The sequence below is a fragment of the Oncorhynchus mykiss genome, chromosome 4 (assembly GCF_013265735.2).
Source record: "Oncorhynchus mykiss isolate Arlee chromosome 4, USDA_OmykA_1.1, whole genome shotgun sequence".
NCBI classification, from domain to species: Eukaryota; Metazoa; Chordata; class Actinopteri; order Salmoniformes; family Salmonidae; genus Oncorhynchus; species Oncorhynchus mykiss.
The window spans coordinates 34,560,688-34,690,000 of record NC_048568.1 but is presented as its reverse complement, the minus strand read 5'-3'; the positions used below and the strand labels follow the sequence as shown (position 1 = coordinate 34,690,000).

Sequence of the window (129,313 nt, the reverse complement as noted above, 5' to 3'; positions counted from 1 at the left end):
TATTTGTTTGTTTGACTGCGCAGCAAAATAAATATTTTTTTACAGTACCAGTCAAAGTTGGGACACAACTACTTATTCCAGGGTTTTTCTTTATTTTAACAATTTTTCTACATTTTAGAATAATAGTAAAGAAATAAAAACTATGAAATAACACATACGGAATCATGAAGTAACCAAATCCAAATCTATTTTATATTTGAGATTCTTCAAAGTAGCCACCCCCGCCATGATGACAGCTTTTCACACTCTTGGCATTTTCTCAACCAGCTTCATGAGGTCACCTGGAATGCATTTAAATTAATTTCAAGTTACTTTGTGGAATTTCTTTCCTTCTTAATGTGTTTGAGCCAATCAGTTGTGTTGTGACAAGGTAGGTGTGGTATACAGAAGATAGACCTATTTGGTAAAAGACCAAGTCCATATTATGGCAAGAACAGCTCAAATAAGCAAAGTGAAACAACAGTCCATCATTACTTTAAGACATGAAGGTCAGTCAATGTGGAGAATTTAAAAAACTTTCTTCAAGTGCAATCGCAAGAATCATCAAACGCTATGAGGAAACTTGCTCTCATGAGGACCGCCACAGGAAAGGAAGACCCAGAGTTACCTCTGCTGCAGAGGATACGTTCATTAGAGTTATCTTTAGCTCAGATTGCAGCCCAAATAAATGCTTCACTGAGTTCACCTCAACATCAACTGTTCAGAGGAGAATGCATGAATCAGGCCTTCATGGTCAAATTGCTGCAAAGAAACCACTACTAAAGGAAACCAATAAAAAGAAGAGACTTGCTTGGGCCAAGAAACACAAGAAATAGACATTAGACAGGTGGAAATCTGTCATTTGGTCTGATGAGTCCAAATGCTGTATTTTTGGTTTTCACCATGTCTAGATGAACGGAGACTAGGTGAACGGATGATATCCGCATGTGTGATTCCCACCATGAAGCATGGAGGAGGAGGTGTGATGGTGTGGGGGTGCTTTGCTGATGACACTGTCTTTGTTTTATTTAGAATTCAAGGCACACTTAACCAGCATGGCTACCACAGCATTCTGCAGCGATACGCCATCCCATTTGGTTTGCGCTTAGTGGGAATATCAACAGGACAATGACCCAACATACCTCCAGGCTGTATAAAGGCTATTTGAAAAAGGAGAGTGATGGAATGCTGCATCAGAAGACCTGGCCTCCTCAATCACCCATCCTCAACCCAATTGAGATGGCTTGGGATGAATTGGACCGCAAAGTGAAGGAAAAGCAGCCAAAAAGTGATCAGCATATGTGGGAACTCCTTCAAGACTGTTGGAAAAGCCTTCTACATGAAGCTTGTTGAGAGAATGCTAAAAGTGTGCAAAGCTGTCATCAAGACAAAGGGTTGCTAATTTGAAGAATATACAATATATTTTGAATTGTTTAACACTTTTTTGGTTACTACATGATTTCAAATGTGTTATTTCATAGTTTTGATGTCTTCACTATTATTCTACAATAGAAAAGAGTACAAATAAAGAAAATCTCACCTACTTGAATGAGTAGGTGTGTCCAAACTTTTGAATGGTACTGTATATTAAAACAATTATTTAATTACAGATGTGCACACACACATACACACACACACGCACGCAAGCACGCACGCACGCACGCACGCACGCACGCACACACACACACACACACACACACACACACACACACAAACGATACAATATCTTTCAATGAATGCATCATGGTTTATATTACATGGTATATTAAACAGTGTTTTCCCTCATTGAAAACAATAGACAATGAGGTTGTACTAATATTCATGAGATAACTCAAACCTAAAGTGTTACTGCCACTTGGTTAGCACAGCACTCTAAATCTGAATGGAGATGGGAATTCCATTGATTCCTAGGCCTAATCTGACCTGATACATCAAGTATGAGGGAGAGAGCGAGAAAGAGAGTGAGAGATGGGAGAGAGAGAGAGTCCAAATTCAAGTCTCCAATTTAAAGCACTTCAAATCTAACAATTGAGCCCAGAAACAAGCCCTCTCAGTCAGCTGGTGTTGGACCTATCCAACCAAGCTGACACCAGCACTGCTTTAAAATAACTACTCAAAATAAACAAAACGTAAACATGTTTACTATACTGGAAAAGCAAAACAGAATCTCAAAGCCGACTAAATTGCTATCTGACCCTAAACAGAGAATATGAACTGGCCAATTATCTCTACTCTGTTAGAGATACGAAGCAGAGACAGATCCTTACCAAGTTCAGGATGAGTGACCACCGATTGGCAATAGAAACCGGCAGACATAAAAAGACATGGCTACCCAAAGAGGAGCGTGTATGTGGTCACTGCATGACAGGAGAGGTAGAGACAGAGATGCACTTTCTCCTCTACTGTGAGAAATATACCTCATCAAGAGATTCTTTATTAGCAGAAATGACCTAATGTATTCAAAATGTTGTCTTATTAAACCCAGTGGAAAAAACAAAACATTCTCATGGGCGAAGGAGCAATGGCTCCTCTTGCAGCCAAATATGGACAGTTTATTCGGAAATTATTCAGACCCCTTGACTTTTTCCACATTTTGTAATTCTAAAATGGATAAAGAAAAAAATCCTTGTCAACCTACACACATTACCCCATAACAACAATGCGAAACAGGTTTTTAGAAATGTTTGCTCATTTATTTTAAAATATGTCGAGGCACACATCTGGGGAAGGGTACCAAAATGTTACTGCAGAATTGAAGGTACCCAAGAACACAGTGGCCTTCATCATTAAATGGAAGAAGTATGGAACCACCAAGAGGTCAAACCAAGTCCCTTCTCCCCACCAGGCCAAACTGAGCAATCAGGAAGGGACTTGGTCAGGAAGGTGACCAAGAACACAATGGTTACTCAGAAAGATCTCCCGAGTTCCTCAGTGGAGTGGGAGAACCTCCAGAAGGACAACCATCTCTTCAGCACTCCTCCAATCAGGCCTTTATGGTAGAGTGGCCAGACAGAAGCCACTCCTCAGTAAAAGGCACATGACAGCCCACTTGGAGTTTGCCAGAAGGCACCTAAAGTCTCTCAGACCATGAGAAACAAGATTCTCTGGTCTGATGAAACCAAGATTGAACTCTTTGGCCTGAATGCCAAGCATCACGTCTGGAGGAAACCTTATACCATCCCTACGGTGAAGCATGGTGGTGGCAGCATCATGTTGTGTGGATGTTTTTCAGCAGCAGGAACTGGGAGACTAGTCAGGATCGAGGGAAAGATGAATGGAGCAAAGTACAGAGAGATCCTTGATGAAAACCTGCTCCAGAGTGCTCAGGACCTCAGACTGGAGCGAAGGTTCACCTTCCAACAGTACAACTATGGTGGTGGTGGTAGTATTAGCAGTAGTAATGAGGATGGTAGATGTAGTACTGATATAATGGTGATGATGACACTTAGTGATAAGTTAGCTATAGTTTTAATAAGCGGTAGGTAGCGATATTAGAGGTAGAAATTCTGCTTGTGTTAATGATAGTAGTAGGGATGGTTGTAGTATTAGTGTTAATAATAGTAGCATGTTCATTTTCCATGTTTATCCTTTTATTGTCCCTATTATTTATAATATTTACTATTCACTTTTACCATTATCTTATTGTTATTTCTATTATTTATCTATTTTTTGAAATGCTATATTATTATTATTCATTATATTTATTAAACCACCTGGTGAGACTGTCATTCCTCCCCACATCCTGGTGAGACTGTCATTCCTCCCCACCGCCTGGTGAGAGTCTCATTTCTCCCCACCGCCTGGTGAGAGTCTCATTCCTCCCCACCGCCTGGTGAGAGTCTCATTCCTCCCCACCACCTGGTGAGAGTCTCATTCCTCCCCATCGCCTGGTGAGAGTGTCATTCCTCCCCACCTCCTGGTGAGAGTGTCATTCTTCCCCACCGCCTGGTGAGAGTCTCATTCCTCCCCACCGCCTGGTGAGAGTCTCATTCCTCCCCACCGCCTGGTGAGAGTCTCAGTCCTCCCCACCGCCTGGTGAGAGTCTCATCCCTCCCCACCGCCTGGTGAGAGTCTCATTCCTCCCCACCGCCTGGTGAGAGTCTCATTCTTCCCCACCGCCTGGTGAGAGTGTCATTCCTCCCCACCGCCTGGTGAGAGTCTCATCCCTCCCCACCGCCTGGTGAGAGTGTCATTCCTCCCTACCGCCTGGTGAGAGTCTCATTCCTCCCCACCGCCTGGTGAGAGTCTCATTCCTCCCCACCGCCTGGTGAGAGTCTCATCCCTCCCCACCGCCTGGTGAGAGTCTCATTCCTCCCTACCCCTGGTGAGAGTCTCATTCCTCCCCACCGCCTGGTGAGAGTCTCATCCCTCCCCACCGCCTGGTGAGAGTCTCATTCTTCCCCACCACCTGGTGAGAGTCTAATTCCTCCCCACCGCCTGGTGAGAGTCTCATTCTTCCCCACCGCCTGGTGAGAGTGTCATTCCTCCCCATCGCCTGGTGAGAGTCTCATCCCTCCCCACCGCCTGGTGAGAGTCTCATTCCTCCCTACCGCCTGGTGAGAGTCTCATTCCTCCCCACTGCCTGGTGAGAGTCTCATTCCTCTCCACCGCCTGGTGAGAGTCTCATCCCTCCCCACCGCCTGGTGAGAGTCTCATTCCTCCCCACCGCCTGGTGAGAGTGTCATTCCTCCCTACCCCTGGTGAGAGTCTCATTCCTCCCCACCGCCTGGTGAGAGTCTCATTCCTCCCCACCGCCTGGTGAGAGTGTCATTCCTCCCCACCCCCTAGTGAGAGTCTCATTCCTCCCCACCGCCTGGTGAGAGTCTCATCCCTCCCCATCGCCTGGTGAGAGTCTAATTCCCTCCCCACCGCCTGGTGAGAGTCTCATTCTTCCCCACTGCCTGGTGAGAGTGTCATTCCTCCCCACCGCCTGGTGAGAGTCTCATCCCTCCCCACCGCCTGGTGAGAGTGTCATTCCTCCCTACCGCCTGGTGAGAGTCTCATTCCTCCCCACCGCCTGGTGAGAGTCTCATTCCTCCCCACCGCCTGGTGAGAGTCTCATCCCTCCCCACCGCCTGGTGAGAGTCTCATTCCTCCCTACCCCTGGTGAGAGTCTCATTCCTCCCCACCGCCTGGTGAGAGTCTCATCCCTCCCCACCGCCTGGTGAGAGTCTCATTCTTCCCCACCGCCTGGTGAGAGTCTAATTCCTCCCCACCGCCTGGTGAGAGTCTCATTCTTCCCCACCGCCTGGTGAGAGTGTCATTCCTCCCCATCGCCTGGTGAGAGTCTCATCCCTCCCCACCGCCTGGTGAGAGTCTCATCCCTCCCCATCGCCTGGTGAGAGTCTAATTCCTCCCCACCGCCTGGTGAGAGTCTCATTCTTCCCCACTGCCTGGTGAGAGTGTCATTCCTCCCCACCGCCTGGTGAGAGTCTCATCCCTCCCCACCGCCTGGTGAGAGTGTCATTCCTCCCTACCGCCTGGTGAGAGTCTCATTCCTCCCCACCGCCTGGTGAGAGTCTCATTCCTCCCCACCGCCTGGTGAGAGTCTCATCCCTCCCCACCGCCTGGTGAGAGTCTCATTCCTCCCTACCCCTGGTGAGAGTCTCATTCCTCCCCACCGCCTGGTGAGAGTCTCATCCCTCCCCACCGCCTGGTGAGAGTCTCATTCTTCCCCACCGCCTGGTGAGAGTCTAATTCCTCCCCACCGCCTGGTGAGAGTGTCATTCCTCCCCATCGCCTGGTGAGAGTGTCATTCCTCCCCATCGCCTGGTGAGAGTCTCATCCCTCCCCACCGCCTGGTGAGAGTCTCATTCCTCCCTACCGCCTGGTGAGAGTCTCATTCCTCCCCACTGCCTGGTGAGAGTCTCATTCCTCTCCACCGCCTGGTGAGAGTCTCATCCCTCCCCACCGCCTGGTGAGAGTCTCATTCCTCCCCACCGCCTGGTGAGAGTGTCATTCCTCCCTACCCCTGGTGAGAGTCTCATTCCTCCCCACCGCCTGGTGAGAGTCTCATTCCTCCCCACCGCCTGGTGAGAGTGTCATTCCTCCCCACCCCCTAGTGAGAGTCTCATTCCTCCCCACCGCCTGGTGAGAGTCTCATCCCTCCCCATCGCCTGGTGAGAGTCTAATTCCTCCCCACCGCCTGGTGAGAGTCTCATTCTTCCCCACTGCCTGGTGAGAGTGTCATTCCTCCCCACCGCCTGGTGAGAGTCTCATCCCTCCCCACCGCCTGGTGAGAGTCTCATTCCTCCCTATTGCCTGGTGAGAGTCTCATTCCTCCCCACCGCCTGGTGAGAGTCTCATTCCTCCCCACCGCCTGGTGAGAGTCTCATTCCTCCCCACCGCCTGGTGAGAGTCTCATCCCTCCCCACCGCCTGGTGAGAGTCTCATCCCTCCCCACCGCCTGGTGAGAGTCTCATTCCTCCCTATCGCCTGGTGAGAGTCTCATTCCTCCCCACCACCTGGTGAGAGTCTCATTCCTCCCCACCGCCTGGTGAGTCTCATTCCTCCCCACCGCCTGGTGAGAGTCTCATTCCTCCCCACCGCCTGGTGAGAGTCTCATTCTTCCCCACCGCCTGGTGAGAGTCTCATTCCTCCCCACCGCCTGGTGAGAGTCTCAGTCCTCCCCACCGCCTGGTGAGAGTCTCATTCCTCCCCACCACCTAGTGACATAATATGAAATTCAACAGATGGTGCCACCTGTTCCCCTCTCCCCCCTCTCTCTTTGTTCTCGCTCTTTTTTCTCTTCAGCTCAATACATATACAGAGTCACTGCCAGCAACTCTCATGGGGGGGGGGGGGGGGGGGGGGTGCAGTTGCCATGTATCTGCAGTCTGGCTGATATTGAGGTTTCTGCTCTCCCACTCTCTCTTTTTCTCTCTCCCTCTCTTAATATGACAGGATTGTTCTCTTTACAGATGTACACAGACTCTGTAGCCTGACAGGCTCTCTGCATGAGAGAGAGCAAGAAGGAGAGAGAGACAAATGGAGGGAAAGAGACGGAGAGGGAGATAGAAGAGAGAGTGAGAGAGAGAGCAGAGATGGAAACAGAGAGTGCAAGTGTTAAGTGAAATGTGTGAGTGAGTGTTTGTGTCTCCTCTGTTCCTCTAATCTCCTGTGATTTTCTTTTAGGTTCCTGATGAGGAGATGAATACCATAAGGTAAGATGACGTTCTCTCTCCATTATTCCCTACCTGCCTCCTCAGCCAGGTCACCCATGATACAAGTCATTATTACACGTCCATCCATGTCTGAGGACGTCGGGAGATGACGTGGAAACCGGCCACTAGGGGGCAACAGTGAGCGCTGTTACCTTCAAGTAGGTTTCGGTTTTGCTAGGGTGTTGTGGACGGGGATGGTGGATGAGTGTAAGGATCTGACGCATGTTTGAATCTAGCGATTGAAAGTTGTTTTTGATCGTTTTTAAATGAAGGTTATCCTAAACCTTAACCCTTACCTTAAACATTCGGAGTTAATGCCTAAACTTAACCCTAACCTTAAAAATTCTCAGTTAATGTCTAAATGTAACCTTAAAAATGTCCAAATTTGACGTTTGAGAAACATAGATTCTGAAGTGAGACTGTGAGAGCTTGTTGTGCCTCTATCCCTGCCTGCCCAGTCCTCCATCTCTCTCTCTCTCTCTCTCTCTCTCTCTCTCTCTCTCGCTCTGTCTTTGTCTAGCTCTCCCGCTCTTTCTCTCTCTCTCTCTCTCTCTCTCTCTTCTCCTTCTCTCCACCTCTCCTCTGCTACTGAGGGTTTCTCCAAGCTTATCAAACCTGGGTAAGCCAGCCCTCGATCACACGGAAGGGCTTTCACCAGCAGCCCCAGCACACACACACACATACACATACAGACTCAGCACCACTCCCCTCACACATACAGCAAAGAGTGGAGGCAGCAGGCAGGATTTCTGTGTCATCATCACCAGCACCAGCGATTCACAATGAGACTCTGTGTGAGCACCAAGGGAAGGTACTGCTCCTTCAACAGAGGGAACGTCTTTCATTGGGATCTGGGGTTGGGATTGTGTGTGTGTGTCACTGTGTGTGAGATTTATCGCTACTGTATGTTTGCGCAGTTTTCGTTTGCTTGACATCGGTGTAGCCTAGAGCTTGAATGGTATTTGGAATGATCATACATGTCATTCTTTGCAAAGGATAGTAGTAAAATTCCTGAATAGAACATGTAGTTCCACTGCACTGGTACAGTAGTTATACCACTGTATTGTTTTCAGGCTTATTGTTCAATACAGGGAACATGTCAAATAAGAACTATATTGTATTTAAACATTTCCTCTTTTGAAAGCGAGAGAGAAGGCTTGGCTAAAAGGTGTTTAAAGGTTTGTTGAGTGAACTAGGATGTTCCTGTAGTGTTTTATCACTCTGATATGTCTGATATAATTCTGGGAAGTCACCTGTAGTTTCAGGGAAGCCACAAATTCCTTTTCAGTGTACGGTCATTTAGAGGGAGAAAAATAGCTATTTACCCTTCTTCCTAGGCTCCTGCCTTCTAGTGAGTTGTTCTATCCCCTGTGTTTCTGCCTCTGCATTGGGTATCTGTAAAGGATTTGTGACAGCTGATGTTATATAATACATTTGATTGATTGATTGATTGATTGATTGATTGGCATGGATATTTAGCTATCCAACGCTTTTTATCCTATGAACATTTCTTATAAACCTCCCATACCCCTCTGATGTTATTAAATTAGTACCATGTTTAATGCTATTACGATTGTATTTTCTGGGAGAAATAAAACCACCCTCTTATACCTCTTTAAAATGGTATTGCTCTTCCCTCCATCATTTTGCTATTAACTTTCCATCAGATCAGCTACAATCTTACTGTCAGAATAGTTTTTGTTCAACCGGTCCTTAATTTAAAAAATAGCCTGGAAATAGCCTATAGATAGCCTGGAAATAGCCTGGATATAACCTGGAACACATAGTACTATATACCTTGGCTATATGGTGTAATGATTTTCAGATGAGTGAGGCTAAATGTCTTTTTTAAATGCCAGGGAGGGTCAATTAATTTGATGGGCTGGTTTTACCAACACCCTGTATTGATTATCATCACCTCTGTGACCGACGTTAGCCGCTAACCGTTTGGCTCTTTAATTATACAGTACAACGACACAAGTGCCAAATCTACATTACGATGGACTAGAAAATTATACTCCATTCTAGATTTTTTTAAATATGGTCCATAAAGTTTGGAAATTCTTCTTTGTCTTCACAATACATGATTGACTTAAAGACACATTTAATCATCAGGAGCAGGAACTGTGGTTCAATCCCTTCTTATTTACAGTCACCTGTGGCTGTCCAACCCCAGAGAGATAGAGTAGTAGGGTAAAGGGAAAAAGAGACATGGACCTACAGATTTGACACCAACCCCCAGAGTGAATCACTCAGCGCTCCTGTCCCAGTGACCTCAGTCCTCCCAAGTATACCAGACAAAGAAAATGATGAAATGTGTTGAAATCTCTTCAATGTGTGTCCTCATTTGTATTTGTATTTATTATGGATCCCCATTAGCTGCTGCCAAAGCAAGGCACTCTTCCTTGGGTCCTGCAAAATCAAGGCAGTTGTACAATTTTTGAAACACTACAATACATTCATAAGCCCCTTATTCTGGCTCAAATTTCCTGTATGTATTTTGACCTCCGTCTTATGTAGTAAATGTATATTTTATTGTGAGACAAATTTGAGGGATAGGTAGAGGGAGAGAGAGAGAACTCCGTATGGCCCCATGGCCCTGTCATGGTGTGTAGGAGTGAGGAGTCATGCAGTGTTAAATGCAAAAGAAGTGAGTTGGGTTAGAGACTGTCTCCCAGGCTCGAATGGACTGGGCTGGATGGCTATTCGCTAATGATCTACTCAAACACGGTGAATGGCTCATTGCAGAAGAAGACAGACCTGCCAGGGGTTGATCTTTTCTCTTTCTTTCTTTCTTTCTTTCTTTCTTTCTTTCTTTCTTTCTTTCTTTCTTTCTTTCTTTCTTTCTTTCTTTCTTTCTTTCTTTCTTTCTTTCGCTCTCTCTCTCTCTCTTTCTTTCTCTCTCTCTCTCTCTCTCTCTCTCTCTCTCTCTCTCTCTCTCTCTCTCTCTGTCTGTCTCTACAACTCTCTCTCTCTACAACTCTCTCTCCATCTTCCTCTCTCACACGCAGGCCTCCTAGCAAATCTTTTGTATTGTTGTTGTCCATTTGAGTTAGTCACTAACAGTGTGTTGTGAAGGCCTGGTAGCTCATTGTGAGTGTGTTCTATTTTTAATGACTTGAACCAGTTATTTAGTGTATTTTTGTATCTCACTGGGTCCAAGGATCTTATATTTTCCAACATATCCTGCCATTTGGATTAACAAACCACTGTTTTCATAATGTGTGAAAAGCAAAACGTATCATGTCCTCCTTTTGATAAAATGACTTGTTTTCACAATCTGTGACTCCGTCATCCTCTGCCAGAATAAGTTCTGCATCTCAACACAAGTGTAACTTTGGGAAAACAAACCACATTCCGGTAAAGAATGGAGAATTCCCTGTGGGGTTTACTCGGCACCATGACAGGTTTTATATGCCTGCGAGTGGAGGCTGTGTTAATTTCAGAACAGCATGTGTATGTGTGTATGTGTGTGTATGTGTGTGTGTTGTTTTCTGTCGGTTGTGTATGTGTGTGTGTGTTGTTTTAAGTTGTGTGTGTGTACTCGCTCATGTCGTTTTTTTGCTCATGTTGTTTTTCGACATTGGCGCCATCAGGTTTCCCACTTTCCGTTGATCCCAAATCCCTTCCAGGGTACCTTCAACAGTGTAGGAAATCCCTTCCAGGGTACCTTCAACAGTGTAGGAAATCCCTTCTTTCAGCTAAGTACCTTCAACAGTGTAGGAAATCCCTTCCAGGGTACCTTCAACAGTGTAGGAAATCCCTTCCAGGGTACCTTCAACAGTGTAGGAAATCCCTTCCAGGGTTCCTTCAACAGTGTAGGAAATCCCTTCCAGGGTACCTTCAACAGTGTAGGAAATCCCTTCCAGGGTACCTTCAACAGTGTAGGAAATCCCTTCTTTCAGCTAAGTACCATCAACAGTGTAAGAAATCCCTTCTTTCAGCTAAGTACCATCAACAGTGTAGGAAATCACTTCTCCCGGTAGCTAGCCCAGTGCTGTTGGTAATGAAGAAGTTGGGGGTGGTGGCTGGGAAAGGGAAACTTGTAGGTTTGTTCTGAGTGGACCAATGCTCTCAGGTGTGGGTCCACTGTGGGGACTGTACCACCCGTAGGAATAGAGCTAATTGGACATTCTAATTCCACGCTACCACTGGTCTTACAGACAGGGCCTACTGGGAAGTGGGGACAGGAGTTTTTCCTGCTTAGGTCAAAATAATAATAAGAAGAAGAATTGTAAAAATTATACATAGTGCTTTTCATACGGAATCGTAAAATCTCTTTTAAAAAATCACATTCAGGGAGTTGATCTTCCACAGCCAGACGATGATGCATTTCAGTAAAGGAGTAGCTTGAGTGGAGGAGGCGTTGATGGTAAAGCCAGGGTGTGAGAAACATCAGTCAGACAGGCCCCTCTGTCAGTCACAGCTCCTCTGTAGGTAGGCTGGAACATCCACCATTGAACGTGTAGCACCTGCCTAGGTGGTAATTTGGTAGCTATAAACGCCCAAGAGACCATCACATCTCAGCAGTAATCAGCAACAGTGTCCTGTGAGGTGAGCCTCTGTCATCCCCTCACACCGCAGTCCACATCTTTCCAGAAACCAAGCTGGAATAAAAATATGATTAGATTAGCTAGCTAGCTATATCATCAGTCCTGCAACTCCATGGATCATCACTCAACAGGTTATCAACACCCCCCAAAATACACAAAATAACAAAAATATGATTAGATTAGCTAGCTAGCTATATCATCAGTCCTGCAACTCCATGGATCATCACTCAACAGGTTATCAACACCCCCCAAAATACACAAAATAACAAAAATATGATTAGATTAGCTAGCTAGCTATATCATCAGTCCTGCAACTCCATGGATCATCACTCAACAGGTTATCAACACCCCCCAAAATACACAAAATAACAAAAATATGATTAGATTAGCTAGCTAGCTATATCATCAGTCCTGCAACTCCATGGATCATCACTCAACAGGTTATCAACACCCCCCAAAATACACAAAATAACAAAAATATGATTAGATTAGCTAGCTAGCTATATCATCAGTCCTGCAACTCCATGGATCATCACTCAACAGGTTATCAACACCCCCCAAAATACACAAAATAACAAAAATATGATTAGATTAGCTAGCTAGCTATATCATCAGTCCTGCAACTCCATGGATCATCACTCAACAGGTTATCAACACCCCCCAAAATACACAAAATAACAAAAATATGTACAATACTTGCAGAGTTCTCAGCCAAGGTCTCCTCACAGCACCATGGCAACCATAGGTGACACAGGCCCTCTGATCAGAGCCTGACTCAGATCTGGTCCATCAGTTAATAAGTGTAGTTACTTTTAGTAAGCCAGGTAGGAAGGACAAGCAACAGTACTACTGACAGTTTAATAGCCCTGCTATAACTGGTCAAGTTATGTGGTAAGGAAACCACTCCTGGCGATCGTCTATGGTTGTGGCTCTGTGGCTCTGTCTGTCAGAAGGCAAGGCACACACAGGCAGCCAGCTCCTGCTGCTACTGCTCTTCCTGCTGCTCATCATCCTCCTCCTGCTCCTCCTACTGCTGCTCCTCCTGCTGCTACTGCTCTTCCTGCTGCTCATCATCCTACTCCTGCTCCTCCTGCTGCTGCTCCTCATGCTGCTACTGCTCTTCCTGCTGCTCATCATCCTACTCCTGCTCCTCCTGCTGCTGCTCCTCCTGCTGCTACTGCTCCTCCTGCTGCTACTGCTCTTCCTGCTGCTCATCATCCTACTCCTGCTCCTCCTGCTGCTCCTCCTCCTGCTGCTACTGCTCCTCCTGCTACTGCTACTGCTCGTACTCCTCCTGCTTCTCCTGCTTCTACTCATCCTCCTGCTCTGCTACTTCTCCTTCTGCTCTTACTCCTCCTGCTCATACCCCCTCTGCTACTGTTCCTGCTCCTCCTGCTCCTATTCCTCCTGCCCCTGCTCATACTCCTCCTGTTACTGCTACTTCTCCTCCTGCTACTGCTCCTCCTGCTACTTTTCCTCCTGCTACTGCTCCTCCTGCTACTGCTCCTCCTGCTGCTACCCCTCCTCCTCCTGCTACTGCTCCTCCTCCTGCTACTGCTCCTCCTGCTGCTACCCCTCCTCCCGCTACTGCTCCTCCTGCTAGTGCTCCTCCTGCTACTGCTACTCCTGCTCCTGCTCATACTCCTCCTGTTACTGCTACTTCTCCTCCTGCTACTGCTCCTCCAGCTACCTCTCCTCCTGCTACTGCTCCTCCTGCTGCTACCCCTCCTCCCCCTGCTACTTCTTCTCCTCCTGCTCATACTTCTCCTGTTACTGCTCATCCTGCTCCTGCTACTGCTCCTCCTGCTACTGCTCCTCCTCCTGCTACTGCTCCTGCTTCTACTTATCCTCCTGGTGCTACTGCTCCTCCTCCTGCTCCTTATCCTCCTCCTGCTACTGATCCTACTCCTGCTACTGCTCCTCCTCCTGCTACTGCTCCTCCTCCTGCTACTGCTCCTCCTCCTGCTACTGCTCCTGGTTCAACTTATCCTCCTCCTGATACTGCTCCTCCTCCTGCTACTGCTCCTCCTGCTGCTTCTGCTTCTCCTCCTGCTACGGCTCCTGCTACTGCTACTTCTCCTCCTGCTACTGCTACTGTTACTGATCCTCCTGCTGCTACTGCTACTTCTCCTCCTGCTACTTCTACTTCTCCTCCTGCTACTGCTACTTCTCCTCCTGCTACTGATCCTCCTCCTGCTATTGCTTCTCCTGCTGCTACTGCTACTTCTCCTGCTCCTCCTCCTCCTCCTACTACTGCTCCTCCTCCTACTGCTACTTCTCCTGCTCCTCCTCCTCCTCCTCCTACTACTACTGCTCCTCCTCCTACTACTACTGCTCCTCCTCCTCCTCATCCTCCGGCTCCTCCTCCTCCTGCTACTCCTCCTTCTCCTCCTCCTCCTCCTACTCCTGCTCCTCCTCCTCCTCCTCCTCCTCCTACTGCTCCTCCTCCTCCTACTACTACTGCTCCTCCTCCTCCTCCTCATCCTCCTGCACCTCCTCCTCCTACTGCTGCTCCTCCTCCTCCTCCTCCTCCTACTACTACTACTACTACTACTGCTCCTCCTCCTCCTACTACTGCTCCTCCTCCTCCTCCTCCTCCTCCTGCTACTGCTCCTCCTCCTCCTTCTACTGCTCCTCCTCCTCCTACTACTGCTCCTCCTCCTCCTACTACTGCTCCTCCACCTCCTACTACTGCTGCTCCTCCTCCTCCTCCTGCTACTGCTCCTCCTCCTCCTGCTCCTACTACTACTGCTCCTCCTCCTCCTCCTACTACTACTGCCCCTCCTCCTCTTCCTCCTCCTCCTTCTACTGCTCCTCCTCCTCCTACTACTGCTCCTCCTCCTCCTACTACTGCGCCTCCTCCTACTACTACTGCTCCTCCTCCTCCTCCTCCTCCTCCTCCTCCTCCTCCTCCCCCTACTACTACTACTACTACTGCTCCTCTTCCTCCTCCTCCTGCTACTGCTCCTCCTCCTCCTACTACTGCTCCTCCTCCTCCTACTACTACTGCTCCTCCTCCTCTTCCTCCTCCTCCTGCTACTGCTCCTCCTCCTCCTACTGCTCCTCCTCCTACTACTACTACTGCTCCTCCTCCTCTTCCTCCTCCTCCTCCTCCAGAATCACTGTTACAATCATTGGCCAGTAGGAGAATGAAGAAAATACACAGGTTGAAATCCCTATCTCCCTCCAAGGCTAATTTAGGAAAGGGGTGGTTTTAGCTAGCTAGTTGGCCAATGAAGGTCAATGAAACAACGAGATCATGCAACAATTCAAGTTTTTTTCTGTCAATGATGTTTGGCTTCTGATGTGTTGTGATTGGTGTGAAGCCAAATTCAAACCGGCGCTGGGACCATTCACAGCTGAGCTCACTCAGTTTAGCTCAACACTGATTGGCTATTATTTTATTTTAAAAATGATCAAGGGAGGCCATTGCATTCAATGCTACGGGCAGCAACAATGTCACACTCTTTTTGACCAGACAGCATCAGATAGATGGGCTACACATACAGAGGCAGAGAGGTGCTGTTTCGCTCAGATGCTTTACCGGTGAGATACATTCAGCCTCTTGCAAATTTGGGGGGAAGCCTGGCTTCCCTTGGAATCCATTATATGCCACTGTGCATGAGTCAGCCAGGCAGCCACTCAGGGCTCACCCCCTTTAATGCTGAGTCTGAGCCTGCCATTAGGGCTTTCTCCTTTAATGCTGAGTCTGGGCATGGGCTTTCCTGACAGCTAATCCGTCTACTGAGGTAGACGAGTACATGGAGGGGTGGAGAGATGGAGTGATGGACAGATGGAGGGTTTGAGAGGAGGGGAGAAGGAGGGGTGGAGTGGTGGAGAGATGGAGGGGTGGAGTGAGGGAGAGATGCAAGGGTGGAGAGGTGGAGTGATGGAGAGGTGGAGGGGTGGAGGGGTGGAGTGGTGGAGAGGTGGAGGTGTGGAGAGTTGGAGAGATGGAGGGGTGGAGAGGTGGAGAAATGGAGGGGTGGAGAGGTGGAGAGGTGGAAGGGTGGAGAAATGGAGGGGTGGGGGGGTGGAGAGGTGGAGAGGTGGAGGGGTGTAAGGGTGGAGAGGTGGAGGGGTGGAAGGGTGGAGGGGTGGAGGGGTGGAGAGGTGGAGGGTGGAGCGGTGGAGAGATGGAGGGGTGGAGAGGTGGATGGGTGGAGAGGTGGAGGGGTGGAAGGGTGGAGAGATGGAGGGGTGGCAAGGTGGAGGGGTGGAGAGGTGTAGAGGTGGAGGGGTGGAGAGGTGTAGAGGTGGAGGGGTGGAGAGGTGGAGGGGTGGAGAGGTGGAGGGGTGGAGAGGTGGAGTGATGGAGAGATGGAGTGATGGAGAGGTGGAGAGGTGGAGAGGTGGAGTGATGGAGAGGTGGAGGGGTGGAGAGATGGAGTGATGGACAGATGGAGGGTTTGAGAGGAGGGGAGAAGGAGGGGTGGAGTGGTGGAGAGATGGAGGGGTGGAGTGAGGGAGAGATGCAAGGGTGGAGAGGTGGAGTGATGGAGAGGTGGAGGGGTGGAGGGGTGGAGTGGTGGAGAGGTGGAGGTGTGGAGAGTTGGAGAGATGGAGGGGTGGAGAGGTGGAGAAATGGAGGGGTGGAGAGGTGGAGAGGTGGAAGGGTGGAGAAATGGAGGGGTGGGGGGGTGGAGAGGTGGAGAGGTGGAGGGGTGTAAGGGTGGAGAGGTGGAGGGGTGGAAGGGTGGAGGGGTGGAGGGGTGGAGAGGTGGAGGGTGGAGCGGTGGAGAGATGGAGGGGTGGAGAGGTGGATGGGTGGAGAGGTGGAGGGGTGGAAGGGTGGAGAGATGGAGGGGTGGAGAGGTGTAGAGGTGGAGGGGTGGAGAGGTGTAGAGGTGGAGGGGTGGAGAGGTGGAGGGGTGGAGAGGTGGAGGGGTGGAGAGGTGGAGGGGTGGAGAGGTGGAGTGATGGAGAGATGGAGTGATGGAGAGGTGGAGAGGTGGAGAGGTGGAGTGATGGAGAGGTGGAGGGGTGGAGAGCTGGAGGGGTGGAGGGGTGGAGAGGTGGAGGGGTGGAGAGGTGGAGTGATGGAGAGGTGGAGGGGTGGAGTGATGAAGAGATGGAGTGATGGAGAGATGGAGAGGTGGAGGGGTGGAGAGGTGGAGGGGTGGAGATGTGGAGTGATGGAGAGATGGAGTGATGGAGAGATGGAGTGATGGAGAGGTGGAGAGGTGGAGAGGTGGAGTGATGGAGAGGTGGAGGGGTGGAGAGCTGGAGGGGTGGAGGGGTGGAGAGGTGGAGGGGTGGAGAGGTGGAGTGATGGAGAGGTGGAGGGGTGGAGTGATGAAGAGATGGAGTGATGGAGTGATGGAGAGGTGGAGTGATGGAGAGGTGGAGGGGTGGAGTGATGAAGAGATGGAGTGATGGAGTGATGGAGAGGTGGAGTGATGGGAAAGCAATTATTTGTTCTTTTTTCAACGCTCCCTTTCTTTCTGTCTTTCTTGTTCATTCGTTCTTTTATCGCCTCTCTCTCTCTCTCCCTGTCTCTCTCTCCCTGTCTCTCTCTCTCCCTGTCTCTCTCTCTCCGTCTCTCACCCTGTCTCTCTCTCCCTGTCTCTCTCTGTCGCTCTCTTTCTTTCTCTCTCTCTCTGTGTCTCTCTCTCTCTCTCCCTGGCTCTCTCTCCCTGTCTCTCTCTCTGTCTCCCTGTCTCTCTCTCCCTGTCTCTCTCACTCTCCCTGTCTCTCTCTTTCCGTCTCTCTCTCCCTGTCTCTCTCTCCCTGTCTCTCTCTGTCGCTCTCTTTCACTCTCTCTCTCTGTGTCTCTCTCTCCCTGTCTCTCTCTCTCCGTCTCTCTCTCCCTGTCTCTCTCTCCCTGTCTCTCTCTGTCGCTCTCTTTCTTTCTCTCTCTCTCTGTGTGTCTCTCTCTCTCTCCCTCCCTCTTTACTGCAGGGGGGCAGATCTGAGAAGCAGGCCCTTTCCTCTCTTTCCCTGCAGCCCCTGCTGTCTCTCTCTCTCTCTTCCCTCCTACCTCATTCCCTCATCACCCCTCCTCCTCTCGCTGCTCTCAATATCTTCATTTTCAGCCCCCCTCTCAAATGTCAGGGTGGCACATGAGTGGGAGGCAGCAGCAGTTCCATCTGAATCGAGAACAGTCTATGTTTTCTCCGATATGAGAGGATTGGGTCAGGGAGGGGATTTAGAGGAGAGAGGGAAGATCTCAATTGCATACTCCTCGCGTCCTCTGTCCTCGTCTCCTTTTCAAAACCCATTGGATGAGAAAGCCAGATGTCCCTCCCCTCTGACCTTCTCCTCCAATGAGTTTTGAGGAGGATAGGAGAGAGGAGAGGGAACGTGTATGCAATTGAGATTCTCCCAGGGTGAGGGTGTTTGACACCAGGAGAAATGTGTGTGTGTTTGTTTGTTGGGGAAGGCTGTCCGTTATGTCGCAGCTAGAAGACATTGTTAATTTATCTCCCAGGGAGGATTAGATTGAGTGGGTAGAGTCTTACTGAGATACACACACTGAGAAAGACGCACACACACAAACGCATGTGCACACACAAGCAAACAAGGAAAAGCACACACACACGGACACATACACATACACACACGCACACACACACACACAGACACACTGTGTGTGATGACTCAGAGGGGTGCAGCTGGAGTTGATAAGGTCCCAGTCGTGAGGATGAGCTGTCAGCACAAATGATCTCTCTATGACAGTGTGTGTGTATGTATCTGTGTGCGTGCGTTCGTTTGTGTGTGTCTGTTTGCATCTGGGTGCGTTCTTTTGTGTATGTGTTTGTGTGCATGTGTGTGTTTGCATCTGGGTGTGTTCGTGCGTGTGTGTGTGTGTGTGTGTTTGTGTCAGCCATAACATTTCATTTGTAAGGCACAGTCTTGCCCACCACCGCTGTGGCTCTGAGTCTCACTGTGTTCACTGCTTGACAGTCCATCTTATTCTAAGCCCGGAGGTGCTTTGATCAAGTCGCAGTCTGTCTCCTCTCATTACCTACAGTTTTTTGCCTGATGACAGCTGCACCTGTGCTGTGGACCCAATCGAGACAGGAGCTGAAATATTTACAGAAGTGGCCTCTGTCATAGTGATTTAATGCTAGAGAGTGAAGATGTGAAAATGTTTCCTCCTGTGTGTGCACTGCACGTCCACTTGAGAAATTCATTTGGTTTGATGATTCGGAAGTCAAATATCTGATCACTTTGGTTGGGTTTGAATCAGTAACGTAGGCAGAAATCCATTGATGGCAGGTCCAGCAAAAAATTAGGTGGGCCAAAATTTGGGCTCTCAAATCATCATTAGATGAAGATAAAAGCATAGCCTACACTATATCTTACTGTAATCTAATGTGATTTTGCATTACAGACCAAATAGTCTTGTAGGCCTAAGAAACATTTAACATGAGACTCACATAGACCTACACATATTAAACCAGAGGCCTATAATGAATGGACTACAAGACTAGAACATAGTTCCCTGACAGAGCAGTAATAATCCAGGTCTGGTGCCCTGACAGAGCAGTAATAATCCAGGTCTGGTGCCCTGACAGAGCAGTAATAATCCAGGGCTGGTGCCCTGACAGAGCAGTAATAATCCAGGGCTGGTGCCCTGACAGAGCAGTAATAATCCAGGTCTGGTGCCCTGACAGAGCAGTAATAATCCAGGGCTGGTGCCCTGACAGAGCAGTAATAATCCAGGGCTGGTGCCCTGACAGAGCAGTAATAATCCAGGGCCGGTGCCCTGACAGAGAAGTAATAATACAGGGCTGGTGCCCTGACAGAGCAGTAATAATCCAGGGCCGGTGCCCTGACAGAGCAGTAATAATCCAGGGCTGGTGCCCTGACAGAGCCGTAATAATCCAGGGCCGGTGCCCTGACAGAGCAGTAATAATCCAGGGCTGGTGCCCTGACAGAGCCGTAATAATCCAGGGCCGGTGCCCTGACAGAGCAGTAATAATCCAGGGCTGGTGCCCTGACAGAGCCGTAATAATCCAGGGCTGGTGCCCTGACAGAGCAGTAATAATTCAGGTCTGGTGCCCTGACAGAGCCGTAATAATCCAGGGCTGGTGCCCTGACAGAGCAGTAATAATGCAGGGCTGGTGCCCTGACAGAGCCGTAATAATCCAGGGCTGGTGCCCTGACAGAGCAGTAATAATTCAGGTCTGGTGCCCTGACAGAGCCGTAATAATCCAGGGCTGGTGCCCTGACAGAGCAGTAATAATGCAGGGCTGGTGCCCTGACAGAGCATTAATAATCCAGGGCCGGTGCCTTGACAGAGCAGTAATAATCCAGGGTCGGTGCCCTGACAGAGCAGTAATAATCCAGGGCCGGTGCCCTGACAGAGCAGTAATAATCCAGGGCCGGTACCCTGACAGAGCAGAAATAATCCAGGGCTGGTGCCCTGACAGAGCAGTAATAATCCAGGGCTGGTGCCCTGACAGAGCCATAATAATCCAGGGCTGGTGCCCTGACAGAGCAGTAATAATCCAGGTCTGGTGCCCTGACAGAGCCGTAATAATCCAGGGCTTGTGCCCTGACAGAGCAGTAATAATGCAGGGCTGGTGCCCTGACAGAGCAGTAATAATCCAGGTCTGGTGCCCTGACAGAGCCGTAATAATCCAGGGCTAGTGCCCTGACAGAGCAGTAATAATGCAGGGCTGGTGCCCTGACAAAGCAGTAATAATCCAGGTCTGGTGCCCTGACAGAGCAGTAATAATCCAGGGCCGGTGCCCTGACAGAGCAGTAATAATCCAGGGCCGGTGCCCTGACAGAGCAGTAATAATCCAGGGCTGGTGCCCTGACAGAGCAGTAATAATCCAGGGCTGGTGCCCTGACAGAGCCGTAATAATCCAGGGCTGGTGCCCTGACAGAGCAGTAATAATCCAGGGCCGGTGCCCTGACAGAGCAGTAATAATCCAGGTCTGGTGCCCTGACAGAGCCGTAATAATCCAGGGCTGGTGCCCTGACAGAGCAGTAATAATGCAGGGCTGGTGCCCTGACAGAGCAGTAATAATCCAGGTCTGGTGCCCTGACAGAGCAGTAATAATCCAGGGCCGGTGCCCTGACAGAGCAGTAATAATCCAGGGCTGGTGCCCTGATAGAGCAGTAATGATCCAGGGCTGGTGCCCTGACAGAGCAGTAATAATCCAGGGCTGGTGCCCTGACAGAGCAGTAATAATCCAGGGCTAGTGCCCTGACAGAGCAGTAATAATCCAGGGCTGGTGCCCTGACAGAGCAGTAATAATCCAGGACTGGTGCCCTGACAGAGCCGTAATAATCCAGGGCTGGTGCCCTGACAGAACAGTAATAATGCATGGCTGGTGCCCTGACAGAGCAGTAATAATCCAGGTCTGGTGCCCTGACAGAGCCGTAATAATCCAGGGCTGGTGCCCTGACAGAGCAGTAATAATCCAGGGCTGGTGCCCTGACAGAGCAGTAATAATCCAGGGCTGGTGCCCTGACAGAGCAGTAATAATCCAGGGCTGGTGCCCTGACAGAGCAGTAATAATCCAGGGCCGGCGCCCTGACAGAGCAGTAATAATCCAGGGCTGGTGCCCTGACAGAGCAGTAATAATTCAGGTCTGGTGCCCTGACAGAGCCGTAATAATCCAGGGCTGGTGCCCTGACAGAGCAGTAATAATACAGAGCTGGTGCCCTGACTGAGCAGTAATAATCCAGGTCTGGTGCCCTGACAGAGCAGTAATAATCCAGGGCTTGTGCCCTGACAGAGCAGAAATAATCCAGGGCTGGTGCCCTGACAGAGCAGTAATAATCCAGGGCTGGTGCCCTGACAGAGCAGTAATAATCCAGGGCTGGTGCCCTGACAGAGCCGTAATAATCCAGGGCTGGTGCCCTGACAGAGCAGTAATAATCCAGGTCTGGTGCCCTGACAGAGCCGTAATAATCCAGGGCTTGTGCCCTGACAGAGCAGTAATAATCCAGGGCTTGTGCCCTGACAGAGCAGAAATAATCCAGGGCTGGTGCCCTGACAGAGCAGTAATAATCCAGGGCTGGTGCCCTGACAGAGCAGTAATAATCCAGGGCTGGTGCCCTGACAGAGCCGTAATAATCCAGGGCTGGTGCCCTGACAGAGCAGTAATAATCCAGGTCTGGTGCCCTGACAGAGCCGTAATAATCCAGGGCTTGTGCCCTGACAGAGCAGTAATAATGCAGGGCTAGTGCCCTGACAGAGCAGTAATAATCCAGGTCTGGTGCCCTGACAGAGCCGTAATAATCCAGGGCTAGTGCCCTGACAGAGCAGTAATAATGCAGGGCTGGTACCCTGACAGAGCAGTAATAATCCAGGTCTGGTGCCCTGACAGAGCAGTAATAATCCAGGGCCGGTGCCCTGACAGAGCAGTAATAATCCAGGGCCGGTGCCCTGACAGAGCAGTAATAATCCAGGGCTGGTGCCCTGACAGAGCAGTAATAATCCAGGGCTTGTGCCCTGACAGAGCCGTAATAATCCAGGGCTGGTGCCCTGACAGAACAGTAATAATCCAGGTCTGGTGCCCTGACAGAGCAGTAATAATCCAGGGCTGGTGCCCTGACAGAGCCGTAATAATCCAGGGCTGGTGCCCTGACAGAGCAGTAATAATGCAGGGCTGGTGCCCTGACAGAGCAGTAATAATCCAGGGCCGGTGCCCTGACAGAGCAGTAATAATCCAGGGCCGGTGCCCTGACAGAGCAGTAATAATCCAGGGCTGGTGCCCTGACAGAGCAGTAATGATCCAGGGCTGGTGCCCTGACAGAGCAGTAATAATCCAGGGCTGGTGCCCTGACAGAGCAGTAATAATCCAGGGCTAGTGCCCTGACAGAGCAGTAATAATCCAGGGCTGGTGCCCTGACAGAGCAGTAATAATCCAGGACTGGTGCCCTGACAGAGCCGTAATAATCCAGGGCTGGTGCCCTGACAGAACAGTAATAATGCATGGCTGGTGCCCTGACAGAGCAGTAATAATCCAGGTCTGGTGCCCTGACAGAGCCGTAATAATCCAGGGCTGGTGCCCTGACAGAGCAGTAATAATCCAGGGCTTGTGCCCTGACAGAGCAGTAATAATCCAGGGCTGGTGCCCTGACAGAGCAGTAATAATCCAGGGCTGGTGCCCTGACAGAGCAGTAATAATCCAGGGCCGGCGCCCTGACAGAGCAGTAATAATCCAGGTCTGGTGCCCTGACAGAGCAGTAATAATTCAGGTCTGGTGCCCTGACAGAGCCGTAATAATCCAGGGCTGGTGCCCTGACAGAGCAGTAATAATACAGAGCTGGTGCCCTGACTGAGCAGTAATAATCCAGGTCTGGTGCCCTGACAGAGCAGTAATAATCCAGGGCCGGTGCCCTGACAGAGCAGTAATAATCCAGGGCTAGTGCCCTGACAGAGCAGTAATAATACAGGGCTGGTGCCCTGACAGAGCAGTAATAATCCAGGTCTGGTGCCCTGACAGAGCAGTAATAATCCAGGGCTGGTGCCCTGACAGAGCAGTAATAATCCAGGGCCGGTGCCCTGACAGAGCAGTAATAATCCAGGGTCGGTGCCCTGACAGAGCAGTAATAATCCAGGGCCGGTGCCCTGACAGAGCAGTAATAATCCAGGTCTGGTGCCCTGACAGAGCCGTAATAATCCAGGGCTGGTGCCCTGACAGAGCAGTAATAATGCAGGGCTAGTGCCCTGACAGAGCAGTAATAATCCAGGTCTGGTGCCCTGACAGAGCAGTAATAATCCAGGGCTGGTGCCCTGACAGAGCAGTAATAATCCAGGGCTGGTGCCCTGACAGAGCAGTAATAATCCAGGACTGGTGCCCTGACAGAGCCATAATAATCCAGGGCTGGTGCCCTGACAGAACAGTAATAATGCAGGGCTGGTGCCCTGACAGAGCAGTAATATTCCAGGGCTGGTGCCCTGACAGAGCAGTAATAATCCAGGGCTGGTGCCCTGACAGAGCAGTAATGATCCAGGGCCGGCGCCCTGACAGAGCAGTAATAATCCAGGGCCGGTGCCCTGACAGAGCAGTAATAATCCAGGGCTGGTGCCCTGACAGAGCCGTAATAATCCAGTGCTGGTGCCCTGACAGAGCAGTAATAATCCAGGTGTGGTGCCCTGACAGAGCAGTAATAATCCAGGTCCGGTGCCCTGACAGAGCAGTAATAATCCAGGGCTGGTGCCCTGACAGAGCAGTAATAATCCAGGGCCGGTGCCCTGACAGAGCAGTAATAATCCAGGGCTGGTGCCCTGACAGAGCAGTAATAATCCAGGGCCGGTGCCCTGACAGAGCAGTAATAATACAGGGCTGGTGCCCTGACAGAGCAGTAATAATCCAGGGCTGGTGCCCTGACAGAGCAGTAATAATTCAGGTCTGGTGCCCTGACAGAGCCGTAATAATCCAGGGCTCGTGCCCTGACAGAGCAGTAATAATGCTGGGCTGGTGCCCTGATAGAGCAGTAATAATCCAGGTCTGGTGCCCTGACAGAGCAGTAATAATCCAGGGCTAGTGCCCTGACAGAGCAGTAATAATCCAGGGCCGGTGCCCTGACAGAGCAGTAATAATCCAGGGCTGGTGCCCTGACAGAGCAGTAATAATCCAGGGCCGGTGCCGTGACAGAGCAGTAATAATCCAGGGCTGGTGCCCTGACAGAGCAGTAATAATCCAGGGCTAGTGCCCTGACAGAGCAGTAATAATCCAGGGCTTGTGCCCTGACAGAGCAGTAATAATCCAGGGCTAGTGCCCTGACAGAGCAGTAATAATCCAGGGTCGGTGCCCTGACAGAGCAGTAATAATCCAGGGCCGGTGCCCTGACAGAGCAGTAATAATCCAGGTCTGGTGCCCTGACAGAGCCGTAATAATCCAGGTCTGGTGCCCTGACAGAGCAGTAATAATGCAGGGCTAGTGCCCTGACAGAGCAGTAATAATCCAGGTCTGGTGCCCTGACAGAGCAGTAATAATCCAGGGCTGGTGCCCTGACAGAGCAGTAATAATCCAGGGCTGGTGCCCTGACAGAGCAGTAATAATCCAGGACTGGTGCCCTGACAGAGCCATAATAATCCAGGGCTGGTGCCCTGACAGAACAGTAATAATGCAGGGCTGGTGCCCTGACAGAGCAGTAATATTCCAGGGCTGGTGCCCTGACAGAGCAGTAATAATCCAGGGCTGGTGCCCTGACAGAGCAGTAATGATCCTGTGCCGGCGCCCTGACAGAGCAGTAATAATCCAGGGCCGGTGCCCTGACAGAGCAGTAATAATCCAGGGCTGGTGCCCTGACAGAGCCGTAATAATCCAGGGCTGGTGCCCTGACAGAGCAGTAATAATCCAGGTGTGGTGCCCTGACAGAGCAGTAATAATCCAGGTCCGGTGCCCTGACAGAGCAGTAATAATCCAGGGCTGGTGCCCTGACAGAGCAGTAATAATCCAGGGCCGGTGCCCTGACAGAGCAGTAATAATCCAGGGCTGGTGCCCTGACAGAGCAGTAATAATCCAGGGCCGGTGCCCTGACAGAGCAGTAATAATACAGGGCTGGTGCCCTGACAGAGCAGTAATAATCCAGGGCTGGTGCCCTGACAGAGCAGTAATAATCCAGGTCTGGTGCCCTGACAGAGCAGTAATAATTCAGGTCTGGTGCCCTGACAGAGCCGTAATAATCCAGGGCTCGTGCCCTGACAGAGCAGTAATAATGCTGGGCTGGTGCCCTGATAGAGCAGTAATAATCCAGGTCTGGTGCCCTGACAGAGCAGTAATAATCCAGGGCTAGTGCCCTGACAGAGCAGTAATAATCCAGGGCCGGTGCCCTGACAGAGCAGTAATAATCCAGGTCTGGTGCCCTGACAGAGCAGTAATAATCCAGGGCCGGTGCCCTGACAGAGCAGTAATAATCCAGGGCTGGTGCCCTGACAGAGCAGCAATAATCCAGGGCTGGTGCCCTGACAGAGCAGTAATAATACAGGGCTGGTGCCCTGACAGAGCAGTAATAATCCAGGGCTGGTGCCCTGACAGAGCAGTAATAATCCAGGTCTGGTGCCCTGACAGAGCAGTAATAATTCAGGTCTGGTGCCCTGACAGAGCCGTAATAATCCAGGGCTCGTGCCCTGACAGAGCAGTAATAATGCTGGGCTGGTGCCCTGATAGAGCAGTAATAATCCAGGTCTGGTGCCCTGACAGAGCAGTAATAATCCAGGGCTAGTGCCCTGACAGAGCAGTAATAATCCAGGGCCGGTGCCCTGACAGAGCAGTAATAATCCAGGGCTGGTGCCCTGACAGAGCAGTAATAATCCAGGGCCGGTGCCGTGACAGAGCAGTAATAATCCAGGGCTGGTGCCCTGACAGAGCAGTAATAATCCAGGGCTAGTGCCCTGACAGAGCAGTAATAATCCAGGGCTTGTGCCCTGACAGAGCAGTAATAATCCAGGGCTAGTGCCCTGACAGAGCAGTAATAATCCAGGGTCGGTGCCCTGACAGAGCAGTAATAATCCAGGGCCGGTGCCCTGACAGAGCAGTAATAATCCAGGTCTGGTGCCCTGACAGAGCCGTAATAATCCAGGGCTGGTGCCCTGACAGAGCAGTAATAATGCAGGGCTAGTGCCCTGACAGAGCAGTAATAATCCAGGTCTGGTGCCCTGACAGAGCAGTAATAATCCAGGGCTGGTGCCCTGACAGAGCAGTAATAATCCAGGGCTGGTGCCCTGACAGAGCAGTAATAATCCAGGACTGGTGCCCTGACAGAGCCATAATAATCCAGGGCTGGTGCCCTGACAGAACAGTAATAATGCAGGGCTGGTGCCCTGACAGAGCAGTAATATTCCAGGGCTGGTGCCCTGACAGAGCAGTAATAATCCAGGGCTGGTGCCCTGACAGAGCAGTAATGATCCTGTGCCGGCGCCCTGACAGAGCAGTAATAATCCAGGGCCGGTGCCCTGACAGAGCAGTAATAATCCAGGGCTGGTGCCCTGACAGAGCCGTAATAATCCAGGGCTGGTGCCCTGACAGAGCAGTAATAATCCAGGTGTGGTGCCCTGACAGAGCAGTAATAATCCAGGTCCGGTGCCCTGACAGAGCAGTAATAATCCAGGGCTGGTGCCCTGACAGAGCAGTAATAATCCAGGGCCGGTGCCCTGACAGAGCAGTAATAATCCAGGGCTGGTGCCCTGACAGAGCAGTAATAATCCAGGGCCGGTGCCCTGACAGAGCAGTAATAATACAGGGCTGGTGCCCTGACAGAGCAGTAATAATCCAGGGCTGGTGCCCTGACAGAGCAGTAATAATCCAGGTCTGGTGCCCTGACAGAGCAGTAATAATTCAGGTCTGGTGCCCTGACAGAGCCGTAATAATCCAGGGCTCGTGCCCTGACAGAGCAGTAATAATGCTGGGCTGGTGCCCTGATAGAGCAGTAATAATCCAGGTCTGGTGCCCTGACAGAGCAGTAATAATCCAGGGCTGGTGCCCTGACAGAGCAGTAATAATCCAGGGCCGGTGCCCTGACAGAGCAGTAATAATCCAGGTCTGGTGCCCTGACAGAGCAGTAATAATCCAGGGCCGGTGCCCTGACAGAGCAGTAATAATCCAGGGCTGGTGCCCTGACAGAGCAGCAATAATCCAGGGCTGGTGCCCTGACAGAGCAGTAATAATCCAGGTCTGGTGCCCTGACAGAGCAGTAATAATCCAGGGCTGGTGCCCTGACAGAGCAGTAATAATCCAGGGCTGGTGCCCTGACAGAGCAGTAATAATTCAGGACTGGTGCCCTGACAGAGCCGTAATAATCCATGGCTGGTGCCCTGACAGAACAGTAATAATGCAGGGCTTGTGCCCTGACAGAGCAGTAATATTCCAGGGCTTGTGCCCTGACAGAGCAGTAATAATCCAGGGCTCGTGCCCTGACAGAGCAGTAATAATCCAGGGCTGGTGCCCTGACAGAGCAGTAATAATCCAGGGCCGGCGCCCTGACAGAGCAGTAATAATCCAGGGTCGGTGCCCTGACAGAGCAGTAATAATCCAGGGCTGGTGCCCTGACAGAGCCGTAATAATCCAGGGCTGGTGCCCTGACAGAGCAGTAATAATCCAGGTATGGTGCCCTGACAGAGCAGTAATAATCCAGGTCTGGTGCCCTGACAGAGCAGTAATAATCCAGGGCTAGTGCCCTGACAGAGCAGTAATAATCCAGGGCCGGTGCCCTGACAGAGCAGTAATAATACAGGGCTGGTGCCCTGACAGAGCAGTAATAATCCAGGGCTGGTGCCCTGACAGAGCAGTAATAATCCAGGTCTGGTGCACTGACAGAGCAGTAATAATTCATGTCTGGTGCCCTGACAGAGCCGTAATAATCCAGGGCTGGTGCCCTGACAGAGCAGTAATAATACAGAGCTGGTGCCCTGACAGAGCAGTAATAATCCAGGTCTAGTGCCCTGACAGAGCAGTAATAATCCAGGGCTGGTGCCCTGACAGAGCAGTAATAATTCAGGTCTGGTGCCCTGACAGAGCCGTAATAATCCAGGGCTGGTGCCCTGACAGAGCAGTAATAATACAGAGCTGGTGCCCTGACAGAGCAGTAATAATCCAGGTCTGGTGCCCTGACAGAGCAGTAATAATCCAGGGCCGGTGCCCTGACAGAGCAATAATAATCCAGGGCTGGTGCCCTGACAGAGCAGTAATAATCCAGGGCTGGTGCCCTGACAGAGCAGTAATATTCCAGGTCTGGTGCCCTGACAGAGCAGTAATAATCCAGGGCTGGTGCCCTGACAGAGCAGTAATAATCCAGGGCCGGTGCCCTGACAGAGCATTAATAATCCAGGGTCGGTGCCCTGACAGAGCAGTAATAATCCAGGTCTGGTGCCCTGACAGAGCAGTAATAATCCAGGGCCGGTGCCCTGACAGAGCAGTAATAATGCAGGTCTGGTGCCCTGACAGAGCAGTAATAATGCTGGGCTGGTGCCCTGACAGAGCAGTAATAATCCAGGTCTGGTGCCCTGACAGAGCAGTAATAATCCAGGGCTGGTGCCCTGACAGAGCAGTAATAATGCAGGGCTAGTGCCCTGACAGAGCAGTAATAATCCAGGGCTGGTGCCCTGACAGAGCAGTAATAATTCAGGTCTGGTGCCCTGACAGAGCCGTAATAATCCAGGGCTGGTGCCCTGACAGAGCAGTAATAATACAGAGCCGGTGCCCTGACAGAGCAGTAATAATCCAGGTCTGGTGCCCTGACAGAGCAGTAATAATCCAGGGCCGGTGCCCTGACAGAGCAGTAATAATCCAGGGCTGGTGCCCTGACAGAGCAGTAATAATCCAGGGCTGGTGCCCTGACAGAGCAGTAATATTCCAGGTCTGGTGCCCTGACAGAGCAGTAATAATCCAGGGCTGGTGCCCTGACAGAGCAGTAATAATCCAGGGCCGGTGCCCTGACAGAGCATTAATAATCCAGGGTCGGTGCCCTGACAGAGCAGTAATAATCCAGGTCTGGTGCCCTGACAGAGCAGTAATAATCCAGGGCCGGTGCCCTGACAGAGCAGTAATAATGCAGGTCTGGTGCCCTGACAGAGCAGTAATAATCCAGGGCCGGTGCCCTGACAGAGCAGTAATAATCCAGGGCTGGTGCCCTGACAGAGCAGTAATAATCCAGGGCCGGTGCCCTGACAGAGCAGTAATAATCCAGGGTCGGTGCCCTGACAGAGCAGTAATAATCCAGGTCTGGTGCCCTGACAGAGCAGTAATAATCCAGGGCCGGTGCCCTGACAGAGCAGTAATAATCCAGGGCTGGTGCCCTGACAGAGCAGTAATAATCCAGGGTCGGTGCCCTGACAGAGCAGTAATAATCCAGGGCCGGTGCCCTGACAGAGCAGTAATAATCTAGGTCTGGTGCCCTTACAGAGCAGTAATAATCCAGGGCTGGTGCCCTGACAGAGCCGTAATAATCCAGGGCTGGTGCCCTGACAGAGCAGTAATAATCCAGGGCTGGTGCCCTGACAGAGCAGTAATAATCCAGGGCCGGTGCCAGAATGAATCAGTTGAACGGACATTTCTATACCTCGGCTCCGTTTTTCCCCCTGTGTGCCTGAACAAGAGTTTTATAATGGGTGTCAAAATAAAGACAATTCCTACCTATCTGCACGCCAGTATTTTTATATGCGCATTTCCTTGGAACAATCTAATTTCAATAATAACGGTTAATCGTTAAAAAAAATGAATTTAAATAGTAAAAATCTAAATGTTAAAATTCAACTAATGCAATAGCACCAGCCTTTGCTAAATGGACACATAGACAGCCTACACCGTGATTCATTGGCAGCTGTCAGTTTCTCCCTAGGAGAGGTGGGTGTGGAGTCAGGCGCAGGAGAGAGCGAATTGCAAGAAAGGGCGTTTTATTTAAGTCCAAAGAACAGGAACAGGACCACAACAGTAGCCACAAAACAACAGGAACATAGTCCCGAAAGGAAAACACCTGTTCAACAGAACAAACCAAAACGCAACCCAAACAAATGATAGCTAAACGAACAATCTCTCACAAAACCAAGAGGGTAGGGTGAGAATAAATACTCCACTAATAACCTAAACTATACACAGGTGAACAACAAGACAGACAAAACCAAATGAAAAAGAAAAGGGATCGGTGGCAGCTAGTAGACAGACGACAACGACCACCGAGCGCTGCCCGAACAGGGAGAGGAGCTACCTTCGGTGGAAGTCGTGACAGCGGCTAAATAAATTAGGCATTGCACTCAGAGATAGCCTACAGGCTAATGCAGCAGTAGGCCTATAACTTCCATCTTCAACTAAGTGAAATACATAAAGGCCTAAAGCAGACAAATTAAATCAGTTGAAAATATCCTGATGAAAATCCAGGTTCTTTCTATCGGATGAATCTCTTTACTCCACCTGTTTGTCTCCATTATATGTCTTGAATTGAGCTATTGCTAGTGATGTGCAACATTGTATAAACTCAGCTGGTTGCCATGCTCCCTCAACGTTATCAGGACAGAGAAAGCACCGGTGGCAATTTTAGCATGTAAATCTTGGTGGGGCAAAAAAAAAAAGTGGGCTGTATGCCAGCAAAGCCACTACACAACATTATGCTAAACAATACATGAATTGGACTATAATGGTGACAAACGGTGCCCACAAACGGTTAGGGCCTACATACAGCTGTCCCAACAGCAGAGTCCACAAAGCAGTTCCAACACCTTACCACCACTACTACGACGGACGTAGTCAATATAACTATTTGTTCAGCACTTTTGAAATTCAGAACATGGGCCGTTCTTACAGTGTTCTCCCTGTACACCAAGTCAGAACCGTAGGATAGATAAAGGGGACATATAAGCAGACAATGAAAGCTCTTAAAATATTCATTGATTACATTTCTCTTAAACAGGTTATAGGCTACATGCACACCACCAAGTCAGAACAGTAGGTGAAATTAAGAGGTGAAAATAGACCAAATAATTAGGGTGAGGCACATGGGCTACTAACAGCTTACTACACAACATACACTTACTATTACTTTTACTTAGCTACAGTATACATATCTCCCTGGAATATTACATAATTTATACAGCAGCATACAAGACATTTTTGGACTCACCTTGTTGTGTTGTGCTCACTTGAACAGGAAGGTGGCACGGCAGTCCATCGTGGGCAAATTCTGTCGTTAAACTTTGTCATCAAAGTTTGCCATTCTCTAGATTTATGGTGCTTTCAAGACAACTGGGAACTCGGGAAAAAAATTAGAATCATTATGAAGTCAGTGATCTTCAGGTCATAGCTCTAGAAAGAGGTCATAGCTCAAGTTCCATATTTACAATTCCAAGTTGGATGAAAGTATTTTGCAGTCGTAGCAAATTTTTCCCAAGTTCCCAGTTGTCTTGAACTCCCCAAAGTCAGTGGTTTTTAGCACGGCACTAGTACCGCACAGCCACTCCACTGAATAGTAGGCTAATGATTACAATGCTTACAATAAGCCACTAATTCCTTCCAAACCACTCATTGTTGAATTTGTGATTTTCAACTTGTGTAATGTTTATGTCCAATGGCCGATGAGCACTGATACATTTTATCTATAATTTCTCTTAATTATTTCTCTTCATATGACAAGGATGAATAAGGATTTGCCAGTAGATTGTCGACTTGATTCATGATGAAGCCTGCTAGCTTAGATATTGAAAGTATGATGTTGACATGATCAGTCCAATCAAAGCTACTGTATGAATGACAGAACACTGAGACAATCACGGCGCAACGCTTCCTATTTTCTGCTGGCTTGCCCCACCACCACAGAAAGCCCTGAGCTTGGATGAAACACCTGCATTTTAGATCTGCCTTACTCAAGAAAGCAAAAAGAGACCATGTTTGTATGCGGCTTTATTAACTCATTGATATATATATTTTTTTACATTGTTTGCAAACTGATATGTGACACATATTAATGACAAAATAACATGAAAAATAGGCAAGCCCCTTTTTAATTTAAAATTGTATTCATCTTTTCTAAAAATGTTGCCACTGTATACCACACATGCTCATTGCTCACATGAAGCACACCAAACAAAAGACAATGAAACAATTTGCTAAACTCCTAAATTATGGTTATGAAATAAACCATAACATGTTTCTCAGAAGTGTAGCAGGTTGTGAACTCTGCAAACAATGTTTCCAGAAAGATAAAGGGAAATTACTGTAATACATGCGTTAACAGAAATGAATCTAACCAAATTACCGGGATTAGTGGTACATTTACTAGGCCTACTGGTTACATACGGTATGTCATGGGGAATTGATAAAAAAACAAAAACAAAGGACAAACAATTCACATAATGAAACACGAATGTGCAAAAATTGGTGGGAGACAGTGGAGCACATTCTGGAGAGCTGAATGCATGTATTTTGGAGAGAGATGCCCATATCGTCCCCACACATCCCTCCCCTTCTTATTGTCTCAACATTTTGAATTATACTCAGGACACATTATCTTCACATATTTTAGATGCTTTTCACTGACCCGTCCAACTCAATAATCAGCTAGGCCTATTGCCACACGTGCTGCCCAAATTGCTGGCTTCCCAAATACTAGGTATAGGCCTACATGTATGCACTTGTGATTTGAAACAATCCACAGCTATTTATTTTAAGAAGCTAATGATCCTCTATGGCTAAGTCAAGCTCTCTTGTAATATATTTTGAATTATTTTATTTAGACAGGAGTAATTATATAATTTTGGCAAAATATCAATTGACTTTAGGGGAAGCCAACATCCGCGCCAACTTTCCTTACCAATTCGCAAGTGACTGAAACGAGAGATCTGTCTATAATAACGAGATGCTCATGTCTCCGCTCAAACAATGCAAGTTGTTGTCCCAAAGGCGGGAATGCAGTCGACAAGCCTAGGTCTGCATATTATGCCCATACAAACACATTGGGCTTATTCAGGACAGGTTTAGGCGAGAGTGAACCCTCTCGCTTCGCCTCTTCCTCTTTGCCGAAACTAGCGAGCCGCTCTCTCTTACTGTAGCCCATGAATCTGATGCTGTCTGTCCAGAAAAAGTATGACATGCCATACACCTTTTGTCCAGACAGCATCAGATACATGGTCAACACATACGGAGACAGAGAGGCGCTGTTTATCTCACTTGGATTCTTTATCTGAGATTTATGCGTCTTTCAGTCAGTGCGTGTCTCGGTCAAATAAATTGTCATTATTTCAATATTTTATTTGGACGGGCAAGGAGGTACGGTAGGGCAGCCCATAACACCTGCCCGGTAATAATCTCAATAGGCAGACATAGCCTATATAGACTAGAACAGCCTTTTCTTTGTAATGGAAATGAATTCTATCATAGTCCATGTGGGTTTTAATGACATTATTAAGGGCAGTTCTGAAAAGTTGAAACTGGATTTTAAAGAGTTGATTGACTCTCTCCTAAACACTAACAAAAGACACATCTTATCTGGCCTTCTGCCATCTCTGAATCGTGGCATTGAACTCTTTAGCAGGATTCTCTCTTCACAACTGGCCACGTGATTATTGCAGTTCATTGGGTGTAACTTTAGTTGACAATGTCTATACCTTTTGGAAACAGAACATGTTTTATAAGGAGGATGGGATCCACCCAAATCATTTGGGTTCCTGGATCCTTTCACAGCATTATAAGGTTGTGTTGCGACAATGACTTATCAATGACCCAAGTTCAGCTCAATTAATCCCTACCATTGTGCCGCTGAGTCATCATTATGCTTTACCAATTGTACATTACACCAGGGGCATCAGTACACAATGTAAGTAACCTAATGTATGTCCCTTTAACTGGCCTGAATGCCTCTGCTGATCCTACAGCTATTGTATGCAGTAATCATGTGTCTATGAACCAGAGTTATACTGTTAGCACTAAACCGGTGTTCCCTAGGAGGAAGTCCACTGTTGGCAGCTCACCCTGCACTAACATAAAGAACATGAGCACATCTACTGCTGCTAAGCTTCCCAGTAAAGCAATGAAAGCAAGTAAGCATTCCAGAAGAAAAGTGCTCAAAATAGCCCACGTTAATATATGTAGCTTAAGAAACAAGGTTCATGAAATCAATAATTTGCTAGCAACAGATGACATTCTGACTATCTCTGAAACTCACTTAGAAACTACCTTTGATGATACAGCGGTAGCAATACAAGGTTACAACATTTATAGAATATATTCAGAACCACATTCCTGTAAAGATTAGAGAGGATCACATGTCAAATACTGTTGAAGTAATATGGCTACAGGTTCATCTGCCTCACCTAAAGCCCATTCTGGTAGGAAGCTGCTATAGACCACCAAGTCAGTATCTGGATAACATGTGTGAAATGCTTGATAATGTATGCGATACCAACAGAGGTATATTTTCTGAGTGATTTAAATATTGACTGCCTTTCATCAAGCTGCCCACTCAAGAAATATATTCAAACTGTAACCAGTGCCTGCAACCTGCTTCTGGTTATCAGTGAACCTACCAGGGTATTTACAAACAGCAAAGGAATGAAATCATCAACATGTATCAATCACATCTTTACTAATGCTGCAGAAATGTGCTTGAAAGCAGTATCAAAATCCATTGGATGTAGTGATCACAATATAGTAGCCATATATAGGAAAACCAAAGTTCCAACGGCTGGGCCTAATATAGTGTATAAAAGGTCATACAAGAAGTTTTGTAGTGATTCCTACTGTATGTTGTTGATGTAAATAATATGTGTTGGTCCGTGGTGTGTAATGAGGAGCAAACAGACACTGTACTTGACACATGAAATTCCTTATTCCAGTTACTAATAAGCATGCACCCATTAAGAAAATGACTGTAAAAACTGTCAAATCCCTGTTGATTGATGAGGAATTGAAAAATTGTATGGTTGAGAGGGATGAGGCAAAAGGAATGGCAAATAAGTCTGGCTGCACAACCGATTGGAAAACCTATTGCAAATTGAGAGATGATGTGACTAAACTGAACAAAAAGAAGAAGAACTACACTATGAAATCAAGATAAATTAAATAAAGAATGGTAGTAAAAAGCTTTGGAGCACCTTAAATTAAATTCTGTGAAAAAAGGCAAACTCAGCTCCATCATTCATTGAAACAGATGGCTCATTCATCATAAAACCAACTGATATTGCCAACTACTTTAATGATTTTTTCATTGGCAAGATTAGCAAACTTAGGCATGACATGCCAGCAACAAATGCTGACACTACACATCCAAGTATAACTGATCAAGCATTGCAATTTTAAATTCCGTAAAGTTAGCGTGGAAGAGGTGAAAAAATAATGGTTGTCCATCAACAATGACAAGCCACCGGGTCTGACAACTTGAAAATTACTGAGGATAATAGCGGACGATATTGCCACTCTTACTTGCCACATCTTCTATGTAAACCTACTAGAAAGTGTGTGCCCTCAGGCTTAAAATTCATTCCGCTACCTAAGAATATTAAAGCCCCCTTTACTGGCTCAAATAGCCGACCAATCAGCCTGTTACCAACCCTTAGTAAACTTTTGGAAAAATGGTGTTTGACCAGATACAATGCTATTTTACAGTAAACAAAATGACAACAAGCTTTCACCATGCTTATAGGGAAGGAGAGTCAACAAGCACAGCACTTACACAAATGGCTGATGATTAGCTGAGAGAAATTGATGATACAAATATTGTGGGGGCTGTTTTGTTAGACTTCAGTGCGGCCTTTGACATTATTGATCATAGTCTGCTGCTGGAAAAACGTATGTGTTATGGCTTTACACCCCCTGCTATATTGTGGACCTGTCTAACAGAACACAGAGGGTGTTCTTTAATGGAAGACTCTCCAACATAATCCAGGTAGAATTAGGAATTACCCAAGGCAGCTGTCCAGGCCCACTTTATTTCTATCTCTACTAATGAATTGCCACTGGCTTCGAGGAAAGCCAGAGTGTCTATGTATATGGTTGACTCAACACTATACATTTCAGCTACTACAGTACAGCGACTGAAATGACTGCAACGCTTAACAAAGAGTTGCAGTTAGTTTCAGAGTGGGTGGTATGGAATAAGTTAGTCCTAAATATTTCTAAAACTAAAAGCATTGTATTTGGGACAAATCATTCACTAAAGCCTAAACCTCAACTAAAACTTGTAAATAATAATGTGGAAATTGAGCAAGTTGAGGTGACTAAACTGCTTGGAGTAACCCTGGATTGTAAACTGTCATGGTCAAAAATATTGATACAACAGTAGCTAAGATGGAGAGCAGTATGTCCATGATAAGGCACTGCTTCTTAACAACACTATCAACAAGGCAGGTCCTACAGGCCCTAATTTTGTTGCACCTGGACTACTATTCAGTCATGTGGTCAGGTGCCACAAAAAAAGGATGTGCCACAAAAAATAAAATTGCAGTTAATTCAGAACAGGGCAGCCTGGCTGCATGGCTGGCCCTTGGTTGGACACAGCGAGCTAATATTAATAATATGCATGTCAATCTCTCCTGGCTCAAAGTGGAGGAGAGATTGACTTCCTCACCACTTGTATTTATGAGAGGTATTAACATGTTGAAGCTGTCTGTTTGAACTACTGGCGCACAGCTCGGACATCCATGCATACCCCACAAGACATGCCCCAAGAAGTCTCTTCACAGTCCCCAAGTCCAGAACAGACTATGGAAGGCTCACAGTACAAAATAGAGCCATGAGTCCATGCAACTCTATTCCACTTCAAGTAACTGATGCAAGCAGTAAAATTATATTTAAAAACAGATAAAAAAAAAACAAATTATAGAACAGATGGGGACTGTGAAGCAACACAAACATAGGCACAGACACATGCATACACACAAACACGATAGCATATGCACTATACACACATGTACACATAGATTTTGTACACTATATATTGTATGTGGTAGTGGTGGAGTAGGGGCCTGAGTGTGAATGTATTGTAATGTTTTTAAAATTGTATAAACTGCCTTAATTTTTCTGGACCCCAGGAAGGGGCAGCAGCTAATCGGGATACATAATAAATACAAATCCAAATGAATGAGTCACAATGCAGGAGATCAAGTGCACCTACAATGTATTCTGTGATATCAATTCATTGAGTAACTTATAGGGACAGTGCATGGGCTATTTACATTGACTGGAAATAAATATTTTTTCATGCATTTGCCTATTTTCATATATAATAAGAGAGGCGTGAATTTCTCCATGTAGGCCTACCCTTTGTTATAAATAACATAGAGTTCCCTTATATTTCAAAACTCGAGTCTCAAGCTAGGCTGTAATGATGAAGCTGGTAATATGTCAGTTGTTATAGTCTATTACTTGCAAGGCACATTGGAGCATAAATTGAAAAATAAATATATCTATATTTTTTTCACTGGACTGATGTTCATGTCTCAGCTGAAGGATGGAGGCGAAGTGGAGGAGGGAGGGTTCGAAGTGGAGGGGGTCGAAGTGGAGGGGGTCGAAGTGGAGGAGGGAGGGGGTCGAAGTGGAGGGGGTCGAAGTTGAGGGGGTCAAAGTGGAGGGGGTCGAAGTGGAGGAGGGAGGGGGTCGAAGTGGAGGGGGTCGAAGTGGAGGAGGGAGGGGGTCGAAGTGGAGGGGATCGAAGTGGAGAGGGTCGAAGTGGAGGAGGGAGGGGGTCGAAGTGGAGGGGGTCGAAATGGAGAAGCATGTTTCATGATTTGTAAAAGTGTTGAATAAAAACAGTGTTGTAGTCTCTGAATGTCCTGAAACAGTTTTTAAGGCCCTCCATTAGAATAATGCAATCAGTGATTGATATAAAGGGTCACTGGAGGCCCTTCAAGGCGAAATCACTGATATCAAATAACTTGGCAAATGCTCCAACATCCTCTTCAATACACAGTCTCTTTGTTCAGACATTTTACTTGTTTTTTCTAACCCAGTTGGCTAGTGACTCTTAGCTAGCTAGCTAACTGTGAATAGCCTACACGGTGTAGCCTAGTCTACACAGCAATAGCTACTGTTTACTGCACATGGTATAAGTGCAAAGTGACTTGCATTAACCCGCCCATTACTTTAAAATTGAGAAGCCAGCATAGGTCAAATTCATTACATCGGCCTAAATGAAATATATTTTATGTACAGCACTAGATTTGATGTAAGATGTCCTTGAGTGTCTTCAAAGGCATCTGCCAAATAAAATGTATAATTATTATTGTCAAAATACACTCAGTGGTCAGTTTATTAGGTACACCACATCGTTTACGAAAGTGGTTTGCTCCGAAAGACAGTAAGTCACATCACGTGGCCATGGCTTGCTATATAAAGCCAACAGACAGGCATGGAGGCATTCAGCTACTGTTTGATTGAACGTTATAATTGGAAAAAACGATTGACTTAAGCAACTTTGAGCGTGGTATGATCATCAGCGCCAGTCACGCCAGTTCCAGTATTTCGGAAATGGCCGGCTTCCTGGGCTTTTCACGTACGACAGTGTCTAGTGTTTACCGAGAATGGTGCGATGAACAAAAAACATCCAGTCAGCGGTAGTCCTGTGGGAGAAAACAGCTCATTGATAAGAGGTCTAAGGAGAATGGCAAGAATTGAGCAAGCTAACAGGCAGGCCACAAACAGGCAAATAACGCTGCAGTACAACAGTACAACATTGGTTCTTGTCACGGATGGGCTATTGCAGCAGACAACCACACCAGGTTCCACTCCTGTCAGCTAAAAACAAGAAGAAGCAGCTCCAGTGGGCATGAGATCACCAACACTGGACAATTGAGGAGTTGGACAAATCCCGGTTCCTGCTGCGTAAGGATTTGGCATAAGCAGCATGGCCCCATCATGCCTGCTGTCAATGGTACAGGTTGGTGGTGTAATGGTGTGGGGAATGTTTTCCTGTCACATGTTAGGTCCCTTGATACTCATTGAGAAACGTTTCCATGCCCTGAAAAATTCAGTCTGTTCTGGGGGCAAAGGGAGGTCCGACCTGGTACTAGATAGGTGGACCTAAGAAACTGGCCACTGAGTGTATATCCTTTTTGTTTACCCACCCCTCCCTACTGGTTGCTTTGAATTGTGACAGTGTATGCATGTTTAGGCCAGTGCTTGACTTGACTTGGATTGAACTACAGTTGAAGTCGGATGTTTACATACACTTAGGCTGGAATCATTAAAACTCCTTTTTCAACCACTCCACAAATTTCTTTTTAACAAACTATAGTTTTTGCAAGTCGGTTAGGACATCTACTTTGTACATGACACAAGTCATTTTCCAAACAATTGTTTACGGACAGATTATTTCACTTATAATTCAATGTATCACAATTCCACTGGGTCAGAAGTTACATACACTAAGTTGACTGTGCCTTTAAACAGCTTGGAAAATTCCAGAAAATGATGTCATGGCTTTAGAAGCTTCTGATAGGCTAATTGACATCAGTTGAGTGAATTGGAGGTGTACTTGTGGATGTATTTCAAGGCCTACCTTCACACCTCTTTGCTTGACATCATGGAAAAATCTAAAGAAATCAGCCAAGACCATAGAGAAAAGTCTGGTTCATCATTGGGAGCAATTTCCAAACCCCTGAAGGTACCACATTCATCAATACAAACAATAGTATGCAGTATAAACACCATGGGACTGCAGCCGTCATACCGCTCAAGAAGGAGACGCATTCTGTCTCCTAGAGATGAACATACTTTGGTGGAAAAAGTACAGAACAACAGCAAATGACCTTGTGAAGATGCTGGAGGAAACAGGTACAAAAGTATCTTTATCCACAGTAAAACAAGTCCTATATTGACATAACCTGAAAGGCCGCTCAGCAAAGAAGAAGCAACTGCTCCAAAACCGCCATAAAATAACTAGACTACGGTTTGCAACTGCACATGGGGATAAAGATCGTACTTTTTGGAGAAATGTCCTCTGGTCCGATGAAACAAAAATAGAACTGTTTGGCCATTATGATCATTGTTATGTGTCGAGGAAAAAGTGGGAGGCTTGCAAGCCGAAGAACACCATCCCAACCGTGAAGCACGGGGGTGGCAGCATCATGTTGTGGGGGTGCTTTGCTGCAGGAGGGACTGGTGCACAAAATTGATGGCATCATGAGGGAGGAAAATTATGTGGATATATTGAAGCAACATCTCAAGACATAAGTTAAAGATTGGTCGCAAATGGGTCTTCCAAATGGACAATGACCCCAAGCATACTTCCAAAGATGTGGCAAAATGGCTTAAGGACAACAAAGTCAAGGTATTGGAGTGGCCATCACAAAGCCCTGACCTCAATCCTATAGAAAATGTGTGTGCGGAACTGAAAAAGCGTGTGCTAGCAAGTAGGCCTACAAACCTGACTCAGTTACACCAGCTCTGTCAAAAGGAATGGGCCAAAATTCACCTAACTTATTGTGGGAAGCTTGTGGAAGCTCACCCGAAATGTTTTACCCAAGTTAAACAATTTAAAGGAAATGCTACCAAATACTAATTGAGTGTATGTAAACTTCTGATGTGATGAATGTGATGAAAGAAATAAAAGCTGAAATAAATAATTATCTTTTCTATTATTCTGACATTTCACATTCTTAAAATAAAGGGGTGATCCTAACTGACCTAAGACAGGGAATTTTTACTCTGATTAAATGTCAGGAATTGTGAAAAACTGAGTTTAAATGTATTTGGCTAAGGTGTATGTAAACATCCGACTTCAACTGTAGGTGCCGATACTCATTTCGGTGCCGAGACTGTTTAATTTTAGGTGCAGGAATTCCACAATACTTTTGAGCTAATATTCTATAGGAGGTTCAGGAACTCAAGCAGAAGAAAATTGTAGGTGCCATTACTCAGTTCCGGTGAGCTCCTGGCCAAGTCAAGTACTGTAGTGTGTTAAGGTAAAAATACAAATAATCTCCTGTTTGAAACACTGACAAGGAGAGAATAAAAAAAATATATATATCCTGTATATCCTATATATATATATATTAGTGTATTCTTTTGTTGCTCAATCTGATTACCTGGGCCTGGCTCCCCAGTGGGTGGGCCTGAGCCCACCCAAACTCACACGTGCCTATGCCCCTGGTTTGAATGTTTTTTAATGGCTGCCGAACTGTCTCTTTGCTCTGTTGACAGGACCAACACAGGTAGACAACTCCCTCAGACAACTCACTCAACAGGTCAAACTTAACCAACCTGACCTATGACCTCTGCCCAGAAAAATAGATGCACTCCCACTAACCATTTGTAACACAAAAACACATGAGAGGGAGCGAACACAGCAGACATGAAAAAGATATATATCGGCAAAACGGCCCTAAAAGTCTCCCGAAATGGCAGTAAACATCAGAAAAAGAGGTAAGAGAGAACAATTCAGAAGCTATTCATCCCTCCATCTCTCCATCTGCCCACTGAGTTCATTTCATCCTCCCCATCTTTGTCAAGTGGTCGTGAACAACTCGAACGTCCGTCCTCCTAACAGAATCATTATCCTGCCTCATTGTTTTCTCACCGCCGACCGCCATCTAAATGAAAATACTCATTACCGTGTGACTCAGCTGCCGTTTCCAAAGGTCACTAATGTGTGATTCCCATTGGGAGATTGACTTCATAAACTCATTCTATTGTCATGTAACAAACACCTGTGGTGAGCCATGCATCGTGTTGTTAGTACCTGGCAAGGGGGTTGTTATACAGTAGCATGAAAAGCATTCAAACAGTGCCCCCCCAAAAACATTTTACTAACCATTGGTTACAGAATGGGATGATATTCAAATATTAGGATATTGTTATTCCATTTAGTCATAAACGTGTTAGCTGTGAAACTTAGAGCAAGTAGGAAGGTAAACTGGAGATGAGTAATACTAAACCCAGGAGGGAATAACAGTATTATCACTCCACTTACTGTACCTTCTTTCATTTATTTTTTTTATCTCAGAAGCAATAGCTTAGTTTTCAGTCATATCTTAAGAGCACGTTCTGCTTGCCTTAATGGGAATCTGAAACCTTGTTGCATGTGTATCATGGGCTGTGGTGGTTGTGTTTTGTCTGTGTTCTGTAGGAGTGTGTGTGTTTGGAATATGGATTGGAGCGTTTGTGTATATGTGTTTGCGTCGTTCAGGTGAATTCATGTAATTTGCACAGTCACTGTATTCAGTTTAATTCAAGATATTATCTCCATGATTAAAACCCCCCAAAAAGTTGAAATGATAATTGGATTGCCCTTTTAATTAAGGGACGTCACCTTTAAAAGGAAACATCTTCATTTTCATCAGCTAAATATGTGTATGTGACAATACATTTGATTAGATTTGGCCTCTACTCGCAACCTCTTCCTCCTTCTATGATCTTGTTAAGGAGATAGAGGGATGAGAGCACAGTGGCCACATCTCTCACCTCTATCTCCTTCTCTTCCATTTCTCTCTCTCTCGCTCTCTCCCTCGCTCTCTCCCTCGCTCTCTGTTATTGGTGATCTCCCAGCAGATAGAGTCATTACCATACTTCCTACATCTGTCCATCAATACAGGCCCATTAGCCTGCCATGGAAACTCAGACCCATCAAAGGGGAGAGGGATACATGTATTTTACTTCTCACACCTACTTGTTATTAGATTGGGTCTCAGGTTGTGCCGGGGCTTTATAAATAGTCCACATTGTGCTGTCTCGTTGAATTACACATGGGAGATCACTACTCAGTGAATTGCACATGGGATATTATTATTCAGTGAATTACACACATAAATCACTATTCAGTGAATTACACACATGGGAGATCATTATTCAGTGAATTACACATGGGGGATCACTATTCAGTGAAATACACATGGGAGATCACTATTCAGTGAATTACACATGGGGGATCACTATTCAGTGAATCCAAGCCGTCTAAATCTTTTCCTGTGATTGATTACAGATCATAGAGCCATATTTCATAGTAGGTTACTTCCCAAAAGGCACCCTATTCTCTATAGGGCACTGCTTTTGACCGGAGACTTCTGGCTAAAAGTAGTGCACTATATAGGGAATAGGGTGCCATTTGTGACAAAGTCTTAGTTTAAAGTGATCCTGTAAGTCACTGTAACCACTCTGGCTGATTATGGTGGTGGTGTTCTGTGCTATGCGTCAAGGTTGTAAAGTATTAGGTACTAGAGCTGAATGTTACTGGAAGCTAAAGGCAGCCTGAACTTTATATTATTTAAGTGCATATAGAATATATGATTTTGGAATTCAAAACGTTTTCATCACCACTGTATGATGTATATTGTTCATGAGTCATCACACAAGACTCCCATTCCATCTTATTTATACTCAATGTAACATATAAAATATATGCATATAATATAACATGAAGTTACCCCAGTAATATGTCTTTCACTATGTCTGATGCCTGGTGTGTGTGTTTGTGTCCCTCACAGCTCTTTGCAGGAACAGAAAGAGGACCTCCGGAAGCGTCTGTCCTACACCACCCACAAGCTGGAGCTGCTAGAGAGCGAGTTTGACTCCACCCGACAGTACCTGGAGACAGAGCTACGCCGTGCTCAGGAGGAACTCGACAAGTTCACCGACAAACTACGCAGGTATTCCTAACCACATAACCACACCTTTTTTAATCACATTCTATTGATTTTGTGCTTTTCTGTCTGGAAATATATCAGACTGGATTAATATACTAGACCAGATACCTATCAAGGTAAAGCCCTAAAACTAACACAGGATACCTATCAAGGTAAAGCCCTAAAACGAACACAGGATACCTATCAAGGTAAAGCCCTAAAACTAACACAGGACACCTATCAAGGTAAAGCCCTAAAACTAACACAGGATACCTATCAAGGTAAAGCCCTAAAACTAACACAGGATACCTATCAAGGTAAAGCCCTAAAACTAACACAGGATACCTATCAAGGTAAAGCCCTAAAACTAACACAGGATACCTATCAAGGTAAAGCCCTAAAACTAACACAGGATACCTATCAAGGTAAAACCCTAAAACTAACACAGGATACCTATCAAGGTAAAGCCCTAAAACTAACACAGGATACCTATCAAGGTAAAACCCTAAATCTGACACAGGATACCTATCAAGGTAAAGCCCTAAAACTAACACAGGATACCTATCAAGGTAAAACCCTAAAACTAACACAGGATACCTATCAAGGTAAAGCCCTAAAACTAACACAGGATACCTATCAAGGTAAAACCCTAAATCTGACACAGGATACCTATCAAGGTAAAGCCCTAAAACTAACACAGGATACCTATCAAGGTAAAGCCCTAAAACTAACACAGGATACCTATCAAGGTAAAGCCCTAAAACTAACACAGGATACCTATCAAGGTAAAGCCCTAAATCTGACACAGGATACCTGTCAAGGTAAAGCCCTAAAACAAACACAGGATACCTATCAAGGTAAAGCCCTAAAACTAACACAGGATACTTATCAAGGTAAAGCCCTACAACTAACACAGGACACCTATCAAGGTAAAGCCCTAAAACTAACACAGGATACTTATCAAGGTGAAGCCCTACAACTAACACAGGATACCTATCAAGGTAAAGCCCCAAAACGAACACAGGATACCTATCAAGGTAAAACCCTAAATCTGACACAGGATACCTATCAAGGTAAAGCCCTAAAACGAACACAGGAATGCATTATCATGATGGACACATAGCATAGACATCATTAATCCAAAGGGTGCAGAATGTGTTCAATTATTAATAGTGTGAGTTGGTAAGCCTGTGTCATTGTGTGTCTCCTGGTAGAATACAAAGCAGCTACTCAGCACTGCAGAGGATCAACCAGGACCTGGAGGATAAGATCCAAAGAAATGTAAGTGAAGTGTGTGTGTGTGTGTGTGTGTGCGCACATGCGCATGTATGTGCTTGTGTTTGAGTGTGCGAAAACGTTCATGCATGTTTGTGTACACCTGTAGGTGTGTGTCCAGGCATAAATGTGTGCATATTTGTGTGTGCGTGTTGTGTGTGTGCGTGCACGCGCATGTGTACCCATACGTGCATGCATGTTTGTGTACACCTGTAGTTGTGTGTGCATGCACACGCCTCTAAGCAAGCAGTGGTCTTTAATCTTTAGAAAAGGCAATGAAAAGCACTGAGCAATGGATTTGAATATGAATACACTAGCTGTTGGTACCACTGACGTTAATTGCAGCCTATTTCAATAGCCTGTCCTCCTTCCTATGGCAGTTGGATAGCAACCCCATTGTTCTGAGCTAGCCTTGCGACTTACATCTTTTGTCAGATGGCAAAAGGAGGGATACAATTAACCATCCAGCCATTCCAGCATTGTACGATCATCATGTGTCTTCTTCCTCGCTATGAATAGACAGCTGAATATCTCCCTCTCTGAATCTGTTAAGGAAAAGATAATCATGATCACAAAGAGCTGGAACTTTAAGATGTTGCAGGCTGATAGCGAGGAGGAGTGGAGAGGGTCTTTGTTTCATGGAACGTAGAGGGACTGAATAATTTGTCAAAATGCATATGTCTTTTTTTATTGGATGTTAAGCTGTGAATCCTTATCAGTTGTATGTCTATTCAGCTCAGATGCTCCCTCTTTAGGGGTTACCAAAGTGATGATGTAGTTATCCTGTGCTCAGTAGATAATTGACTAACTTTTTTTACACTTCACAAACCCCTGATCTTTATTGCAGTTCGATAGGGAAAAAAAACTTCACCAGTCTTTCTCTTTTTCTTTTTTAAAAAGCTTTAATAAAAATGTCAAACAAAATATAACCTACAATAAAGAGACGCACACAAATTCCAACAAACGTCAATGACATCACAGCTGCTCAAAACCACACGTTTCTACAGCATCCATACCCATCCCATCTGTCTCCAACTTTTACTCTCATTCTTCATACCTTGGGCATTTCCAGTGTATGTAACACTCTATGCCATTATGCCCTCAAAGTGCACTATTCTATCTCTCTCTGTAACCAACACTTTTTCAATATTTAAATAATAATGCATTTGATTTATCTACTGTCTTAACGATGGAGTATAGTCCTACCCATCGGGTATCTCACTGCCCCTTATAAGCCATGTTTTGAAATATGCAGATAGACTGATTAAAAGTCATCTTAAATTGTAACATTTTGGACAGCCAACTTTCTAACTCTGCCCATAACTGTTGGACTTCATAGCACTCCCAGAAGGAATGAATTATTCAGTCATTGTTCATTTTACACTTAAGACATGACTGCCATTCTGCTGTAGGATTTGTGAATTTTGTCTCTTTGACAATACATGACTATATAATCTCCCTCCATCTTGTGCCAATGTCAGTTTTTTCTGCTATTTAAGTATTGGTTCCAATAGTTTATATTTTCTGTTGGATAGGCTCTCTGCGAGGATTTGTACATCTTTCCTATCATATTAGTATCCTTTTCCAACTCAAATAGGATTTCCTCATCATTGCTCTGATGTCCAAAATAAAATAACAAAGCAATGTTTTCCAATCTCGAGGTGAACATTTTTTTTTTTACTATTGTAAGTGCCAAATAAAGTAACAGGGTTGACCGTAACAGGGTTGACTGTAACAGGGTTGACCGTAACAGGATTAACCGTAACAGGGTTGACCGTAACAGGATTAACCGTAACAGGGTTGACCGTAACAGGGTTGACCGTAACAGGGTTGATCGTAACAAGGTTGACCGTAACAGGGTTGACAATTTCATCCTAAATCAGCCATAAATCCCCTTGTGACAGGGGGAATGGAAGTGTGTTGTGTGCAACAGGGAGGGACAATTGAATGCAAGCTTCACATTTTTATTTTTTATTGCTACAACATTTTGAGCCTGTCTATCTCTGGGTAACAGAGTTGACGTGTTATGCTCGACCCGCTCAGTTTTCCACCACAAAACACCAGAAAGTGGCCAAAAAGAGTCAAACCTGCTCACCTCCCTTTACACTATGACTTGACTACTAGATGTTCAATGTTTCTTTTGAAAAACATATTTAAAAATTATTATTTCACCATAGTAGAGTTTGGGTTTGCATAACAGCGTAAAATCCTATATTTGTGGACAATTCCTACTTAATATATCAAAGGGAAGCAAAGGTACTCATTTTGCGGAATGACCCAACAAAGGTACTCATTTTGCGGAATGACCCAACAAAGGTACTCATTTTGCGGAATGACCCAACAAAGGTACTCATTTTGCGGAATGACCCAACAAAGGTACTCATTTTGCGGAATGACCCAACAAAGGTACTCACTTTGTGGAATGACCCAACAAAGCATTTACATACCTTTTATGCTCTTACTTCAAAAAACACTTTGCGGCCTCCGGTAAAAAAATAGGTCAACTATGTTTCTGGGATAAGTATAAAACATTATTTTATTTGGGGCAAAAGTAAAGTATGCTTGAAGTTATTGCACTCTTAATCCTCCTGTTGTGTTCGTTTCATGTTGATTAATTATGTGTACCTGGTCCAAAATGACAGCCCCATTATAGCTGATTATAAATCCATAATAATGCATATATTATCACCTAATGTTGTGTTAGATCTTTTTATCAACTTAAGTTCTTGTGAACATTACAAGTTTTGAACTTCTATTTGCTATTTATGGCCTCTATGGCCTTTAGTTAAAAAAAAGCATAATGAATGGATTATTTTGACTATAACAAATACTCAGATGAAATATATTGTGCTATTTATCACAGGCTACTTTGTGTCAAAGTTTAACAAGGACTCTCTCCTCCTCACCAGTGTCATGATCAAATATATGAACAAGAGTCTCACATACAGTTTATCGTTTGGTCATTGTGCTGCCACAGAATGAATTGTGAACAAGGCCTCAAAATAGCATTATATACCGGAGCTGCGAGAGAAGTTCAATATATTTTATTGAAAAGATGTTGCGATTGTTTGTGAGAATGCCAACAGGTGTGGTTCCCGTGGGGGAAAGATTCTATTGGGGAAAGGTTCCCGTTGGGGTTGCCATGGAAGCCAAGAAGGGGAGTGAAGTGTGTGTGTGTGTGTGTGTGTGTGTGTGTGCTCAAACACGCATGCATGTGGGGGTCTGGGAGAGGAAGTGTATCCCATCTGATGAATGGGTGTGTGCCTGAACTCAGTTTTCACCCATTCATTTCTACTGACCCGTCATTTTTGACAGGGAACACCACAGGTGTACAAATGTTAAATAAAACACCCTAAACGTAATGAAAATCATCAGCATGTATTTTGTGTGTTCAGATGCCCTGTGTGGACAAAGTCATGGAACCTTATATGACAATCAGATTAAATGAACCACATTTTTCAGAGAGAAAACTTCTAAAAAGGTTCAATTCGACCGGGAACACAGCAGGAGGGTTAAAAAAAAATGGTTCCGAAAACTTTCTTTGGCTGTACCCATACCATCCTTTTGGTTACAGGTTACCCTCTGTGGAATGGTTCTACATTAAACCCAAAGGGGTTCTACCTGGATCCAAAATGGTTCTTCCTGGAACCTTTTAGGTATATAGCTCAACAGAACAATATTTAGTTTACAATGTGAGACGGTTCCACTAAAAAAAGTTATTGTTTGTTAGACTGGAATGTTCCAGGGAAAAACCTGAAAAAAACAAAAAACAATCTACAGTACAGTTTGGTTAATCTTCCACCATTACTATGATCCACTTTCATATTCAGATTCCTGCCTTCATGATGTTCACATTCCTTTTCCCTTCGGCCTCATCAGTAGTCGGGTGGTTCAGTTCTCAGGTCTCAGGAAGCAGGAAGAACAGAGCCCCATCAGTCAATGACAGGCTGCTGAACACTGCTGTAGGAATGCACCAGTGGTACATGGCCAATAGATAGAGCACTGAACATCAGCTGCACCAGAAAGATGTCCAAGCCAAATTTACCAACATTTACAGAGAGGCAGAAGTAGCCAAAGATTAAAGCAAACCATGCAAATGATAAAATAAGGAAATATTTTCTTAGCACAGGTGAAGCAAATAGAACCTTTATGCCTCATTTATGTATTTTCCTCACCTCAGTCACCTCCTGTAGAGTATCTGTATTTTCCTCACCTCTGTCACCTCCTGTAGAGTATCTGTATTTTCCTCACCTCAGTCACCTCCTGTAGAGTATCTGTATCTTCCTTACCTCAGTCACCTCCTGTAGAGTATCTGTATTTTCCTTACCTCAGTCACCTCCTGTAGAGTATCTGTATTTTCCTAACCTCAGTCACCTCCAGTAGAGTATCTGGAACTCTGTGTTTGTTGTTTGCTACAACTCTAAGAATCAACTCATTAGCTTCTTTGGTTTTCTCCCGACCAAGTTACCAACTTGCTGACTCCAGAATAAACCATATGTAAATGAGAAACAGTGCCTGTGGTGCCACCATCACATATTTAGTAATTCTTCAGTCCCACCAAACCAGCCAGGACACATTGTCCAACACCAGCAAACATCTAGTTTAGACAGGAGGCAAAGGATTGCCTGGTCATTCCAACCCATTTAGTGGCTAATACAGTGCTGTTGATTCAATATCCTCTTAGGGCAGCCACTAGTATAAACTGGGATACCAGGTATACGTACAGGTTTGCAGACAGGCCTGTCATCACAGTAAGACAGGCCTGCACCACAGGTAGCTGAGTTACTTGTCTATGACCGTACGATTCAGCAGTGGGTCCAAAAAAGAGGGAACCAAAAACAATACCAGCCATGAACATAGTTTGTGTAACTCCAACTAAATGATCTTTCTCACACACCAAAACTAGTGACTATGGTGGTTTCATAGTGTCTTGTCGTAGAACCATCCCTTCTGGCACTCAAGGGTCTGAATCCATTCTCCCTGATGGTGTTAATGTCCCAGTCCACTGGGTTAAATATCAGACACCTACTGAAGGCTCCATGCTGCTCCCGGGGCATGGTCAGATTCAGCTGTTCCTCACTGCTCAGATTAGCACCAGCTCTGAGGATTCAGTCAGTGTTACAGTGGCGGCCAGAGTCTGTCTGGACAAAAAGAAAACTAGTGAATAGGACTGGGAATATGAGGTTTTGCAGTCCAAGCAGTATAAGCTTCTGGAACAATCCAACGTCTCCAACGTTAATCAGGATCTCGCCAAATGCAACCATCTTGATACCAGGCAGTGCCAGAGATTCCTAGCAAGTGGCAAGAAAATTCTGCTTCAGTCAGAAGCCCCAGACAGTTCATTTGGCTCAAAATAGAAGCAACTTCTGTAGATGATGCAATTTAATGTCTAACTACTGGACAATCTTCAACTGGTATGTGGATCATTCATTTTTGGGGGAACAGCTGCACACAATGCCAAGTTAAGCCAAGGGCTGTCTTGGTGGACTTAGTAGTCTTGTTTTCTAAAACATTTTATGAGGTACAATCCGTCTTGGTGAAGCCTGTAGCTGTAATTTCTGATAAGTTAACTTGGTGAAACTTGTTGCTGTAATTTCTGATACCTTGACTTGGTGAAGCCTGTAGCTGTAATTTCTGATATGTTGACTTGGCTGGAGAGAAAGGAGACTCAAAGCCACAGAGCTTTGTGGTACAGGTAGTCATATGAGGTAGTCATGTGAGAATACAATTGCTAATAGCACCAGAGACTAATAGCACCAGAGGCTAATATTACCTGAGACTAAGCAGGATGGTATAATAGCCCTGGTGGCAAACATCGGCTAAACGCATGATGGCTAGAAAGGCCTGGAGGCTAAAGGCATGATGGCTAGAAAGGCCTGGAGGCTAAAGGCATGATAGCTAGAAAGGCCTGGAGGCTAAAGGAATGATGGCTAGAAAAGCCTGGAGGCTAAAGGCATGATAGCTAGAAAGGCCTGGAGGCATGATGGCTAGAAAGGCCTGGAGGCTAAAGGCATGATGGCTAGAAAGGCCTGGAGGCTAAAGGCATGATAGCTAGAAAGGCCTGGAGGCTAAAGGAATGATGGCTAGAAAGGCCTGGAGGCTAAAGGCATGATAGCTAGAAAGGCCTGGAGGCATGATGGCTAGAAAGGCCTGGAGGCTAAAGGCATGATGGCTAGAAAGGCCTGGAGGCATGATGGCTAGAAAGGCCTGAAGGCATGATGGCTAGAAAGGCCTGGAGGCTAAAGGCATGATGGCTAGAAAGGCCTGAAGGCATGATGGCTAGAAAGGCCTGAAGGCATGATGGCTAGAAAGGCCTGAAGGCATGATGGCTAAAAAGGCCTGGATGCTAAAGGCATGATGGCTTGAAAGGCCTGAAAGCATGATGGCTAGAAAGGCCTGGAGGCTAAAGGCATGATGGCTAGAAATGCCTGGAGGCATGATGGCTAGAAAGGCCTGAAGGCATGATGGCTAGAAAGGCTTGAAGGCTGAAGGCATGATGGCTAGAAAGGCCTGGAGGCAAATTTTTTCTCAATATTATATAGTCATTCTGAGTTGTGTATACATGCATCATTACAGATGTTGGTAGATATGAAACTGATGCAATTTTCAATTAAATAATGAGAACACCTACTATGCTGTGATGTTGTCCGGAACAGAGAGGGGAATTTAGCTGTTTTAGCCAGTTAAAGGTTGGATTGTCACGAGGAGTTGAGGCCTCTGCGATTTCTGTGTCCTGTGTGATCTGTGGCACAGAGAATTACACTTGAATACTTTAGGAACATTTTAAGTTATGTGTAAGCAATTAAGCAGTTTACTCATGATATGGTATCTGGCTTGGGTTCTCCCCCGTCCTCAATCTAATTTACTCTATGAGGCACAGCAAATCTCATCTGACCCCACAGCCCTCCAAACCAAGTGGGAATTAGCTACATTACATGAAATCAAAGAAAAAACAATAATGTATTTGCAACGGGATTCTGATTTGAATCTGACATGAGTCTTTGTTTTCCTCAGTCTCAGCACCATGACAACGAGAAGAGAGCCCTGAGCAGAGAGATCATCGTGCTCAACAACCACCTGATGGAGGCCAAGCTGACCATTGAAAAACTACAAGAGGACAATGTAAGGGCCTGGCTAGTATGGACTCTCTCTATCAACACTCTATGAGGTCAGATGTAGAGGTCATCAAAAGTGTAGTCCCAACCCTCAAAGTGTATTGTAATGACCTTAGTATACATCACCTATAGCGTCTTTGCCAAGAGGTTATGACTACTTTGTGAAATAGCGAAGGTGGTGCACTGAGACAGACCTGAGTTCAAGTCCCGGTTCTGGCTCCTCTCCTAAGTCAGTGCTGTGTGTTCTTTAGATGAACTCTTTAAAGCATGTTGTTTTCTTCTAACACAGTGTAACACATTCTGTCCTATAGGACCTGTACAGGAAGGACTGTAACCTGGCCGCCCAGCTGCTCCAGTGCAACAAGTCCCATTATAGGACCCAGCTTTCTGAGGTGAGTCCTCCACCAACAGCACTACCAATCAGACCAACTAGGTTAAAATTTTGAATTAGCTTTGTATCAAATACCTTGAGCATTTCAGGTATGTGCACGATGTGCAGGGTTGCAAATATATGCATGAGTCTTGATCCGTTCACATCGATCAATGCATGAGCAAGGGTTAAGGGCTAAAACCGGGGCTCTTGACACAAGCTCATGCAGTTCTAAACTTCCAATACATCAACAGTCTGAATCATGATTACTCCACTGATGGATTGCTAATGAAGCAAATGTTTGACAGGGATTAACAATGGAAAGCTGTAGCTGCACTATGTGACAGGTGGGTGAGTAATTGATGTAAGATAGATATACATACATACAGGCCCGGCTCTATTTGAGTGTGCCCAACAGTGCCCATGCTACTTTTGTTGCCCAGCAGCAAAGGAACAAGTGAGAATTAATCAGTGCGTTAGTGCCAGGGCGGATTGGCAAGGCTTTCCACTGTATTAGCCCTGGGCCTCGTGCCCGGCCAGCATGGCAAGAGCAGATTCCAAAGCTGGCACGTTGCCTATACCATTAAAAAATGCCTTATCACATTTGGCACAATGAGGACGGAATGGAAATATCAATGCAACCACGATTTATCAGTTACATAATAAACTAGTGATGGGTCCCCTGCGGGGTGTGTGTGTTCATATGTGTGTGTGTGTGTGTGTGTACTCTATCACAGGAGGTTGGTGGTACATTAATTGGGAAGGACGGGCTCATGGTAATGGCTGGAGCGGAATAAGTACAATGGGATCCAAGACATCAAACATGTGGTTTCAATGGTTTCCATGTTTGATGCCATTCCATTTGCTCCATTCCAGCCATTATTATGAGTCGTCCTCCCCTCAGCAGCCTCCACTGGCCTATATGAGTGTGTGTGTTGTTCCTATGTGGAGTGAAAACAATAAACAGATGACACCTCGGATATATACAAAGGTTATTGTCCTACTTATGTCTTTTATCCTGTTTATTTGTGGGCTGGAAAGTAATCAAACAATCACTGATGGCGTGTGGTGCAACACGGTGTTGCCGTATTGAAAACAGAGGATCCAATAACTCTGACTCCTATCTTTTTGATATTTTTTTTAATACTTATTTTTCTCTGATGTTGGTATAAAATAATTAACATTAAAAAAAAATGTGCATAAAATATAACTCAGTATTTGTATTATGTATTTTATACATTTTTTTTTGCCATCTTTATCAGGGATCCAATAATTACAGACCTCACGGTACGTGTTGACAACGAAATGTCTCATGGTAATTGGGTATTTACATAAAAAGTGAAAGTGTGATGCAACTTCCTATTAGCCAATGCAGCTATAATTTACTACCTTCTTACTAGCGATAGTTGACTAGATTCATGTTGATAACGTTCTGCAATTGGCTTAATTCTTGTTGCAATGGAGAGGTGGCAGCAACAGGTTTCTAGTGCATTTCAGTTTGCATCGAGAGCTGCCCAGAAGAATAGAACCTCGGTAAAAATATCAAACTAAATCTCATGATGTACAGTGACTTCGGAAAGTATTCAGACCCCTTGACTTCTTCCATATTTCCTTACGTTACAGCCTTATTCTAAAATCGATTAAATATATATTTTTCTCAGCAATCTACACTCAATACACCATAATGACAATGCGAAAACAGGTTTTTAGGATTTTTGGGGGAATTTATAAAAAATTATAAATAGAGGCCTCCCCAGTGGCGCAGCGGTCTAAGGCACTGCAGTGCTTGAGGCTTCACTACAGATCCTGGTTTGATCCCAGGCTGTGTTGCAGTCGGCAGCGACCGGAAGACCCATGAGGTGGGGTACAATTTTCCCAGCGTCGTCCGAGTTCGGGGAGGGTTTGGCCGGCCGGGTTGTCCTTATCTCATTGCACTCTAGCGACTCCTGTGGCGGGCCGCATGTAATGCACGCTGACACGGTCGCCAGGTGTACAGCGTTTTCTACAACACATTGGTGCGGCTGGGTTCTGGGTTAAGCGAGCATTGTCTCAAGAAGCAGTGCGGCTTGGTGGGGTCGTGTTTTGGAGGACTCACGGCTCTCGACATTCACCTCTCCCGAGTGCGTACCGGAGTTGCAGCGATGGGACAAGACTGTAACTACCAATTGGACATCACGAAATTGAGGAGAAAAAGGTGTAAAAAAATATGAATAAAGACCCGATGGTCACTCTGACAGAGCTCCAGAGTTCCTCTGTGGAAATGGGAGAACCTTTCAGAAGGACAATCACCTCTGCAGCACTCCACCAATCAGACCTTTATGGTAGAGTGGCCAGACAGAAGCCACACCTCAGTAAAAGGCACATGACAGCCCGCTTGGAGTTTGCCAAAGGGCACCTAAAGACTCTCAGACCATGAGAAACAAGATTCTCTGGTCGGATGAAACCAAGATTGAACTATTTGGCCTGAATGCCAAGCGTCATGTCTGGAAGGTCCCTGGAAGCATCCCATCCCAGTGAAGCATTGTGGTGGCAGCATCATGCTGTATGGAGGCTTTTCAGCGGAAGGGACTGATTGAGGATTGAGGCAAGGATTGAGGCAAGGATGAATAGAGCCTTGATGTAAACCTGCTCCAGAGCGCTCAGGACCTCAGACTGGGGTGAAGGGTCACCTTCCAACAGGACAACAACCCTAAGCACACAACCAAGACAACGTAGGAGTGGCTTTGGGACAAGTCTCTGAATGACCTTGAGTGGCCCAGCCAAAGCCCGGACTTGAACCTGATCGAACATCTCTGGAGAGATCTGAAAATAGCTGTGCAGCGACGCTCCCATCCAACCTGATAGAGTTTGAGAGAATCTGCAGAGAGGAATGGGAGAAACTCCCCAAACACAGGTGTGCCAAGCTTGTAGCGTCATACCCAAGAAGACTCGAGGCTGTAATAACTGCCAAAGGTGCTTCAACAAAGTACTGAGTAAAGGGTCTAAATACTTATGTAAATGTGATTTCTGGTGGGGTTTTTTTATACATTTGCAAAAATTTATAAAAACCATTTTTTTCTTTTTCATTTTGGGGCATTGTGTGTAGTTCAATTTGGAATAATGCTGTAATGTAACAAAAAAAAAATTTAAGTCAAGGGATATGAATACTTTCTGAATTCACTGTGTTTGTTCGACAACAGTTCCACCTTTTAACTTCAGGTTATGGTTTAAAGTTGAATTCCTGTCTGTTCGCCATATGGTGCCATTATGTGTTAACATTTTTGTAGTTTCTATGTCTTTTTTACATCTTTCATGAACTTTGCACTCTCTCACCACTGGTCGCTTTATCACAATTTTCTATATCTCTCTATCTCTCTCTCTCTCTTTCTCAGTTACCTGCTGAATTCCAGGAACGAGTGACCATGCACATGGATGGCTCACCTCTTTGCCACACCGTCTACACTGACTCCGTCCCCGCCTCCGTCATCGCCAAGGTATTGGAGAAGCCCGACGAGGCCTGCAGCGGCAGCCAAGCTTCCAGTTCGCCTAGCCCCCAGCACCAGGACCAAGGCTTCCTCCTGGACACCCTGGACAGAGACGAGCGCCTGGGCCTCCGGGCAGCATACAAGTCAGACCTGTACAGCAGTGACACAGCCCTCTATTGCCCGGTCGATCAGAACCGCGAACGCAGGCCAAGCATGGACGTCCACAGCCAGAGGAAGCTGCTCTACGGCCCCAAGATCTCCACGGACAGTAACCCAGAGGAGGGTACCTTGTTGGGGCTGAGGTCTGGCTTCTCCCAGGAGTGCTTCGCCAAGTTCCCCACCTCTCTGGGCCCCGCCTCAGGCAGCTCCTACTCCAGCTTCAGCGGAGGGGGCTCAGATGACAACAAAGGCAATGGCCCTCCCAGCAGCACAGCCTCCTCTCCCCACCACCACTCCCTCTACATGGACTGGAGGGATGGGGGAGACTATGAGAGGAAGAGCGACTCCTCCTGGGAGAAGGACAGTCCTAGCGGTGGAGGCTTCGCCAAGGTCCACGCTGTCTTCCAGCAGGCCGGCGATCATGGTGGAGCACACCACCAGAACGGCAGCTCACCCGTCTACAGCCGCACCATGTCCTCGTGCTTCAGCGAGCCCTACGAACCCCTCCCTCCCTCCTCCTCACCAAGCGTTGCCTACGGAGACAGCCGCCGCAGCAGCACACTGGCACCAGAGGAGGAGGAGCCGATTGGCCGCTGGAGACAGCTGAGCGCGGAGGATCTAAACTCCCACTCGTACTGCTCGCCCGGTCGGGCCTCGCCCTACAGCTTCTCTGAGCAGCACTTCTCAGTTCGGCCTGCCAAGATCCGCCTTGGACCCCTCTACAGCAGCTTCCAGGAGGGGCCCGACTACTACCAGGGAGGGGTAGGACCCATCATGGACCCCCCGGTGTGCTTCTCCACGCCCAGCCCCGAGTGCAGCCCTGTGGGGGGCCTCCGTCAGTCCCATCAGTCCCACAACCAGCAGGCCCACCAGACCCATCTCTACCGGGCCAAGGAGGACAACCAGGAGTCGGAGCACATCCTTTACCACTCAGGGAGCCCCGAAAACAGGGAGGGCAGCTTTGATGTGGCGGGGGCTGGGGGAGGATGTGGAGGAGCGGGACAGACCAACGAGTACGTGGACATCAGCCCCAACAGCTCCAATGAGTCCCTAAACCAGAGGTCCCTGGAGATGGCTGCCGAACTGCAGCAGCACTACCAGTCCGAGATGCAGCCCCCTTCGCCCCCCCAGGGCAGTCCACCACCGCCCCCGCCACCACCTTGTCCCCCTCCACCGCAGTATCACAATTTTGGCACATTGGGACTTTCGAGAAAGGACAGTCTCACCAAAGCCCAGCTGTATGGAACACTTCTGAACTGAGAGAAGAAGGTATTCTGACTTACTGGTCTCTCTCTTTTTATCCATCTCTTTCCCTGGTGGGATGTGAGGTAAGAAGTCTTGGTGAATCTAGCAAAACATATTGATTAGTGTGAGGCTAGCCAGTTGTTCAGTTTAAGGACATCCATTTTGAAAGGACAGTTGGAAGATACAGTAATTAAGCATGAATTTATCAGATTGTTGCCACAGCTGTGAAAAACTGACAAACTAGTGGTTCGCATCACTACAACGAATGTGTAAGTTTGTCTGGGTCAGGTGAATTGACAATTCATTACTGTCCCAAATGAGTGGGGACTATAGGAAAATACTTTGCTACCTTTGGTACATTTGGTACATAAAATTGTCTTTGGAGGTACCAGAGACCAATTGTTCCATGTGCTGTACACAAAGCACAGTGAGCTTGTAGACAAAGGAAACATTTAAAGTAACTGTTGAAATATATTAATATTTTAATTACAACATCAAAAATGTAATAGAAATGACTACAATTCAATCAGGTGTGGGCAGCAACACATTGTAAATATGTCTGGTTAAGAGCATCTGCCAATCAAAGAGAGATACTTGGGGCTCTATTCAATCTTTAAAGATTCCGCCATAGAAATGTAAAAGTGAATTCCGATTGACCCGACATATGCAGCGTTTAGCGTCAATGCAGCCTCCCTTAAAGAGAGAACATTGCCTTTAAATTTCAATCACGCTTTAAAGCTGAACTTCCGCAATGTGAATTGAATAGAGTCCTTAGAATGTTGAAGATTCAGAGGACTGTCTAAACTACAATTATAGATTTGTTTATTGTCAATCACAGGCTGAAAACTGTGCTGCATTTATGCAGAGTAAAATATGTATGACCAATGGGGTATCCTGGTAAACGTTGCAGTACTATACAGTAAAGGTCCTGGAGAATGGGTTAAAGTTGTAGAACTATACTATCCTGGAGAATGGGTTAAAGTTGCAGCACTATACAGTAAAGGTCCTGGGGAATGGGTTAAAGTTGCAGTACTATACTGTAAAGGGCCTGGGGAATGGGTTAAAGTTGCAGTACTATACTGTAAAGGTCCTGGGGAATGGGTTAAAGTTGCAGCACTATACTGTAAAGGGCCTGGGGAATGGGTTAAAGTTGCAGCACTATACAGTAAAGGGCCTGGGGAATGGGTTAAAGTTGCAGCACTATACTGTAAAGGGCCTGAGGAATGGGTTAAAGTTGCAGTACTATACTGTAAAGGTCCTGGGGAATGGGTTAAAGTTGCAGCACTATACTGTAAAGGGCATGGGGAATGGGTTAAAGTTGCAGCACTATACAGTAAAGGGCCTGGGGAATGGGTTAAAGTTGCAGTACTATACTGTAAAGGTCCTGGGGAATGGGTTAAAGTTGCAGCACTATACAGTAAAGGTCCTAGGGAATGGGTTAAGTTGCAGCACTATACAGTAAAGGGCCTGGGGAATGGGTTAAAGTTGCAGCACTATACAGTAAAGGGCCTGGAGAATGGGTTCAAGTTGCAGCACTATACAGTAAAGGTCCTAGGGAATGGGTTAAGTTGCAGAACTATACAGTAAAGGGCCTGGGGAATGGGTTAAAGTTGCAGTACTATACTGTAAAGGGCCTGGAGAATGGGTTCAAGTTGCAGCACTATACAGTAAAGGTCCTGGGGAATGGGTTAAAGTTGCAGCACTATACTGTAAAGGACCTGGGGAATGGGTTAAAGTTGCAGCACTATACAGTAAAGGTCCTGGGGAATGGGTTAAAGTTGCAGCACTATACAGTAAAGGGCCTGGGGAATGGGTTAAAGTTGCAGCACTATACTGTAAAGGGCCTGGGGAATGGGTTAAAGTTGCAGCACTATACTGTAAAGGGCCTGGGGAATGGGTTAAAGTTGCAGCACTATACTGTAAAGGGCCTGGGGAATGGGTTAAAGTTGCAGTACTATACTGTAAAGGGCCTGGGGAATGGGTTAAAGTTGCAGCACTATACTGTAAAGGGCCTGGGGAATGGGTTAAAGTTGCAGTACTAGGTGTTTTTACAAAAATATATAGATGCCCCTAGGCTGAATCCATTTCAGTGCAGCTCTGTCCACTCATTCAGTTTTTGCTTTGACATGATTTTAAAATACCCAGAGCACTTAAAGAGACCGTTTAATGTAAGTATTATTTTGTAAACAATGGACTTCTTTTGAGATGTAAACATTTGTCCTACCCGTTGATACTATTTTTTTCTCTATAACCTTTGGATAAGTTTTCCTGTCCCACTCTACCTCAGATTCTCATTCTCACACCCCCCCATAAAGCAACTGCATGCTTGTTACTATCACATCATTATGCATGTTTCTATATTTCTGTTGTGTTTCCTTTAACCTAATAAAGCACAAACTACGCATTTTGATGCGCCAAGGCTGCCTCAACTGTTTTAGTGTGTGTGGGAAATAAATATAATGTCATTTAGTGTAAAAGATCACAGATACAATGTCACTGTAATGGTTTTAAAAGCTTTCAAATCAAACTGTGTGTGTGCGCACATACACGTGTAGAGAAATTATCTTTGGATTGTCGACTATTTTGTTCGACTACATAATTAGCCATACCTCCGCATTGACATTCAAAACACATTCCCCCCTCTCACTCAACTATGGAGCGAAAAGGGAATTACTTGAGAGATAACATCTAACCAGAGGAAGGAGTCACCACAGCATCAACATCATCTGACTGAATCTGAATCTCATTGTCAACTTTATTGTTCCCGTCCATCCTGTCACAGCAGAAGGTGACGAATTCACACGTCAAACACATCATGAGAGGAAAACTGGATTAGGTAACGCAACACAACCAGTCTCCTATTCCTTTTTCTACTGCCAAGTGCATGCTGCAGGATGCATGAGCTTAGCCGCCTTCGCATTTACTTACAGCTGCTGAACTACATACCTGTTGGCTTTTCAAACCACCCCGGAGATATTTCTATAGCACTATAACCAATCATGTTCGCACTCGGAAAAAGCAAATATGACAGTTCAGCTCCCCTTTGATAATCGCTACTGGGAATTAGCTCCCCTCCACTTTGACTGTGTGAACTTCTGATTCAGTGAACACTGGTGAAGACAGTACAGGAGATAGAATAGCTGGTTCCTATGGGAACGGATATACTTAGTTACACATTCATGGAAGACTGCAGTTCTCAGTTTCACAGGCACATTGCACACCTCCAATCACACTCACACTCCATCCACACCTCATTTGCACATCACACAATTATAGGTGCACACACGGACCCACGCATGCACGCGCCCACACACACACACGCACCCACATACCGAGGTTAATTAAAAACAGTGGAAACTTTACCCACTGACCCCAGTTCCAATGAAACCCCAAGAAGTCTCAATCAATCATCTCCCAATTCACTTGATTCCCAGGGCAAGTCTCTCATATGGTCTCTATAAGAGAGTCTGGAACCCAGGTCTCTTATTGAGTTTTTATCCCCACCATGGTCTCACTCAGGTCCCACAGTCTCTTGGCCGCCTGATCGTCCGTCGCCTTGGGCATCAGCTCCTCCTCCTCGCAGTTAGCGAAGCACTTCCCCGCCACGCCCTCCACGTCGGGTGAACACGCCAGGTAGAGTGGCGTCTGAGCTCCCTCCAGTGGGCTCTTGAAGAAGAACAACGAGGCCAGGTAAAAGAGAGGTTTGGCCAGGAAGGGGATGTGGATGTGCCTGCCCAGCCTGGTCCTCACGATGCCTGGGGTGAGGGCATTGACCGTTACCCCCGTGACGCCCTCCTCCTCCAGGCGCCGGGCCAGTTGGTGGGTGAAGAGCAGATTAGCCAGCTTGCTCTGGCTGTAGCAGAAGGCTTTGTTGTAGCTTCTCTCACTGTAGTGGTGATAGAAGTAGAAAACATTATCCCTCAAGGGGAGAATCATCCATAGAAACACAACAGACATTACACAAGGGTTGTGTTCATTAGGCACCAAAATAAAAAAAACTGACCGAAACAGGGAAAGACTAACTTGAACTATTGTCCAATAATAAACAATAGTGTTTTTTGTGCAAACCGTTTTGCTACAGTCTGCACTAATGAATGGAATCCAGGTAAAAACACAATACACAAAACATAACATGAACCAACCGCACCTGTTGAGGTCGTCGAAGTTGATGCTGCCATACTTGTAGAGCTTGGAGGAGACCACCACCACGCGGCTGGGGGAGGAGCGCTTGAGGAGGTCCAGGAGGAGGTGGGTGAGGAGGAAGTGACCCAGGTGGTTGACCCCCAGCTGCATCTCAAACCCCTCCTCTGTCTTCGTGTAGGGACACTGGTAAATGCCTGCGTTGTTGATGAGCACGTCGACTTGTTGTTCTTCCTAACAGGGGCAGTCAGAAGAAGACAGGCATGTATGAGGCAGACATACTGTACCATTAGTAGAGAGGTTTTGCTTAGTGGTGGCTGGATAACTGTGTCATGTGGGTCTCTTTATCTCAATCATTCATGAGTAAGAAACTACAATCAATGCAAGTGATTTCAAGTGAAGGAATTGTAATAAGGAAGACCTTATCTCTAAATGTAATCCCTTTACAATTGAATTGATGTTGATAGCTTTTGTAAAAAAAAACGTAAAATGAATGTGTACATGTGATTGTTTCAGAACGTTGGACAGCTCACTATGGCGCTTTGAAAGGTAACCTTCGTTTAAAAAAACAACAGCCCCAGTATGATGGTATGGAATGAACGAGACGAGACCCTCCAACAGCTCAAACAACAGAATATTCCACTGCATCAGTCTTTTATCTTCGCGGACCAGAATAACATTTTGACATTTTTGCCTTATGTACAATAGTTATTTAGCCTAGACTGACCTCAATAAAGTTCAGCAAAATGCACATTTACCTTCAGGATCTCCTCGCAAAAGCTCCGCACAGACTGAAGCGAGGCGAGGTCCAGGTGTTTGATCACCACCTCTCCGTGCTCTGGCCCCGCTTGCTTCTTGATGTCCTGCGCAGCTTCCTCAGCCATCTGCTGATCCCGACAGGCCATGATCACCCGGGCCTGGAGTTTGAGCAGCTCCCCGGCCGCGGCCTTCCCTATGCCGCTGTTCGCCCCGGTCACAATGACAGTCTTTCCCCGCATCATATCGGCCGGGTACCGGAGCAACTCGACCGCTTTCTTCCGGGGGAACATTCTGCGAACAATTAGCAGTATTCCACCGCCGACGACAGCGGCCACAATAATCGCAGCTGACATTAAAGCGAATACTTTTATGTTTCACTTACAATATTTATGTAACACAGTGAGAAAGGAATGAACAACAACATCCACAAGGCTTTGCAAAACCTTCACATGCTCATGTGCTCGTGACACCTCGCTACATAACGAGTAGTCGCACCCTGCTGGTAGACACTGGTGATGTCACGTATGTGATGTACACTGTAATTAGACTGTAGCTACCAATATGTCATACATTTACATTTACAGCTTCCTGTAAAGTAACACCCTTACATATTTCCCCAAATAAGACACAAAACAACCTTTCCTGTTCTCACAATTTTATTGTAGAAAACCTCTGATGACCACTGTTCTTCTCAGTAACACACATTTGGTGCTCAAAGACACAAAGTACAAAACATATTCAATCACCAACAACAATAGGCTAATACTAATGCACATTCCTAGTAGCCGTATGTTCTATCTATCTACTCTGTCTCTATACTGCAGGGTGAAAATAGGCCCATAGCGGATAGCTTGGACATCACGCAGTTGTGTCAGCCATGTCATTACTGGTGCACAACAAAGGACATAGTTTTCAGGGAATGACAAACAGTAGGCCTACCACACCCAAGTCTTCCCCTATAGGTGTGGGCTGTATTGTGTAGAGTCAAACCATATGGCGACTTATCATTTAATAAACAATGTACTGTACATCTTACACACAACTGTTCATTTGACACGAACAACGAGGTAGAGGACACCCATGAACCTACTGTGTATTTCACAGGGAGAAGCTAGCTAGATGGGAGAAGCTATAAAGATGACATTTCGTACACAAAATTTATGTAGAAATACAACAGAACATTCTAAATAGGCCTACACTATGTATGATTTAACATGTGTTTTTTTTTCTGTAGATGCTGAATAGCCAAAAGGAGACAATACTATTTAATCAGGGCAGGTGTGAACATAGTCAAAGGTGTAGGCAGAGGTTGGAAATACAGATAGGGTGAGTCTATCTACGACTGGGGTTAGTAACAAGGCCTGGGTAAGGGAGGCAATGTTGAAGAGGTCTGGGTGGGTATGGGTAAACTCAAGGCTGGGCCTCAGTCTCTGCCTCGGTGCTGGGTTCATGGTAGATGTAGCTTCCTACACCTCCAGTGTTCACCCCTGGAATGGGCCAATAGAAAGACGTCAGAATACGGTGATATACAGTGTATGAAATATCATAATACTTGTAAACCATAGCAATAAGGCATTTGATCTTTTATGTGGTTAAGAGGAAGAAAGTTTTGCGTGAGTGAGCCTACCTTTGGGCCCAAACAGGGTGGCGTAGCACGGTTTGTGGCAGTAGGCCTGCCCATCATGCTGTAACAGAATGGAATGAATATAATGTACTCTACTGAGACAGTTCCAGACACAGCTTTAAAGGCATCTGTATCTATCTATGGCCACATAAATACTATATAAAAACTCAGCAAAAAAAAGAATATATATTCTATATATATATATATATATATATATATATATATATATATATATATATATATATATATGGCCATATAAATACTATATATATATATATGTCTATGGCTATAGAAATACCATTATCTATCTATGGCCATAGAAATAGAACTACCGCACTACACTGCATTTGCACTGCAATATATACACATAGGGTATATGCACTATAGTATATTCCATTGTAAATGGTACAGTCTCAGTGTAAATGGTATTGTCTCGGTATATTCTAATGTACATCTTATAGTCTCAGCATATTCTACTGTAAATGGTATAGTCTCAGTATATTCCAGCGTAAATGGTACAGTCTCAGTATATTCTAATGTAAATGGTATAGTCTCAGTATATTCCATGGTAAATGTTACAGTCTCAGTATATTCCACTGTAAATGTTACAGTCTCAGTATATTCCACTGTAAATGTTACAGTCTCAGTATATTCCACTGTAAATGTTACAGTCTCAGTATATTCCACTGTAAATGTTACAGTCTCAGTATATTCCACTGTAAATGTTACAGTCTCAGTATATTCCACTGTAAATGTTACAGTCTCAGTATATTCCACTGTAAATGTTACAGTCTCTGTATATTCCACTGTAAATGTTACAGTCTCTGTATATTCTACTGTAAATGGCAGTCTCTGTATATTCTCAGTATATTCTCAGCACATTTTCAACTATCATTTAGAATCTACTCTTCTATCATGTGTAATTGTTCTATGTTTATTGTTTTTATATTATATATACTGTATGTAGATTATGTGTAGATTATGTGTAGATCCCATTTTTTAAATTATCTTTGTATATTTTGTATATTGCTAACAGCACCATGTCAAATTCTATGTATGTGAAAATGTACTTGGTGAAAAAAAGGTGAATCTGACTCTGATTCCCATTCAAGTCAATGTTACTATATGTGAAGGGTGGACCAGCAGCCATTGTCTAACTGTATTTCTATAGTTCTGCATTCCTGGAATCTTTCTGATAACTCCCCTCCCAACATCCCCCTCTCCCTCCCCCACACCCCCTCTCCCTCCCCCACATCCCCCTCTCCCTCCCCCACACCCCCCTCTCCCTCCCCCACACCCCCCTCCTCCCAGTCTTCTGTCTGTCACCTCTGCGTGACTGCCTGGGGCCAGGGTCTTGCTGCACCTCTCACAGCGCAGACAGGGTCGATGCCAGTCCTTCCCTAGGGACGTCACCTTCTCAGCTGCACACACACACACAGACACACACACACACACACACACACACACACACACACACCGTCAGACATATCACCATGGAAACAACATTCCTCCACCTCACTATATTCCCCTGGACACCCACTCACAGAGGATGTGAGTGGGAGGATGTGAGTGGGAGGATGTGAGTTTGTGTCCACACACACATTAGCATATACAGTAAGAGCTCCAATATGGCATGGGCAGTAACATAACACACGTACCGAAATACACTGTCTTGCTGCACCTTGGGCATTTACTGGGTTCTCCGGAGAAAGTTGAGAAGCTTGCGGCTGTATCAAAAAGAGATTGAGAAGATGAGGCTTGTTACAGCCAGTGGTTATCTTCATATGGGATATAATAACACGACAGCAGATCTGTTACTCTTTTCTTTCATGTTGCTTACCCTTCACTGGGCCTCTGGCATGAGCTTTCTTCTCCTCAGGTTTGGCCTCTGTTTCCGTGGAAACGCTGGCAGGGGTATCATTGACAGGCGCCTCGTAGACATAAGAGCCAGCACCTCCAATATTCACACCTACAGAGAGAAATGCTTAATTCAGTCAACATACAAACACAGTGATCATAGTTTCCTTTTATAAGTCTCTCTGCAAACGCATACATTAGGCCTATCTTATAGGCTTGCTGTGAATAATGAAAATGTTTTTATAACCACATGAAGAACACATAACTAAATAATGGATGGCTATAAAGTTAATGTATTGCACCTTTTGGTCCAAAGAGGGCAGCATAGCATGGCTTGTGGCAATACGGAGTTCCATCATGCTGTGAACAGAGGGAAAGACAATGAGCAGAATAAGTATCTGGGAACAAACACATTGGACTTTGTTGGGGTGGATCTTGGTATAACTTGAAGTAAAAATGCCACTACAACATATTGACGTCCACTCTAGCATTGAATGCTACATGACTGACTTGAGTTTAAAACAGCCTGTGTAGCTTTAGAGGGATCTTTGGATCTGTGAAACATGCAACAGAAATGAGAGGAAACCAATGGATTTTAGATGCACTGCACATTACACATGATAGCACCCCACACTTTAGTAGCCTACTGTACCCTAAATGAACTATAGAAGCCAATCCTCTCTGTTCGTAACTGGCCTAGGTCCCTGTATAGTACTGTACAGTACCTATATTGATGAACAGGCTACGTCAGAATACTCTCTCAGAATGCCGATACGCTCCCCGTGAGACCTTAACCCTCCATAACCTTCCCAGAGATCTATCGGAACAGAGCCAAAATGTCCTCTTAGTTACTCATCTTTATTGTACACAACACTTCCTGCAGTTTCTGACTGTTTCTGTGTGAAAAAATGTACAAACCTTCTTGGAACCAAAAAGGGTTATTCAAAGGGTTCTCCGTTGGGGTCAGCCAAAGAACCCTTTTTAATTCTATTTTATTTTGTATTTTTTTATTTAACCTTTATTTAGCTAAGGAAGTCAGTTAAGAACAAATTCTTATTTACAATGACGGCCTACTCCGGCCAAACCCTAATCCGGACGACGCTGGGCCAATTGTAAGCCGCCCTATGGGACTCCTAATTACGGCCGGTTGTGATACAGCCTGGAATCGAACCAGGGTCTGTAGTAACGCCTCTAGCACTGAGATGTAGTGTGCCACTCGGGAGCCCACTCTAGATAGCACCTATTTTTCTATGGTTGTAAGGTACTGAATCCTCTTACCTCAGCATGGCCCCCTGGGTTCAGGGTCTTGTTACAACGCTCACATTTCAGACAGAACTTATGCCAGTCTTTCCCCAGAGATGTCACCTTCTCCGCTGTGTGGGGGATGGAGGGGGACACTGGTTACATTACTGTACAGGAAACTGACATTTGTAGTTGAATTTACCCATTTAGAGGGACATGTCAATTCAGTATAAGATGCTACAGAGTGAGCTGCTTCAGTCGGAAGGGTTCTTCATGGAACCTAAAAGGGTTCAAAAGGTTCTCCTATGGGGACAGCCGGAGAATCCTATAAGGTTCTAGATAACACCTTTCATTCTAAGAGTGTTGGTCAATACAGTATATAGAAATGTAGTGAAGATAAGGCTGTTATCTCTAACCTCAGATATCCCATCCTCTTTAGATTGGCGACCTGTCACTAATGCAAGACACAGTTAAGTGGGAGGCTGTGAACACTTTGTGCTGTCCCTGCAGGGTTTTTTCTCTCACTCCCTCTCTCTCACTCTCTCTGTCCGTCTGTCTGTCTTTCTCTCACTCTCTCTGTCCGTCTGTCTGTCTTTCTCTCACTCTCTCGTCTGTGTCTCTTCCTGCCCTTCCAGTCTCTCTCTTGTTCTCTCCCTCTACTTTGTCTAGCTGCACAAGCATAGCACACACGCACACACACACACGCTCGCACGAACACACACACACACACACACACACACACAGGGAGAGGAAGTGAGAAAGGAGGCTGTGGGGGTTTGTTCATTCTAAATAATCAATGTTGATTAAGGGGTATTTTGTTTGCCCTTTGGTACAATATGTGATTATGTCTCTTCCTGTATCTGTTGATGAGATCCATCCAGTGGCAGTGTAGGAGCAGGACTCTATGGTTGAATCACAAATGGCACACTATTCCCTATGTAGTGCACTACTTTTGACCATGGCAAAAGTTGTGCACTACATTGGGAATAGGGTGTTAATTGGGACAGTCGAGAACTCTGACAGTCAGAGAGGAGTGAGGATTATTATTATCAGTAGCATTCAAGGACAGCAACGGGCAACACTAAATTACCCACAAAGTCAGTACACTTTCAGAGATATGGGTGATGACTATTATGTAATGACCCAGATTACAATGTTAAAATGAGGAGAAGTCATGGGGCATGAATCAAAGACTGGGAATTACATAACATACATCATCTAAACTCCTGAGGCAGAGGGACACGGACAGAATATGAGGTATTTCGTAATGAGAGTGGGAGTAGACTGAGAGAAGTAAACACTGTAGATATAGCAGCACTCAAGGATACCATTAAGCAGACAGGGACTAAAAGAACTAGGAACCTAAGGGGGGGGCAGTGTGTAAATAATGGGAACAAACAAAAAGAGACTGACAAGCTACAAAAGTATGGCTCAGAGGGGCCTTTCCATAAGTGAAAGTACTAAGATGCTTAGTTTTCAATGTCTCAGACAGCGAGCAGATTTCAAGTGAAAGGCTACCAGGTATTTATTCAGTCGTTCATTACCAGATGGAAAACCCAAACCATTGCCCATTTGGGGACTAATTAGGCAAAAGAAACAGATGCTTCAAGATGAGTGAAAAGTGTTGCAAGGTTCCCAGAGGTTTCATTCTGACACACTGCCACTGACTATCAAACACAAAAAATAAAGAACCACAGAAGCAAGTACCATCTGCTTACTGTTTTTAATTTATGAATTAACAAAAAATTATTCTAATATAGTCTAAGAAGAACTATCAAAACTATTTATTTATTTAGTTTTTTACTGTGGTGTATAGGGGCTTCCTATGACAGGGAAGTGGGATAAAAAATGAATGATAATGGTTTGAACCATGTACAGTATGTTTCAGTTTCAACAGAGACCAACAGGTCTGGATCGACCATATGAATGAACATGTTGAATCCGTTTTTCTTTAAGAGTGTCTCACACTACACGCATGCTCTGTCATTTTAAGGGTGCGGTTTGGCCGGTCGGCTCGTGCGCGGATCCATTCCATTTCATTATTTGGGAGGCTGGGAGCTGTCCATGCCAGTTAGTGCTGAAATGGGGATCCTATTGTTCTCCAGAGATAGATCAAGGCAAAGTCGATCCATCACACATATGCTACGAATTAATAATGTATATGCAAGGTATAGTGACAATCTATCTGCGCAGCAACATTAATAGCCTAAACCTTATTAATTGCATTAGCTCAATCTCTTTATTGTGCCACGGAGCTAGGCTAAAGGCTATCTCAAATCTTTTAAAACTACGAACACATTCCCTGAATAGGCCTACTGTAAACAGGCTATCGGTTAAGGATAAGAGATTGCTTTTAGATCCACCTAATAGCCATCAATGGGATAGTCTGCTTATGTCACTAATCTGGGGACAGATGTTTTCACTTTATATCCCTCCAAAAACCCAACTGGTCAGCTGCAGGTAAGTGGTGTGCGCGCGGAAATCCTATCGCACCGCTGGCGTTTTATTGGACTGATATGACCGATGTATAGCCACGAGCTACATGAAGTCATACAGTAGGTTTCCCATATGACCTCATGAAATAATAAATGATCACACCTGCGAGGACATGGCTTTGGTTTGTCAATCAACACAAAGACTGCATAAGCACATGTAGACTATACTACACAGAACGTCTGAAGTCATTTACAGTCAGGAACCAGGCATAATTGGTTTAGTCTCTATAGGAACGCCAGGCTGACCAATACTTATAGTAAATAGCCTAATACTGGTTCATTCTTATACAATATATCAAAGGCAGTACAACTGTTTATTAGGCCTACCCCCAATCTATAGGTTAATATGCATACGGTATAATTATAACGTTACAACAGTTGGCTCAGATTTTAGACAAAATAACGGTGACTACAATAGTCATTACATAGCTGACTTGGGGTGTGGGGTTCGTACATAAAACCCATGGGAGGATAGCATGGAAGGATATGCACGATCATATGAAAAATGCACTTACCAAAATAAACTGTCTTGTCGCATTTAGGACATTTCGATGCCATGTTAATTGTATTCTGGACTAATGCCCCCTTGAGAATATTATTTCCTTTTTTCTTTTTAATTCAGTAATTTGAATCGGCTAGCTTTTATTGATGGAAAAGTGGAAATAGCAGACAGCATCCTCCCTTACATTACTCTACGAAATTTACATAGCCCCTCCTTTACGATGACGTATATGCTGCTGATTCTGGCCCAGTCCCAATACTGTTTATTGGTCCCTTGGCCACTGCACCGCAGACTTGAACCTAGTCCACTAGGACAGACATGTAATTTAACCTAAATGTACTAAATGAACTAAATGAACTAAATGAACTAAATAATACCTAGTAGCAGTAGTATATCTGTGCTTATTTATATTTGCGAGCAAATTTTAAATGTGACAGCAGGCTCAGGCTTACAGTGAATTAGTTCAATGAGAGACAATGTAATCACTTGTATGTCATTTGAAGTGTGAGAGTTCTCCTCTCGTACTTTATCTTTCAACAGACATGTTTGTTTCCACTTTGTGTGGTTGTTAGGATACGCTCTTCTACCTCTCTGCTACTCAGACGGAATGTTAAGTGATGCTCTTACAAGTCCCTAGAATATTGAGTTGAGGGGAAAGATTAATACATTTTCGAAAAATTCAAAAGTTCAGCCAAGGCTATTAGACATGACCAATGAGAAAAATCTCATAAGAGGACTTTAGTCCAACTCATTATTCACAACGATTTACATTCTTACTCTTGATTCGATTCCAAGAGAAATAGCCTTCCATTAAAATCCCACTAATGCATGCTCTATTTTTATAATAAGATAAATACACTTAAACAGCATCAACGTAAATGGAAACGGTGTTGCTATTTTCCACAGAAGCTTGCTTGCTTTCCCTCTGGAGCCTGGGAATGCACTGATCTTAAAATAAACACTTCCAGAATGGTCTGTCCAGAACCAAAGTTTTGGCTCAGCAACCAAGAATGGGTGAAACTGGTCTGTTGGGGAAATGTTGGTCTCCGTAACACACAGTCAGACGTCACCCGAGCTCCATTCCCCAGTCTCTGTACAGTAGAGACTGATATCTCTCATGGTCCCGTCTCTAATATTCCTCTGCTATGCACCCTATATTACACCATACCTTAACAATAACAGCGTCCCTATGTGGTATTTCAAGTGTCAGTGTTAAAAATACTACTCGTCCAGTGTTGCCCATTTCCCCTTGGTGATAACTTGGCAGAGCAAACAGTACTGGTAGCCTTATCCCTGAGCTTATCAACCAGCCCCTCTCATCCTCTATTTTAACCGGCCACCTCAGCAACGGGACATGACATGCCTACCTCTGGGTGCAGGGGAGGTTCTTATCTCTCTGGTGATAAGGGAGAACCCTGCCATGATGGCCCTACATGGGCCTCCATCACACCCCAGTCACTCCAAATAATAGACAGGATTGATACAGACATAGGATGGGGGAGATGGAGACTCTCAAGTTAAGAAACAGTGAAGAATTGCAGGAAAATTGTTTTAAAAATGCAATCATTTCCAGAGGAAGGTCACCTCAGCTTTTGCACCCCCACTTTCAGTCAAAGTCAGGTGCCCATGGATGGAGTGATGGGGTCTAGACAGAGAGAGGGAGACAGAGAGATGATAAACAGGGAATAATTCATATGTGATGGGTTTCTGCTGCGGTCTACTTTACAGTCCCACCACATCACAATAACACAACATGTCCACTGTATTTCATTTGAAAGAATGTGTTTTGTTTATTTTTTCTTTAGAAATTCATCAGCCAGTCCCAGGCCTAAAAACAGTGCATCAAAGTATGGACCCAGTGCAGTGTGGTAAGAGATACTTCTGAGGAGATGGGAAACTATATTGGGATCGAGTTAACGCCCATTGTGTACGTTGCCCAAGTGTCGTCAATGGCCCGCCCGGTGCATTCTGGGCGATTCTGGGACAAGGAGATCTCCTCCAAGGAGTGAATGGGAGTCAATTGGGTACTGGCTCAAAAACCCAACATTAGCATGAATTTTGTCAACAAGAAGTACAACATTAGAAATATTTTCAGATGTGAGATAATGAACTTGTTCTCTGTAATATCGTATTGCTTTGGAATTGTGACGTCCTTTTGAGGAAAATAGGCAGGTTTGTCGAGTAATACCCTGAGTTTGAGAAGGGATTGCGTGACGATTAGCTTAGCAACCGCGTGACGCGGCATGACAATGTGAAAGCGATTGGTCGACAGTCTGCTGGGTGGGGCGTTATATGTTCCTTCATTCATTGCAAAATGAAATTGCTAATTTATTCATGCAAATCACCAGTGGCAAACGCTGGGCAATTTTTATTTATTTTATTTATTTCACCTTTATTTAACCAGGTAGGCAAGTTGAGAACAAGTTCTCATTTACAATTGCGACCTGGCCAAGATAAAGCATAGCAGTGTGAACAGACAACACAGAGTTACACATGGAGTAAAACAAACATACAGTAAATAATACAGTATAATCAAGTCTATATACAATGTGAGCAAATGAGGTGAGATAAGGGAGGTCAAGGCAAAAAAAAGGCCATGGTGGCAAAGTAAATACAATATAGCAAGTAAAACACTGGAATGGTAGATTTGCAGTGGAAGAATGTGCAAAGTAGAAATAAAAATAATGGGGTGCAAAAGGAGCAAAATAAATAAATAAATAAAATAAATACAGTAGGGAAAGAGGTAATTGTTTGGGCTAAATTATAGGTGGGCTATGTACAGGTGCAGTAATCTGTGAGCTGCTCTGACAGTTGGTGCTTAAAGCTAGTGAGGGAGATAAGTGTTTCCAGTTTCAGAGATTTTTGTAGTTCGTTCCAGTCATTGGCAGCAGAGAACTGGAAGGAGAGGCGGCCAAAGAAAAAATTGGTTTTGGGGGTGACCAGAGAGATATACCTGCTGGAGCGTGTGCTACAGGTGGGTGATGCTATGGTGACCAGCGAGCTGAGATAAGGGGGGACTTTACCTAGCAGGGTCTTGTAGATGACATGGAGCCAGTGGGTTTGGCGACGAGTATGAAGCGAGGGCCAGCCAACGAGAGCGTACAGGTCACAATGGTGGGTAGTATATGGGGCTTTGATGACAAAACGGATTGCACTGTGATAGACTGCATCCAATTTGTTGAGTAGGGTATTGGAGGCTATTTTGTAAATGGCATCGCCGAAGTCGAGGATTGGTAGGATGGTCAGTTTTACAAGGGTATGTTTGGCAGCATGAGTGAAGGATGCTTTGTTGCGAAATAGGAAGCCAATTCTAGATTTAACTTTGGATTGGAGATGTTTGTTGTGGGTCTGGAAGGAGAGTTTACAGTCTAACCAGACACCTAGATGTTTGTAGTTGTCCACGTATTCTAAGTCAGAGCCGTCCAGAGTAGTGATGTTGGACAGGCGGGCAGGTGCAGGCAGCGATCGGTTGAAGAGCATGCATTTAGTTTAACTTGTATTTAAGATCAATTGGAGGCCACGGAAGGAGAGTTGTATAGCATTGAAGCTTGCCTAGAGGGTTGTTAACACAGTGTCCAAAGAAGGGCCAGAAGTATACAGAATGGTGTCGTCTGCATAGAGGTGGATCAGAGACTCACCAGCAGCAAGAGCGACATCATTGATGTATACAGAGAAGAGAGTCGGTCCAAGAATTGAACCCTGTGGCACCCCCACAGAGACTGCCAGAGGTTCGGACAGCAGACCCTCCGATTTGACACACTGAACTCTATCAGATAAGTAGTTGGTGAATCATTTGACAAACCAAGGCTGTCGAGTCTGCCGATGAGGATGTGGTGATTGACAGAGTCGAATGCCTTGGCCAGATCAATGAATACGGCTGCACAGTAATGTTTCTTATCGATGGCTGTTAAGATATCGTTTAGGAACTTGAGCGTGGCTGAGGTGCACCCATGACCAGTTCTGAAACCAGATTGCATAGCAGAGAAGGTATGGTGAGATTCGAAATGGTCGGTAATCTGTTTGTTGACTTGGCTTTCGAAGACCTTAGAAAGGCAGGGTAGGATATATATAGGTCTGTAGCAGTTTGGGTCAAGAGTGTCCTCCCCCCCTTTGAAGAGGGGGATGACCGCAGCTGCTTTCCAATCTTTGGGAATCTCAGACGACACGAAAGAGAGGTTGAACAGGCTAGTTATAGGGGTGGCAACAATTTCGGCAGATCATTTTAGAAAGAAAGGGTTCAGATTGTCTAGCCCGGCTGATTTGTAGGGGTCCAGATTTTGCAGCGCTTTCAGAACATCAGCTGACTGGATTTGGGAGGAGAAATGGGGAAGGCTTGGGCGAGTTGCTGTGGGGGGTGCAGTGCTGTTGACCGGGGTAGGAGTAACCAGGTGGAAAGCATGGCCAGCCGTAGAAAAATGATTATTGAAATTCTCAATTATGGTGGATTTATCAGTGGTGACAGTGTTTCCTATCTTCAGTACAGTGGGCAGCTGGGAGGAGGTGTTCATATTCTCCATGGACTTTACAGTGTCCCAGAACTTTTTTGAGTTAGTGTTGCAGGAAGCAAATTTCTGCTTGAAAAAGCTAGCCTTGGCTTTTCTAACTGCCTGTGTATAATGGTTTCTAGCTTCCCTGAACATCTCACGGGGGCTGTTCGATGCTAATGCAGAACGCCACAGGATGTTTTTGTGTTGGTTAAGGGCAGTCAGGTCTGGGGAGAACCAAGGGCTATAGCTGTTCCTGGTTCTAAATTTGTTGAATGGGGCATGCTTACTTAAGATGGTTAGGAAGGCATTTAAAAAAAATAAGCAGGCATCCTCTACTGACGGGATGAGATCAATATCCTTCCAGGATACCCCAGCCAGGTCAATTAAAAAGGCCTGCTCGCTGAAGTGTTTCAGGGAGCGTTTGACAGTGATGAGTGGAGGTCGTTTGACCGCTGACCCATTACGGATTCAGGCAATGAGGCAGTGATCGCTGAGATCTTGGTTGAAGACAGCAGAGGTGTATTTAGAGGGCAAGTTGGTTAGGATGATATCTATGAGGGTGCCCGTGTTTACGGATTTGGGGTTGTACCTGCTAGGTTCATTGATAATTTGTGTGAGATTGAGGGCATCAAGCTTAGATTGTAGGATGGCTGGGGTGTTAAGCATGTTCCAGTTTAGGTCGCCTAGCAGCACGAGCTCTGAAGATAGATGGGGGGCAATCAGTTCACATATGGTGTCCAGAGCACAGCTGGGGGCAGAGGGTGGTCTATAGCAGGCGGCAACGGTGAGAGACTTGTTTTTAGAGAGGTGGATTTTTAAAAGTAGAAGTTCAAATTGTTTGGGTACAGACCTTTAGCAGTTCTATCTTGTCTGAAAATGTTGTAGTTTTGGGATGAAAATTTCAGAATTTTTGGTGATCTTCCTAAGCCAGGATTCAGACACAGCTAGAACATCCGGGTTGGCAGAGTGTGCTAAAGCAGTGAATAGAACAAACTTAGGGAGGAGGCTTCTAATGTTAACATGCATGAAACCAAGGCTATTACGGTTACAGAAGTCATCAAAAGAGAGCGCCTGGGGAATAGGAGTGAAGCTAGCCACTGCAGGGCCTGGATTCACCTCTACATCGCCAGAGGAACAGAGGAGGAGTAGGATAAGGGTACGGCTAAAAGCAATAAGAATTGGTCGTCTAGAACGTCTGGAACAGAGAGTAAAAGGAGGTTTCTGGGGGCGATAAAATAGCTTCAAGGTATAATGTACAGACAAAGGTATGGTAGGATGGGAATACAGTGGAGGTAAACCTAGGTATTGAGTGATGATGAGAGAGATATTGTCTCTAGAAACATAATTGAAACCAGGAGATGTCATTGCATGTGTGGGTGGTGGAACTAATAGGTTGGATAAGGCATAGTGAGCAGGACTAGAGGATCTACAGTGAAATAAGCCAATAAACACTAACCAGAACAGCAATGGACAAGGCATATTGACATTAAGGAGAGGCATGCTTAGTCGAGTGATCAAAAGGGTCCAGTGAGTAGTGAGATTAGTTGGGGTCACGGCGATTTAGACAGCTAGCCGGATCATCGGTAGCAAGCTAGCATAGGATGGAGGTCTGTTATTAACCACCTCGTGCGTTTCCGTCGGTAGGATTAGTGGGGTTCCGTGTGGTAGAGGGGATGAATACAATTCACACAAAAAATGGAATAAAAATAGATATAGTGGCCCAAGAAGAAAAAAAAAGAAAAAATAAATAAATTGTCCGATAGGTCTGTTCAGATAGCAGCCGATAAGACAGCTAACGGTTAGCGGACCGCAGATGGGCATTCAGGTAATGTCGTGACGGAGGAGCCAGCCGGATAACTCCCTCGGGTAGATAACGTCGGTAGTCCAGTTGTGAAGGCCCAGTGGGGCTCCGCATTGGCAGTAAAACGGGTCCGGATAGCTGATTGTAGCCCAAGAGTGATTGATGGAACTCTTCAGCTGGCTAGCTCCGGAATAATTGATGTTTGCTCCAGAATCGACGAAAGCCAGATAGCAGCTAGCTAGCTGCGAGATCCAGGTATAAATGTCCAGAGTTAGTGGTTGAAATCCAGGGACATGGAGAGAAAAATAGGTCCGCGCCGTACAAAACTGGCAATAGATTTTCGAGCTAAACCGTGGTTAGCTGAATACTAACGATTAGCCAGTAAAGAAGCTAACTAGCTTCTGATTAGCTTCTGGCTTAGCTTCTGGTTAGCTTCTGGTTAGCTTCTGGTTAGCTTCTGGTTAGCTTCTATGGAGGATCACAGATTTGAGGTAAATAATACTTTCTTTTTTTATAAATATAAATTGGTGAGGCGGCGTGCAGGAGAGTGTTTTGAAGATGAGTTTTTGGAAAATAAAAAAATATATATAAAAAGGTATGCGAAGAAAGTTGTAAATATATATATATATGTACATACATATACACGGGACACGACAAGACGCGGACAAAAGACGTCTGAACTGCTATGCCATCTTGGAACGATGACCTATCATATCGAGTGGTTCCCATGACAAATTTGATGCTATGCAAACCAACACTGGAGACTTTCTTCAGTAAAGATGGCTGACAAAAGAGCTTGCATGGAAGCAAATATAAATAATTATAATGTCATAACGAATCATGCAAAAAAAATGTACAGTTGAGAGGAATAATAGTTCATTTAGAGACAAGCGATTATGTATATTTTTTTGTCATGAAGTTCATTTAGAAAAATCGCTATTTAGTAAGCTAACTGACTAGCCAACATTAGCTTGCTTTATGCATGTTCTGACATGAGAATACAATTGTAATTCGTGTTGTTTAATGTTTTAGGGTCTCCTGAGAAAACCAGCAAACCAGGCTGCCGTCTTGTGAAACAGGGGTTGCAAAAAATCTAGCTAGATAAAGCATTTACTGCAAATTGAATATACAATTTTGTAAGCTTGCCTTGCTGATATTTGCTATGCAATGCAGCTGATGTAATGTAGCTAGCTAACTGTTTTCTTGCTTATTGTGTAGTGGAGTATAAAAATACCTGTATACTTATGGATGTGTAGCTATCTATGTCGTCAATCTGTGTATGGACCTTAAAACGTTTGGTATAAATATTAGTTCAGAACCTAGCTATGAACCTCAGCTATCATAGACAGTTTTATTGACTTCAGTACAGTCTTACTGGCATCAATAAAGCCTGTGAATTGAGTATTATATAACTTTATTGTGCCAAGGATGCAAGTCGTATATACATGTAGTTATTTCCAAGCATGAGTTCCCCCACATTGTAGCCTGTCATTGAATATAATCACTGATCATGTACTCTACCTTGGCAAATAAAGGTGTAGTTCAGGTGTGGATGTCTGTGAGACATTATTTTTCAGTCATATCCAATACCAGGGGTATCAAACTCCAGTATTGGAATGATACTCTGTCTGCATGTGTCACGCCCTGACCTGAGACATCTCTGTTTTCTTTATACACTGCTCAAAAAAATAAAGGGGACACTAAAATAACACATCCTAGATCTGAATGAATGAAATATTCTTATTAAAAACTTTGTTCTTTACATATTCGAATGTTCCGATCAACAAAATCACACAAAAATTATCAATGGAAATCAAATTGATCAACCCATTGAGGTCGGGATTTGGAGTCACACTCAAAATTAAAGTGGAAAACCAGACTACAGGCTGATCCAACTTTGATGTAATGTCCTTAAAACAAGTCAAAATGAGGCTCAGTAGTGTGTGTGTGGTCTCCATGTGCCTGTATGACCTCCCTACAATGCCTGGGCATGCTCCTGATGAGGTGGCGGATGGTCTCCTGAGGGATCTCCTCCCAGACCTGGACTAAAGCATCCGCCAACTCCTGGACAGTCTGTGGTGCAACGAGCGAGTCTGTGGTGGATGGAGCGAGACATGATGTCCCAGATGTGCTCAATTGGATTCAGGTCTGGGGAACGGGCGGTCCAGTCCTTAGCATCAATGCCTTCCTCTTGCAGGAACTGCTGACACACTCCAGCCACATGAGGTCTAGCATTGTCTTGCATTAGGAGGAACCCAGGGCCAATCGCACCAGCATATGGTCTCACAAGGGGTCTGAGGATCTCATCTCGGTACCTAATGGCAGTCAGGCTACCTCTGGCGAGCACATGGAGGGCTGTGCGGCCCCCCAAAGATATGCCACCCCACACCATGACTGCCAAACCGGTCATGCTGGAGGATGTTGCAGGCAGCAGAACGTTCTCCACGGCGTCTCCAGACTGTCACGTCTGTCACATGTGCTCAGTGTGAACCTGCTTTCATCTGTGAAGAGCACAGGGCGCCAGTGGCGAATTTGCCAATCTTGGTGTTCTCTGGCAAATGCCAAACGTCCTGCACGGTGTTGGGCTGCAAGCACAAACCCCACCTGTGGACGTCCGGCCCTCATACCACCCTCGTGGAGTCTGTTTCTAACCATTTGAGCAGACACATGCACATTTGTGGCCTGCTGGAAGTCATTTTGCAGGGCTCTGGCAGTGCTCCTCCTGCTCCTCTTTGCACAAAGGCGCAAGTAGCGGTCCTGCTGCTGGGTTGTTGCCCTCCTACGGCCTCCTCCATGTCTCCTGATGTACTGGCCTGTCTCCTGGTAGCGCCTCCATGCTCTGGACACTACGCTGACAGACACAGCAAACCTTTTTGCCACAGCTCGCATTGATGTGTCATCGTGGATGAGCTGCACTACCTGAGCCAATTGTGTTGGTTGTAGACGCCGTCTCATGCTACTACTAGAGTGAAAGCACCGGCAGCATTCAAAAGTGACCAAAACATCAGCCAGGAAGCAAAGGAACTGAGAAGTGGTCTGTGGTCACCACCTGCAGAACCACTCCTTTATTGGGGGTGTCTTGCTAATTGCCTATAATTTCCACCTGTTGTCTATTCCATTTGCACAACAGCATGTGACATTTATTGTCAATCAGTGTTGCTTCCTAAGTGGACAGTTTGATTTCACAGAAGTGTGATTGACTTGGAGTTAAACAACATTGTGTTGTTTAAGTGTTCCATTTATTTTTTGGAGCAGTGTATTTTGGTTAGGTCAGGGTGTGACTAGGGTGGGTACGCTAGTTTTTCTATTGTCTAGGGGTTTTGTATTGTCTAGGGGTTTTGTATTGTCTAGGGTTTTTGTATGTCTAAGGTTTTGTAGGTCTAGGTATTTGTATGTTTATGGTGGCCTGATATGGTTCCCAATCAGAGGCAGCTGTTTATCGTTTTCTCTGATTGGGGATCATCTTTAGGTATCCATTTCCCTTTGGTGTTTGTGGGTTCTTGTCTATGTGTAGTTGCCTGTCAGCACTAATTTGTATAGCCTCACGTGTCGTTTTGTTATTTTGGTTAGTTTGTTCAGTGTTCATTCTAATATAATAAAGAATGTACGCATACCACGCTGCGCCTTGGTCCGATTCATACGACGCATGTGACAGCATGTATGTCTTACAGTTATACACTTCAACAGTGTTTACCAATCCTGATCCTGGGGCACATTGTAACTAGGCAATAGACTGGAACACATGATTTAATTAACTAGTTCATTAAAGGCTGATTTGTAATTCATATATACAGAATCAGAATTTAAAAAACAGTACACTACACTTCTTATGCACCATGTAAATACTCTAAAACAGATTAATCTCAATATTTAATTTCCTTCATCTGCACTGATCTGAGGACACAGGATAGGTGTACTTTTAAACTCAGACAAAACAGAGAATCTTGATCTAGGTCCCATGAAACAAAGAGATCTTCTCCTGAATCTGACAATCTCTTTTTTTGTACAGTCGTCTCAAATAAATCTCTGAAAGACCTCGGCGTTACTTTGGACCCTGATTTTGACCAACACATCAAGACTGTTTCAAGGACAGCTTTTTTCCATCTACATAACATTTGCAAAAATCAGAAACATTCTGTCCAAAAATGATGCAGAAAATGTATCTATGCTTATGTCACTTCTAGGTTAGACTACTGCAATGCTCTAATTTCCGGCTACCCGGATAAAGCACTAAATAAACTTCAGTTAGTGCTAAATACGGCTGCTAGAATCTTGACAGGAACCCCAAAATTTTATCATATTACTCCAGTGCTAGCTACACTGGCTTCCCGTTAAGGCAAGGGCTGATTTCAAGGTTTTACTGCTAACCTACAAACCTTTACATGGGCTTGCTCTTACCTATCTTTCCGATTTGGTCCTGCCGTACACTATGGTCACAAGACACAAGCCTCCTTACTGTCCCTAGAATTTCTAAGCAAACAGCTGGAGGCAGGGCTTTCTCCAATAGAGCTCACTTTTTATGGAATGCTCTGCCTAACCATGTGAGAGACGCACACTCGGTCTCAACCTTTAAGTCTTTAATGAAGACTCATCTCTTCAGTAGGTCCTGTGATTTTGTGTAGTCTGGCCCAGGAGTGTAAAGGTGAATGGTAAGGCACTGGGGCAACGAACTGCCCTTACTGTCTCTGCCTGGCTGGTTCCCCTCTCTCCACTGGGATTCTCTGCCTCTAACCCTATTACAGGGGCTGAGTCACTGGCTTACTGGTGCTCTTCCATGCCGTCTCTAGGAGGCATGTGTCACTTGAGTGGGTTGAGTCACTGACATGATCTTCCTGTCTGGGTTGGCGCACCCCCCCCTTGGGTTGTGCCATGGCGATCTTTGTGGGCTATACTCAGCCTTGTCTCAGGATGGTAAGTTGGTGGTTGAAGATATCCCTCTAGTGGTGTGGGGGCTGTTCTTTGGCAAAGTGGGTGGGGTTATATCAGGCCTGTTTGGCCCTGTCCGGGAGTATTGTCGGATGGGGCCACGGTGTCTCCCGACCCCTCCTGTCTCAGCCTCCAGTATTTATGCTGCAATAGTTTGTGTCAGGGGGCTAGGGTCAGTCTGTTATATCTGGAGTATTTCTCCTGTCTTATCCGGTGTCCTGTGTGAATTTAAGTATGCTCTCTCTAATTCTCTCTTTCTTTCTCTCTGTTACAAATCCCTTTGGCCCGACAGTCTAGGGGGGGATGGTAACGAGACCCGTAACATAACTCATACAAATTATAATAGTGACAAAGTAAAAGTGAGAATGAAAAAAAACACAGACAACTAAATTACCGTCAAACACTCAAACACACGGTAAAGGGGGGCAGCTCAGGGGCTGAGCTGGACCCAAGGAAAGAAACAAATATCCCAAAACACCCCTAAGCTAGACTAGCCTACTTCAATACAGCTAACTAACTAACCAAAAATATAGTGGGTGGTCCGCCCAGTTCTAACTAGTGTTCTTAGACAAAGTTTACCTACGGGTAGTGTATGCCCATGGGTGACTTGTCTTAGTACCCCCTTTTCCCACCATCAAACACCATAACAAAACAATACTCACAGGTTTACGGACAAACTGACATGTAGGTACAAAAACCAAAAGAGAGCTCAATAACGAGAGAGAGTGTAACGGCAGATTTCCTCCTCTTCGTCTGAAGAGGAGCTGTAGCAGGGATTGGACCAAAACGTAGCGTGGTAAGTGTCCATATCGTTTATTATAAAACATAAACGGAACACTAAGAAATACAAAACAATAAATGTGAACATGAACGATAACCAAACCGAAACAGTCCTGTGTGGTGACAAACACGGACACGGAAACAAACACCCACAAACCAACAGTGAAACCCAGGCTACCTAAGTATGATTCTCAATCAGAGACAACTAACGACACCTGCCTCTGATTGAGAATCATACTAGGCCGAAACAGAAACCTAAACATAGAAACACAAAACATAGACTGCCCACCCCAACTCAGGCCCTGACCATACTAAATAAAGACAAAACAAATTAAAATAAAGGTCAGAACGTGACAGAGAGAGATATTGTGAGAGATTGAGAGATCGAGCTCCTGAGAAAACAACTGACAGGGTTTTTAAACCAAGGGAAAGGGAATGTGATAGGGTAAGGAAACAGGTGGAGGTGTGTCTTCTGATTGGTGACTTATTGGTGACTGATTGGGGGAATGATGATTGCCACCTGTGAGGGGAGAAGGAGAGAAAAGAAACACAGGATACACACACAGGATACCTGTATCCGTAAGACTCTCTCTCGGAAGACCTGAGCCCTAGGACCATGCCTCAGGACTACCTGGCTTGATGACTCCTTGCTGTCCCCAGTCCACCTGGCCGTGCTGCTGCTCCAGTTTCAACTGTTCTGCCTGCGGCTATGGAACCCTGACCTGTTCACTGGACGTGCTACCTGTCCCAGACCTGCTATTTTGAACTCTCTAGAGACAGCAGGAGCAGTAGAGATACTCTGAATTATCGGCTATGAAAAGCCAACTGACATTTACTCCTGAGGTGCTGACCTGTTGCACCCTCGACAACCACTGTGATTATTATTATTTGACCCTGCTGGTCATCTATGAACATTTGAACATCTTGGCCATGTTCTGTTTTAATCTCCACCCGGCACCCCTCATAGCCTGGTTCCTCTCTAGGTTTCTTCCTAGGTTCTGTCCTTTCTAGAGAGTTTTTCCCAGCCACCGTGCTTATGCACCTGCATTGCTTGCTGTTTGGGGTTTTAGTCTGGGTTTCTGTACAGCACTTTGTAACATAGCTGATGTAAGAAGAGATTTATGAATAAAATTGATTTGATTTGATAGTATTTCATGAAATGAGAGACTTCATTTCAACCAGTAGAGAATGTGAACCCATTCCAGTAGACAAGAAGTTCATTATTAAAGTGTTATAAATACATAATACATTAATTATAAATATTATAATTGTAATATTAAATTATGAATACAAGTTCAATCTGGACTTCAATGCACATCTGGTGTGCACTATAAAACCTGAGGAAGAAAGAGGAGGAGGGAGAGAGGTGTGAGAAAGAGTGTCAAAGACAGAAAGGGAAAGAGATAAGAACATAGGAGCAGGGATGACAGCATATGATTAATGAATTACAGTGTTACTAGGGAAGAACGCATATGATTAATGAATTACAGTGTTACTAGGGAAGAACGCATATGATTAATGAATTACAGTGCTACTAGGGAAGAACGCATATGATTAATGAATTACAGTGCTACTAGGGAAGAACGCATATCATTAATGAATTTCAGTGCTACTAGGGAAGAACGCATATGATTAATGAATTACAGTGCTACTAGGGAAGAACGCATATCATTAATGAATTACAGTGCTACTAGGGAAGAACGCATATCATTAATGAATTACAGTGCTACTAGGGAAGAACACATATGATTAATGAATTACAGTGCTACTAGGGAAGAACGCATATCATTAATGAATTACAGTGCTACTAGGGAAGAACACATATGATTAATGAATTACAGTGCTACTAGGGAAGAACGCATATCATTAATGAATTACAGTGCTACTAGGGAAGAACACATATGATTAATGAATTACAGTGCTACTAGGGAAGAACACATATGATTAATGAATTACAGTGCTACTAGGGAAGAACACATATGATTAATGAATTACAGTGTTACTAGGGAAGAACACATATGATTAATGAATTACAGTGCTACTAGGGAAGAACGCATATGATTAATGAATTACAGTGCTACTAGGGAAGAACACATATGATTAATGAATTACAGTGCTACTAGGGAAGAACGCATATCATTAATGAATTACAGTGCTACTAGGGAAGAACGCATATGATTAATGAATTACAGTGCTACTAGGGAAGAACGCATATGATTAATGAATTACAGTGCTACTAGGGAAGAACGCATATCATTAATGAATTACAGTGCTACTAGGGAAGAACACATATGATTAATGAATTACAGTGCTAATAGGGAAGAACGCATATCATTAATGAATTACAGTGTTACTAGGGAAGAACACATATGATTAATGAATTACAGTGCTACTAGGGAAGAATGCATATGATTAATGAATTACAGTGCTACTAGGGAAGAATGTATATCATTAATGAATTACAGTGTTACTAGGGAAGAACACATATGATTAATGAATTACAGTGCTACTAGGGAAGAACGCATATGATTAATGAATTACAGTGCTACTAGGGAAGAACGCATATGATTAATGAATTACAGTGCTACTAAACTTCATATTCTCTCAGTTCATCACAGTTACATAATAGTGACTCTAGCGGTGTCTCCTAACCAGCCTTGGGCCCCCAGTTGGCCCAAAGCATATATTGAAAGTGGGTGAGGTGGCGATGACGGGACTGGGGGGTTGGCATTTCTCACATCAAAACATAGCTGCAGAAGAGAGACAGATGGAGAAAGAGAGAGAGAGAGAGAGAGAGAGAGAGAGAGAGAATTTTTAAAAACAAGGCTTAATCATGCTAACACTGTCAGTCATCATAATCATCAGGAGGTGAAATGACATTGGATCATTAACTCTGGGACTACTACATCTCTATCTGTATTTCAATGTAAAGCATATTTTTAATAATAATTCCAGTTGACCCGACCAAGTGACCTTTCACCTCTGATCATGCTGTGACCTTTATGTAGCCAGTTCAGATGCGGGAGGGGTTCACCGACATAGCTGATATAACCTAGAGGATTTAGGGAGAAGTAGTAAGATGGATGAAATGAATGAGAGAGACAGTGATTGAGAAAATAAGGCAGTTAAAGAGACAGTGTAACCTTGATGAAGACAGCTTGTCTGTCCAAACGTTGGATATCAGGTTATTCAATTATTGCATCTGAGCTCCTAGAGTGTGTGGCTCTCCTTTTCTTATTCAAGTGTTCTATTTCTCCTATTTGCCACATCTTCAATTTAAGCCTACTAGAAAGTGTGTGCCCTCAGGCCTGGAGGGAAGCTAAAGTCATTCTGCTACCCAAAAATAGTAATCGGGATCCCTAAAAAATACTATGACAAATACAAATCCTTGTCATATGAAGAGAAATAATGAAGAAAAATGTAAGATATAAGGTATCGATGCTCATCGGCCATTGGACATAAACATTACACAACAAGTTTGAAATTGCAAATTCAACAATGAGCAGTTTGGAAGGAATCAGTGACAGTGGAAGGAATCAGTGATAGTGGCTAACTGCAAGCATTGCAAAGCAATCACTAGCCTGCCATTCAGTTGAGTGGCTGTGTGGTCTCACATCTGGGATTACAGTAAGGGGCTCTTTTCTAAGTTTAAAATGATAAACATTCAACATTGGCCATGCCATGCTCAAAACAAGTGTTAAATCAGAACTGCAAAAACTTGACTTCAGTGAGTTCAAGACAACTGGGAAGTCGGGAATAAACAAGCTTCATTTTGAACGTTTTGAATGGTCATCCAACTCGTTATGGTAAATCCGGCCTCTTTCTAGAGCTATGACCTGACGATCAATTGATTCCATGATCACCATGATTCCACCTTGTTTTTCTCAGAGTTCACAGTTGTTTTGATGTCCCTCTCCCTGGCATTATGCAATATGCCAGGGAGATATATATATACTGTAGCTAAGAAACTAACACTAAGTGTATGTGGTGTAGTAAGATGTTAGTAGCCCATGTGCCTGAACCTAATAATTTGGCCATTTAGAGGGACATCAATTAAGTTACTTACATTGTGAATAATAGCTACATGTCGTGGAGTTACTTTTAGTCATTTCCATATTAATTCAACATTTACCAATCTATTTTTTGGGCAACATCCAGATATGTATGTGATTTTCATTCATGTTATAATATATTAACATATAGATTCATGTGTAAACAGAGCTTTTCAAAAAATGGATCTACCTGCACAAAGAAGAAGAGAGAGAGGCCTCCGTGTCATGGAAGCACATCACAAGACTTCGGGACCTTTTAAGAACCATCGTCGTGCCAGTTCTGTATGTTCTATATAAATACTACTCTATTTTATAAAGCTATTCATTTTAAATGTTTTTTTTTTTTTTTGATGGCCGTGAGGTGTTTTGGGATTCTGAGTTCCTCCTGTGTGCATTTTTGTTTTAAGACTTTTGTCATCTTCAAATAATATTTTTGCAGGAATCTCCTTGCGAAAGATTGTATCTCCGCCGGGCTGGGAACCCTGAGCTTTTGCTATCTCATGCGCCATGGCGCTAGACTTTGGTCTTTGTAGTATGCCATGTTTAGTTAATATTTATTTATCTTTTATATTTCATTTGATTTAAATACGCCCCTAGGATAATGTACATTTGATGCAGCATTATGACGACTTTTTGTCACAATGGTAGGGATAAACTGAGCTGGTCTTTGATCATTGATAAGTCATTGTTTCAACGCAGACATGAAATGCGTGTGCAGAGTCCAGGAGCCAAGATGATTTGGATGGACTCCGTCATTCCTGTAGAGTATCTTCTGTTTCCAGAAGGTGTCAAAGTTATCTATAAAAGTGACTCCAGCTGAGCTACAGTAGTCTTTTAGCCAGATGTGTAATGTCAGCAGTCTGCTGAATCTTTCACATCCGCGGCCCAACAATGGTACTGGACCTGAAATGATAGGCTGTTTTTTGGATTCTTTTAATGCTAAAATCAGTTCTTTAAAATCCATTTTCAGATGATCAGAGCTGAGCCCTCCTGATGTTGTTTGACCCCACATGGACTACGACAGTGTCAGTTAACGGCATCTGTGGTAGAACAGTCTTGTTATGTCCTGTATTCGTGCTCCTGGGTACCACAGGGTTTTTGCCCTGGGGACCGAGATGTTTCCCACCATAGAGCTGCCTATGATGACAGCTGGTGACGTTGAACCTCTTTTCCCTCCTTCAGGTGATAGGCCCCTCAGGTTGTGGGAAGAGCTTGATGTGACTGAAGCTCAGTGTGCCGGCCACTCTGCCCAAGAACATGGGTGGCCTTGACAGATGTGTCATCTACATATATACAGAGTCTAGATACAGGGTATTTCTAAAGTACAATGGATAATCAAATCAAATCAAATGCATTTGTCACATGCGCTGAATACATTAGGAATACCTTACAGTGAAATGCTTACTTACAAGCCCTTAACCAACAATGTAGTTTTAAGAAGAAAACCAAAAAATGTAAATGAAATGAAATGCAAATAGTCTGGGTAGCCAGTTGATCAGATGTTCAGGAGTATTATGGCTTGGGGGTAGAATCTGTTTAGAAGCCTATTTGAGGACATTTAAACTGGAAAAATAATCATTAGACCTTCAGGACTACCACTTCTCATGCCTAATATACTGTAGAACTGCCATTCAGACACTAGGTGTCAGAACGATCCCATAAAATAAGCCAAGAGAAAAGAAGCTGCCAATGATGTGGGATGTGGAAAGGCAATAGTGCAAAGCACTTTGTAGGACAAATAAATAATAAGTACAAATAAATAAATCATATATTTTAATTTTTTATTTCGTCAGGATAGTGGGTTTGATTCCCGGGACCACCCGTACTTAAAATGTATGCAGGCATGACTGTAAATTGCTTTGGATTAAAGAGTCTGCTAAATGGCATATATTATTATTATGTTTTAATACAATATAATACAATGTAATATTATGAATCTACAATGTATGTTCTTAGCCCTGGGCAGCATGGGCCTGGGAGGAGGCTCACAGGGATATTGGTATCGACAGTACTCCACCAATTATTCATTTTTAAACTCAATACTATCCCCGACGCCAAGAGGTCTTTTAAAATTAATTCTCTGGGCCTTAGACTTGGTTCGTCCAGCCATGCACTGCAGACATCATAGTAAAACTCCCTGTAGACAATTTGTATAGCCCTTGAGTTGTGTTCTGATTATGAGGGGGTTCCTGATTCATTTGCTCTCGCAAAAGGGGTCTTCAGCCAAGAAAGTTTGAAAAGCCCTGGAGTATGCAATATTTGATCAAATCATCTACTAGATTATATTCTCCAACTGCTAGCCTGGTTAGCCTACTAGCACTAGGGAGTGAAGTCTGTTATTACTACAGCAACAACTCTGAATTCATCCCCTGTAAATCCCTCAGTGCCTGGCCTGTTACTCAGACTTTCCTCCTTAGTCTTCAGGGAGAGTGTATGGGTTCCAACATCCATTCCCCCCTAGTAACACAACTCCATTCCCCTCTAGTAACACGACTCCATTCCCCTCTAGCAACACGACTCCATTCCCCCCTAGTAACACATGACTCCATTTCCCCCTAGTAACACATGACTCCATTTCCCCCTAGTAACACATGACTCCATTTCCCCCTAGTAACACATGACTCCATTCCCCCCTAGTAACACATGACTGCATTCCCCCCTAGTAACACATGACTCCATTCCCCCCTAGTAACACGACTCCATTCCCCCCTAATAACACAACTTCATTTCCCCCCTAATAACACATGACTCCATTTCCCCCCTAGTGACACATGACTCCATTTCCCAAGTAACACACGACTCCATTTCCCCTTAGTAACACGACTCAATTTATCTTAGTAACACGAATCAATTTCCCCCATAATAACACACAACTCCATTTCACCTTAATAACACATTACTTAATTTCCCCCCTAATAACACGACTCCATTTTCCCCATAATAACTAATAACAACGACTCCATTTCCCCCCTAACAACACACAACTCAATTTCCCCCCTAACAACACACAACTGGATTTCCCCCCTAATAACACACAACTCGATTTCCCCCCTAATAACGCACAACTCGATTTCCCCCCTAACAACATGACTCCATTTCCCCTAATAACACACAACACCATTTCCCCCCTAATAACACACAACACCATTTCCCCCCTAATAACACACAACACCATTTCCCCCCTAATAACACACAACACCATTTCCCCCCTAATAACACACAACACCATTTCCCCCCTAATAACACACAACACCATTTCCCCCCTAATAACACACAACACCATTTCCCCCCTAATAACACACAACCCATTTCCCCCCTAATAACTCACAACACCATTTCCCCCCTAATAACACACAACACCATTTCCCCCCTAATAACACACAACACCATTTACCCCCTAATAACACACAACACCATTTCCCCACTAATAACACACAACTCCATTTCTCCCCTAATAACACACAACACCATTTCCCCCCTAATAACACACAACACCATTTCCCCCCTAATAACACACAACACCATTTCCCCCCTAATAACACACAACACCATTTCCCCCCTAATAACACACAACACCATTTCCCCCCTAATAACACACAACTCCATTTCCCCCCTAATAACACACAACACCATTTCCCCCCTAATAACACACAACTCCATTTCCCCCCTAATAACACACAACACCATTTCCCCCCTAATAACACACAACACCATTTCCCCCCTAATAACACACAACACCATTTCCCCCCTAATAACACACAACACCATTTCCCCCCTAATAACACACAACACCATTTCCCCCCTAATAACACACAACACCATTTCCCCCCTAATAACACACAACACCATTTCCCCCCTAATAACACGACTCCATTTCCCCTAATAACACATGACTCAATTTCCACCCTAGTAACACACGACAACATTTCCCCCTAATGACATGACCCCATTTCCCCCTAGTAACACATGACTCCATTCCCCCTAGTAACACATGACTCCATCTGACAGCCAGAGGTGAACAGGTGGTGTTTCGCACAGCTGTGGCCCAGAAGCTTGTCCTTTCATCATGATTGACAGCTTATTTACTGGCGGCTATTTTTTGTCTATGGAGGATGTAGTTGCCGCTACTGTCATAAAGGTGTAGACAGGGCTGTTTAAAACTAGTCAGAATGTCATGACTGTATTTACACATGTGAACATACCTGGTGTTACATTGCAGTGGGATCCTCCTGATGGTTACTGAACCCCGTACGCTTCTGCTTACATAGCGACTGTACTATACACCATACTCTAGGCCAGGGGTAGCTCCGGAATAACTGATAATATAATGACCTCCAACTGGTGTGTCCCAGGTCTAAATCAGTTCCTGGTTAGAGAGGAAGACTGATAAAAGCATTGGAATTGGCTTTGAGGTTCAGATTTGACAGCTCTTGTCCTTTCCTATCCATCTTTAAACTCATTTGATTATGTATTTGCTAGCTAACATGTCTTCTTTATTTAATCTGTGTACCTTTGTGATCATTGAGCTTGTGTGTAAGTCATATGCACCATGTTTACATTTCAGTCATTTAACAGATGATCCTATCCAGAGTGACTTACAGGAGCAAGTAGGGTTAACTGACAGGATTTTTCACCTAGTCGGCTTGGGGCCCAACGCTCTTAACCACGAGGCTACCTGCTGCCATTTGCCATACAAGCATGTTTGTAGTGAAAGTGAGAGCTGTTTGGACTTGACAGAGCGTGCTGCCTTCACCCCCTCCACAGTTAAAGTGAGAGCTGTTTGGACTTGACAGAGCGTGCTGCCTTCACCCCCTCCACAGTTAAAGTGAGAGCTGTTTGGACTTGACAGAGCGTGCTGCCTTCACCCCCCCTCCACAGTTAAAGTGAGAGCTGTTTGGACTTGACAGAACGTGCTGCCTTCACCCCTTTCCACTGTGAAAGTGAGAGCTGTTTGGACTTGGCAGAACGTGCTGCCTTCACCCCCTCCACAGTTAAAGTGAGAGCTGTTTGGACTTGGCAGAACGTGCTGCCTTCACCCCCTCCACAGTTAAAGTGAGAGCTGTTTGGACTTGACAGAACGTGCTCCCTTCACCCCCTCCACAGTTAAAGTGAGAGCTGTTTGGACTTGGCAGAACGTGCTGCCTTCACCCCCCCCCCAGTTAAAGTGAGAGCTGTTTGGACTTGACAGAGCGTGCTGCCTTCACCCCTTCCACAGTTAAAGTGAGAGCTGTTTGGACTTGACAGAGCGTGCTGCCTTCACCCCCTCCACAGTTAAAGTGAGAGCTGTTTGGACTTGACAGAGCGTGCTGCCTTCACCCCTTCCACAGTTAAAGTGAGAGCTGTTTGGACTTGGCAGAACGTGCTGCCTTCACCCCCTCCATATTATCAACAGAAATGTGCCCTGACTAGAGACTACAGCGAGGTTATCCTACCTTGCTAGGGGCCACTTATGAGGGCTATCATGATTAAATAAGTAAAGACTTTTGATATTAGCACCCAGTGCCAAACCACTAGGGTCGTTACATTTACCAGTTCTTGTTTGTATGACACGGTGCCAAATTTTGCGAGACTGGATGACTGTGGTAGATTGGAGCCCATTGCCTCCACTCCGCTCTTAGGTTGTGTGGAATTGTTGATTTGGTGTAAGTTTACAGGATGTAGCTGAGGCTATGGGTTCAAAATTCAACTGTGTTGTTTCTCTGGATTAGAACAACACAGGAGAGCCCATTGCTTGTCCAAACATGAGCTTATTATTGGAGCCTTTTTGTTGACCAATGGACTTATGTCAGCCGCAGCTGGCTACAAGGCACCATGTAGCTTTCTCAAGCCAGAGGCTGGAGGCTTTAAGACAACTATAGCTCTTTTTATGACACTGTTGTATTGGCAACCGATTTCTCACGTTGGTATTTCATTAAGGCTGATTTGATTTACAAAGTGCTGCTTTGCGATGGCACCACTGATTATTTGAGTGAATTTACTCAAAATTCTGCTGTGTCAGTCTCAGACCCAATGAAATTCAGAATGCATTTATCTAAGAGCTGTTTTGGTTTGGATACATATTAACCTTCCACATTGTCTCAATGTTTTTGTTTTCTGACCTACTACTGACAATTGTGTATCAGTCTTTTAATGTCAAGTAAAAGCAATCTCCCATTTTAATGACAGGTCTTATCAAACAAGGAGTTGTACTATTTTGTGTTCATGATCTAAAGTTCACTGCTTTCAGATAAAAAAACATGAAATTAACATTTAGCATGACAAACCTGTATTACTGTATCTTCACGGTACTTTCTTCATGATATTACTGTATCTTCACGGTACTTTCTTCATGATATTACTGTATCTTCACAGTACTTTCTTCATGATATTACTGTATCTTCACGGTACTTTCTTCATGGTATTACTGTATCTTCACGGTACTTTCTTCATGGTAGTACTGTATCTTCACGGTACTTTCTTCATGATATTACTGTATCTTCACGGTACTTTCTTCATGATATTACTGTATCTTCACGGTACTTTCTTCATGATATTACTGTATCTTCACGGTACTTTCTTCATGATATTACTGTATCTTCACAGTACTTTCTTCATGATATTACTGTATCTTCACGGTACTTTCTTCATGATATTACTGTATCTTCACGGTACTTTCTTCATGATATTACTGTATCTTCACGGTACTTTCTTCATGATATTACTGTATCTTCACAGTACTTTCTTCATGATATTACTGTATCTTCACGGTACTTTCTTCATGGTATTACTGTATCTTCACGGTACTTTCTTCATGATATTACTGTATCTTCATGGTATTATCTTCATGGTATTACTGTATCTTCATGGTATTATCTTCATGGTATTACTGTATCTTCATGGTATTATCTTCATGATATTACTGTATCTTCATGGTATTATATTCATGGTATTACTGTATCTTCATGGTATTATCTTCATGGTATTACTGTATCTTCATGGTATTATCTTCTTGATATTACTGTATCTTCATGGTATTATTTTCATGGTATTACTGTATCTTCATGGTATTATATTCATGGTATTACTGAGATGGGCTCCTGACTTGTTTAAGGCTACTTACCACTACTACTCTCCCTACTACTACTATCCCTACTACCATTACTACTACTATCCCTACTACCACTGCTACTAACACTACTACTACTTACTGTACTATTGAACAAAGACATTACACCACATACTGATGTAGTGACGTGTGTAGCATGTCCCCTTGCCTGTGACTCTCTGAAACATATCAAGTGTCAAAGATAGGTCACTGAGATTTGTTTGATCCTACTGTATACCATCGCCTTGGTAACACAGCTCTTCTATTACCTTTATCCACCATCGCCTTGGTAACACAGCTTTTCTATTACCTTTATCCACCATCTTCTTGGTAACACAGCTCTTCTATTACCTTTATCAACCATCGCCTTGGTAACACAGCTATTCTATGACCTGTATCCACCATTGCCTTGGTAACACAGCTTTTCTATTTCCTTTATCCGCCATCGCCTTGGTAACACAGCTATTCTATGACCTGTATCCTGTATCTCTCTCCATCACTCCCTCAGCATGTGTGTGAATACATATCTGTGTCCTGGCGGAGTAGTCGGAACAGTGAATGTTGGATCAACATTATGCTGAGGCTAGCCTTTGAGTAAAGAGATACGCGTTGATTCTCTTACGTCATCTAATAGACACATGGAATTGACCTGTAACAGTACTCTCTCTTTCTCTCTCTGACAAACTACTCTCTCTCATTAAATACAAAGATGCCCCTCGAAGAAAGGCTGCCTCTCTCTCTCTCTCTCTCTCTCTCTCTCTCCATAGAGAGGCTTTTATTCTCTATTTTGGTTAGGCCAGGGTGTGACTAGGGTGGGCATTCTAGTTCCTTTATTTCTATGTTTTCTGTTTCTATGTTTTGGCCGGGTATGGTTCTCAATCAGGGACAGCTGTCTATCGCTGTAGAGAAACTACTGGGTAGAGATGAGCTGGTTGCTGTACTGACCTATACATGCTGCAACGTAGGGTTTCCCAAACTCGATCCTGGCCCCACCCAGAGATTGGGAATCCCTGCTCGAAGCAAGCACCCGCTCTAGCCCAGCTATCAATGCAGAAATACTCTACTGATGTCATACTGTGCTTGTCTTCAGATACGCCTAACTGCCTAACTTCTGAAAATGTCTGCATCTGTTTTTGTATGTTGTCATAGACAATATTAGAGAAAGAACGTTTTAAATCTCTGAGGGACATGGGATCCCTTTAAGGCCTGTCCCAGCTCTGTCTTTAATCTAGTGAAACTGCAGTTGTCCAACTGAAGCTCCCTCTGACCTCATTTTGATGAAAACTCAATAGCCAGCCCAGTGCCAATGCCAATGGTAGTTTGGTGCCAACAGTTGAGACAGGCAATCCCCAAGACAGGGTACAGAAAATCCCCCAAACCGTTGGCTGGCTGTTCACAATGGCAAGCGTAAAGCCTAAAGATATGGATGAGGGTTGGTGTTCCTAGTGAATGCTTGTGTGATGTGTGTGTATGCATGTGCACTCTTGCCTCTGAGTGGGGTGTTTGTGTGAGGGAGGGATGTAAATAAAAATAGGCTTTAAATGAGGTTCAACGGAGCCATCCGGTGTGGTTTAATTAACCCCTTGTGCTCCCTCTGGGGCTTGACGGGAGAGAGGGGGTCATAAGTCAGTCACTGTGAGAAAGCAGGGCCCAGCGGACAGACAGACTAGTTTCCAAAATGCTATTTGAAATCATTTTGAATAGTTAAGCTATGTGTGCCCTGGTACAATTTAATCAATAGAATAGTACCAAAGGTGCAAACCCTGTCCAGACTCCATACAGGATTATGCAAAAGCACAAAGCCTTTGAAATAATTTCTAATAGTATTTGAGCCCAGGTCTGTAACGGACAGACAGACAGACACTCTCTTTGTCAACAGCAGGGCCCAGCAGACAGACAAAAAGACAGACAGACAGACTCCCTTTGTCAACAGCAGAGCTCCTTCATTAACTGTGTGTGACAGAGGCTCCAGTGATCTGCCTCTGATAAGGGAGCCACTGTGTGCAGCCAGCCAGCAACACACTGAGACACTTTCCATGCCCTCACTCGGGCCTTATCTGCATTATTGGGTTGTCCTCCGTCCAAATCGGTCGCCCTAATCAAACCGCCGCATCCTACCCTCGAGGTTTGGTCACACACAGCCACACAGCACAAAGACTGCCCAGCCACTAGACCACTAGGGTTTACTGAGGGACAGAGGGGAAAGGAAACAGAAGGCAAAAAGAGGGAGTGAGAAAGACAGAGAGACCAAGGGAAAAGGGGCAGGTAGAGATCTGTGCTGGACATGTTTATTGGAGCCCTCCTCTTCCCAGCGGGGCAGCTTTTCCGGAGAGCTCTCTCTCTCTATCAGAGATGGTTATCATCGCTGCAGCATATACTATCCATTCTCTCTATTAGCATAGGGAGGGAAACACACTATGTTCTCCGTCATACAACATGAACTCTTGAGTGCTGGACAAGGTCTTCTAGCTATGTACTAGTAAACACATGTCCTGGGTTATTGTTGTTGTCATTTTGAAGCACTTTAAATGCACTTGGACTTAAGGTGCCACTCAGAGCTGTCCAGAGGTCAAGTCCTGACTTAGATAGGGTGTTGAACTGCTGGAGTGGATTTTAGACTCCTACACCATCTGTTCTCTGTTCCTGTCCAGCTGTGGGAGAACATGTGGGATGCTGGCGTTGTAAGATCAGTGGGGGTTTAGCATGGGGCAGTGGTGTAGTGGAGGGTCAAATGCATTGAAAGTATACAGAGCAGTAATTGTTTCACCGCGACCAGCGATCAGTTTACACACCTATATTTTTACCACTACATCCCTGGATGGGGGATAGCGGTAGGGTCTGAAGGAGTGTGTGTGTATGTGTGTTATGTTCTGTGCTCTGTGTGAGGCCTGTCTAACAGGCAGAGGGAGAGCTAGGCATGGAAAAGAGGCTGATAGTCCCCCATCCTTCTCCAGGGAGCTGTACAGCAGCGCACACAGTGTTTGTTTAGTCTACCGCTCTGTCCCTCTCTGTTCCTCCAGCCTTCTCTTTCCCTCTCCGTCCCCCTCTGTCCTCATCTTTCTCGCTCTGTCCCTCTCTTTCCCTCTTTTTCCTCATCTTTCCCTCTCTGTCCTCGTCTTTCCCTCTTTCCCTCTTTTTCCTCATCTTTCCCTCTCTTTCTCTCTCTGTCCCTCTCTTTCCCTTTCGTTCCTCATCATTCCCTCTCTTTCCCTCTTTTTCCTCATCATTCCCTCTCTTTCCTCACCTTTCCCTCTTTTTCCTCATCTTTCCCTCTCTTTCCCTCTTTTTCCTCATCTTTCCCTCTCTTTCCCTCTTTTTCCTCATCTTTCCCTCTCTTTCCCTCTTTTTCATCATCTTTCCCTCTCTGTCCTCATCTTTCCCTCTCTTTCCTCATCTTTCCCTCTCTTTCCCTCTTTTTCCTCATCTTTCCCTCTCTTTCCCTCTTTTTACTCATCTTTCCCTCTTTTTCCTCATCTTTCCTTCTCTGTCCTCATCTTTCCCTCTCTTTCCTCATCTTTCCCTCTCTTTCCCAGTTTTTCCTCATCTTTCCCTCTCTGTCCTCATCTTTCCCTCTCTTTCTCTCTCTTTCCTCATCTTTCCCTCTCTGTCCTCATCTTTCCCTCTCTTTCCCTCTTTTTCCTCATCTTTCCCTCTCTTTCCCTCTTTTTCCTCATCTTTCCCTCTTTTTCCTCATCTTTCCCTCCCTGTCCTCATCTTTCCCTCTCTTTCCCTCTTTTTCCTCATCTTTCCCTCTCTGTCCTCATCTTTCCCTCTCTTTCCCTCTTTTTCCTCATCTTTCCCTCTTTTTCCTCATCTTTCCCTCTCTGTCCTCATCTTTCCCTCTCTTTCCTCATCTTTCCCTCTCTTTCCTCATCTTTCCCTCTCTTTCCCTCTGTGTCCTCATCTTTTCCTCTCTTTCCTCATCTTTCCCTCTCTGTCCTCATCTTTCCCTCTCTTTCCCTCTTTTTCCTCATATTTCCCTCTCTGTCCTCATCTTTCCCTCTCTTTCCTCATCTTTCCCTCTCTTTCCTCACCTTTCCCTCTCTGTCCTCATCTTTCCCTCTCTGTCCTCATCCTTTCCTCTCATCTTTCCCTCTCGTTCCTTCACCTTTCCCTCGCTGTCCTTCTTTTTAAATCAGCTCAGAAACTCAGCGAAACACTGCTTGTGTTAATGAAACCTACAGTAATGGTTAACTAGATGCACCAAGGCCCCATGCTTTAGTTTCAGTTGTATTACACTTTGGTTTGACTCTGAAACCGCTGGTCTTATAGTGCTGTATGTTCTATGTCCTTAAGTTCATTCAGTCATCTTTCAACTTCTTTGCCTTTAACCAGTGTCTTTCTCTGTAGTTCATTGCGATATTAAAATCCACCACCTCCTCCTGGCTGGGGAAACTTGCATCACATCCTGGTGTGCCTATTTTATTTGCTCGGTCTTGCAAAACAGGAAATGTTTTGAGGAAGTGAGAGTTGCTGATAGGACACTTGTGCGAGCCGAATCCCCAATTAATCCATGGAAACAACATTCAGGAAGGGAATAAAAAGGACATGGTTACAACAGGAGTGCAGGCAATACACACATACACCACTACCCCATAGGGCTCATCCTTAAGCATACACCACTACCCCCTAGGGCTCATCCTTAAGCATACACCACTACCCCCTAGGGCTCATCCTTAAGCATACACCACTACCCCCTAGGGCTCATCCTTAAGCATACACAACTACCCCCTAGGGCTCATCCTTAAGCATACACCACTACCCCATAGGGCTCATCCTTAAGCATACATAATTAGCTCTCCCAGGCTCAGCCTTAAGCATACACAATTAGCTCTCCCAGGCTTAGCCTTAAGCATACACAATTAGCTCTCCCAGGCTCAGTCTTAAGCATACACAATTACCTCTCCCAGGCTCAGCCTTAAGCATACACAATTAGCTCTCCCAGGCTCAGTCTTAAGCATACACAATTAGCTCTCCCAGGCTTAGCCTTAAGCATACACAATTAGCTCTCCCAGGCTCAGTCTTAAGCATACACAATTAGCTCTCCCAGCCTCAGCCTTAAGCATACACAATTAGCTCTCCCAGGCTCAGCCTTAAAACCTGTTATGGCTGCAATCCCGATACCAGGATCGATATGACAACTACCAGTGAAAACAGAGGGCGCCAAATTCAAACCACAGAAATCTCATAATTACAATTCCTAAAACATACATGTGTCTTATATCCTTTTAAAGCTTTTCTCGTTGTTAATCCCACCAAAGTGTCCGATTTCAAATAGGCTTTTCAGCGAAAGCACTACAAACGATTATGTTAGGTCTCCACCAAACCACAATAAGCACAGCCATTTTCCAGCAAAATATAGCATTCACAAAAAACAGAAATAAAGATAAAATTAATCACTAACCTTGAATTATCTTCATCAGATGACACTCATAGGACTTCATGTTACACAATACATGCATGTTTTGTTTGATAAAGTTCATATTTATATTTAAAAAATCTGAGTTTACATTGGCGAGTTAGATTCACTAGTTCCTAAAACATCAAGTGATTTTGGTATACATATCCAAACGCTAATTCTGGTCAGCGTTATGTCGGTCGAAGAAACATTTCAAACTAAGTACAGAATCAATCATTAGAATGTTTTTAACATATAGCTTCAATAAAGTTCCAACTGGAGTATTCCTTCTAGTCTTCGTGAGCCATGGAACGCAAGTGACTACCATGAGGAAAAAGTGAGATCACAAAGTGGCTGCTTGATGGACATCTGATATATTCTGCTCTCATTCACTCCCACAACAACATAGAAGCCTCATTATAATTTCTATTGATGGTTGACATCTAGTGGAACCCCTTGGCAGTGCAACATCATTCATATGTCAATGGGATTTCATTGGTGACTCTGGTGAATACATACAAGCTCAGATTTTCAACTCAGGATTTTGCCTGCCAATATGAGTTCTGTTATACTCACAGAAATCATTCAAACAGTTTTAGAAACTTCAGAGTGTTTTCTATCCAATACTAAAAATAATATGCAAATATGAGCAACTATGACTGAGGAGCAGGCCGTTTGATATGGGCACCTTTCATCCAAGCTACTCAATACTGCCCCTGCAGCCATAAGAAGTTAAGCATACACAATTAGCTCTCCCAAGCTCAGCCTTACGCATACACAATTAGTTCTTCCAGGCTCAGCGAAGGCTTATTGGTGCCATGGGAGCAGAGATAATCATGGTCACACAAAAGCAAAAGATGATAACAGTGTGTCAGGTGGCTGGGGCTGTGTTCTGGACTGGTTAATCGTTGTTAGACAGCTTGCACGGTCTCGCACGCACGCACACACACACACATACACACACAAACACACACAGTGCTTGTTTGGTGACTTTGAACCCTCTTGGTGGGGTTATAGGCTATATATGTGTCTCTTGAGACAGCACTTTTTCACGAGACAACGTTTACCAACTATGACAGGGATGAGGGAAATCATTCACTTGCTGCTTGTTATAATCAATGACGTCAGACCATGTGTAAAGTGGAAATAATTATGAATTATGGTGTAAACAATGAGGATCCGTAGTTCCTGCAGTCAAATGACCAAATCACCCTCTAGTGGCCTCATGGGTGGAATGATATTCATATTAATAAACATTCATTTCTTTTGAACGCTGAAAATCCAGTGTTTCCATGTGAAACGGTTTGTTATATTTCAGTGAAAACATGCCAGGTCTTTATGCAGGGATTCGTGTCTCTGTCAGAGTTAATGACATGTTACTGTGGGCTTCATGATCTGGTAACTGTTACCAGACTTTCACAGGACACACAGTTAATACTACTGAAATATGACCAGGCTTAGATCATCTCTTGGGGAAATAGTGTGGACAGATTCATTAATGTATATGAATGGACAAAGCCACCGATCATGTGACACCATTCATTCCTATTTGAAGACTCAAAAGTGCATTGAAGCCAAATTAAGTCAGTTAAGAGGCGTCTCATGGATACATAGCATGCGCAGTTTGAAATATTTCAGAAAGTTCCAGGAAGTGGAACGCTAGCTCAGTGCTGCCCCCTCTCATTTAGTAACTCCAGTTGAAGGCCAACTGGGGTACTGCAGGCTGCCATTAGCAATTACATTATCCTTATAACTTGTTCTGTGTGTGATTTAAACATAATCAGTTCAAGGACATACATCTGGTGTATTAGAAGCAATGATTGGTACCATGATTGTCTTCTAATTTGTATTTATTTACCCAAAGATTGACTACAAAGATTGACATTTTTCCATTAACTATAATGGGAGATCCTGTTTTCTGCAAACAATTACTGCAGTACCGCGGTTGGCCTTGAACTTCCGTGGTTTCAATCAGAGCAGGCAGTTGATCTCCCCTGGGTCAGACAGACACACATACATAAACACACAATAATCTCCCTCTAGTCTCATCCTGCACGACTCAGAGCTGCTGGTGCATTCCACAGTCAACTCCCAAAAGCCTCGGAGGCCCAAACGAAAGGCTGTGAACTTTTCGTTTTACGATCCAAATCCCCCCAAAAGAAATGAGAATGAAAGGAAAAGCAGCAGTCCACAGCTACTGGTCCGTTAAGGCTTCACTCTGGTGCCTGGGTCCACTGAGTCCACCGGCTGGTTCACTGACACTGTGTGTGCCTCTGCCTTCTGGTTGTCTGTATGTCTGTCTGCTTGTCTGTCTGTCGGTCTGTTTCCCTTTCTCCGTATGCTTTGTCTTTCTGTTTGCTTGTCTGTCCATCCGTGCTCAACTGAACCTATCTATCTATCTTTGCCTGCCTGCCTGCCTGCCTGCCTGCCTGCCTGCCTGCCTGCCTGCCTGCCTGCCTGCCTGCCTGCCAACCACCATTTCCTTCTAGATTTAACTGATTAGTGAAAACATGAGAGGTCTTTATGCAGGGAGACATGTCTCTGTCAGAGTTAATGACATGTTTCTGTGGGCATTGTGGTTTTCAAAACAGAGTTGACTGGTTGCTGTTGTCCGTGGAGCCCTGCATGCCTGTGAAAATCACTGAGATGGCATTAATTCACACTGGTCCTAATTTGAGTGGGTTTAGCGAAAATTACTGATTAGCAACTACAAGTACTCTAACCCCCTCTGTGAAATTGCACTCAGCTTTATTTTAAACTCAAATAAAGAAATGGAAGTTACAGCAGACATCTGCAGCTGGTTTGGCCCTAACTAAAGATAAGTGCTCGAATTTGGAAACTGCACCTCAGGAAAGCAAACATTTAGAATTCTTAGATGCCATTGGGGTTGTTTCTTCTACTAGTGCAAATCTGAGGTTTATTAGGGCAAGGCATCCCGCTATCGGGGCAACTTCCAGTGAAACTGGAGGGTAAGCAATTCAAATAAATAATCATCAAAATTATGGATATTAATACATCTTTTTAGGGATAAGGGGCAGTATTCGGAAGTTAGGATATGCATATGCGTGGTAGTATTGGATAGAAAACACTCTAAAGTGTCTAAAACTGTTAAAATAATGTCTGTGAGTATAACAGAACTGATTTGGCAGGCGAAACCCATCCAAGGAGGAAAATCCATCCAATAATGTTTTTGTTTCCAATGCTTTTCTATGGGAAAGCCTAATTATTAGGACCCAGATTGCAATTCCTATGGCTTCCAGTAGATGTCAACAGTCTTTAGAAATGTTTCGATGTTTTATTTTTTTTAAATGAAGAAGTATTCGTATTATTTTTAAGTGTCACTCAGAAGGACTCTAGTCTTTTGGTGCGAGTGAATGAGTGTGCGCTCCTCGTTGTTTTTCTCCGGTATTGAAAACAATTAATTCCGTCTTAAATTGTATTGATTATTTACATATTAGGGTACCTGAGGTTGGATTAGAAACGTTGTTTGAAGTGTTTGGACCAAGTTCACAGGTTACTTTTTACATTCCTTTGTAGGCATGTTGGGCGAGTTGAAACAGGTGTATTTCTGAATCACGCGCGCCAAATATACAGACATTTTTGGGATATTTAAGAAGGACTTTATCGAAAAAAACGACCATTCATTGTGTAACTGCGACCTTTTGGATTGCAAAAAGATTAAGATCTTCAAAGGTAAGCGATTTATTTTATCGCTATTTCTGACTTTCGTGATGCATCTGCTTGGTTGGATAATGTTTGCCACGCGCTCCGTTGAGGGCGCGCACTTGGTTATTTATCTCAGGCATTGAATACACTATTTTCTGTCTTAAATTGTATCGTTTATTTACATATTAGGGTATCTGAGGATTGATTAGGAACATTGTTTGACATGTTTGGACCAAGTTTATTGGTAACGTTTGGGATTAATTTTGTATGCATTTTGAACAAGGGGAAACAGGTGGATTATTGAATGAAGTGTGTCAAATAAAGTAAAATTTTTGGGATATTTAAGAAGGACTTTATCAAACAAAATTACCATTCATTGTGTAACTGCGACCTTTTGGATTGCCACCAGATGAAGATCTTCAAAGGGAAGGGATTTATTTAATCTCATGGTGTGCTTTCGCCATAAAGCCTTTTTGAAATCTGATAACTTCTTGTTAATCCAGCCGCGTTAAGCTTTTAAATGATGTATGACACTTGTATTTTCATGAATGTTTAATATTACAATTTCTGTCATTTGAATTTGGCGCTCTGCAATTTCACTGGATGTTGTCAAGGTGGGTCGCTTGAGGCACGCCTAGCCCAAAGAGGTTTTAAACATGTAGGTATATACAAGTTTCTTATATCAGTTGAAAGCTTAAATTCTTGTTATTCTAACTGCACTGTCCGAGTTACAGTAGCCAATACAGCGAAAGCATGTCATGTGATTGTTTGAGGACGGTGCCACAGATCCAAATATTTTTCCACCGGCACAGGTTTCATAAATTCACAAATAGATATTAAATATTCACTTACTTTTTGAAAATCTTCCTCTGATTTGTCATTCAAAGGGTCCCAGCTATAACATGTAGTGTAGTTTTGTTAGATAAAATCCTTCTTTATATCCCAAAAAGTCTGTTTAGTTGGCGCCATCGATTTGAGTAATCCACTAGTTCAGAGAAGGAATCTGAAAATCTACTGCTAAACTTTAAAACAAGACAAAATATGTTTCTATTGACTCTTCAGATACCCTGAAATGTAATCAAACATACGGAAAGAAGTATGTTCACTAGGAAACCGATATTAGCAGCTGCGTCTTGTCTTCATCGCGCGCCCAAACACGAATTTCCAAGAGTGTGTCCCTGTACTAAAACTCATATTTCTTACTCTTTTTGGAAGTTACAAGCCTGAAACCTTGAACATAGATTGCTGACGCCCTGTGGAAGCCATAGGAATTGCATCATGGGAGCTAGAATTCATTATTTCCCTATACTTTCCATTGTAAGAGCTTGGGCTCTCAAAAAAACAAATCCAGTTTTGGTTTCTTTGGATTTTCTCCTAGTCGCCTACATTATTTTAACATTTCTACAAACTTCAAAGTGTTTTCCTTCCAATGGTCCCAAATATATGCATATCCTGGCTTCAGGGCCTGAACAACAGACAGTTTACTTTGGGCACATCAGTCAGGCGGAAATTGAGAGAAAAGGAACCTAGCCCTAATTATTAAAAAAAATATTTGGGTTGTTTTACCTATCGACCACCACCCATCCTTGGAGGACACATCTTATTTTTGTGTTATTTTACAGCTTTTCTGCTCAATATACATACATGTTACATACATGTTACATACATGTTACTTTCATATACAGCAATCACATAATAATACATGACCAACCATATTCTGAGCTAAAGACGAAAACCTTTCCTACCAGTATTATTGTATTACTTATTGACTGACTTTTGCTTTCCAAATCACCCAACACTGCTATTTGTAAGGTTAATTTTAAATTAATATTGTGATTTTTTTTTAACCATTCCTGAAACTGTGACCAGAAACAAGCTACGTAGGGACAATACCAGAATAAATTATCTAGTGATTCTGTCTCTTCGCAGCAAAATCTACAGAGTTGAGATTTGTGTATGCCCCATATACTTTTTATAGCCTTCTGTTGGTTGAAAGAATTTTGTATAATCATTTAAATTGAAAAACTCGAAGCGGTGAATCGAGTGTTGTTGTTTTTTACCAGTTCATAAACCATGTCCCATGGAATTGGTACATTGGAAATCTCATCCCATTTATTTTGCAACCTGTATAGCGCAGCTGTCAACATTTTTGTCTTCAAATTAAACTGGTATATTTTTCTAACTATGCCAATTATTTTCAGCCAATTTGTATTTGTAATATATGGCAGACAAACAAGTTCCCTACCTTCTCCCTCTTCCACTTAACTCCTCCATTTTTGTGGTAAATCTGAGGTTTGAGTAAATGCTTAACTGACTGGTCACTGAGGTTTAATTAAATGCTTAACTGACTGGTCACTGAGGTTTAATTAAAAGCTTAACTGACTGGTCACTGAGGTTTAATTAAACGCTTAACTGACTGGTCACACTTTGAGGTTTAATTAAACACTTAACTGACTGGTCACACTGTGAGGTTTAATTAAACGCTTAACTGACTGGTCACTGAGGTTTAATTAAACGCTTAACTGACTGGTCACTGAGGTTTAATTAAACGCTTAACTGACTGGTCATACTGTGAGGTTTAAATAAACGCTTAACTGACTTGTCACTGAGGTTTAATTAAACGCTTAACTGACTGGTCACTGAGGTTTAATTAAACGCTTAACTGACTGGTCGTACTGTGAGGTTTAAATAAACATTTAACTGACTGGTCGTACTGTGAGGTTTAATTAAACGCTTAACTGACTGGTCACTGAGGTTTAATTAAACGCTTAACTGACTGGTCGTACTGTGAGGTTTAAATAAACATTTAACTGACTGGTCACTGAGGTTTAAATAAACGCTTAACTGACTGGTCACTGAGGTTTAATTAAACGCTTAACTGACTGGTCACTGAGGTTTAATTAAACGCTTAACTGACTGGTCGTACTGTGAGGTTTAAATAAACATTTAACTGACTGGTCACTGAGGTTTAAATAAACGCTTAACTGACTGGTCACTGAGGTTTAATTAAACGCTTAACTGACTGGTTACTGAGGTTTAATTAAACGCTTAACTGACTGGTCGTACTGTGAGGTTTAAATAAACATTTAACTGACTGGTCACTGAGGTTTAAATAAACATTTAACTGACTGGTCACACTGTGAGGTTTAATTAAACGCTTAACTGACTGGTCACACTGTGAGGTTTAAATAAACGCTTAACTGACTGGTCACTGAGGTTTAATTAAACGCTTAACTGACTGGTCACTGAGGTTTAAATAAACATTTAACTGACTGGTCGTACTGTGAGGTTTAAATAAACATTTAACTGACTGGTCATACTGTGAGCGAAAGTAAAGAACCATCAGGTTAAAGCTTGTTGAATGAGTATGTGGTCACAGTGCTTCACAGGTAATGCCGTCCCAAAGGGTGCATCAATCTAATGAAAATGATATAAAAAAAAAAAGTCCACACTTTTGCCTCACAATCTCTCTATTTTTCCCAGGCCAAAACTCACAGGGATTCAGCATGGCTAGAATGACCTCTCGTTCAACCCACCAACAGTCTGTCCAGCCTGATGAACAAAAACACTGATCCAAGCCAATTTAACTTCCTTGTTTTGACATTCCTTGTTATTTCGGCATTGTTTGCACCAATATGTGCTGCAGGAACCTCAACCGTCTTGTTTTGGCCTCTACTAGTTCCTCCTTTGAATTTCAATGGTAACCGCTAAAAGGCCCAGGCTGGTTTGAACTAAGCCAGGCCATGCAGCACTATCCAGGTACCACATCTGTTTGTATTGAATTACCTGGAATAGGCAAGACGGCACAACAGATCTGGGACCAGGAAAATGCAACACAACACCACCACCATGACCCATGTCCTATTATCAGCTCTTATCTGTGGTTGGGTGACAAAGGGGACAGATCTGGGACCAGGAAAATGCAACACAACACCACCACCATGACCCATGTCCTATTATCAGCTCTTATCTGTGGTTGGGTGACAAAGGGGACAGATCTGGGACCAGGAAAATGCAACACAACACCACCACCATGACCCATGTCCTATTATCAGCTCTTATCTGTGGTTGGGTGACAAAGGGGACAGATCTGGGACCAGGAAAATGCAACACAACACCACCACCATGACCCATGTCCTATTATCAGCTCTTATCTGTGGTTGGGTGACAAAGGGGACAGATCTGGGACCAGGAAAATGCAACACAACACCACCACCATGACCCATGTCCTATTATCAGCTCTTATCTGTGGTTGGGTGACAAAGGGGACAGATCTGGGACCAGGAAAATGCAACACAACACCACCACCATGACCCATGTCCTATTATCAGCTCTTATCTGTGGTTGGGTGACAAAGGGGACAGATCTGGGACGTTGGAATCTTCAAAAGGCGTGAAGCAAACTCTTAGCAGACTCTGGGCAATTCATGTAACCTCACAACCCCTACACCTCCCTCTTCTTCTCTGTCATTGGTAACGTGCCACGTCATTCCGCTCGACGGTGCCTAACTTTCACACTGTCTCCATATTCACTGTCTCCAGATTCACTGTCTCCAGATTCACTGTCTCCAGATTCAGGCATCGTGTTGGAGAGATCTCTCTCTTTGTGTTATGTATAACATGTCTCACTCTCTCGTTGGAGAGATCTATCTCTCTCTCTCTCTGTTATGTATAACATCTCACTCTCTTGTTGGAGAGATCTATCTCTCTCTCTCTGTTATGTATAACATCTCTTACTCTCTTGTTAGAGAGATATCTCTCTCTCTCTTTTGTGCATAACATGTCTCACTCTCTGGTTAGAGAGATCTCTCTCTCTCTCTCTGTCTCTGTTATGTATATCATGTCTCACTCTCGTGTTGGAGAGATCTCTCTCTCTCTCTGTTATGTATATCATGTCGCACTCTCTTGTTGGAGAGATCTCTCTCTCTCTCTCTCTGTTATGTATGTCATGTCTCACTCTCTCGTTGGAGAGATCTCTCTCTCTCTGTTATGTATAACATCTCTTACTCTCTTGTTAGAGAGATCTCTCTCTCTCTCTTTTGTGTATATCATGTCTCACTCTCTGGTTAGAGAGATCTCTCTCTCTCTCTGTCTCTGTTATGTATATCATGTCTCACTCTCGTGTTGGAGAGATCTCTCTCTCTCTGTTATGTATATCATGTCTCACTCTCTTGTTGGCGAGATCTCACTCTTTCTCTCTCCCTCTATTTTCTTTCCTCTCGCTATCTCTCTCGCTCTCTCTCTCTTTCACTCTCTAATTATCATCTCTCCCTCCGTCTCTTTTTCACAGATTGTGATACACAAGTAAGCTGTGTCCCATTCGCTGTTCTAAACTACTCTTTCCAGAAGGAGGGCATCCCTCTAGAGGTTGAGTGGACAGACAGTCTGTTTCCAGTTGTAGTTCTCTCTCTCTGACCCTTCCACCAGGCCAGGGTGATGGTCAACACCATGGAAACAGCAGCTGGCCATGCAGATGGCCTCATTGTAATGAAGATTACCTTCCAGCCAATGGGCACGGATTTCATACAACGGTTATTTTTTGTGGTTAACTTAATCTTCACCCAATATACAAAATCAGTGACCCTGTCTTGCATTCGGTCTAATAAGAGGAAATAGTGTTTTATAGTCATACGACTGATTTAAGGCAACTGAGAGGTTTTCAGGCAGGCCACATCTCCATCTCCTTGGAGCAGCTCTCTGTTCTCTCTTGGAAAGAAAAGCCTTGCTGTTACTTATTCCAGCAGCACGTTTGGTGAACAGGAAGAGATGAGTGAAAGAGGAACCCCCCGCCCCCTGATGACCCCCATCTGTATTATCTGACCACTGCATAAACCATAGATTCCCCTCAGGACAGATGTGCCTTTAAGCTGCTCACCATAACTCATTGGGCTGTTTTCACTCTGAAATGTTATTGGAACATGGTAACATAAATCAAAGCCTAGAAGACTACGTGGTGACTGTTAGGAGCTGAACCTTGAGGGGATGGGGGGAGGACATTTTGGGGTGTGTATGCCAGGTCTGTGTGTGTGGTTTCGGTGTCATAAACTTGTTTAACCTGCTGGCTCTCTGTCAAAGTTCATTAGTTGGAAGCGTTTGATTTACCCACAAACCATCAGGCCTTTGTTGATATTTGTGGGGACCAGACACCGCTAAACTTTTATAGGAAATGTAATATCACAAAATAACATTCTGTTTAGGAAGGGGGTACACTACACTGTTTCTTTCCCACACACACACTTTTATATTCAGCGTTGCACTGAAGAAATAGTCCTAGTTGTTGTTATTCTTCACAAGGAGATGTATAATCACTACAGAGTACTCCCTCTAACTAATTTTCACCTCATCATAACCATGTGGGAATGTAAGTAAGCATTGTTAGTCTCTCTCCCTGTGTGTGTGTGTGTGTGTGTGTGTGTCCTCTTGTCGTAGTCCAGTATGGCTTTCTTTAAAAGGCTTTTCTCTCTCTCTTCTTTCCCGTTCCTCCATTGAATGGCTCGTGTTAATCTGGCCTTCTCCTCACAAGTGTCTCTTTGATGTGATGCGATTGCTGCTTCCTGCCAGCCTCCAGAACAGAGCTCTCCTACCAGGATGGTGTTTCTTCTATCTCCTCTCTGAATACAGAGGGCTTTGATTGGCTTTATGATCAGGAGGGTAGACGTGTACAAACTCCTCCTCAGTGCTCACTGCTCGCTCTCTCTCTCGGCCCGCTATCGCATCATCATGCCAACAACAGGTCCCCTTAATGCACACACTGAGTAGCTGACACACAACTGACCGTGGAGGGTACTGACCGTGGAGGGTACTGACCGTGGAGGGTATGCCGTCATGATCACTTGGGAATGCTGCTTTGAGAAAGGACGTTGCTATGGATTGATTTGCAGATGTCAATGACACTAGATTGTTGCTGGAGATGAAGAACCGCTGTAGATTGTTGTTGGAGATGAAGAACCGCTGTAGATTGTTGCTGGAGATGAAGAACCGCTGTAGATTGTTGTTGGAGATGAAGAACCGCTGTAGATTGTTGCTGGAGATGAAGAACCGCTGTAGATTGTTGCTGGAGATGATGAACCGTTGTAGATTGTTGTTGGAGATGATGAACCGCTGTAGATTGTTGTTCGAGATGAAGAACCGCTGTAGATTGTTGTTGGAGATGAAGAACCGCTGTAGATTGTTGTTGGAGATGAAGAACCGCTGTAGATTGTTGCTGGAGATGAAGAACCGCTGTAGATTGTTGATGGAGATGAAGAACCGCTGTAGATTGTTGCTGGAGATGAAGAACCGCTGTAGATTGTTGCGGAGATGAAGAACCGCTGTAGATTGTTGTTGGAGATGAAGAACCGCTGTAGATTGTTGTTGGAGATGAAGAACCGCTGTAGATTGTTGCTGGAGATGATGAACCGCTGTAGATTGTTGTTGGAGATGAAGAACCGCTGTAGATTGTTGCTGGAGATGAAGAACCGCTGTAGATTGTTGTTGGAGATGAAGAACCGCTGTAGATTGTTGCTGGAGATGAAGAACCGCTGTAGATTGTTGCTGGAGATGATGAACCGTTGTAGATTGTTGTTGGAGATGATGAACCGCTGTAGATTGTTGTTCGAGATGAAGAACCGCTGTAGATTGTTGTTGGAGATGAAGAACCGCTGTAGATTGTTGTTGGAGATGAAGAACCGCTGTAGATTGTTGCTGGAGATGAAGAACCGCTGTAGATTGTTGATGGAGATGAAGAACCGCTGTAGATTGTTGCTGGAGATGAAGAACCGCTGTAGATTGTTGCGGAGATGAAGAACCGCTGTAGATTGTTGTTGGAGATGAAGAACCGCTGTAGATTGTTGTTGGAGATGAAGAACCGCTGTAGATTGTTGCTGGAGATGATGAACCGCTGTAGATTGTTGTTGGAGATGAAGAACCGCTGTAGATTGTTGCTGGAGATGAAAAACCGCTGTAGATTGTTGATGGAGATGAAGAACCGCTGTAGATTGTTGCTGGAGATGAAGAACCGCTGTAGATTGTTGTTGAAGATGAAGAACCGCTGTAGATTGTTGTTGGAGATGATGAACCGCTGTAGATTGTTGCTGGAGATGAAGAACCGCTGTAGATTGTTGCTGGAGATGAAGAACCGCTGTAGATTGTTGCTGGAGATGATGAACCGCTGTAGATTGTTGCGGAGATGAAGAACCGCTGTAGATTGTTGTTGGAGATGAAGAACCGCTGTAGATTGTTGTTGGAGATGAAGAACCGCTGTAGATTGTTGCTGGAGATGATGAACCGCTGTAGATTGTTGCGGAGATGAAGAACCGCTGTAGATTGTTGCTGGAGATGAAGAACCGCTGTAGATTGTTGTTGGAGATGAAGAACCGCTGTAGATTGTTGCTGGAGATGAAGAACCGCTGTAGATTGTTGTTGGAGATGAAGAACCGCTGTAGATTGTTGCTGGAGATGAAGAACCGCTGTAGATTGTTGTTGGAGATGAAGAACCGCTGTAGATTGTTGCTGGAGATGAAGAACCGCTGTAGATTGTTGTTGGAGATGAAGAACCGCTGTAGATTGTTGTTGGAGATGAAGAACCGCTGTAGATTGTTGCTGGAGATGAAGAACCGCTGTAGATTGTTGTTGGAGATGAAGAACCGCTGTAGATTGTTGCTGGAGATGAAGAACCGCTGTAGATTGTTGTTGGAGATGAAGAACCGCTGTAGATTGTTGCTGGAGATGAAGAACCGCTGTAGATTGTTGTTGGAGATGAAGAACTGCTGTAGATTGTTGCGGAGATGAAGAACCGCTGTAGATTGTTGTTGGAGATGAAGAACCGCTGTAGATTGTTGCGGAGATGATGAACCGCTGTCGATTGTTGCGGAGATGAAGAACCGCTGTAGATTGTTGTTGGAGATGAAGAACCGCTGTAGATTGTTGCGGAGATGAAGAACCGCTGTAGATTGTTGCTGGAGATGATGAACCGCTGTAGATTGTTGCGGAGATGAAGAACCGCTGTAGATTGTTGTTGGAGATGAAGAACCGCTGTAGATTGTTGTTGGAGATGAAGAACCGCTGTAGATTGTTGTTGGAGATGAAGAACCGCTGTAGATTGTTGCTGGAGATGATGAACCGCTGTAGATTGTTGTTGGAGATGAAGAACCGCTGTAGATTGTTGCTGGAGATGAAAAACCGCTGTAGATTGTTGATGGAGATGAAGAACCGCTGTAGATTGTTGCTGGAGATGAAGAACCGCTGTAGATTGTTGTTGAAGATGAAGAACCGCTGTAGATTGTTGTTGGAGATGATGAACCGCTGTAGATTGTTGCTGGAGATGAAGAACCGCTGTAGATTGTTGCTGGAGATGAAGAACCGCTGTAGATTGTTGCTGGAGACGAAGAACCGCTGTAGATTGTTGTTGGAGATGAAGAACCGCTGTAGATTGTTGTTGGAGATGAAGAACCGCTGTAGATTGTTGCTGGAGATGAAGAACCGCTGTAGATTGTTGTTGGAGATGAAGAACCGCTGTAGATTGTTGCTGGAGATGAAGAACCGCTGTAGATTGTTGTTGGAGATGAAGAACCGCTGTAGATTGTTGCTGGAGATGAAGAACCGCTGTAGATTGTTGTTGGAGATGAAGAACCGCTGTAGATTGTTGCGGAGATGAAGAACCGCTGTAGATTGTTGTTGGAGATGAAGAACCGCTGTAGATTGTTGCGGAGATGATGAACCGCTGTAGATTGTTGCGGAGATGAAGAACTGCTGTAGATTGTTGCGGAGATGAAGAACCGCTGTAGATTGTTGTTGGAGATGAAGAACCGCTGTAGATTGTTGCGGAGATGATGAACCGCTGTCGATTGTTGCGGAGATGAAGAACCGCTGTAGATTGTTGTTGGAGATGAAGAACCGCTGTAGATTGTTGCGGAGATGAAGAACCGCTGTAGATTGTTGCTGGAGATGATGAACCGCTGTAGATTGTTGCGGAGATGAAGAACCGCTGTAGATTGTTGTTGGAGATGAAGAACCGCTGTAGATTGTTGTTGGAGATGAAGAACCGCTGTAGATTGTTGTTGGAGATGAAGAACCGCTGTAGATTGTTGCTGGAGATGATGAACCGCTGTAGATTGTTGTTGGAGATGAAGAACCGCTGTAGATTGTTGCTGGAGATGAAAAACCGCTGTAGATTGTTGATGGAGATGAAGAACCGCTGTAGATTGTTGCTGGAGATGAAGAACCGCTGTAGATTGTTGTTGAAGATGAAGAACCGCTGTAGATTGTTGTTGGAGATGATGAACCGCTGTAGATTGTTGCTGGAGATGAAGAACCGCTGTAGATTGTTGCTGGAGATGAAGAACCGCTGTAGATTGTTGCTGGAGACGAAGAACCGCTGTAGATTGTTGTTGGAGATGAAGAACCGCTGTAGATTGTTGTTGGAGATGAAGAACCGCTGTAGATTGTTGCTGGAGATGAAGAACCGCTGTAGATTGTTGTTGGAGATGAAGAACCGCTGTAGATTGTTGCTGGAGATGAAGAACCGCTGTAGATTGTTGTTGGAGATGAAGAACCGCTGTAGATTGTTGCTGGAGATGAAGAACCGCTGTAGATTGTTGTTGGAGATGAAGAACCGCTGTAGATTGTTGCGGAGATGAAGAACCGCTGTAGATTGTTGTTGGAGATGAAGAACCGCTGTAGATTGTTGCGGAGATGATGAACCGCTGTAGATTGTTGCGGAGATGAAGAACCGCTGTAGATTGTTGTTGGAGATGAAGAACCGCTGTAGATTGTTGCGGAGATGAAGAACCGCTGTAGATTGTTGCTGGAGATGATGAACCGCTGTAGATTGTTGCGGAGATGAAGAACCGCTGTAGATTGTTGTTGGAGATGAAGAACCGCTGTAGATTGTTGCTGGAGATGATGAAGCTATTGATGGACCATTACACAACTTTCTAGTATTATTATTATTATCTGGTCTAACCCCATCTTTTATGACTTGACTGGTTAAGGACCCAGTTTCATTCTGCTGCTTACATTTCCAGCAGATTTGAAAAATAAAAAAATAAAAAAATACATTGCTCCCTTTTTTTCTTAACTGGACCTGCTCAAAAAGCTGCCAGACGTTTTTCTCTCCCTTTTTAAAAATAACAACACGTTTAAGCAAGGAGGGGAAAGTGCGCTTTACAGGAAAAAACAACACTCCGCACCCGACCCAGGCAGCAGCCGTCCGCTCCTCCTCTCTATTATATGATCTCATTATCTTTCCATCCATCGCACAATGCTTTCATCAGGAGCAGCAGCTAGCTATCCTATAGGCGTTACGAAAGTTTCCCTCAGCTTTTGTCAGGAGACGGTTTCGTGACCGGGGTTTGGGATAGCCCTGCCAGAAAATCAAACCTCTGTTAAATATATTTTCAATAACCAAAAATATTGTATTTTCATCTGTTTGAAGCTGGTGTACAAAACCTAAAGTAAAAGACCAGAAACTATACTTAAAGGAAAGATTCACCCATTTTCAATGTTTTACTGTTATACTGTTTTTGTGCATCTCTGAATGATGTTCTATCGATTCCCTGGGTCATTTGTTTGTTTTCATGTGTATCTGAGTTATTGCTGTTGAAGCAGGCAGAAATCTGGCCGTTATGACATTGTGATAAAGTCTCTCTCACTACACTGGAAGTTAACAGGAATACGAGTTTTAGATCTAAAACATCTATCAAACGTGTCAGACTTGTTGATGTCATAATGACAGAGGATGTCTTCTCTCCAATGAGTCATTGATCATATTTTTTGTGATATTCCTAACTCACGAAATGTATAATTTATAATTTTTACCACTGCCATAGAAAGGAGATGGGAATCCAATGAATGAAAGAACCTATAACACCCCACCCAGCAGACCGTCGACCAATCGCGTTTCCATTGTCATGCTGCGACACGCGGTTGCTAAGCTAATCGTCATGCAATCCCTTCTCAAACTCAGTGTATATGTCACGTTCTGGCCTTTATTTTCTTTGTTTTGTCTTTATTTAGTATGGTCAGGGCGTGAGTTGGGGTGGGAAGTCTATGTTTGTGTTTCTATGTTTTTTCTATTTCTGTGTTTGGCCTGATATGGTTCTCAATCAGAGGCAGCTGTTTATCGTTGTCCCTGATTGAGAACCATATTTAGGTAACCTTTGTTTTACTGTTGGTTGGTGGGTGTTTGTTTCCGTGTGAGTGTTTGTCACCACACGGTACTGTTTTGGTTTGGTTATTTCACGTTTTTGTATTTCATAGTGTTCAGTGCTTTAAAATCGTCATGAACACTTACCACGCCGCATCTTGGTCCGATCCTTACTCCTCTTCACACGAAGAGGAGGAAATCTGCCGTTACAGTATATGTCGAGAAACTTGCCTATTTTCCTCGATAGTATGCAAAGCTGTACGATACTACAGAAAGCAAGTTGCACTTCTTGTCGACAAAATTCATGCTGATGTTTGGTTTTAGAGCTAGCGCCCAAAAGACTCCCATCCACTCCTTGGAGAGAGCTCCTTGTCTCAGAATCACCCAGAATGCATTGCGTGAACCATTGACATAGCATGGGCAACGTTTCCTATCTCCTCAAAAGTATATCTGCAGCTGTGAATGTTAGACTCCACACTGAGGCTGCAGGTCAACGTGTTGAAATTGTAGACAACTAAATTGATAGTGCAGTTTGTTTAGCTGATTGTACAGCTAACTTGCTACGTTATATGCTGATATTGTCTGTGATATTATTGTGTGCAGCTACGTTTGCTAGCTAGCCAGCCAGCCCATATAGAGAGCATTGCAGTGTGTACTTGAGCTGCAATAGATTTCCACAACAACTGTCCATGTTGCTACCAACCTTATTATAACGGCAAAATGAAACATTTGTTAATGAAAAATATTGTTCTCACATATTAGTGTTATTCAACACTGTCACTGAGTGGTTTTGGGTGGATTTTTCCTTTAAGAACGGAAAGCATAGAAATAGCGCACACAGAATAGATCTACCACTTCTAAAACTTGCAGTCAATGAGAGTGACATACCTATAACTCACAATTCTATGTGAATTTCATAGGGTTGTGCTATAAAAAGTGATATATTACAGCTATAAGCAGTCAGTCTTTGTGCAGCAGAGACTCTCAGACTCACAAACTAACGTTTCCAGCTTTTTCTTGCTGGTTTAATTCCAAGATAAATACTTACAACGTGTTTACTTATTCACTCACTTAGGGAATTGTTATGTTCCATCTTAAGTAGGACTGGTTACATTATGTTGTCTTCTTGTGTAACCCAACAGACAAATCTCTGCTAATCAGATCCCAGCCGTGGGAGATCCACATGTTCTGACTTGCATAAGTGTCAAAGACATGGGTCACCGAGTGCGTTTATGTGTGTGGGACGCAAGGGAGACATATTCAGGTTATCTTTCCGGATTTAACCTAGGACACAGACCTCTCCCTCCCCTGCCTTTCAGACGACCGAGGCCCAACCACGCTTCTCTGATTCCCGACTGTTATCGTCCTGTAATCTTAGTAAACCATGTCAACTTATTGTCTAGGCCTTTCTGGGCCTCTTTTAACATCACAGTGACAATGGGAGGTCTTACTCAAATAAAGTCTGTGTTATTTCATGTGCATGTTGTTTTCTGCATCTGGAGACAGGTGGAACATGTGAGGCCATGTAAGGAGAGTGATCCCAGTGTACTTAACAATCTCATGATGTCACACTGAACGGGGTCATGTTCAGTAGGTACAAAACGTTTTTTAAAGCAGAATGAAACGGAGACGTCTAGTCTCTGAACTGAGAAATGCTCATTTTCATTTTTTAGTTGCAGAACATTTTGAAATAGTGTTCCCTAATTCAACACGACCCAGACCGCTACTGATGGATGATACCGGACCCATGTCCCTGTCCTGTTGAGAGTCTGTTGATCTGTCCTAATGAAGGGCCTTGTATGATCTGGTCCCAGACCTGTCACACTTTTGTGAGTCTGTTGATCCGTCCTAATGAAGGGCTTTGTATGATCTGGTCCCAGACCTGTCACACTTTTGTGAGTCTGTTGATCTGTCCTAATGAAGGGCATTGTATGATCTAGTCCCAGACCAATCACTCTGTTGTGATCAATCACAATGAAGCTATGACCAAAGGGGGTATTGTTTGTGAGGTTTGAGTTCCATCTGAAATCTCTCTTGATCCCCCCCCCCCCCATCCACCCCTCCTCCACCCCCACAATACTTCTTATTTCATTTATTGTGGTTCAGTTCATTGAGCTCCTCTGCTTTTCATTAAAGTTGCCAAGCAACTGCCAGACACGTAAAACACCCTGGAATGCCAGATGGATGGCATCCAAGATGTTTTCAACTCCAAGTTTGATATCCGATGCTGGGTTTGGGTTCGTTTCCCATTCTGTTTAGAATGGAGGCATCCATGGTTAGATTACATAGAGTCTTGAGTGCTGTTTGTCTGTGGGAAAACATTGTTCTGTGTGTGTGAGTGTAAGTGTGTGTGTGTGTGTGTGTGTGTGTGTGTGTGAGTGTGAGAGTGAGAGTGAGTGTGAGAGTGTGTGTGTGTGTGTGTGTGTCTCTCAGCGGCCAGCCCGTCCTGATCGGTTTACATACTTGTCCTCGTCTGAGGAGAGTGAAACATGAGACCATTTGGCAACCACTCTCTGTAATTTACGGTAAATCTCTGTTATTAGTAGTCATGTATTTAGTGGTTTCTGTCAGGTAGACCACGGTGGACCCACTGCCTAAGCAGGCATGTCAGTTGTCTGCATTGTTTCAGTCAGTGTCGGACGGTCATGGCCTGGTCCCAGATCTGTCTGAGGGACAATAGAGACTTGAGGTCACACATAATCACACTGTGTCATCGTCCAAGCCTGGTCCCAGATGTCATAGGAGTCATCAAGACACCACAAACAAATCCAGGCTAGAACGATGACACAGAGCCATTCCATTGGACCCAACAGCCAACATTGGATTGTCCCTCTCTGAGCCTTAACCACATGTCCCCAGCTCTTCTCCCTTCTCAGAGGCTTTGCTGGGTGCTTACTTTAACTCCAGCGGACAGGAGTGCTGATTTAGGATCAATTTAGCCTTTTAGAACACTTTTACATGAAGAGGGCGGACCTGATCCCAGATCAGTAGTTCTACTCTGAGATGCTGGATAGTGATACGACCCCAGAGCTGCTCAAGGTCAGCAGCCAGCCAAGCCAGAGAGGAAGTATTAGGGCTCTTAACTGATCCCAACCAGCTTTACTAACAGTCTTCTTTCACACCCACAGGGGCTTAGGCTGCGTCGGGGTCAGGTTCTAGCTGAAAACCATATTTTTATTGAAGATGTGGGGTTTAACTTTAGTCTGGCTAACACCTAACTTTTAAAGTGCTCCTGACTTCAGAGTCTGGCTTTTTGATGTTGTCGGTACAATGTGTCGATAATGAAGGAGGCTGTGCTTTTACTGGTTGGCTCTCCTCTGTGTCTTTCTCACTGAAACATCCACAGCCCCTGAGAGTCGCCCCCCTTCCATTAAAATTGTTGTATATTAAAATCCAAACAACAAGAGGGCACAACCCCCGTGGACAAAAAAACATTTGAGAGAACCAATCAAACCCGTCGCACAATTTCTGAGTGAACATTGCATTAACAAACGGCCTCCTTTCTAGACCAGTGTGGTCACAGCTAACCCCTGTGATTCACGTGGGTCGCATCAGCCAGGTGACAGTCACACACCGTACTGTGCTGCTCCTATGGAGAGTGTTTGGTATGTTCATCTCATTGTGGTCCTATTCATTCACTTTATGTAGTGGTGTCTTTCTGACGGTAGGCTGGAGTCACAGGTGGCACCTCAATTGGGGAGGACGGGCTTGTAGTAATGTCTGGAGCGGAATAGGTGGACAGGTCTCAAATACATCAACCACATGGTTTCCATGTTTGTTGCCATTCCATTTGCTCCATTCCAGCCATTATTATGAGCCGTCCTCACCTCAGCAGCCTCCACCGACATCAGCCTTGTTCCTGTCTCAGAGGGCTGGAGTGGTAATGTTGTTCCTGTCTCAGAGGGCTGGAGTGGTAATGTTGTTCCTCTCTCAGAGGGCTGGAGTGGTAATGTTGTTCCTGTCTCAGAGGGCTGGAGTGGTAATGCTGTTCCTGTCTCAGAGGGCTGGAGTGGTAATGTTGTTCCTCTCTCAGAGGGCTGGAGTGGTAATGTTGTTCCTGTCTCAGAGGGCTGGAGTGGTAATGCTGTTCCTGTCTCAGAGGGCTGGAGTGGAAATGTTGTTCCTGTCTCAGAGGGCTGGAGTGGTAATGTTGTTCCTGTCTTAGAGGGCTGGAGTGGTAATGCTGTTCCTGTCTCAGAGGGCTGGAGTGGTAATGTTGTTCATCTCTCAGAGGGCTGGAGTGGTAATGTTGTTCCTGTCTCAGAGGGCTGGAGTGGTAATGTTGTTCCTGTCTCAGAGGGCTGGTGTGGTAATGTTGTTCCTGTCTCAGAGGGCTGGAGTGGTAATGTTGTTCCTGTCTCAGAGGGCTGGTGTGGTAATGTTGTTCCTGTCTCAGAGGGCTGGAGTGGTAATGTTGTTCCTGTCTCAGAGGGCTGGAGTGGTAATGTTGTTCCTGTCTCAGGGGGCTGGAGTGGTAATGTTGTTCCTGTCTCAGAGGGCTGGTGTGGTAATGTTGTTCCTGTCTCAGAGGGCTGGAGTGGTAATGTTGTTCCTGTCTCAGAGGGCTGGTGTGGTAATGTTGTTCCTTTCTCAGAGGGCTGGAGTGGTAATGTTGTTCCTGTCTCAGAGGGCTGGAGTGGTAATGTTGTTCCTGTCTCAGAGGGCTGGAGTGGTAATGTTGTTCCTGTCTCAGGGGGCTGGAGTGGTAATGTTGTTCCTGTCTCAGAGGGCTGGTGTGGTAATGTTGTTCCTGTCTCAGAGGGCTGGTGTGGTAATGTTGTTCCTGTCTCAGAGGGCTGGAGTGGTAATGTTGTTCCTGTCTCAGAGGGCTGGAGTGGTAATGTTGTTCCTGTCTCAGAGGGCTGGTGTGGTAATGTTGTTCCTGTCTCAGAGGGCTGTGTAATGTTGTTCCTGTCTCAGAGGGCTGGAGTGGTGATGCTGTTCCTGTCTCAGAGGGCTGGAGTGGTAATGTTGTTCCTGTCTCAGAGGGCTGGAGTGGTAATGTTGTTCCTGTCTCAGAGGGCTGGAGTGGTAATGCTGTTCCTGTCTCAGAGGGCTGGAGTGGTAATGTTGTTCCTCTCTCAGAGGGCTGGAGTGGTAATGTTGTTCCTGTCTCAGAGGGCTGGAGTGGTAATGTTGTTCCTGTCTCAGGGGGCTGGAGTGGTAATGTTGTTCCTGTCTCAGAGGGCTGGTGTGGTAATGTTGTTCCTGTCTCAGAGGGCTGGTGTGGTAATGTTGTTCCTGTCTCAGAGGGCTGGAGTGGTAATGTTGTTCCTGTCTCAGAGGGCTGGAGTGGTAATGTTGTTCCTGTCTCAGGGGGCTGGAGTGGTAATGTTGTTCCTGTCTCAGAGGGCTGGTGTGGTAATGTTGTTCCTGTCTCAGAGGGCTGGAGTGGTAATGTTGTTCCTGTCTCAGAGGGCTGGTGTGGTAATGTTGTTCCTTTCTCAGAGGGCTGGAGTGGTAATGTTGTTCCTGTCTCAGAGGGCTGGAGTGGTAATGTTGTTCCTGTCTCAGAGGGCTGGAGTGGTAATGTTGTTCCTGTCTCAGGGGGCTGGAGTGGTAATGTTGTTCCTGTCTCAGAGGGCTGGTGTGGTAATGTTGTTCCTGTCTCAGAGGGCTGGTGTGGTAATGTTGTTCCTGTCTCAGAGGGCTGGAGTGGTAATGTTGTTCCTGTCTCAGAGGGCTGGAGTGGTAATGTTGTTCCTGTCTCAGAGGGCTGGTGTGGTAATGTTGTTCCTGTCTCAGAGGGCTGTGTAATGTTGTTCCTGTCTCAGAGGGCTGGAGTGGTGATGCTGTTCCTGTCTCAGAGGGCTGGAGTGGTAATGTTGTTCCTGTCTCAGAGGGCTGGAGTGGTAATGTTGTTCCTGTCTCAGAGGGCTGGAGTGGTAATGCTGTTCCTGTCTCAGAGGGCTGGAGTGGTAATGTTGTTCCTCTCTCAGAGGGCTGGAGTGGTAATGTTGTTCCTGTCTCAGAGGGCTGGAGTGGTAATGTTGTTCCTGATGTCTCAGAGGGCTGGAGTGGTAATGTTGTTCCAGATGTCTCAGAGGGCTGGAGTGGTAATGTTGTTCCTGATGTCTCAGAGGGCTGGAGTGGAAATGTTGTTCCAGATGTCTCAGAGGGCTGGAGTGGTAATGTTGTTCCTGTCTTAGAGGGCTGGAGTGGTAATGTTGTTCCTGTCTCAGAGGGCTGGAGTGGTAATGTTGTTCCAGATGTCTTAGAGGGCTGGTGTGGTAATGCTGTTCCTGTCTCAGAGGTCTGGAGTGGCAATGTTGTTCCAGATGTCTTAGAGGGTTGGAGTGGTAATGCTGTTCCTGTCTCAGAGGTCTGGAGTGGTAATGTTGTTCCAGATGTCTTACAGGGCTGGAGTGGTAATGTTGTTCCTGTCTCAGAGGGCTGGAGTGGTAATGTTGTTCCTGTCTTAGAGGGCTGGAGTGGTAATGTTGTTCCAGATGTCTCAGAGGCGCCAGCTGCTGTTCACTGGGATTAGCTGTCTCTCTCTCTGGTTCTCTCATACACAAACATGCAGGAACACACAGGCATACACTGTCGCTCACACACACACTATCACGCTCTCTAGCTGACGCTTTCTTAACCCACTCTTTAGTTTCTCTCTTTCTCTCTCTCTCTCTCGCTCTCTCTCTCTCTCTCTCTCTCTCTCTGTAGACCCGTTCTCTCTACATATTTCCCCACTCTCTTTCAATTCAAAAGGCTTTATTAGCATGGGAAACATACAGTACAAGTTTGGACACACCTACTCATTCAAGGTCCTTTATTTTTTACAATTTTCTACGTTGTAGAATAATGGTGTTGACATCAAAACGATGAAGTAACACATATGGAATCATGTAGTAAACAAAATTTTTAAACAAATCTAAATATATTTTACATTTTACATTCTTCAAAGTAGCCACCCTTTGCCTTGAAGACAGCTTTGCACACTCTTGACATTCTCTCAACCAGATTCACCTGGAACGCTTTTCCAACAGCTGCTTTTCCTTGACTTTGCGGTCCAACTCATCGCTGCAGAATGCAGTGGTAGCCATGCCTTGAATTCTAAATAAATCACAGACTGTGTCACCAGCAAAGCAACCCCACACCTCCTCCTCCATGCTTCACGGTGGGAACCACACATGCGGAGATCATTCATTGATCATCACAAAGACACGGCGGTTGTAACCAAAAATGTCAAATTTGGACTTCCACTGAAGGATTTCCACTGGTCTAATGTCCATTGCTCGTGTTTCTTGGCCCAAGAAAGTCTCTTCTTATTATTGGTGTCCTTTAGTAGTGGTTTCTTTGGTTTCTTTGCAGCAATTCGACCATGGAGGCCTGATTCACGCAGTCTCCTCTGAACAGTTCATGTTGAGAGGTCTGTTGAACTCCGTTATTTGAGCTGCAATTTCTGAGGCTGGTAACTCTAATGAACTTCTCCTCTGCAGCAGAGGTAACTCTGGGTCTTTCTTTCCTATGGCGGTCCTCATGAGAGCCAGTTTCATCAGAGCGCTTGATTGTTTTTTGCGACTGCACTTGAGGAAACTTTCAAAGTTCTTTACATTTTCCGTATTGACTGACCTTCATGTCGTAAAGTAATGATGAACTGTCGTTTCTCTTTTCTTATTTGAGATGTTCTTGCCATAATTTGGACTTGGCCTTTTACCAAATAGGGCTATCTTCTGTATACCAACCCCACCTTGTCAATAACACAAGTGATTGGCTCAAACGCATTAAGAAGGAAAGAAATTCCACAAATCTGCTTTTAACAAGGCACACCTGTTAATTGAAATGCAGTTTTATTTTATTGTTTTAATCAACCTTCATTTAAATAGGAAAGTCAGTTAAGAACATAATTCTTATTTACAGTGACGACCTGCCATAAGGCAGAAATCCTCCTGTGGGGAAGGGCGCTGGGATTAAAAAGAAAGTAGGACAAAACACATCACGAAGAGAGACCTAAGACAACAGCATGGTAACATCACAACATGACAACATGGTAGCAACACAACATGGCAACAGCACAAAACATGGTAGAAACATTGTTGGGCACAGACAACAAGAAGGTAGAGACAACAATACATCACACAAAGCAGCCACAACTGTCAGTAAGAGTGTCCATGATTGAGTCTTTGAATGAAGAGATTGAGATAAAACTGTCCAGTTTGAGTGTTTGTTGCAGCTCGTTCCAGTCGCTAGCTGCAGCAAACTGAAAAGACGAGTGACTCAGAGATGTGTGTGCTTTAGGGACCTTTAACAGAATATGACTGGAAGAACGGGTGTTGTATGTGGAGAATGAGGGCTGCAGTAAATATCTCAGATGGGGCCTAAGAGGGTTTTATAAATAAGGATCAACCAGTGGGTCTTGCGACGGGTATACAGAGATGACCAGTTTACAGAGGAGTATAGAGTGCAGTGATTTGTCCTATAAGGAGCGTTGGTGGTAAATCTGATGGCCAAATGGTAAAGAACATCTAGCCGCTCGAGAGCACCCTTACCTGCCGATCTATAAATTACGTTGCCGTAATTTAGCATGGGTAGGATGGTCATCGGAATAGTTTGGCAGCTGGGGTGAAAGAAGTGAGATAACGATAGAGGAAACTAAGTCTATATTTAACTTTAGCCTGCATGTTTGACATGTGCTGAGAAAAACAGTGTACCATGTAGCCGAACTCCCAGGTACTTGTATGAGGTGACTACCTCCAGCTCTAAATCCTCAGGTAGTAATCACACCAGTGGGTGGAAGGGCATTCTTCTTACCACACTACCTTTTGTTTTGGTGTTCAGACCAAGGTTAAGGGCAGAGAAAGCTTGTTGGACACTAAGAAAGCTTTGTTGTAGAGCGTTTAACACAAAATCCGGGGAGAAGTCAGCTGAGTATTCCAGGTGACTACCTCATGAAGCTGGTTGAGAGAATGCCAAGAGTGTGCAAAGCTGTCATCAAGGCAAAGGGTGGCTACTTTGAAGAATCTCAAATATGTTTTTATTTGTTTAACATTTTTTTGGTTACTACATGATTACATGTGTTATTTCATAGTTTTGATGCCTTCTACAATGTAGAAAATAGTTTAAAAAATAACTTCTTGAATGAGTAGGTGTGAACAAATGTCCGACTGGTACTGAAGGTTTGCATTGCCAAAGCAAGTAAAATAGATAATAAACAAAAATGAAATAAACACTCTCTCGCTCTCTTTCCCCCCCTCTCTCTCTATCGCTCTCTCTCTGTACCTCCCCCTCTCTCTGTATACACTACATGACTAAAAGTATATGGACGCCTGCTCATCAAACATCTCATTCCAAAATCATGGGCATTAATATGGAGTTGGTCCCCACTTTGCTGCTATAACAGCCTCCACTCTTCTGGAGAGGCTTCCCACTAGATGTTGGAACATTGCTGCAGAGACTTGCTTCCATTCAGCCATAGAGCATTAATGAGGTCGTGCACTGATGTTGGGTGATCAGACCTGGCTCGCAGTCTGCGTTCCAATTCATCCCAAAGGTGGGGTTGAAGTCAGGGCTCTGTGCAGGCCAGTCAAGTTCTTCCTCACCGATCGACAAACAGTTTCTATGTGGACCTCGCTTTGTGCACGGGGACATTGTCATGCTGAAACAGGAAAGGCCCATCCCTAATGTGTAGCTTTAAGATTTCCCTTCACTAAAGGGGCCTAAACCGAACCATGAAAAACAGCCTCAGACTATTATTCCTCCTCCACCAAACATTACAGTTGGCACTATGCATTCAGGCAGGTAGTGTTCCCTTGGCATCCACCAAACCCAGATTAGTCCGTTGGACTGCCAGTTGGTGAAGAGTGATTCAATCACTCAAGAGAACGCATTTCCACTGATCCTAGTCCAATTGTGGCAAGGTTTACACCACTCAAGCCGATGCTTGGCATTGCGCATGGTGATCTTAGGTTTGTGTGTGGCTGCTCGGCCATGGAAACCCATTCATGAAGCTCCCGACGAACAGTTCTTGTGCTGACGTTACTTCCAGAGGCAGTTTGGAACTCAGTAGTGAGTGTTGCATCCAAGGACAGACGATTTTTACGTGCTTCTGCACTCGGCGATCCCGTTCTGTGAGCTTGTGTGGCCTACCACTTTGCGGCTAAGCCGCTGTTGCTCCTAGACATTTCCACTTCACAATAACAGCACTTACAGTTGACCGGGGCAGCTCTAGCAGGGCAGACAACTGACTTGTTGGAAAGGTGGCATCCTATGACGGTGCCACGTTGAAAGTCAATGAGCTCAGTAAGGCCATTCTACTCCCAGTGATTGTCTATGGAGATTGCATGGCTGTGTGCTCGATATAATACACCTATCAGCAACAGGTGTGGCTGAAATAACCAAATCCACTCATTTGAGGAGGTGTCCACACCTCCCTCCCGGCCCGGCCACACACTGCCCTATTTCACTCCGGCGGCCTGACCTTTCCAGCTCTGACAGCTGCCATGCAGCCTCATTCCCACACCACATCCTCTGGAGGACCCTCAGCCAACACACAAAAAAAATAAGTAAGAAATAAAAATAAAGAATAAATACAATTTTAAAAAACAAACACACACACACACAGTTATCGACACTATTCACTTAACGCAGTAATTTTGCTGATATGGTTCATTACGATAAGAAGCCTTTACTAGATAAATGTGAAGTTTGAAATAATATGGCCAATTGTTAATGTGACAATTGATGGCTAGTTTAAAGGAGCATTTATAAAAAAAAAACTGTGGTGCACATTAATGTTATAAACCTATCGTTCTATTCATCGTTATCAAGCAGTTTAACTGCAATATGATGTTTTATCCATATCGTCCAGCTCTATGACACACACCAACACACAGGTCAACCAACAGCCACTTCAATAACACCAACACACAGGTCAACCAGCAGCCACTTCAATAACACCAACACACAGGTCAACCAGCAGCCACTTCAATAACACCAACACACAGGTCAACCAGCAGCCACTTCAATAACACCAACACACAGGTCAACCAGCAGCCACTTCAATAACACCAACACACAGGCAAACCAACAGCCACTTCAATAACACCAACACACAGGCAAACCAACAGCCACTGTGGTAGGACAGATGCAGCAGAACAGTAACACTGTGGTAGGACAGATGCAGCAGAACAGTAACACTGTGGTAGGACAGATGCAGCAGAACAGTAACACTGTGGTAGGACAGATGCAGCACAACAGTAACACTGTGGTAGGACAGATGCAGCAGCGTCCACCATTGAACTCCCTCAGTGTTTGCCCAGTTCAATGTCATCGATTTACTTAACAGGGCCGAGGTGATAAAAAGGTTATACGGCTCCGCTGGGATCCAACGGCATGTCCTCTCTGTTTCTCAATACTGCATGTCCTCTCTGTTTCTCAATACTGCATGTCCTCTCTGTTTCTCAATACTGCATGTCCTCTCTGTTTCTCAATACTGCATGTCCACTCTGTTTCTCAATACTGCATGTCCTCTCTGTTTCTCAATACTGCATGTCCACTCTGTTTCTCAATACTGCATGTCCTCTCTGTTTCTCAATACTGCATGTCCTCTCTGTTTCTCAATACTGCATGTCCTCTCTGTTTCTCAATACTGCATGTCCTCTCTGTTTCTCAATACTGCATGTCCTCTCTGTTTCTCAATACTGCATGTCCTCTCTGTTTCTCAATACTGCATGTCCACTCTGTTTCTCAATACTGCATGTCCTCTCTGTTTCTCAATACTGCATGTCCTCTCTGTTTCTCAATACTGCATGTCCTCTCTGTTTCTCAATACTGCATGTCCTCTCTGTTTCTCAATACTGCATGTCCTCTCAGTTTCTCAATACTGCGATTGATCACGGCTTGGCTCTCAGGCCACCTGAGTTGCTTTGACCCCTAAGCATCAGTATTCTAGTTCCCTATTGGGTGTCCTGTCCTTGCTAGCCTGTAGCAGAAGTGTTTGGCCGTGACTCCATGTGTGTCTGAGAATCAGAGTTAACACTGGAATAGGTGTAGGAGTAAAGTGAAGGGGAAGAGAAGGATCCCCCTGTTCGGTCTGTGGCTGTTCGGGAAGGGGGGGCAGGAAGCCTATGGGAACACCAATATCCTCTCGGAATGAAATTGCCAAGCCTACGCTTTGATCCCTTTGAGAAGAGGGTTTCATTCGGGCCAACTTCTTTCACTTGCCTTCTCCGTCACCCACCACCCCCTCCTCCTCTCTCACCGACCAAACGGTCTCTCTCTTTATGCTGAACAGCTGAACAGCTGTCTGGTGACGGTGTAGTTGTCCAGAGATGGGTACTAGATGGAAGGGAAGGAGCTGGGCAGGGAATGCCAGGGTGTGTTGGCCCATATATTATTGTCATCGCCCCGGGAGCGGTAGGGCTGTCGGTTACTCGGCTGTCTCTCTCTCTGTGTCTTGTCCACCATCATGTTTGAACCCAGGGACAGGAGAGTCACAAAGGATGGGTTGTGGTCAGCCATTGCACCTAATCTGTGTCACATTCTACACTTCACACTCATTATCCCAATTGACTGTGGAACTCAATAATAAGGGGTTTTCGTGACATTACCAATTAAATAGTAACCAGGTCCCAGATGTGTTTGTGTAGTATAGCCAACTCCTATATGGTCGTTGTTACTACCAAACCCATAGGAGTTGGCAACACATGGAGCTATGGATGAAGGAGAATGCTGAGGACAGTGGTATTAACACAATACATTTATGAACAGGAGAGAAATGAAACCAGTATGTAAACATGAATCACTCTCTGAAATGAAAACATCTTAACTTCCTCCTGCAGATTCAGTTCTGCTTCTCTCGGTGTACTCATGTTGTTACCCCTTAATTTGTTTATTACATTTAGTTCTGGAATGGGGAAACTTACTGGGTGCCCTTGATCAGTGGTTCTCCAACCTCTCCTCGGGGACCGCCAGACGTTCCATGTATTAGAACCGTTACAGAGCTAGCTCACCTGATTCAATGACAACTTATCAACTGATTATCAAGCCCTTGATAAGTTGAATCACCATCATGCGCTGAAGTGGTTAATATAAAACAGTTGAATGAGATTCAGCCTGCCTGGCCATAAGACACATTTCAGTCAAACCCTGCTGTGTACCGAGCAGAGACCAGGCTGCCTGGCCATAAGACACATCTCAGTCAAACCCTGCTGTGTACCGAGCAGAGACCAGCCTGCCTGGCCATAAGACACATCTCAGTCAAACCCTGCTGTGTACCGAGCAGAGACCAGGCTGCCTGGTCATAAGGCACATCTCAGTCAAACCCTGCTGTGTACCGAGCAGAGACCAGGCTGCCTGGCCATAAGACACATCTCAGTCAAACCCTGCTGTGTACCGAGCAGAGACCAGCCTGCCTGGCCATAAGACACATCTCAGTCAAACCCTGCTGTGTACCGAGCAGAGACCAGGCTGCCTGGCCATAAGACACATCTCAGTCAAACCCTGCTGTGTACCGAGCAGAGACCAGGCTGCCTGGCCATAAGGCACATCTCAGTCAAACCCTGCTGTGTACCGAGCAGAGACCAGGCTGCCTGGCCATAAGACACATCTCAGTCAAACCCTGCTGTGTACCGAGCAGAGACCAGGCTGCCCGGCCATAAGACACATCTCAGTCAAACCCTGCTGTGTACCGAGCAGAGACCAGGCTGCCTGGCCATAAGACACATCTCAGTCAAACCCTGCTGTGTACCGAGCAGAGACCAGTCAACTGTCAGAGATCAATGGCCTGACTACAGCAGGGTTTTATCTGGGAGAGTATGGGGAGGTTACAGCCTGGTGTCTCTTAACTCTCCTCACTCATATTCATACTGTACACACACACCCTCCCACCCACCCAAGTGGCCAAACGAGCACCTGTGTTCCCCAGTCCCATAAGCAGTGTCCTGTTTATTTTTGATGAATGGCCCCTCTCCCCCTCCATGCCCATCTGCCTTCCTCAAGTAACCCAGAGATGGCTGTCAGGAAGTCGGTTGCCAGTGAGGCCTCTCCACGAGGATTATGGGTAATAAGAAGAGATTTGTGTACATGCTTTGTAGATCCCAAATTCAGACTGCAAGTTGTGTATAGTGTGTGTTTGCTAGATAGAGAGGAGGAGGTTCAGAGAGAGTTGGTCTATGTTCATAACTAGTCAGTCTCTCTGTCTAGTATCCTTCACCTCTCCAACTACTAGTTTATAGGTTAATCATCTTAGTGCTGCATGTCCTGTTGTAGCAGTGCAATCTTTGTGCTCAAATGTTGTTTACAAGGAAATATAATTACCACCAGTTGGAATCTGTCGTTGGCTAAAAACTGTACGTCAATACTGTATAAGTGTACATTAAGTTGTTTTAGCAATTGAGCCTGAAATCTAATGGAACACATTAGTCAGGTATTTATGCTGCGTCATACTGTGTGTGTGTGTGTGTGTGTGTGTGTGTGTGTGTGTGTGTGTGTGTGTGTGTGTGTGTGTGTGTGTGTGTGTGTGTGTGTGTGTGAGAGAGAGAGCGAGAGAACACATTTAAAGTGTCTCGTAATCTCATTGCAGGAATGCAGTCAGTGTACACGGTTAAACGCTCCCTAATCCCTGGCTCAACTCCATTCTCTCAACACTCCACACAAAGACCTATTTGTTCTCTGCTCCCTCTTGTAAAGAAATGCCCCCTCCTGTCTCCCTCCATCCCTCTCTCTATGTATTTCCTCCTCTCTCAATCTGTCTCAGCTCTCGTCTCATTCGTTCCCTCTCTCTGTTCCTCCCCCCTCCTGTTTCCCTCCCTCTCTCTGTTCCTCCCCCTCCTGTTTCCCTCCCTCTCTCTGTTCCTCCCCCTCCTGTTTCCCTCCCTCTCTCTGTTCCTCCACCCTCCTGTTTCCTTCCTTCTCTCTGTTCCTCCCCCTCCTGTTCCCCTCCCTCTCTCTGTTCCTCCCCCCTCCTGTTTCCCTCCCTCTCTCTGTTCCTCCCCCCTCCTGTTTCACTCCCCCTCTCTGTTCCTCCCCCTCCTGTTTCTCTCCCTCTCTCTGTTCCTCCCCCTCCTGTTTCCCTCCCTCTCTCTGTTCCTCCCCCCTCCTGTTCCCCTCCATCTCTCTGTTCCTCCCCCTCCTGTTTCCCTCCCTCTCTCTGTTCCCCCCCTCC

At 44.8% G+C, this 129,313-nt stretch overlaps 3 protein-coding genes across 4 annotated transcripts; 1 reads left to right on the top strand and 2 right to left on the bottom strand.

Annotated features, from left to right (window-relative positions):
• The first annotated feature begins 7,753 nt into the window (after nt 1–7,753).
• Nucleotides 7,754–59,692, top strand: LOC110522545 (brain-enriched guanylate kinase-associated protein-like). Of its 2 annotated transcripts, XM_036976149.1 has the most exons (7): nt 7,754–7,953; nt 41,230–41,451; nt 43,509–43,670; nt 44,861–44,927; nt 51,936–52,043; nt 52,348–52,428; nt 55,778–59,692. In XM_036976149.1, the coding sequence occupies exons 2-7, from the start codon at nt 41,381–41,383 to the stop codon at nt 57,287–57,289; spliced, it is 2,001 nt and encodes a 666-aa protein (XP_036832044.1). In that variant the 5' UTR covers nt 7,754–7,953; nt 41,230–41,380; the 3' UTR covers nt 57,290–59,692. The 2 variants fall into 2 exon arrangements, with proteins under 2 accessions (XP_036832044.1, XP_036832045.1); XM_036976150.1 differs by lacking the exon at nt 41,230–41,451 and having other exon boundaries at nt 7,771–7,953.
• A 307-nt stretch (nt 59,693–59,999) lies between these two features.
• Nucleotides 60,000–62,636, bottom strand: rdh14b (retinol dehydrogenase 14b). Its single transcript, XM_021600994.2, has 3 exons — nt 62,173–62,636; nt 61,422–61,648; nt 60,000–61,160 (listed from the first exon to the last, which is right to left on the bottom strand). The coding sequence occupies exons 1-3, from the start codon at nt 62,524–62,526 to the stop codon at nt 60,758–60,760; spliced, it is 984 nt and encodes a 327-aa protein (XP_021456669.1). The 5' UTR covers nt 62,527–62,636; the 3' UTR covers nt 60,000–60,757.
• A 173-nt stretch (nt 62,637–62,809) lies between these two features.
• Nucleotides 62,810–70,101, bottom strand: LOC110522544 (cysteine-rich protein 2). Its single transcript, XM_036976151.1, has 8 exons — nt 69,907–70,101; nt 66,933–67,027; nt 65,957–66,014; nt 65,638–65,766; nt 65,456–65,524; nt 65,124–65,218; nt 63,801–63,858; nt 62,810–63,660 (listed from the first exon to the last, which is right to left on the bottom strand). Exons 1-8 carry the CDS (start codon nt 69,947–69,949, stop codon nt 63,584–63,586), a joined length of 624 nt encoding a protein of 207 aa, XP_036832046.1. The 5' UTR covers nt 69,950–70,101; the 3' UTR covers nt 62,810–63,583.
• Between the last annotated feature and the right edge of the window lie 59,212 nt (nt 70,102–129,313).

Coding starts and splice junctions, on each gene's coding strand:
- LOC110522545 (XM_036976149.1), top strand. CDS start 41,381: ATGAAAAAGATATATATCGGCAAAACGGCCCTAAAAGTCTCCCGAAAT. Junction 44,928..51,935: donor AGGATAAGATCCAAAGAAAT/GTAAGTGAAGTG, acceptor TGTTTTCCTCAG/TCTCAGCACCATGACAACGA. Junction 52,044..52,347: donor AAAAACTACAAGAGGACAAT/GTAAGGGCCTGG, acceptor TCTGTCCTATAG/GACCTGTACAGGAAGGACTG.
- rdh14b (XM_021600994.2), bottom strand. CDS start 62,526: ATGTCAGCTGCGATTATTGTGGCCGCTGTCGTCGGCGGTGGAATACTG. Junction 61,649..62,172: donor TTTGCGAGGAGATCCTGAAG/GTAAATGTGCAT, acceptor TGCCCCTGTTAG/GAAGAACAACAAGTCGACGT. Junction 61,161..61,421: donor AACTTCGACGACCTCAACAG/GTGCGGTTGGTT, acceptor TCACCACTACAG/TGAGAGAAGCTACAACAAAG.
- LOC110522544 (XM_036976151.1), bottom strand. CDS start 69,949: ATGGCATCGAAATGTCCTAAATGCGACAAGACAGTTTATTTTG. Junction 65,219..65,455: donor CAGCAAGACAGTGTATTTCG/GTACGTGTGTTA, acceptor GTGTGTGTGCAG/CTGAGAAGGTGACGTCCCTA. Junction 63,859..65,123: donor CCCCAGGCAGTCACGCAGAG/GTGACAGACAGA, acceptor ATTCTGTTACAG/CATGATGGGCAGGCCTACTG.